Source organism: Caloenas nicobarica, chromosome 3 (assembly GCF_036013445.1).
Source record: "Caloenas nicobarica isolate bCalNic1 chromosome 3, bCalNic1.hap1, whole genome shotgun sequence".
Classification (NCBI taxonomy): domain Eukaryota; kingdom Metazoa; phylum Chordata; class Aves; order Columbiformes; family Columbidae; genus Caloenas; species Caloenas nicobarica.
This window is the reverse complement of record NC_088247.1, coordinates 97,977,922-98,104,652: the sequence shown is the minus strand read 5'-3', so window position 1 is coordinate 98,104,652 and position 126,731 is coordinate 97,977,922. Positions and strand designations below refer to the sequence as shown.

The 126,731-nt window shown below is 40.3% G+C and overlaps 2 protein-coding genes and 1 long non-coding RNA gene across 6 annotated transcripts; 1 reads left to right on the top strand and 2 right to left on the bottom strand.

The window, feature by feature from the left end:
• Positions 1 to 27,888: 27,888 nt before the first annotated feature.
• Positions 27,889 to 55,522, bottom strand: ATF3 (activating transcription factor 3). Of its 4 annotated transcripts, none has more exons than XM_065631263.1 (4): positions 55,466 to 55,522; positions 32,759 to 33,002; positions 31,704 to 31,811; positions 27,889 to 30,755 (listed from the first exon to the last, which is right to left on the bottom strand). In XM_065631263.1, exons 2-4 carry the CDS (start codon positions 32,996 to 32,998, stop codon positions 30,558 to 30,560), a joined length of 546 nt encoding a protein of 181 aa, XP_065487335.1. In that variant the 5' UTR covers positions 32,999 to 33,002; positions 55,466 to 55,522; the 3' UTR covers positions 27,889 to 30,557. The 4 variants fall into 4 exon arrangements, with proteins under 4 accessions (XP_065487335.1, XP_065487336.1, XP_065487334.1 ...); XM_065631264.1 differs by having other exon boundaries at positions 32,759 to 32,919; positions 55,466 to 55,507; XM_065631262.1 differs by lacking the exon at positions 55,466 to 55,522 and adding an exon at positions 37,445 to 37,557.
• A 1,370-nt stretch (positions 55,523 to 56,892) lies between these two features.
• Positions 56,893 to 77,691, top strand: LOC135987765 (uncharacterized). The gene is made up of 3 exons (XR_010606045.1): positions 56,893 to 57,013; positions 70,655 to 70,884; positions 77,349 to 77,691. It is a non-coding gene; the product is annotated as an uncharacterized LOC135987765 (long non-coding RNA).
• A 38,455-nt stretch (positions 77,692 to 116,146) lies between these two features.
• NENF (neudesin neurotrophic factor) lies at positions 116,147 to 124,508 on the bottom strand. Its single transcript, XM_065632768.1, has 4 exons — positions 124,302 to 124,508; positions 123,028 to 123,088; positions 121,681 to 121,784; positions 116,147 to 121,037 (listed from the first exon to the last, which is right to left on the bottom strand). Exons 1-4 carry the CDS (start codon positions 124,446 to 124,448, stop codon positions 120,861 to 120,863), a joined length of 489 nt encoding a protein of 162 aa, XP_065488840.1. The 5' UTR covers positions 124,449 to 124,508; the 3' UTR covers positions 116,147 to 120,860.
• Between the last annotated feature and the right edge of the window lie 2,223 nt (positions 124,509 to 126,731).

The following is a 126,731-nucleotide window of genomic DNA, read 5'->3' as shown; positions in this document are numbered from 1 at the left end:
ATTATCAGCCCTGCTGGTGTTAGTTTTTGAAGTATTTTATATCCTAAAATATGGCTTGGCCAAATTCTAATGATGATTGTCTGCTCTGTGTGGAAGAAAAGCAAAAGAGTTTGCTGATTCTACACGTTGTTTTAAAGAGCAGAGTTTTAAATTTGCTGGCTTAATGCACCCATTGGAAATTAATAAATATCTTTACCCTTCATCTTGCATATTGCTTCTGGGAAATTGTGTCTGTGGATAGAACAAATGGAGTTTAGCCAAGTGTTTTGTTCCATGTCCGCACTGAAGATGTTTGATAACTGCTTGCAAGAAAAGCATTATGTTTTCTTTTATTTTTTTTTTACAAGAGCAAAGAATTATGACAATGTTAGTGAGAAATACACAGAAAAATGTGTTTAATTTCTCTGAATATTCTCAGTAGTGTCAAGCTCTAGAAATGTGAATGCTGTAGCCTTTGATGCAGCCAAGTGTGTTTTTCTCACAGTATTTCCCAGTCAAAGAGCACCTTTGCCAACTCTCACTTCAGCATTTGGATTTTTTTTCAGTTCAACTGATGGGATTAATTTCTCCCCTCACTGGGATCATAGTATTTATCAGCAGAATATTATCTTGAAACGTCTGAAAAATTTATTTTTTTTTTCTTTTTTAGCTTCTTTAGTGGAATGGTGCATTGCTGATCACTGCCAAGATAGAACTGGGGAAACCATGTAGTCAACTCTGCCTCCCCAAGGGCCCTCTCATGCCATCGTCTTAGGCTAGAAACTCAAGAAAACAGGAGTGAGCTGCTGGTTTCTTTAAAAGTTTTCATTAGGCTGTCTCCAAGTGAATTTTTAGCATTTGCGGAAGCTATCTACAGCCCAAATGCAGTCTTCCAAGTTTCTTATGGTCCTGTAAGAACTGAGGCATCCTACAAAGAAAACCTGGTGCAGCCTCTGCCAAGGAAAATGAAAGTTTCAGGACACTTCAAAATATGCATTTTGGCTAATGTCCTTGATAGGATTCTGTGTGTCACTCTTAAGAAAGGAAGCTCTCTTAAGCATCTTCATCCACCCACCTGCATTCCTTCAGGCCCTGGATGCCATTGTCTAATTTGGACAGAGAACAGGTGTAATGGAGAAGGAGGAGCGTAGTGGAAATGAACAACATTCACTCTTGGAAAATTCATTATAGCTTAGGATGGAGGGAGAGCGAGAGAGGATGTCTCACTTCCCTTCACTAGGTACGTGCGACTGAGCTGAGGCTGGGAGTGGAAATAAGACAGTTGAGGTCAGGGCTAGTGCAAAAGCATGGTCTCTCCTACGGAGCCCCGCAGACCCTCAAAAATGGAAGGGAGGGTCAACAACCTTGTCCAACACAGTCCATCCCAGCAGAATCTTCCTAAGGATTGTGTCCTAGAGGTGTTTTCTTCTAAAATAAGGTATCTTGTTCCCTGTGTAAAATCCTCCTTCTTACACATTTATTCTTCTAAACATCTGTCTAGAAACTGGCTCCAGCTTATAATTTGGTAGTTCAAGATCTATTATACACTCTTCATCAGTAAGCATTATACTTGCTCTGCAATGCAAGCTTTAGTCCACTGTTTCTGCATTGGAGTTCATTGGTTTATTAACTGTAAAATATCTGTGCAGAGTGTACAGGGGGAGACAGCTGAATTCACACCATGGTTGTGTGTCGGCAACAGCAACCTAAGCCCAAGGTGATTTTGCTCTTCCTTGGAAGGGCTGGGAGCCCTGCAGGGGCCCCCACTGCCACCAGTTCCTTCCCACAACCCCAGGGTATATCTCCAGCCTGGGCACCATGTCCATTACTAACAGCAGGTTTGAACCCTCCAGGGCCTGGGCTGCTTCTTGCTCCTTCAGCTATTGCATCACATTTTTTCCCAGCACTATCTCCAAACGGTCTTATGCATCATTCTTCTATTTATCAGATTAACCCTGAGGTATCTCTCACAAACAGTATATTGTGTGACTAGTGTTCAAAGGCAGTTGGGAACCCAAGCAAAAGAAGTGAGCAAAATGAATGTCCCAAGCCAAATAAACCCAATAAATATATACAATTAAAGTCACAGCTGAATCACGGGTTGAAAGGGAGAATGAACTGTTAAAGCACAGGCCCATGTATCCCTAAACAAATGATATGCATACAGGCCGATTACACTCTTTGCAGGAGCTGTTCGTAAGTATATTGATTTAGAGAGTTTCAAAACTGAAAGTATGTTCTGGAGCCTGGGATAATTGTTACATGAATAGGGAACCAGAAAGGAGAACAGAAAGGAAAAGACCCATTTGTTAAGGAAGCAACAGAAAGTTCTTTTTCAAATCCAAATGTCTCCTTTTGTAGCAGGGTATTACACCATCAAAAAAAAAGTTTCATATGTACATATGGCTAAAATACCACTCAGTGTGTTCTAGCTTCCGAAAGCTTCCAGTTAGTTTGATTTGATCCCTACAAATGTGGTCTGTGTTGTATTGACATGATTTTCAGACACAGCTATACAGGGAAGATCTTTTCTGTGCTCAGATGTGAGGAGCACTGTGAATTACAGTCTTGTTTGTGGATGCGTAATGCAGACGTGAGTTGCCAAGAAAGCTGGATTTTTGCCTCTTAGGTTCACAATGAAGGTTACGGTTTGTCTAGATATGGTTAGCGTGGATTTCCTTTCTTGTATTTTCTGTGGCTCTAATGAAGAAGCAAAATGCTCAGTGCAAACACCCACAGATAAAAAAGTATAGATTCCGGAGCAGACTGGGTGAAATTCAGCTATTTGTCTATTCATTTCTTTCAGGTTTTATTGGGTCAGATTTAAATTGATCATATTTTGAAAATATAATTTTAGCCTCCAAAGGTTAAAAAAAAATCAGCAGAGAGACAAATTCAAGCTTCCCAAAACTGCTATTGTACCTCAGGAGAGCTCCTCAAAAACTTTTGTGTCTTCCTGCTGATGTTTTACATCCAAGTCTGTGAACAGTTATGTCTTCATGCACGCATCCAGAGCCTTGCTAAAAATACACCTTAAAAAAAAAAAACATATTTAAAACAGCCTATTCTACAGACTTTCTGTTCTTTTCCCTGTTACCTTTTACTGTTGTCTGCCACTCCTTCTGTAATACCTGCTGACCTCATCTGCATTTGCTTTTTGCAGTAGCCTTTCTATTCTCTCACCATTTTATTTCAAATGCCACTTTTTTCCTTATTTCTGTTTCCTTCTGTTCCTACGTAGCTTGGTGACAACATCACTCAGTGTTATTGGTATTAGAGGAACAAGGCTAATCTGTAAGACCATATAGAAATTGAAGGTTACTGGTGCACCCTCCATTTGATTAAAGGCTTTTATGTGTGGCCAGTTTTGTCAGTTGAATATTAAGGGTGTCTGTGCAGTCTTTTAAAATGTACTTAAAAGTAACATAACCTTTACTCTAGCCTATAAACCCCGTACTGTTTCCTGTCCATAGATGAACGCTTTGCTGCATGGCATTTGGGGTTTCCATCTGTGAATCAGTCTAGAACTTCTGCCTCAGTGAAAGTGATAGATAAACCAACCATTTAAAAAAAATCCCTTTCTCTTCTTCCCATCAGTGCGGTGATACAATTCCTGTCACAGGAAGGAACCACGTCTGATAAGCAGGAGAAGTGGTGGGTTTATTTACCGTTACAAAGACTACTGTTATTCTCTTTATAGGAGGGTAGGAGTTTTTCTGTTTGGTTGCTGTCAAGTGGTCACTGCAGAAACATTTTACATGTGCATACAGAATGTGACGTGGGCACACATCCGTAAGGGAGTGAAAAAATTTGAATGAATTCTTTTCAGAAATGAGGGGTTTACATTGATTTCACTGGAAGTAGGAACAGTCCTTCAGCTGCCTCAGAGGACGTGAGGCACTACGCTTACTCACTTGGGTAATATTTAACTCAAGAACAGCTTCAGGCTAACTTGAAGTGGGTAATTCTTAATAAGGAAACCATAGTAACAACCGTCCCTGGGATTGCGTTCTCCTTTTCTCGTAGTCATTCAGGTTTTTTCCTAGATAGTTTCTATGGAAAAAAATCCGTACTAATAGAGCAGGAATTATTTCTCCCACTGTAGAATTTTTAAACCATGACATCAAACTTAAGGGCTTGAGTATTCTGGAAAAAGCTGACATAGCTTTTGCAAATAATCTGTTCTCTACTAGTTACGTGTTTAGTCTGCTGTAAGGGAATCGCTACAGTTCTCTTTAGAAGTGGATAACCTAAACCACAAAGGGCTGTCTTGGTATAGAATGAAAATATTCATTTGAGGAGTTAGTACCAAATGACTACTGTGCTTCAATTTCACAGCTTATCTCATCCTGGAGCAGCTACTTCATGGAGCCAAACAGAAAATGTTATCTGTAATAGGTGTGTTTGTTGCAGATCTGCATTAGAAGAGGTTTTATTGTACATGTTCAGTAGGTTCTGTAGACTGCCAGTATACCTTGCTGCTCTCATCTGGGTGCTGTCCTATTAAGTCTACCACAGACCGTTCCCCTCAGAACTCAGTTCTGGATAGATGTCTCCAATCATCTGGAAGAACTTTCTCATTTAACTGTCTCATAATGAACTTGTCATTATTCTAAATTATTAAAATGTCAAAACTCTTGAGATTCTAAGCAAGGATCGTAAGTAATCTCTCTTGAGATAACCAAACTATTAAGGTTTGTCTTTCCATTGTAAACTACATTTTAAGAATACTGGTTTTTTATCTGCCTTCAATAAAATAATTGAGGATAAGGAACAGCAACAAGACTGCTTAAATATTCAATGTACTGCTATACAAAATACAGCTACTTCAGCTGGAGATTATGTGAAATAGTACAAGAATTGAAAAATAACCAACTACCTGGAAGAAATTGGTAATAGTTTGTTTTGAAAAGGGAGCTATCGGGCTAATGAATGGTTTATAAGCGGTGATTCTCAATGAGGAGTCTACTTTTTGAGACTTCATTTTAGACAAATAAAGTCTGAGAAGTGGTAGGATCACTGTCTATGTAACTACAGCGGAGTAACGACCATGTGAGGGAAAGGGCTGTTGTAGATAAAAAGTAATGCTAGTAGAAGAATAAATAAGTATATTTTGTACCTATTTTTGAGCTGCATATGTGAAGAAGTTCTGACTGGTCAGAAGAAAGATGTTCAGGAATAGCCTTCCAACAGAAATGGTGTATGTGAGCAATTTTGCGGGTAGTCATGTATACGTTACTTTCAGGATGAAGCTTGATTATTTTATATGAGATCAATTGAGTACACTGGTGGTCCAGAATATTTCCTCCTTTCCCATGTCCTTATTCTCTCTGGAGAACAACTTTAACTGATCTTAAAAAGCAAGAGGATCTTAAAATAAAACAAAATGACTAAAACCAACCCCCTGAGGTCTCTGAATCTCACATCATTTTCCAGAAGCTCATTTTGATAGGAGAGCTACCATAGATGTAAGGCTTTGTCAGTGGCAGAATCTCTTCTCAAACTGAAGTATTTGACAATATCCAGGTAAGGAAGGAGTGGAGAAGAGAGGGAATTTTCTTTTTCTAAATACCTACCATTGAACCATGGTACATTCCCAGAAAAATCAGAAACCTGTTCACAGAGAAACAGAAACAAAATCTAACAGGAATTTGGGGAATTTCCCAAACCGTTTAGTTGTTTACTTTAAAAGCTGAGTTAATCCAGCTTTGCAAATATGGATTTGACAGAGGATTGCAGGCAATTTTTGTTTCCCTTACATCCAGTTCATTGATTAAATATATAAACAGGATGTCTTTAAGAGCAGGAGGTTTTAAAACAGGATTTGATACTAAGCAAGAGATCTGCTAGTTCCCTTTTAGCTATTTGAGTTTCATCTTTGCTTATCAGAGCTGTTTTAGGGTACAGTAATTTCCAAGTGCACTATTGGGTTGCGAGGTAAATAATCTCTAGAGATGAATATTTTTTTCTTTCTTTTTTACTGTAAATGACAATAGTACATAGGCTAGAAATTTCCCTTGTAAATTCTGGTCATCCCATTTGTCTACTAACTTCCAGTACGGACTCAAGACCTATTCTGTCAGTGCACTGAAAGGTTCCACACCCTCGCTCATGCTTTTCTAGGGGTAGGTGGTCCATCAGCTGTGTTTAGCGATTTGATTAGTGGCCAAGAGTCACCACATTTGAAAGAGACTTTTTGATCACAGAGGTGAGGAAATTAATGACAACAACTTCTGTGTTGTTCGTAAAAGAACAGAAGTCCCTTTTTTCCAGGTGAATAAAATTCTGCGGGAGCTTGCCTCAGCTGGATCCTTTGTCCTGCTGGTAGTTCCACACTTCTCCTGCCTGGAGTTTCAGGTGACTCAGGGAGCCTTGAGCGGTCGGTGAGGGCACAGCCCACGCAGAGCAGCTTGCGGCAGGGACACGAGCTCACCGTGAACGCAATTCAAGCAGAAGAGTATAAACATGGATACGGGTGACTGAGAGCTGTACTATAAAGTTACGTGACTACTCAGGCCTTTTATGAGCAGTTCTAAATGACACTCACATGAAAACATCTGTATTTTTACCATTGCGTTCAGAAAATATATGATCAAAACACTTTCCCCATAAATCTTAGGATTATCAGCTTTTTATATCTATTTGATTGATACTTTCAAAAATTAAAAATATTCTACTTAATTCATATCAAAAACAATTCCTACAGTTTTCACTATTCGATTTTCCATCATTGTTTCTGTTTATTTTCTTTACATTTCCAACTACAAATTCAGGAAACAATGTACAATTGTAGATAATTCCTTTGAATTCAAGTTATAGCTTTTAGAATGGTTGGGGAAAATGAAATTATTTTACTTTTTAAATACCAGCTATATATATTCAAAAGGAAAAATGGATGATGTGTTTTTAGTTTTACTTTCCTTGTTATATGTGACATCAGATGCATATGGAGAGACTCTTAACTGTTGTTTTCTTGGTTTGCCTTCACAGACTTGAAGAATATACTATTACAAATGATAACACAAGGATATTAAACCACTGCATGATTTCTAAATAAAAATCCCATTACACAGTCTACATATTTGTTTTCTGCCTAAATAGTAGTGTTTCATGATCAGTTATTCAGTTACTGAATGCATATTAAAAATGACAGTGAGAAAGCAATAACCTATCCCAAGTCAATATGTAGAGTCTTTACTTTTTTTGCTTAGAAACATTCCAGTTTCCCTAATAAAAAGAATGACCTTTTTTTTTGCATTACACTGTACATTTTCAAACACCATTTAATAAACAAATGCTCTTTATTAGGCCTATCATGCTTTGCAAGGTATATTGCTGTTGGTCATTTATCAGGCTAAATGTACCTCTTTCCAGTGCCGTCTGCCCATTCTACCTATTGAAAATATAAGTTCTTCAAGGCAGAGGATTTTTTGCACTGAGTAGCCAATTCAAGGAAATGTTCCAGTACTTTCCTGGTCTTTCCATGCACCGATACACTTGAACAAATCTGCTATTACTCATGCTTTGCTATGCAATAATGATGGCTGTGGGAACATCAGGCTGCATCATGTGGCCCAAAATGGTCTGGTTTGTGTTTCATGGGTTGAGGTTTCCTAATAACTCAGTGATGCTTTCCAAAGCCACTTACCTTTTTATCAGCCGTATGCCCTGCCCTGTGACAGCTGATCCCCTGTACACTTCGCTTTTAGTTTTTCTTACCATCCCTTAAGCATACACAGTATCTGTTCATGCTTGGCTCAGGCTGGGATATTTCAACTGTAATAACTCAGTGTGATTTTGTTTTCACTTTATTGAAATATTTTCTTAACTATAACAGAATTATGTCAGTGTTACACACATGAATACTGCATATTTCCTCAGTTTAACTCTGCTTTTTCTTGGAACCCCTTCACCACTGATTTAAGCGAGACTGTCATCAGCTGTATCCCGCCCAAGAGGCAGACCACGTAACAGGGCATCTCACGTACAGTCTTTGCTACACGTATAAAAAAAATGTGTCCAGTCCTGCAGCACATTCAAGAAACTTGGCACATACATATGGTGGTCTGTACTGGCACAATCTACCACGCCGTTAAAGGAGCATAGCTTGAAAGGTTATACCTTAATGTGAGAAATTTTAAAAAAAAAAAAAATTCTGCTTCAGGGTCCCTTTTTGTAATTTAGCAGCTAGATTCCCGTGCTGTAGCTGTTCTCTCTAAAATGGTTTTACAACATGTTCTGTTTGCCAACACAATATGAAGTGGTCCCCAGGCACTGTTTTAACTCGCTTGTCATGTTTTCTACACTATATCTCACTTAGTAATTACTGCTTCCCATTGCCAATAACTCACGCTCTCCAGAAGGCCCTGTTTAAGACTGAGTAGTAAAAGATGGACGGATTAGTGTTCAGTTGATGACAGATCATTTAATGCAACTCTTACCAAAACTCTCCAGCATCTAGGAAATTGGCAGGATACGGTTGACGGCTGCTTTCTGAAGTCATTCAATTAGCAACCAAGCGTTGGTTCTCTGAGGTTATTCTTCAGAGTTTAATGGAGCAGATTTCTTTTTAATCTGTAGTCCTTTCGGGGAATTGTATGAGGTGAGTTTAATTCATATGTATTTGGCATGAAAGCAGATCTTCTTAGATTGCAAAGCAAGACGTGCGTTACCATCTCAGCACTGTAGTCAGTAATTTTAAATATTTTCATTTAATTGTGCACTGATATTCCCAGTGAGAGCACAAGAGCTTCGTGTGCATGGAGCCATATTCAGGCTCTGAAATTGCACGTTGCGGTCTGGATTTCCTCAAAATCTTATGGGAAATTGGAAACAGCTGTATGTGTTGCCAAGCACTTGGACGATTTGCCTTAGTGATTTCAAAATCTTACTCCCAACAACTTAACTAATACAATAAAACATTACACCTGTTTCTTTCCCTATACCTCCCGCTTTTATGCCACTCTGGCAATACAAAGGAACTTTAACATGGGTGTGGATGACATTTATCTAATTTACAAGCTGATTTCAGTAGGGATGCTCATGTGGGTACATTCCAGCTGAGTAAGAGCATTGATAAATCTGCTCTGGTAAATTTAGTAGCCATGGTTTAAGATGTTACTGTGGGGCTGTTGCTCTGTTCCTCTACCATTGATTACCAGAACTGACAGGAGGGGATATACCTACTTCAGTTCTCACTCAACTGCCTTGGTTCCCTTGAAAGACCACTAAGATAAGACACTGCAGTGTGCTTATTTGTGTTTAATTACTGATGGAGTCAAAGAGTGAGAAGTCTTGGTTTTAAACTTGTGAGAAGTGCTGGAGTGAAACCTGCTCCTCCCCTCACCGCACCAAGTCTGTGGGATTTGTCATCAGGGAATGGCCTTTCTGCCAGGGTCTCATCAAGGTGTTTAGCTCCTGTTTGGTGTGGAGAGAGAGGAAGGGAAAGGGCAGAGACTTCAGACATCCAGAGGAAAAAAAAAAATAGCTTTATTTGTCTCTGAAATCCACCTCGGCTAGAACTTCATGTTGTATTAGCACTGTCTGAGTACATTTTCAGGGTGTATGGATGTGATGTGCACAAGCACTAATAGCAATCCTTTGCTTGAGAGAGTAGGTACACATACAGTTTTCTGGGTGGGAACACAATTTAAAGCAGGTTTTACCTGCTTACCCCCACCCTTCTCCCATATTGCTGCCCTCCCTGTGGTGCCAGCACGATGCTTATGGGCTGCGTAATAGGACCGGTCAATGAACTGTAGCTGGCTGAAAAGTAATTTTGTGTGGAAAAAGAGCCTTTCTGGGCATGTCAGTTCCCTGGTCCTGCTCACAGAATGGATTGGTAAACATCAGGAGTGGCACAGCTGCAAGAGGGGAGCTTGTCATGACAGAGAGACAGACGTAAAGGCAGGGGAATGCCTTGAATTGGTAGGTCGTGCTTGGTACTGAACACTGTGTGTCATGGTCATGGACCCCTTTACCCACATTTGGCATCCAACATTTGTATACATAAACAGGATGGATTATCTGTCATTTGATAGCTACATACATATCTCAGCTGGCTTGTTAACATGCTTTAGTAATAGTTGAACTCTTGGACATTAATAGGCGGTTGCAATGCTATCACTTGTTTCCTGAATTGGCTGCTTTTGTGCAGATGAAGAAGATAAGCTGGTCGCTCAGAACTATGTTCTTAATGATCATCATTTCGCTGACACTTCACCGATTCAGATGTAATAACCTGAAAAGACTCCTCTCCTTCTCCACTTTCCTTTGGGAATAAACAAGGTAGAGAAATCATTGGAAGAATTCATGACTAATTTTGAAGTTTTCCTGTGATTAGAATGATGGCTTGGCTTTTTTTTTTTTTTTAAATCATGAAGATATTCTTTCTGGTATTATCTTCTTAGATATTTTGTGAATCTTTAGATGCTGTACCTGTATTTTTAAAGAAATTTGTGCCTTCAAGAGAAGGCATTAAGTGATAAATCATCTTCACCTCCACCTTGATACTTGCTAAAGCATTGCTGGTTTGATACTCAGTAAAAGATTACTTTTCATAATTTTTTTTAGCATTTCAAAACCCTAAACTAGCCTTTGCAGTGTGTGAGCACAATATACACAATGCATTTGAATCCCCTGAATTGTGCAGGGTAGGCAATCAATCCATCAGTTCACTCTCTAGAAAGGTTTGCCATCACCAATAAAGTGAAATAAGGTAATTTGGAACTGAGTGCTTCTTATAGATTCCTTGCACTGTTTTTGTTACAGAGGAGTTGCATAATGTACAGTAGTGGAAAAATAATGTATTGCGTGGTGTCTGATGTACAGAACAGTGGTTCCCAAGCAATGAGGCAGGTCTCCCAGGCAAGATGTGAGTCTATGACATGCAGGAATATGTTCCACAGGACTCCCCTGGGAGCTGCAAAACATAACAATTTTCTCAGATGTGGTTTACCTCCCAAAAAGGCCTCTCAGAATCCTAACCATTCTTACAGAATCATGCGTACTTTCCCCCTACATACCCCATGTTTCAGTTATTTCTGATTTTTTCCAGTGGTAATCATGTGAAAAATTGAACCAATTGGCTAGTATCAATTCTTTTAAGACTTGCCTTTCACAGTACTGGTTAAGGGTTTGGAATAATCACATGAAAAGTGACGTCCAGGAAATCCTTCCTGACTTTACTACCAAACTCACTGCCTTGGGGGACAGGGCTTTGGGTGGTCAGCCTCTGAATATGTTATATTCTTGCAGAGTAGGCATGATCAATATGGTCCAGGATTTATGTACCTCTCTAAGACAACTCCAAGCATTGACTGAAAAAGCAGTGAATGAAATGTTGGCTGCAGACTGGACAAACATCTGTAAAAGTAAAATACTAAAAGCCTTAAGATAAAGCTATTTAAAAGAGAAATTGCGCCTGATATAGAATATGTTCTGCTTCCAAATAAGAATGATTTGGAGTAACGTTTTTCCCAAAGTGTTTAACTGTCGTGTTGGCAAGTTTATGTGCCTGCTTTTAGAAAGCAGTTACACATCCCTTTGCTCAGCATTTCAAAGACAATGTGGCTTAAGCTGGGGGAGCCATTCCTGTCAAGATGACCCTGAAGATGTTTGTTACCACCTTCTTGCCAGAAGTTACCAGTTCTACAGCAGAATCAGCAGAGCAGATGATTCTTGTCCACTGATGTTCAAACTATTCCTTGCTCTGCCTCACAATATTTATACTGAAGTGGCTACAGAGAACTTGGGTGTTTTGTTATACATACTCTTTCAAGTTGCTTACTTTTCAAATCACTGTGCACACTTGCTCTCTGAGTGCATGTATAACCAAAGAGCATATGTGTGCAGCACAACATAGCATGCAATAAGTGAAGTAACTGTATGGGAAGCAAAGCAGATGAATTGACAGGATGGGATCGTTAGCCTTGCTGTGCTACAATTAGCAGCAGAGTTAATTGTTTAGGTTCTTGTTATTCAGAGCTACTCTGGAACAGTGCTGACGGGGAAAGTGCACAGCTGTGCAGTGTTTCCAGTTAGGTGACTTCAGCAAGATCGATGTGCCGCCATCCTTTTGTGCTATAAAGTCAGTGTTTGCTAAAATGACCATCCCATTTGGGGGATTTTAGTAGCACTTCTGCGTGTGTTCTGAGGACACGTGTTAAAGGTGTTGGCTCAGTGTTCTTTGATAGTTGTAACTCCGTGGTGCACTGCTTTTGTTCAATGTTTGCATATAGCAATAGTTGTGCAGCTGTGATTTGAAATGCTTGGAATTGCACAAATGGCTGTAGTATGTTATCCATGCAGCAGAACAAGCTCAATGGGCATAGCATTTTTCTTTGCCTATCACCACTGCCACCTTTAAGTTCTGCTCTCATACAGGCTGCTTGCTGGGCTACACCTGAAAGCCATCAGAAAATCCCAGTGACCATATTTTGTTAGTCACTGAATATGCTCTATAAATTGCCTTCAGGGACTCTCCATCCAGATAAGTAGCAAGGTCAGAATTTTCATTTACAGGATCTGGGCTTGCTGAAATAAGGGGAAGTCCCTGTACATACCATAACGCCGCGCGGGTTCGACATGCCTGGAAGTTACACGCCGAGACGTGCGACTCGTGTACGCTCTCCGCGTCCACGCCGACACGAACCCGCTCGCACGAGGCTTATCCGGGCAGGATTGGGACACAAGCCTCAAGCCCAGGCTGAGCAGGGCACAGCCAAACGCTGCCCCGAGCTCCTGGGCTGCCGCATCCCGGGGCCGGGAAGCGAGCGGGTCGGCAGCACCGCGTCCCGAACGCGCTTTCCCCTCCGGCGCTGCTCGGGCCGGCCGGGAGGCGTCTGAACGCCTCCTTGCAGCCCCTTTCCCCCCACTCCCCCTACAGCCCCTTCCCCTGGGGCCACTGCCGGCAGCCGTGAGGAGCCGGGAGGGGAAGGACCCGCTTCCCCGGGGGCAGGATGTGAGGTGAGCGAGGGGCGGAGAGGGACCCTCCGGTGGCTGCTGCAGGGGGACGTACGTGGCGCATCTAAAGCCACGTATAAACCCCGTCTGTCTCCGTGGAGGGTGGAGAAGGCGCTGGCAGCCGCGGTGGCCCGGCCGGGCCGCTCCGCCGCCCTGGGCGCCCCCGGGATCCGCCGCCGGACGGGGCCGCCGGCAGGAGCCGCACGGCCGAGGTACCCGGGGCCACAGTGTCCCCTGGCGGCGGCTGCCCGGCCGGGCCCGGTGGCCAGCAGAAAGTGAAAGCCTTTCAATTAAAGTCTAGAGTTTCGGGATGACGATGAAGAAGCCGATACTGAACGCAGGCGCCGGTTCCAGGGGGAGCGCACAGCCCCGGTCCTGCCGGCCGGTCCGCCGGGGCATGTCAGCGGAGGGTCCTCCCGAAAGCGAGGGGGCTCGGCACGTTCCTGAGCTGCTGTAAGGCAATCTGTGCAGGATTTGGGCCAAAGTAACTAAGTTTTTATTGTGAGGTAAAAATAGAAAATGTCTAAACCGCTTTCCAGCCTACCCAATTCCGTTTATGACTTTTTGGGAACGTGTTGAATTTTAATGACCTGCTTCTGACGACGCTGGCCAGCCTGCCGAAAGCAGCCAACCCAGCACTGTTATAAGAGAATAATCATCATTCCGATAGAAATTCCAACAGCCTTGGTGCGACTAGTCTGAATATCTGCTTAATGTTAGCTTACCATTAAACAGCCAGACTCTATATGGCTTACTATGTGCAATGCTGTTTCAAATTAACTAAAATACGAGAATCACATCAAGATGATGCAAGATAGAGTCATGGTTTAATACAAGAAATATGTAAAGGTCTTGCACAAGCCATGCATATTAACTACATCTTTTTGGCACCGGTATTTGTCGTTTGCTGACACAGTGCTGAGTTATTCAAGAAGCAAAACCTGCAATATTTCAAAGAATTGTGCTCTTTGCTTGGAGGATGGGAGAGGAAACGGAAAGGCTAGTTACACTTGGCTATTAAGTGTTAATGCACTACCTTATCTTTAGTCAGTGGGGGAGAAGGAGTGGAACTGCTATGAGTAAAGTGCATTTGAAAGCTTGTTTCACTTCTGCTTAGTGTTGCCTACTATCCAGCCAGCAAGTATCTGGTTACTGCCGTCGAGCTGTTCACAGGGGCTGATCTGGGGATGGTTTGATTGAGAAACATGTCCTGGAAATACCACATTTCATAGAAGGAGATGATGAATAGAAACTCTACATTTGGACTCTATCTTATTTCTCACTATCCGTACTAGAAATGAAATACCCACAGTTTTGTGATTCAGTGTTTTGCTACTCGTAGCATGCTCACAGTTCACATTGAAGCAGTGGAAGTGCTATGCATATATGTGAGATAAAAGGTCTCTGTATGAGCTGGGCATTTCTGGGTTTGAGTGATCAAGTTATCTACAAGAACCAAGCTGCTCATTAGAAGGCTAGTAAAAAGACTAGATTGCAAGCACTGAATTTTGCCTTTGGTCGTATTTGTTCGAATCAGCCATCAGTTTCATTCATGCTGGAGTCTGTGTCACTAGGGGCAGAAGCCTTCATCATTCATGTTGCCTATGAAAAGAACCAATTCCAGATTATTTTATTCCCCTCTAATTGCCCACGGTCCCTAATATTTCCTTTCATTGTCTTCATTCCTGTGGATGGTGACTATTTTTCTTAGAGAAGTTGAGAGATGCAAGAAACCGTTTCCTTCCACAGACTGCATATGCTGTTCTATGATTTATCAGAAGTGAGGGCATTTTAGGGAAATCTTCCCTCAGAATCATCTTCTGGGAATGATAATTTCTGAGGGGACTCTAAAATAATTTTTCTCTCTCTTTTTATATTTTTCTCCTGTATTTTGTCTGCAGATTATGTTGCTGTTCATCTCTGTTGCTATTTAAGAAGCAGATGAATATATTTTTCTCTGGCTCAAATAGTCTCATAGCTTTTTGGCACAGTTTCTCACCTTTACCAACTCAGGATTATATGATATAAACGTCAGAGCCAAACTTCAGTTTCTTCTATCATTTCATCCAATAAGTATTGCTGGCACGTCCCTGCAGGGAATGTTTGCAATCATTTGCCTTGTTTTTTATTCTGGTAAAATAATGTTTTGTGCTTTACTCTATTAAGTAAATGGAGATTCATGACAGTAGAGCCAAAGAAAATCCTCTTACCTCTCTTTATGAATAAATGTCTAGCTCTGAGCTTTTTATGGAAAATGAATCCAGATTTTCTGAACAAACTGTGCACATTCAACCTATGATTTTGGCTTTCTAACTGTTCGTATGAGCATTTGAAAACTTACAGGCAAGAGAAATTTTCTGATATATATTTGCAAGAAAATTACACCTACCTCTGGGAAATGAACTAAAACATGGACTCTCCAGATTAAAGTACAGATTCATCAGAATTTGTCTGAAAGGCTGAAGGGCATAACTTTACCTCAGTTTGTTTCTTAGCAGGTTAATGAAAGATGAGGTAATAAGAAGCTTTCTGTCTGTTCCAAGGCTTAAGAAGCTGAGCCTAAGTTCGGTGTGCTGCTTGCTCCTTGCAAAGCCTTACAATGCAGGTTTGCTCCCACCATGTCCGGTGGGAACAGTTACGTAGTGGTCAGTTTACTGAAAATTAAAACCGGTATTGTAAAACAATAGCAATTGGTGGTGGTTTTTTGTTTTGTGGGGTTTTTTTGTTGTTGTTTTGGTTTTTAGTGCCAAGAGTTTGAAACAGGCTCTTCTGCTCATGACTTTTTGATTAAGGGATTTTATTGTCTCTATTTAGAAACAAAACTGTTTTCACTCTTAATAATGAAATGGTCCATTTAATGAGAATGCATGCAATACTATAGATTTCCTGGCAAGTTTCATGGCCTGGGCTTCCCATTCACTTAAAATTAAAAAAAATCATCTTGTGATCAAACCTCCTGGTCTCCACTCATAAATCAGGAATTGAAACAACTTTCTACCCTGACTGTCTTTTTCTAGGTGGGTTTTTAGCACTTCAAAGAATTGCCTGTTACTCTGTCTGATGTTTGGTGGCACAAGGAAGCCACAAATTCATGTGTGGTTTCTAAGCACTGTTTATTACAATGCATACTGAGACAAGTCTAACACTGACTTAAATCACGGTGTAGGTTTCTCATTGTATGTAAATTATTTCTAAAGGAGGAGTATGTGATAAAATGCAGTAACTTGAGCTGATTCAGTACTCAGCAAGCACGCGAAACAAGTGTAATGGAGATGCTGAAGAGGAAGACGTGTGAGAAGATAACCTATATATTTGGGGAGAACTGTTTAAGCCTAAACTCTGCTGTTAGTTCTTCATGTCACTACAGGCTGGGTGTTAGGTGCTACTGGATTAATTGCCATTAACGATGCACTTAGCCTCTCTGCAGAAGTTATGGAGTGCATGCTGAGTGCAGCAGCACTGGGAAACGTGGCTGAGTTGGAAGGAACTGGTAACGTGCTGGATTGAGCTGGGAGTCTTGGGAGCTGCAGGAAAGAGGATCAGTCGATAGACGTGCTGGTGGTTTGTGTTTTGAGTAGGGAGGTGGGGACCCAGAGTAGGAAGGGAAGCTAGAACTCAAAAAGAGCCAGAGAGGGAAAAACTGTAGTTTTCTAACTTCTCTTACACTGTAATACTTCCAGGTTTCGTTCATCCAGAAAGACAGAATACAAGAGAAATGTTTTATTTCCCTCTTGGCCTTCGGCTTTCTCTGCCAGAACAATTTCTGTGACATTCTTGGGATGAGGAAGTATTTGTGTTTCAGTTTAAAACTGTAGCTTACCTGCTGAGGAGGGTGCATACGTACAATTGAGAGCTCGAAGGGAAAACTTATAACCTGCTGTCTCAATGCTTGTTACTGAGGCTGCTATTGCCATCTATGTTGTTGGCTTCTGCCATAAGGCAGATAATACTATATTCATTTTACAAGCCAGTACACGTTAAATTTGTGCAGGTCACTCTGCCCAGCACCTGTGAACAGTTTGTATTACCTATAAGTCATTTCTCGTCTTACACACTCTGAAGAATAACCACTGAAGTAAACTGTTTGCTTCTCTTAGACACTAGGACTGTAGGTTGTACTGTTAAATCTGACCCATAGAGTTTTTGGAGATGCATACACCTACCCTGCTTCTGAATTTAGCTCACTGCACTCTAACTAAGTAAAAATCTGGAAAAGACAAAGAGAGGCCTCCCTCTGAAATTTAATGCAGATCACATGCATGGTAGGGTATGGAACAAGAACCACAGAGTCCTCTGCCAGTCCTAGATCTTATAAAATCTAAATGCACCAATAATCACAGAGGTTATTTTTAAATGTTTAACATGACTCTCGAAGGCACATACACATTTAACATCTGTGTCTTTTTAAAGTGTTATTTATTCTAATGTATCACATCTCTGGCAGTAATTTTTTGCTAATTGCTCAGAACATGCTGAACTTTGGGGGATTATAAATTTAAGTGTGACGTTTACTGTGTTTTTTCAAATTTACACATATTGAAAAGTCACCAACCTGACATCATTGGGAGCTCGAGATAGTTGGTAACTGTCCATTTCACTCCACAAGTGTGGATTTATTACCATGAGTCAGAGAAGTAGAATTACCTTTTCATGAGGTTGGAGTCGTCTGTCTTTCCATATAAGATGCGACTATGGTAATGTTGGTCATGTTACTAGGGTGACCTAAAAACATTAACTGAGTGTTTTACACAGAATTCATTTTAAAGGAAACTGGGCATTACCTTCCATTCCCTCACTAATGCACATGCTTATCCATATTGAGAAATATTCTTTAGTGCTTGAATTTTAGTTTGAGAACTAAAGTACCTTAATGGTGCTTAAATCCCTAAAAGGATTTAAGCACCATTAAGGTCACTGTGATTCCAGATCCCTGCCGCCTAACCCTAGGTTTCTGTTCATTTCCCTGCCTGTCTGACCATCAAGATCTAATGTGGCATTCATTCAGAGTGCACACATATTTGGGAGCTATGTGTGTATTTAAAAGGCTTGCTTAAGGAATTCATACTCAAACGGTTTTGCACTGTGACTTTGCAGATGGCATATGGCAGAGGCTAGGCTGTGGACATTGGAATCTATCTCTCTTTAAAACCAGAAGTTTCTTTATCAATTCTAGCAGGTTTTTATTTTTGGTAGGAGGTCTTGTCCAGTCCTTGTGACATTCTTATCCTTCTTTGATTCGCCTGCACAGGAGTAGTAGACTAATGCTTTCCTACTTAAGGAGCAGTCTGAAATGCCAGACAGAACCGGACAGCCTCTCAGCAGCCAGGACACTGATTATATGTCTGCGAGCAGCAGAACTAGAGGCTTGGCAAACAGAATAGGATCCTATAGTGTATTCAGAGTGAAGGAGTCAGTTATGAAAGAATTTAATTTTTTCTGCTTTTGCTTGTGACAGGTCAGCTTTTGGAGGGAATCCAGTTTCCAGAATATAATAATTGCATTGCTCTTTCTGAGCTAGTAGTGTCCAGAATGAAATTCTCTGTGCTTTAGAAAATTGTCACTAAACAATTATTCTAACAACCATGAATGCTGCTGGGGCACTGTGCAAGCAATTTGGATCATGAGACAATTAAATGCATCTTAAAGTGCCTGAAAAAAAAAGAACAAACATGAAACACTCCAAAGGTCTTTAAATGATGGCAGTATATTTTTGGAAAGAGAGAGAAAATGACCCTCTGACCATGTTCTATGTCCTTCTCTGATGCACTTATTGCTGTCTGTGGAAAGCATCATCATTACTCTGGAATTTAAATGTATTGGATGTGCCATAGTCACCAGGCTGGAGTTTCTAGGGGAAAGACGAGAAATCAAACAGAAGGTTGATTCAAATCTATCCCCCTGCTTAGCCCTTACAGAATCACAGAATGGTTGGGGTTGGAAGGGACCTCTGGAGACCATCTAGTCCAACCCATCTGCTAAAGCAGGTTCACCAGAGCAGATCGCACAGGAAGGTGTCCAGGCGGGTTTGAATGTCTCCAGAGGAGACTCCACAACATCCTTGGGCAGCCTGTTCCAGGGCTCTGGCACCCTCAAAGTAAAGAAGTTTCTCCTCATATTAAGATGGAATATTACCGTTTCCATTGCAATCACACCAATCTCTTACATGCTTTTTTTCATCGCACAGATGCTTCTGCCCCTCAGACATGGCCTTGGGTGTACTGTCTTAGGCAAATGTAGAATCATAGAATGTCCTGAGTTGGAAGGGACCCACAAGGATCCTCGAGTCCAACTCCTGTCCCTGCATGGGACAACCCCTCAGTTCACACCATGAGTCTGAGGGCTTGTCCAGTCTCTTCTTGAACACTGTCAGGCTTGGGGCCGTGACACCTCCCTGGGGAGCCTGTTCCAGTGTCCAGCACCCTCTGGGGGAAGAACCTTTTCCTAATGTCCAACCTGAACCTTCCCTGGCACATCTTCCTGCCATTCCCTCGGGTTCTGTCAGTGGTTGCCAGAGAGAAGGGATCAGTGCCTGCCCTTCCTCCTCCCCTTGAGAGGAAGCTGCAAGCTACCATGAGGTCTCCCCTCAGTACCTACTCTTTCCCATGTCTCTCTGTCTTGGAAAACACTTGTCCCTTGAGTCAGTTCTTCCACCAAGTGGGCTTCGTGAGGCTTGATACTTGTCTGTCTGAAGTGAACACCTTTGGTTCCCAGACAAACCCAAGGAATGGATGCCTGCAGCTCATCAAGCCAGTGGGTCAATGACACAAGGAAAGGAATCTGCTGGTCCTCCCTCAGGGTGGAAGGGTGAGGGGCTGACTGACTGCACATGAAGGTCTCTTGTGCAGACGTACTTGAAGTTAAGAGCTGACACTGCTCAGTAGTAGTTTCCTGTCTTGTTTTAGCGATGGTGCTGGAAGTAGTCACCATCTCAACTTGTGCTAGCTGCCTTTGCAGCAGTCCGTTGTGCATTGCGTGTGAACATTTTCTGAAAAGATTCTGTTCATGTTTATATACAGAACAGTGCAAGTTACTGTACATGCCGAGAACAACAAATGTGATCTATTATTTTATTTGGAAATACTTAGTCACACAGTCAGAAGATATTTCATTATTCATGTGTAAGATAGTAGAGTTGAACTTCTGCTTGCACTCTCAACAATGGCATTTCCTGCTTTTGAATACATATTTGTGCAATTTAATATTTGCTTTAGCTTCCTGTAGAACAGTTTCTCTTCTCTTTCAGGAAACTACTATGCTATGTGCTATAAACCAGCTTTGGAACATTCTGTTCATTTGAGTAAGGACTTCTAGAAAGATGGGAAGGGAAGGGTCAGTGCACAGCGGGGTAGGAGGGTCAAAATGTTTTGAACAAATTCAGAGAAAAGTAACAACAGATAAATGTAAAACAGTGCTTCTTGCTGTTTTTTGGTAGATGCAGAGGGTCATGTTATCACCTGAAAGGCAAGTAATTTTTAAAATTAATCTGTCCTTTCTCTTCCGATTTAATTCTAAGGATTTTTCTTCTTTGAACCTAATATTGGTAACCCTTCAGAATTCACACTGATAAATGGTTTCTCTAGTCACCCTTTCCTCTGGCCATGGATGGCTTTGCTGTCAGCAGGGGAATTGTGATATGGCCAAACTCACACATTCAAATATCCTGTTTGAAAATACCCCCCCATACACAAACAAACTAGAACATTTGTTTCTAAACACGAAGTGTTAACACTCTAATGCATTAAATTTAATTAATTTTCTCTTAGTTTCTGAACTTCTTAGTATACACAAGCAATTTCTAAGGCTTTCCCTATGGTCATGAGGAATAAGATTCTCACCCCATCACATGTATTTCTGATCTGGGGCTTCCTGAATGCATGATAAAGTCACAGGGATTACCTACAAGTGTGGAAGTTACAAGATCTGTGTGATTCAGTTTTGATGGTTATAGTAGATTAAAACAAGAGGGGAAGTTGTCACCATGCCAGCATCAGAGGGCTGTGCTTATCCAAGGCAGGTGAGAAAGGATCCCTGTTGTAGCCGCACTCTTTTCAGTGGAGGAACTGTTGTATTCTCAGTTTTTCCCCAACTATATTCTCTTGTTCTGATCTCAACTTTTAACCAAGGAATTACCAATGGATTGAGAATTTTGATTACAGTAGCTATTTGGATAAAAGCACCCAAGGCCCAATGCGCTTCTGTTAAAGAAAAACGTGTCTTCTGGGTGTCCAGGAAAACTGACTGAGCTATTCTGGTTCAACATGTGGGTAATTCTGTAAATAAAATAAATTCTTTGGAGTCAAATAAATTCTCCAAATGCCGTCTTTTCCACTTGCATTCCAAAACAGCCTGTAACTCTACTGTAACCCAGGTAACTTAAGTTGTATTTGTATTCTTCAGATGTTTTTTTTCTCTTTTAATATATATTTGACTCATGGACTGTTTACATCCATGATGTCACTATTGCTGTCAGAGACAAAAGTGTGTTTAAAAGAACAAACAAACAACAACAACTCCCCCCACCACACACACAGCTCCTCCCAAAACCAAACAAATGCATTCCTCAGTTCGAGTGCCATTCGTTACAGGTGTTTTGGACAAATTTACTTGAATGTAAGTGTAAATCACATGTCAACAAAATTTACCTTTCTGTTCAGTAGCTTTCTAGTGACTCAGCACAGTTTTTTGAACAAACCTTGCAAAGATCCACAAAGACGTAGCCTTCAAAAGTAAGATATTTTGTTTTTCTCGGGATGTAAGAATAGCACTGCTATAGCTTTTTATTTGAGAAGGCTCAAAAGAAGGCTATTGTTAGATAATTTTTAATACTGTACCTCTTTATAGTTGAGAAAAAAAATCATGGCACTTTCCTTTTGATGTCAAAATGCTTAGAAAGGAAGGTATCTGTTGTTATTCCTGTCTTCCAGATGGAGAAATTGAGGCATTGGCTGGTTTATGTTTAAGCTGCAGAGCATGGCAGGGATTAAGATCTGGCAACTAGATGTATACCCATGTTATGGTTCCTTAACGCTACACAAAATCATGGAGTGGCCGACAGAGACTCTAAAAGTTCCAAATGTGATTGAGGATATGAAGACCCTGTTTCAGGGGGCATTCAGGAGATGACACTTAGGGCAGAAGAAGCCTGTCAGAGGCAAGCTGAGGGAATAGAGTAGCTAAAGGAATCGAAATAATGTTAAACCATCCTTCAGATATATTAGTAGTAATTAGCCTGTTAGAGAGTCTAATGCCAACTGATGATCAGGGTACAAAGGGAACTTGTGGAGAGCTGAGAAGCTGAAGAAATAAGGGTAATTCCCCAACCAGACCCCTCTTCAGGACAGGGCAAAGGGAAGGAAACGAGCAGAGCATCTGTCTGAAACTGAAGTGACCATGGGTGGAGTTTTAGAGAAAAATCAGCACTAATCTATCTAGTTTTCACCCAAAGCTCAAAGTAAATCGAAAGAGAAAACTGCTGATATACTAAAAAAAAAATGAGCAACTCTCTCACTGTCATTCTAACTTAATCTTCCTTGGTATCTGAGGACTGGAGTTTGGTGAATGTGTCACCAACATTTATGAAAGGTTCTAGGAGAATTCAGCAAACTGAAGTTGCCCATCAGATTACAGATATAAGTGAGAATTAGAATAACTATGAATCAGTCAGTACCTAGATAAATACAGTCTACTTGAGCATCAGCATGGCTTTTGTAAAATGATATTCAGGCTTAGAAATGCATCTGGAGTTCTTTGAAAGGGTCGACAGATGTGTGGATCACAGAGGTTCAGTAGATGTAGTTTATGGAGACTTCTAAAGAGGTTTCAGTAAATTCCCCTCACCAAAGATTTTTTAAGATACTGAATAACTATGAATAGAGAAAATGCGTATGTATGCATAAAGACTTGATTAAAAGGTAGAAAAGAGAGTAGGCGAAAATTATGAACTCTCTTAGTTGGGACAGGTGAAGATCCACAGGAACCCATGCTGGGACCTGCACAGCTCAATTTTTTAAGAAATGATCTGGTGAGAGGGTGAGTAATGTAGCGAGAAAGTTGGCGATGGTACAAAATTACTCAGGATGGTAAGGAGAAGGGCAGTTTAAGAAGATTTGCAGGAAGACTATATTTACAGTTTGGAATTTGAGATGGCAGATAAAATTCAATGCACATAAACACAAGGTAATGCATATAGGGAAAATCAATCCTGGCATCTTATACAGAATGTTGGGTTTGAGTTTACCATTGCTACTCAGGAGAGAGATTTTAGGGTTATGATAGATCGTTGCATTGTATCAGACTTAATGTTTGGCAGACATCAAAAATGTAAGTCAAATTTCTGGAGTTATTGGGAAATGGAAAGTGAACATCAAGATCCAACTGTTTTAAGCCATGGCTTGACCATGCCTTGAAAACTGTGTGTATCACAGAATCACAGAATCACAGAATGTTAGGGATTGGAAGGGACCTCAAAAGATCATCTAGTCCAATCCCCCTGCCAGAGCAGGAAAACTTAAGTGAGGTTACACAGGAAGGCGTCCAGGCGGGTTTTGAATGTCTCCAGAGAAGGAGAATCCACAACCCCCCTGGGCAGCCTGTTCCAGTGTTCCGTCACCCTCACTGAGAAGAAGTTTCTTCTCACATTTAAGTGGAACCTCTTGTGTTCCAGCTTGGACCCATTACCCCTTGTCTTACTGTTGGTTGTCACCGAGAAGAGCCTAGCTCCATCCTCGTGACACCCACCCTTTATATATTTATAAACATTAATGAGGTCACCCCTCAGTCTCCTCTTCTCCAAGCTAAAGAGACCCAGCTCCCTCAGCCTTTCCTCATAAGGGAGATGCTCCACTCCCTTAATCATCTTTGTGGCCCTGCGCTGGACTCTCTCCAGCAGTTCCCTGTCCTTCTTGAACTGAGGGGCCCAGAACTGGACACAATATTCCAGATGAGGTCTCACCAGGGCAGAGTAGAGGGGAAGGAGAACCTCTCTGGACCTACTAACCACCCCCCTTCTAATACACCCCAGGATGCCATTGGCCTTCTTGGCCACAAGGGCACAGTGCTGGCTCATGGTCATCCTGCTGTCCACCAGGACCCCCAGGTCTCTTTCCCCTACACTGCTCTCTAATAGGTCATTCCCCAACCTGTACTGGAACCTGGGGTTGTTCCTGCCCAGATGCAAGACTCTACATTTCCCCTTGTTATATTTCATTAAATTTTTCCCCGCCCAACTCTCTAGCCTGTCCAGGTCTCGCTGGATGGCAGCACAGCCCTCTGGCGTGTCAGCCACTCCTCCCAGCTTGGTGTCATCAGCAAACTTGCTGATAGTACACTCAATTCCCTCATCCAAGTCATTGATGAATATATTGAACAGTATTGGTCCCAGAACTGACCCTTGAGGCACTCCACTAGATACAGGCCTCCAACCAGACTCCGCCCCATTGATCACAACTCTCTGGCTTCTCTCCTTCAGCCAGTTTGCAGTCCACCTCACTACCCGATCATCCAGTCCACTCTTCCTCAGTTTTGCCGTGAGGATGCTGTGGGAGACGGTGTCAAATGCTTTGCTGAAGTCAAGGTAGACCACATCCACTGCTCTGCCATCGTCAATCCACCTTGTTACGTCTTCATAAAAGGCTATGAGGTTGGTCAAACACGACTTCCCCTTGGTGAAGCCATGTTGACTGTCCCTGATGACCCTCTTATCCTTGATATGTCTTAAGATGGCACCAAGGATAAGGTGTTCCATCACTTTCCCAGGGATGGAGGTGAGGCTGACCGGTCTATAGTTGCCCGGGTCCTCCTTCTTGCCCTTTTTGAAGACCGGAGTGATATTTGCTTTCCTCCAGTCCTCAGGCACCTCTCCCGTTTCCCGTGTAGTTATGGTCCGTTTATCTTAAACTCTGGAAAAACCACAGTTTTCCCAGAAAAACTGGATAATGGGAATGATCAAGGGTGGCTATATAAAAAAGTGACAAGATAGGCTGGGACTCCTTATCTTGAAAAAGAGAAACAACATAGAAAAGTATAAAATCATGTGACATGAATAAGATGGATAGGTGCTCACTCTTCCAATTCAAGAATGAAGGGCTGTCGTGTAGAGTTATGGGGAACATGGTCAAAAGAAAAGGAACTTTTTTCTTGTTCTAAATGGTGATAGCCCTCTGGAACTTGCCACCAAAAGCTACTGCAGGTGCTGGTACTGTAGATGAGAAAATGGTCAAATGCTTGAGAGAAAGATCTATGGAAGGCTACTACCTAAGGGCATCATGTCAAGCTTGTGTGACTCATGAGCTGAAAATAGTCATAGTGTGGGAGAGCACCCACACAAGCAAACTTGTCCTGTTCTTGGTCTTCCTTGGACAGCTGCTTCTGATCAACCTTTGGTCTGAACTGGCGGAGCCGCTTGTTGGGAACACAGGCAGCTACTCAACAGGCAGCTATGTGACATGTACTGACCTGAGGAGCTGAACGATACCCGAGCTGGCTCTAAATGAGCTCTCTCGGATGCCAGCAGCTGCCTGTCCTCTGGCTGCATGGAGACCTCACCCTCTTGGGGGCATCAATTAGCCTGGGCTGAGTTTCTTGCTGTCATCACGGGGATGTTCCCAGTCCTAAACCAGCTTATAGAATGGTATTTCCATAGTACACTACTATTTGCTGCGTGGGCACGCCCATGGCCCAAGGGGGCATGGTGGTGCACCAGTTATTTTCGCAAAGTCTACAAACATGAAATTGCTAAATTATCAAAAGCAGACAAAAAGGATTCCAGCTTCAACTCCCAGTTTGTTTCAATCTTCTATTTATTAATTTCACAGGTCTAATAACTTTTTTGGGTATCAGCTCTGGAACACATAGCTTGGAGTCTGAAAATAATTGGATTTTTTTGTTGTCCATGTATCACTGTCAGTAATAGTAAAGATATGCAACCAGAACTGATGTTGTATCAAGAATAGACTCCAGTGTATTCTCTTTTAACTATGATAGCTTCGAAGATCTAACAGCACCGAAAATTAGTAAATAACTATTTTTATCACTGAAGTCAGCAGTTCTGACTCAGAGTGTCCACTGAGGAAATGAACTTTGAGTAACAAGATTTTTAAAAAACATTGTCACTCTTTATCTTAACTACACTTCAAAAAGGAATGATGTCTATTATAGAAATGAAAATATTATACCGGTGTCATTACAAACTAATGAAGAATGTTATTAAGTACTTACGTAAATTAATATTACTGCACATTAAAACCATGTGATTCTCAGGTTCTCCAGCTGGGGGCACTGGGCAAACATAGACACATGGCACTAGCCAGCATGAATGAGACTTGTATCTAGCCCACTATTCTAATGAAGAGGGGCAAAATCAGATGTGAGATACAGTTGTCATTCTGCATTTGGGAATTTTTAAAGATGAAGTAGATTTGGTTTTCAAAACTCTTTTGCTACTAACAAACAATTGTACGGTTTTATTTTCATTACCCATACATCTTCCAGTTTCTTTTGCAAAACTAAGATTTGATGGTTCCATAATAAGTCCATCCCCTTAATCAAACCCATCAAATTCTAATGGTCCCAGGTAGAAAAGTTATTCTACATTTAAATTTGTTACCATCCAGCTTCATTAAATGTCTCCAGCCTAGCATAAATCATTGGCTCTACCTGCCTTCAATATTGCTATTTATTAATTTACATCAAGTGAAGAGCTAGGAAAAAAACAGAAGATGCTCCTTATTAATGTACAGTGTAAAGCCCAGCATGCTCTAAGGTCTGTATGGGCCTGTACACACACAGATTTAGCATCTAAAACACGACCTAAGGAGGAGATACTGCATATTATTTTGTTCAAGGAATATCAATTATACTATTAGGAATATGTCATAGAGACCAATGGTGGTTTCATGGTTTCAACTTGTACCATTTAAAGAAAGTATTATAATGTATCAGTTCAGGAATTCATAACCCTAATTCTATTTGTGAGATTTTCTAAAACAAGCCAGGCAGATGATTTATAAATTTACCAGGTTAGAAGTGAATTGGATATTCAAAAGTAAAATTTGATAGTAGCTACAGGAGAATGCATGAAAAGACGAATATAAGTATTGGTACTGCACATCTGTAAGTGGATGTACTGATAAGGAAAGTAAGCATTCAATGTTGCCAGGCTTATAGTAGCTTAGATCTTCCTTCCAGCTGATATTTTTAACTAGATTTTGCAATAGTGAATAGATTTCCTGGTCCTGAATCTCCTGGCTTTCTATCTGACCTCTGTATTACAAGTTACAAGCGCTTGCAAAGGACTGAAGCCAAAAGTTTTTGTCCACGTCACTGGCTGTCAAAACACAGGGACTTCTGTCTGGCTGTAGATACTTAGTTTTGGAAAGGCAGGGTAGAACATCTTGTTCATCTTTCCTCATGCTTCTCCGTGCGCACACACATGCACACACGCCAATGCAGAGAAACAAACCAAAGCCCTAACCATGCTATACTTCTTTAGTGTCTTCCATGTAACATAGAAAGCAATCTATAAATATTAAAGCTTTATAGCAGCAACAGCATTAAACCCATGAGGTACTTAGAAGGCTGAAATTACTATCAGCTGGTTGATTGCAAGGTTAGGAAAGGTTCAGGAGTTCTAATTTCTGGTACTTTAATCTAAGCCCTAGGCCAGGAATAAGAAATCAGCCTGGAATTCATGATCAACCTTGCAATAACAAAAGTTTGTTTATCCTTTGACAAGCAGCGAACAGTACCAATTTGGTTTTATACAACGCTTATTGTTGCAAACCTATAAGACAGGTTTGGTGTTTAATATCTCAGTGTTGTTTTAAGAAAAAGAAGTTGCTCCTGGACCTTGAAACTTAGAACGAACTAAATGACACATGAATAAATATATATTAATCATTTTTTATTAAAGTATCAAAACAAACTTGAGAATAGAAAACAAACTGCTTTTAATGCATTTCAAAAGTTCTCCTGAATAAAGTATACCTTTAGAAAACTCATGCAACATACTGCTCCCGTCCAGCTGTTTTAAACATCCTTTTTTTCTGGGCACAGCCAAATGAACTTGAGTACCATCATTTCTAGAGTAGCGTGCAGGAGCACGCATGCACACACACACACACACACAAGCAGTAGGAAGCAGCTATGACTGCACATACAAAGAAATAAAAATAGATTATCCTCTTGACAATAGTAGTGGTACCATGTTACCATTTGGCATGCTAAGTAAATAACACCAAGCAACAAAAGCATGACGCCTGCGTCACCAGTGATATGGTTAAAAGCAACCATACAAATTCCCTAAGGGAGACACATGAATTCTGTCATAGTCTAGTCTCTGTGTTAACACTATATAACAGTAGAGGAGACAAACAGTTTTGTCTGCTGGTATTTGATGTGCAAAAGGCAAAGCTGAGGTGTACAACACCGGGATGATGCCTCGGTTTTGTATTTCCACGTTACAGAAGTCAAATACCAGTGAACACGGTTTGACAAGTTTATTGTAACACACTTCATGTATATCCATTCTCTGATAAACAGCTGGCCCAGTTCTACATGGAACTTGCCCTCTCAGACAGGGAAGTCGCAGCAGAAGCCCCAGACTCTGCCTACAGGGCATGAATAAAACTCTCATTGAAGCCCGGGGAAGCTCCTTCCAACACACAGAAAGTCAATGGATTCTCAGGACAGAATTGGGCTTTGCAATACATTCACTTTTCAGATACATGAAGTACATGTCTTTAAAACATGATATAGGACATTACAATATATCCAGACCTTAGGAAAATGTACTAAGAAGTTCTGTTGCAGAATATAACAATCATATAAGGATCAGGTATGATATCTGATAAACTCATGTGGGACTTGTAGGGTAAGAAGCTTATGGCTGAGGTATCTTTAAGTTTAGCCTTTAGAACAAAAACACGATTTCAACACTGCAGAACTGGTTTAAAATATTATGTACTGTAAGCTCCATTCTTATTGTCTGCTTCACTTAAGCTGTGTGACATTGAGCAGCTAGACACCACTGATTGAGGTACAGAGTTTTGGAAGGTATAATCTCTGAACCCAATTGTTCAAGGTACTCAGTGCCTCATCTGTGGACAAGATGAAGTGTTTTCAAAAGTGGTGTCTCAAATACAACTGGTGAAGTTTAGGAATATATAATATTAAACACCACGAGATAAAAGTAAAAAGAGCACAACACTTGTGTTTTCAGTTTTATCTTGCTTGCAGTATTTATTAACTCTACTCATTATGATATTAGTGATAAATAAGGGTAATATTCTCTTTTACAAAAAATTGTAAGGTTATATTTAAAGGATTAAACAATCTGAGAATTTCACAGAAACATCAGAATTTAAACACTCACAGCTCCAACTGTTTTGTCCAGCAGCTCTTCTACCAGTTCGAAACCATCTAAAGTTAGTATTTAATAAAAAATAAAAACAGTTATTCACTACATCAAAACTCTTGCCTCCTTTTGATTCCAAGCAACACTTTTGACTGTAGTTGCCTCTCAAATGTAAAAGAAAAGTAGCTGCAATCGTAAGTTTTCCCTCTGAATCACCTGGCAAAAGGAAGTAATCCTGACCAGGATGGAACAAGCTTTGCCAAGCTCTTATGCCTGTAAGAGCTATCTGCATACGCAGAGCCACTGATGTCCATGGACATCATGGACTGAGGGTTAATAGGGTGAATTAAGGCTGGCAGGATTAGTTCCTAGATGTCTGGGTTTTTAAAAAACAAGACAAACCAAACAACTTTTCATAATTCATGAGTCTGGGATTCAGTTCTGAAGTTCTTTGCTCGGACAAAACCTGTATTGATATCCCTCCATAGTTATCCTCCTCTTTCTGGTGGGTTCAATTCACCAAGTGGTGGTACAAGCTGCTCTTGGGCAATTCAAGGAAAAATTGTAGTCTCCAAAGGGTAGTAGGTGAGGTTCCACCTCATAAAAAACGAACTTGGTTAGATGGACATTTTGCAAAAAACATTTCTTTGTCACACCTACTAGGTTTTTCAAATCCAGTCTCTGAGATGAGTCACAGGAAAAACCCACACAAGTGTTGTGAGGAAAAAAAGACAAAGCTTAGCTGGAACTAAAGACTTTTTGTGTGTGTTAGGTTAGAATGCAACATTTTGTATCGGGACATTCCGCCAGAAACCATCCTTCTGGAAACTTCGAAACTTTAAAAATACTCTCGGTCTGCTTTCCCTACCGGCAACAAGGAAAAGTAGTGTCCATCCAGCACAGCTGTCGGTACCACGTGCATCATCAGGAGTCCTAGTGTTCTAGCACAAACCTCGTGAGTGCAGATACTGTGTACTAGCAGAGAGCTAAAACTTCTGAAGCTGTTGTCTGTAGCTCCTAGGAACAGCAAGTATGGCAGGTGCAAAACCTATATTTGAGGCAGAAGACTCTTCAGTTTGATTGAGACCAGATCTTCCAAGGGGAACAATCTCTGTCAAGCCAAAATGATTCTTTCTGCTTAAGAAAGCATTCTGCCCTTCCTAAAGGCTCCTGACTAATAGAATGCTACACATTACGTCAGATCCTCCATGGATTCTGGTAGTTGTTAAAAACACTATAAATATTTCCACATTTGCCATACCACTTAACCTTGTAATGTGCCTTCTTTGATCTGTTGAATAAAAAGATTCCTTTCGTCTTCAGGTGTCCTTCCGTTTTGTGCCCGAACTATACAAGTGGGCCTGTGAAGATTTAGCATGTATATCAAATGCTGCTTCTCATTCTTTAGCTCTTCGATCTGGGCTTTTAATTCTGCGTTGATAGTTTCCAGCTTTTCCGATTCCTAGTCACAAAGGACAGACACAACTATTAGACTGAGTAGTTCAAATAGTTAATTGCAATGTTTATCTAACAGTTGCAGTCTTATATTGGTGGGAAAGCATATGGGTAGCTGAGAAAGAAATTGCATGCTCTTAGTGTTCTGTAATGATGAAACTACACATCCCTCCACTGATACTAGTCTGAAAAACACCTAGATTGACAGTTACCTTCTGAACTGAGTGTAACAAAAGTTGAAAGGCCAAATGCAGATTTGTATTGAATTACAAGAGCAGGAATCCAAAGCACTGCTGCTACCTTCCGCAAAATTATTCCGAATTTTTGGGGGTCAAAAATTTACCCCCAATTATCTACACTTCTTTTTCACTCCCTCGAACATCATATCATGTATCCGCAAACCTGTGTTAAGCTAACAAACTAAGGACATAGCTTCCCCCAGGCCCCCCAGATACAGGAACAAAGACAGGCCTGATGCTGCTGTAATATAGTTTTGTTTTGTGTGGCAGAGAAGGTGAAGACAGTACTGGAGCCTTAGGAGAGAGACTTCAGGGCTAAGCTACTGTGCCACTTATTTCATAAAGAAGCCAGAGACCACCTGTCGGTGATTGTAGGCTCTTGGTCTCCACAATGGATATTATATGAAATGAGATTTTACTACTTTGTGTTCAATGTACACAAAAAATAGTTCAAATTCATATTATCCCCATAGACAAGATGGGTCTCTGAAACATTAACCTCTTTTGACTCCTACCATGCTTTCACTTTTTTCTGGTTTTAGCCAGGCTTTATTTAATATGTAGCACATTCATTTTTTTAATAACTAACGTTTTGATGGGTTGACAGAGTTTGGGGTGACATCTTTCTGTATTTCCTACTACAACAGTGCCCCTGTGCTGTCTGTTCACATCTTGGCAGGATGACAGATTAAGAGCAATTCACACCAGTCACTTACTTTCTGCAAACATTCTGTTTTTTCCTTCTTTTTGTTTCGGCACTTTGCAGCAGCAATTTTATTCCTTTCCCTTCTTCGCTTTTTTCTTTCATCCTCTTCAGGAGAAAACTATCCCATAGAACAGATACACACAATCCGTAAGGTGTCGTAAATATTCGACCTGTATTTTGATAACTTCTGCGTTTTTAAAAGCAACATGGATAGTGTTGTCAGTGCTCACATCACGAGTTACATAAGGATGTGATTCTGACCTTGCTTGCTGTACAGTAAAATGTTAGTAACTCCATTAGAATTGTCAATAAAAACCTGACTGGAGTTTGAATGGAATGTAACCCACGTGATGGCTCATTTTAAATCAATGGCACTCAAAAAACTCGCCAGGCATCTCCCCAGGCTGACTCCCACAGCCCCGTCTCTTCGCCCTTTCCCAAGGAGGAAGAAGCAGGGGAAGCAGAGCAAGGGATGTGGCATGAAGGAGGCAGCAACGTGGCATGAAGAAGGCAGCAAGAGTGCAGAGAACTAAAGGCAGCGCCAAAAAGGGGATGTTAACACACTCCTTCAAGCTTGGGTTTGTTTCCTGTGGAGGCTCAGACCAAGGTGTAGCTATTTCCCTAACTTCAGCCATTGCTCGACTTTATAAGAGGAATGTTTTCCACAGAGACTATTATCTAAAGTAAAAACCTAGTGTGGACATAGCATGACCGTGTCTGCCTCGGTGTAGCCCACGCGGGTTCTTCTGCCCTGTCCTCACTGAAGTACAGATGCAGTGACTTATTCCCAGATCAGCCACAAATGGGCAGGGAAACCAGATCAGCTCTTGCTCTAATCTCTGTAAAACATTGCCCTTAGTTCATAACAAAAAATAAAATACCCAACTATAGGCCTCAATGGAAATAAGAAATACCAGAGTGTTTCTTAGAAGCACTTAACAGAAAGCCAAGCAGCAGGCCTGCAAATACGGTGGAGAGGGTTGTCCAATAAAATTACTGGTCTTGTGGTGAAATTTTATTAGAGAATTAATCATTCACACTGAAATGCTGTTTGAAAAGTCATACCTCTGTTTTCATGATTGATGTTTCAATTGGCCTTTCGGAAACTGTCACCGTGTCCAAGTTAGAAGACATCCTGTGGGACTGACGCTTATTCTGAATGGCGAACCTCAGTTCCTCTTTCACCAGTGGGGTCAAATTTGTGAAATCATCAAACCCCAGTGACCCTGCAGGGGACAAAGTGGGAACAATTGCGGAGGCGCTGACTTCTAATGCAGATACCTGGCCTGAGTGTTGGACCATCATTTTGCTGAAAAGTAAAAAGAGAGAATTATAGTCTTTCAACAACTTTAGAAAGGCAAATATCTCTTAGAGGTATATTTTATAATGTGAAATAATACTGTATTTCTTGCATCGCTTCAGTCCCCATTCCCCACCTACCCCAATCTCTCACTAGAGTCAAGCAGTTAAAAATTTGGTCTCGAGTAAAAACTTCTACTTTAGGGTAACTTCAAGTTGGTATTTAAAGATAATAATAGTATTAACACATCCCGCAATATCTAGGTCTTTCTGAAACTTAGTATGGAAAAAGTTTTGAACTGGCAATGTGTGGCAAATTAGAATAGAGAAAGATAAGGAAAACAAATCAGAAACCAAAGAAATATTATTATTATTTAAAGCACAGAAGGAGTGTAAGAGTATCTCCATCCTCACAGCTATACCACCACAGATTCCATCTTCAAATGAGCAGTGTGCCTTGATCTCAGCTACATTTAGGCACAGCTCAGAGTCCTCCTAGAAGCTGAAGTTTGCTAACCAAGACAGAATCTGTCACAAAATTATCATGCTCAGTCTTACATAAAGTTGTAGATCTGGTTATAAATTCCTGAAAAAGGGTTAACAATAAGAGATGGCACAAAGGTAAAAGTCTATACACGCTGAGGCTTCAAAGCACAGGCTGAGTTTGAGGGACTGAGTCAAGAAAAATGTGAAGCGGTTTGTTTCATTCCTTTGCTCTTGTAAAATCTGAAACTGTCCTCACGTGCCCTCAATGAGACGTTTGAAATTCTTAAATACTTATGGTTAGATCTCCTGCTGATATAAAACAGTGTGACTGAAGATAGTTCAGGGGAATTATGCAAAGAGAAACCCATGGAGGAACCTTATTTCTAGTAGTTTTCCTGAGAAAATGAACCTACCCAACAGTACTCTCTACTTTCCTCTTTTTAGTCGTTCTTATTTTTTAGCCAGTTTTGGGGGGAGAATGGTCCCCTGTGTGCTTTGTGAAAATTGGTGACCCCACTGAGGGGGCGAGGAAGAGAAAACTCAGCAGTCAGCCGTCCTAACATCATGGACAACCGAGCTAGCCAATGCAGACAGCTCTGCAGGACACAAACCAGCTCTCGCCCTGCAGAGGTGAGATGAGGGGTCTGGAAGAAAGCTGAGCATTTTTTGTGGGTGGCCCGAGGAACAAAACACATTGTAATACTTCCCTTGTTCATCAAGTGACTTGTGTTAAATTGGATTTTACTGTATTGGTTTTTCAGCTTTCTTTGGTGTGTAGGGTTTGTGTTTTGTTTTGTTTTTTCTAATTGCCGCATGGATAATTATAGCATATGTTATCTACCTTGATTAGGAATGTAATAGTTACAGGAAAGTCAATTGTAATTAACTTAGTGCAGGTAAGCAAATAGTTGCCTTGGGGCAGCAGTGTGGGTAAGTTAAATTTCCACATGGTCAACCCAGAATTGCATTGTTCCGTGTACTCCTGTAGCCCAGCGAGAACTGTTTGGGGTTGCATGCCTTGACAAGAAGATAGATTTTGCTCAGAAACATCTAAAAATACACCGTAAATCCACACTGGTGCAAATGAGAGTAGAATCTGGTTCATTGCTAAGTGAGGTAAATATAAAAATACAAGGACAATGAATTGCCAGTTGGTAGAAAATGCCATGTCCAGCTGCAGACACTCCCTCACTTCTTCCTCACCTAGTGACCACAGAAGAGTTCAAGGTTTCCAAGTGTCTCGGGGTGAAGTCCTGAACCCAGTGAAATCAAAAGAATTTTTTCTGTTGACCTCAACAGGGCTAGGATTTCACCCGTAGTTATTAAAGATGAGGAAATTATTTAGAACAATTTGTTATTCAGAAAGACCTTGGGAAATTTATGTAATTCTCTTCAGAAAGCCCCTGCTCATGAGTCACATTTAAAGTACTGATACGGTTTAATCCTATAATCTCAGAAAACTAAACAGTCACTCTTTTCCAACAAGTCAGAAATAGCCCTATAATTTCCAGTTAAAATCTTCCCAGCATTATTTGTTGTTTATCAACATTCAACCATTCAACTCACTTAAACAGGCTAATTCCAGATGACACTGAACCCCTCATTGCTAGCAGAAATTTTAGCTGTTTTCACTGAGTGTCAGTCCCCTTGGCTCCCAGTGGTGGCTTCATGCAACAAAATTAATTTCGTACAATTCAGTCCAACCAGGAGTCTTAAATTAACAGTAAAACCATTTCTCCAGCCTACAAAATAATTAATGGGGCTAATCATTTTCCAGCACTGGTGGTTTATTCAATTATTTTTCAGTTTAGGTGAACTTTTAATTAAGGTCAGCAGCACCAGAGGAAAGCAAGAATGTTTATGTTTTAGTAACATGTCTGAGAAATTGTGTTAATTGTGGATTTCTACTTGTTAGTGCCAAATGTACCACAAGCACCAACAAAACCCTACCATAGTGCCCTCAAGTACTCTCATCTGTCTGTCATTAGTATAAAAAAAAATAAAAGGAACAGGAGGGTGCCCAAAGGAAGAGGCAGCAGAGAGGGAGAAGTGTCCTTGACTATAGAAACTTGCTGCTGTCCTGCCCAAGCAGCTCACTGACCTTCCAGACATCCTGAAAGGCATCTCTATTTATTCAGACTTTAGGGAAGGGAGGGCCTACCAGTGGGCTGAGCCTTGTGTAAGGATTTCTGCCGTGAGCAGAGTCCCATTTTGCAGAGCTGCTTGCCACTGCTTTGCTTTCCTGGGACAGGGCTTCTGGACAGTGCCTGGGAGGGAAGGGCTCCACTCTGATACCCAGACCATTAGGAGCCACCGTGAAACAAATAACAAGAATAATCAGTCTTATGTCAAATGTACTCAGTAAGCTGAATAGATTCCCTTTTCATAACAAGGCAGATGTTTTCTAATTTCTGAGGAACCAACCTGCTTTTAGAAATATTTTACAGGAATTATAATTAGATTTTGCTATTGAAAAAAGTGCAACAGGTTGCCCTTTTTCCCCCAGCTTTTGTACACATGGTACTTTTATCTTTGTCTGTAAGCCATCAAGAGCACTGTCTCATTTTCTCTGGGTTTGTAAAGGCTGGGGAAACATTAGGAATAAGAATATCGGGCCTTAAAGTGCGATTAGATCTGGGCCTTTCTGATATGATCTCTGTTCACTTTGTTAGACCATGCACATGGATCTCTGCTCCAAGGCTGGTTTGAGTCCTTCTGAAGTTACTGACGTTGAAGGTGCTGAACATTTCACAGACCTGCACTGGGAAGGCACTGCTTGTTTGCAGTGTGAGTTAATGCTTCATTACTTTATCCTTAGTTTTGGAATTCTCCAAAGACAACAGCTTTTCTGTTAACAGCACCCCCCCAATTCGGCTAAATTCAAACAACTTCATTCATTTATTCATTCTCCCCTACATTTTGATTGTTCTTTTGCTGCTGATTCTTTCCATCTACAGTCAACTTTTACATCTCGTTTGCCAATAGTTTAATTTCAGTACATAGCTGTGCATTTCTATTATTTAAGGGTATTCTTGTTTAATAGTAATATTTAAGGTGACTACTTTCAGTCTCTTTTTTTTTTTTCCTCTCTCCTAACTGCAGATGGCTGACTGTGCCTCTTGGTTTTATTTCTTCATATGAATTCCTTTTCCTCTGGTGCTGATGCAATAAACCCCGATAACCATTGAGGTTAATCTTAAACAGCATTAAGAGCAATTACAGTTCACAACCTCTGTGCACGCTGGTTGACCTTAAGCTTTCTGACATCCCACATCATTCCCGAACCATTTTCTGCTGCCTCCAGCTCCTCGAATGCTGTTACCGGGAGGAAAATTGATTTCCAACAGGAAACTCATTATCTGAGACAAGTTTGCTGTTGTGTCACGCCTGACTTGATTAGGCAACAGCTTAGCAACTGATCTTCATCTCGAGACGCGGGGACAGAAAGGAAAGTGAATGTCCCTGGGTCACACTGAGAGCTCGCACTCATTTAATGCGTATATACAAGAGATAAATCTATAGGCGGCAGTGGGGGGTTACTCCTGGCCTGGCCAGTGCCGCTACAGCCCCTCAGCCCCCGCGGACCCTGCGGGGTGCCGGTGCCGCCCGCCCGCGCTCCGGCAGCCCCGGGACCGGCTCCCTCCGTCCGCCGCGGCCGCCACCGCGCGGTGCCGAGCGGCGCAGCCGGCCCGGGGAGAGCCGGGCTCGGCGGGCTCTGTCCCTCCCTCCCGGCGCTCACATCTGGCGGCAGCCCGGGCAAGGGTTCCCCCAAATGCGAGCGCCTGGAAGGAGCCGCGAGGGCTCGGCGGGATCTCACGGGAGGGCGGCGGCACCGCCGCACCCGACTTCGCTCCCGGCGGCGAAACTTTTTCCCCTCGCCGCGGACCCCTCGGCGGGCATCTCCCACGGAGCTCAGCCCCTCGATACGGCGAGTGGCGGCGTCTCCCCGCCCTCGCTGCCACCTACCTTCGTCCCGCTGCTGCCGAGGGAAGGGGCTCCGCACCCACCCCGCAGCGCTGCCGCCCCGCCGGCCGCCTCCTCCTCCGCTCCGGGCAGAGCAGCTCCCGCCGCTCCCCGCTCCTCTGCTCCTCGCTTGGGTTGCATCACTCCCCTTATATAGCCGAGCGGGTAGGGCTGGTATTTACTCTGGCGGCGAGTCCCGGGCTGATGTCATGCTATTAATAGCCTCTCCGAAAGAGAGGGAGGAGGGAAGCGGAGCCCGTAGCGGTGATGCAAGGCTTCCCCGCCGGCACGGCTCAGCACGGCTCGGCTCGGCTCGGTACGGCTCGGCTCGGCACGGCGCGGTACCGTTCCGCGCCGAGCCTTAGCTCCTCACCCGCTTTTCCCCATGCTGCCTCAGACGGCAGCTAAAAGTTCGCTTGACATGAAGAGGAAGACTTCAGGTTTTCCCCTGAGGAGGAAAGACTCGTTTAATGAAATGACAGAAAGCCAAATATTTTTTTCCTTCGGTTATTTTTTTTTTTCTTTCGGGGAAAATCACGGAGTTCCTATAGATGAGAGGGAAATATGGTGGTGGCTGTGGTGAAGGGGTTTTTGTTTTGTTCTTTTTTGTTGTTATTGTTTGTTTGTTTCCATAGTTTCCTGGTTTGTTTAACGACAGAAACTGCCTTCTAACAGCCCCTGAAGTGGTAGAAAATAAGATATGTCAAAAAAAGCATTTACCCAGGAAAAGGCAGAAGGCTTACAGTGAGATGCGCAGTGTTGTCCAGTTGGATAATGTTCCATATACAATACATACAAACTTGTCATTAAGACAATCTTCAAGTCTCTGTACTAAACATAGAAAGATAGAGACATTTCAAGCTTGCGGATGTTCTAACTAAACCAATATGCTCATTCGTATATAAAATGTATACCCTGATCACGCACTCCAACTGGCTAATTTCATAATGTTCAATGTGGCTGTGTTTTGATAATAGGTACTTTGTCTCAAGTGGTATATTCTGGGATGTATTAATGACTTGGAGCATTTTATCAAGGATATCGATTTCTAATACTAGTTTGAAAGTCCCTCTGTATCTCCCCTCTGTGAGCATGCGGCTGGCTGGGTGTATATGTATATATATAAATGTACGCATTAGCCACACAGACAGGAGTAGTAATCTCAGCTTTTTAAATGTCCCAGTGCTAGCATGCTCAACTTCGCAAATTTAACGCTCCTATTTTACATTTAATTGTCTGCTTTTGAAAGAAAAATAATTATCTGTTGGGGAAGGGAAAGAGCCTGGAGTAGTGACGTTGCCTTTTCGCTCCCCGTTCTACTCACACAATGAAGTGCCCTTTGCAGAGGGCAGGAGTAAGTTCTTCTGACCTATCTGGCAGATCCCTGTTTACAGCTTGTGCAAGCTGCAGGCTTTTTTTTTTTTCACTCACCTACAGATAAACCATTCTCAGCTCTTTCAAAACATGTTTGTCGGCTTATCTTTGTTAGCCTGGGTAAATCAATGTCAAGTATAATGCCAGGCAAAAACTTGGCTCTTCAGGAGGGTCTAGTGCAAGCTTTACATTTCAGCTTGGTGCAGTCAGTGAAGTTCTTTTGACTTCAGAGGCATAATTTTATAATTCATGCTGTGTTCAAGAACAGCTGGCACCATTTTTCTCAAGCCTAGAAGGAAAAAAAAAATCCCTCTCAAGCAGAGGCCAAATGTGGAAAATTTCTTCCCAAAAGATAATTGGTTGGAAAGTTCTGAGCATGAAGTTATTGTGGAAACGTGTTAGCAACATCAGTTTTAGTGGCGATGACCAGGTGCCTGCTGTAATTCTGACAGAGGTTTAGCGACTGCTCGTTCTTATTCAGCTAGCTGTACCCAAAGTGGGAATTAATTTGGAGTATTTTCAGCTAAGCAGAACAATGTCATGGAATAATGAAGAGGGGAAAAAAGCAGCTCCCTCATTCAATGTGGGCAGAAGTACCCTGGAAATCCAAGTGTTGTTATCCTGTTGTTTAAGGGCCACTGACATCTGCACAATAACAACACCTCACCAAGCAGGCAGATGATGATTTTCTTTTGAAATCATATGATCTTGCACAAAACTAAAGCCAAGAGATTTGTTCTCTATACAAGACTGTTTACCACTGCTGGTACCATTATTGCCTGTGAGCTCCAGCCAGTACTAAAAACTGACAGCAAACCAGTTGTGTTCATTCTTGAACTACTCCTGAAGTGAGCTGGCTCCTCCCTGCAAAGCAAACAGAGAGGCTGTTCCTGTGCGCATTTAAGATTAGGCCACTGAAACATGTCCTGGCTTGAAATTCTTCAGTGAAAAAAGAAAATGAAACCACAATGAAAAATAAACCCAGTTTCACCATGTCACATGAGTTTTGTCCTGCTCACCTTTAAAACTAAAGCTAACTTGATCACGGTAAAGATGTAGGATCACGCTCCAGTTTAAAAAAAAAAAAAAAATATATATAATATTAATAAGTAAGGCTATCAAGAAGTTAAAGTAAAACCCAGTACAGCCACCAGATGTTCTAATGTTCTTTGCCAGTTTCATTTTCCATCTCATAAAGTATCTTTCATTTGCCTGCATCTGAACATTTACTGAACCTTTTCCATTTAATTTCTCTCTTTTGTCACAAACTTCAGGGAAGAAGTCCCCCTGAAGCAGCAGTCACTTCACAGATGTAACACTCATGTTCATGATTTCTGCTTTTCCTTAAGCCAGGTACAGTAGCTCATCAACAGAAGACTGACAAGGATTGGGTCTTTCACTCTCTGCAGAGGCATTAGGCTGAATACCACCCCACAGTGTGGTCCTTGCAGCTCTCCATAAGTTTTGGGGTAAAAAATCCTTTCGTTTACCTCTTCCTGACCAACTCCTGCCTCCACATCCCTTGACACCACCTCATACGCTGTGGGTATTTGAATAAAACTAAAATATGGCTGTCTCCTTGCTAAACAGAGCTATAGACATCATTATACAGATCAACGGAGTCACATCCTTACAGCAGAAGCTTTCTGCTGTCTCCTACCTTAACATTTATGAAACAGCAGGATGTCAGTCAGAATAACACAATTAAAATCCTCATGTCCCATCCAGATCCTATGTTAGTTTATGGTCATGCAGTTCCATTAAACCTATTTGGTCTGGTGAAAATATAATGAGATGTAAATAAATAAAATGTGTAGTGATATCTTGCGTAAAACCCGTGTCTCTGTGTGCTTTGCCATTTTAATCGTATTAAGTTTTGAAATTACTGTAACCCTGATGGGTCCAATTTTTCCCTGCATGGCACACATATGAGAAAGAGGTTTCCAGAACTCAGACTTATCATGTTATAAAATCAGCACAGAATCAGGTCTTTTGACTCTGCCCAAAAAAGGTATTCTCCATTTCTGTGATGGGAATTAACTTGCACTGTGACTTTTGCTCTGGGGTACATTCAGGTCTGAATCTGTGTGATAAGACTCCTCTGTTCCCCAAAACATGCACTAGTTTTGAGACATTTTTTCCATCTGACTGGACTAACACTAGAGTTGAAACTTGGGACCATTTTTTCCAAGGTTTAGATCACTTCTGCTCGAACTACAGGAGAGATCTGCAGTACGAGCAGCATCACCACCCCCACCCAGCCCAGGGCTTTTCAGCTGCCGTCTGGAGACCACCTGGGCATCTGTGGGATACTTCCAAGAATTTCCCCAAAAAGTGATTAAAAAAGCCCCAAGCCTACAGCAGTGAGGATCAAATTCACTCCTGAAGGTTTGGATGTCTACAGGGCTGAGAGGTCCAAAAACTGAAGGGAGTTAAAACCCCCAGAGCCAGAGGACAGACTCTCGCAGAGGCTGTATAGCAAATGCTGGTCTGCCTTACATTCAATACCACTCAAGCGGTATTTCCTTGTACAGGAAAATAAGTGCATTATTTGAACTTCTTTTACTCTTTAACACTGAAGACAAAACTCATTTGCTCCCTGCTTCCTCTCCTCAGCTTGCCTTTCTCTTACTGCCAGTTTCCATCGCTATCTGATAAACCCTCTAAATACATTTGTCTGTTTATTATCTCCTTTTTGGATGCTCCCATTTCCTTCTCTCTTTTGCTTTGTTTCACTAATAGCTCCTTTCCCCTTTCCTTAAAACAGCAGCTTCTCCTTTTCTTTGCCACTTCCCTGTTTCTCCTCCTCTCACTTCTCTCTTTTGCCTCCCTGTATCCCTGGATTCTGTCATTCCCCTTTCTGTTCCCTTTTTCCAGCAATTTTTCTCCCATGGGTCCTTCTGCTCCTGCCCCTGAAGCTTCCTATGTTTAAATGAGTCATTTTAATTTTCTCTTTTGCTTTCTGTCATTTTACTTTTTGTTTCTCCACTAATAAGGCAGAGACACTGATAATAAAATTACGAGTGGGTGCAACAAAATGTACATTTCAGGACCAGATTCCGGTGCCCAAAATTATTGTGAACTTTAATGGAACTTTACTAAATTAAATGTTCCACAAGGTTGTCAGTCATTATATATAGTGCTTTTGGAGTGCGGAGTGTATGGCAAGTTATACAAACAACTCCTCTCTCCAGCTGAGAGACAGCCCTGATGCTGGCCCAGTCAAGTGTATCTTTAGTTTCCTCTTGCTGAAGCCTTTCAAAGTTGTTGGTTTGTTGTTTTCTTTTTATCAGATGGACTTCGTGCACGGCCGTAGGAGCTGGCTATGCGCCATAGCCTGTAATTACAATTTCTGATCTCTTTGGATACATCCAGATCGTAGCCAGTAAGGAAAAGAGATCCCACATTTGAAAGAATCACATCTTAAACTAGACTGAATAAAGCAAATTCACTGGTTCCACTGAACAAGCTAAATGATAGGCCAGGTATACTAATTGCTCTCCAGGTAAGCGTAAATGATCTCTCTTTTATGGTGCCTTTATAGTCACATCCATTTAATGGCAAGAAAAGCTCCATCTTCACAGATTCCCCCCTTCATCTCTCCCTCCACAGCCTTTCCACCTTGTAATAGCATGCCGAATTTTGTCTCAGAGCAGTCAGAGATTCGTAGTGAACTTCATCAATGGCTTTATGTGTGAAAAAATGATCACCGACTAAAGTAAGTACTGAGACCTGATCCAACTGTTACTGAAGTCAATGGAAAGATTCCCCTTGACTTCAACAAGTGATAAATTTAGCCTCTGGGACTGAAAAATCAGCATTTAGTCACACTGTTTGTCAGAGTACAAAACTCTCCTCTTGAAATGACTTGAAAGAAATAATTAGAAATTATTCGCTGATGGTGTAAGTTTCCCTCAGGTGGACTAATGTAATTATGGTTTATGTTCTCGTAGTCTTCTGGGTAAACACAGAGGGTGAGAGGAAGAGAGTGAGAGAATATGTCTATTTTTACTGTGCTAAATCACAAATATTTTGGATCCATTATGAAATCATCATGCTGCTACACACAGGACACACACGTACATACCCCCTATAAAAACTACCCATTCCCACTGATTGCCCTTGGAATTGTGCATATACAAAGAACACTCTGGGACATAATATCAATGATACTTCAAACAGCAATTGTCATCTGCCTAGTAAATATGTAAATTACTATTTGACATAACAATTACAAATGCACATTTCTAATTACTAAACATTGATTTCTACATAAATACTATTTCAAATAAAAACCATATATGGCACAGATTTGCAACCTACAGAAGATTCAAAACCAAGGCTGCCATTGCAGCTTTCATTCTGCTTATCATTTGTCCTCTCACCCACTTCACATATGCCTTGCCGTGAAAGGAACGCATGAATGATCTTAACTTTCAACCTCTTATCTTTCCTGGTTTATTGTTTTTGGCTTTAACCGTACAGGAACTTGCCCAGATAATAAGAACGAAGTGTAAGTAAAATGAAACCAATAGAGCTGCACACAGTTTTAAAATTAGATTGCCTTAATTGCAATCACAGAAGCATTCCCTGAGCCCAAATCCTGACTGCTCTGGGAGCACAGGATGCTGCTGATGAGGCCACATCAGCAACAGGGGAAGATGCAGGGTGTCACTGCATCCACCTGGGGTGCCCCATGATTGCCAGTCCAGTGGAGAGTGTCACCCACCATGGGGTAGGGTCTTTCTTCTCTCCGGTGACTCTTTGAAGAGACAAAACTGGACTCTGGGATGTCTCTTGTCCAGAGGTGTGTCCTCACCACGAGGCTGTAAAGTCAGACACTGTCTGGTTTACTAACTGGCTCGTACTTCATGATGGGACAGGCTGAGCAGGAGAAGTCAAGAGAAAGATTCCCCCAATAACACAGCTGCTTGGTTTGTGGTTAGATCATTTCTCCTCAGGAAGAGGGAACATGAGTTTCATCCCTTCCAGCCAGAGGTGAGAACCCAACTCGGGTCCTTCCCTCCAGACCCAATGTTCTCGCTGATGGCATTTTATTAAAAGACCAGCTCAATCCTTAGCCCAAGTTTAGAAAACAAGTTTGGGGCCATGAATGCCTCAATCATGGTGATCTTTAACTCTGTGCTCCAAGTTAGATGGCAGAGATGGGACATTCATTCTCACCATGCCCAGCTTCCTTCTGTGGAGCTGGGCTTTAGTCCTTCTACACTGAAAATTGTTATTAACGAGGCAGGTGAGGATGTGCTGCTCACTGGACTGGGAGTCAAGAAATGAGAGGGATAATTATTATTATTATTATTATTATTAATATATTATTACTAATATATTATTAATATATTATTGTAATTGTAATTGTAATTGTAATTGTAATTGTTGTTGTTGTTGTTGTTGTTGTTGTTGTTGTTGTTATTATTATTATTATTATTATTATTATTATTATTATTATTATCATTTCTTCTTTGTGATTTTGGATGACCTGCTGGTTTTCCTTTGGTTCTGTTTCTCTGTTGAAGTAGCTGGGATTCCCAAATGGAAATCACAGATAAGGCTACTGTATTTTATTTTTATGTGTAATTTTAATTAGCACTCTAATGGGCCATCAGACTGCAGCCTTTTGTAGCTGGATGCCCTCTAGATGAATTATTACCTATTCTTACTACTCAATGTATGTGTCACAGCAGTATCTAGCAGCCCCAGTAAAGATTCTGGGTATGTTTTTCTTATATGCAAGAGTTTTTATGTCAAGCTCTAAAAAGGCTAACAATCTTTCGACTGTCACATGGAAGCCCAGATTCAGCACAGCAATTAAATGCACAGCTGAATAGGCCCCATCCAAAGATCTTGCCTAACTTAGCACTTGCTGTTCATAAAGAGCTAAAGTAGCCTCTATAAAATATTATAACTTATTCCTGCGGGATTATTTTTCTAACAGATTTGGTATGAGAGCACCTGACGAGGTAAAATACTGTGGTCTTTTGTCAAGGCATAACATTGTTTTTTGTTATTTTGGCAGTTTTATTATAAGTATGGGCTGATCAATTAATTTGTTACAGACCTTTGAAGTATAGTGATTACTGTTATTTTTCTAATACAACAAAGGTTTAGAATCTGAGTGGATGCTGAATTATTGAGATAAACAAAAACCTAAGAACTTCAAAGAGAGGTAGAGCACAAAAGCATAGTTCAACATAGAGCACAAAAGCAGAGTGTTCTCTCCACCTGTTACACTAAAGCCTGCATTATCCGTGGATTTCAGAGAAGTGCCTAGTTAGTAAAAAAGATAAGTTACACTATATTTTATAACCATCTCTAAGGTAAATAGTCTTGTTATTATTCTTTTTCACTCTATTTCTAATGTTTGTGATTTATCAAATAATTTCAACCTACTTTTTCAGGAAGTTATTCAGCAGTAAACATCTTCTGCACTGAACTAGGAATGCACAGGATTAATACCTGGCTGTTCGCACACACCATCCCACACGCCCGTGCATCTGAGGCCATAGGCTTTGCTGGCTGAAGCGTTCTTGGAAGCATTCCACACTGAAGTGAGCCTCCCTGCAGCAGCTAATGTGTGTCGCATATAAGCAATGATGACTGGTAAGAAAAGCATTTTCTGGGACTATAACGATCAGCTGGAAGAGTTTTCATACCCATATCTATGCTCAGCTTGTCATTTACTGACAGGAGAAGCCTTTCCCATCAGGTATTTTCACTGCTATACTTCGTGAAAATGTAAAATATGAAGAAGAAAAATGGATCAGCTCTGCTTTCCTAGTAAAAATTAAACTACAAAAGCAGCAAATAAGAAATAGTAATAAAAGTAGAAATAGGACTGGACCCAAGGCCCTGGGGACTGCAGGGACCAGAACTGGGAGGTAGGAGAGCTGTTATGTATAAAGAGATTTTGCGAGCTAAAGAAAAAGAGGAGAGAAGAAATAAACTTCATCAGGGCAGCTGCAGGAAAGAAATACTTCTTGGTTGTTTGTTTCTGATCAGTTTTGTATGAATTGCCATTTGTTATTAATAGGTAATTTTGTCCCATGTTCAACAGAACCATCTCAGGCTCTTTACAGCATACAAGTAAATGTAAGAGTAAAGCAGATTTAGAAATATGATGGAGTTATTAAACTAATCTAAAGAAACAAAATGAAGTGGATGATTTTCTAAGTTATATATCCTTTTAAACTAGGAATTCTATGCCTTATAACTTCCTTTTTTTTTTTGGTCACTGCTTCGTGGGACTATTCAAATAATAGTTTGTACAAGCATATTTAAGAAGATCTTGCTTATGCTTTGGCTTCAAGGACCAGGAAACTCAGAGAAAATCCTGCTGAACAGAGGGGATCAGCGAGGTGAAGCAGAATATTGGCTAGTGCACAAGAAGGCATTTTGATGGTTGTTTCTGGAGACAGAAAGCTGTCCTGTGAAAGCAATCTCTAACAGATACAGATGGAGCTAGTTAGAGTAGGCGCTTTCGTATTGTCAGGACTTATCAAGACATTTGAAAACCGATGTGGGAGTTTCTCCTCAGATACCATTCCTGTCAAGTGCAGTGCAAGGTCAGCCCCAATTAATTTTGCAGGGCTGTACCCACAATGAGAGAGGACTGATTCTCCAGAATTGCTGATTATCACTTCAAGAGTCTGCTTTCTTCTGCAGATAAATATTGAAGGCTTTTTAGTGATACTTTACACATGAACATACACACTACTAAAACTGTAAGGACCTACTTAACTGAAGACATTCTTCTCCCCTTATATACAGAAAGGAGACTGTGATATGGAAGCAGCCATCAGTCAGCGTGAGAGAGAAAATAAAGATATAAAAATAAAATACTCCTGTAAAGGTCTGTTAGGAGTATTCAGTAGATTCCACCGTGACTTCATGGTGTTCTGTGCAGGAATTCAATACCGTATTGCTCCACATTAAGAGAGGGATTTACAATTTTTAAGGGCTTGGTTTCCCATAAAGGGAAAGTATAGTTCAAGTCTATTTAAATTTATAATTTTTTCCCATAAATGAAAGCTGATCAAAGTAAAACATGCTTTACCATCTCATTTTAAAGAGACAGATGCTTGTCATGTTCTGGAGGGGAAAATGGTTTCCTTGCTAATGCAGAAGTACTTCTTGCCCTTGCATAAGCCAAGATGTTCTACATGGTATCAGAAAAAATTGTGAAATATTTAGTTAAGTCTACTTTCAAAAGATATCTGTGTTGTGGCACAGGTAGGTATCAGGCAGCCTCTAGCCCAGCCTGAATTATGAGCTTATAGCTGTACCCAGCACTTCAGGAGGAGTTTAGCTCGAGTTGGGATTGCAGGATCAGTCCTACAACTTCTTTGGAAACCATAAATTAAGTTCAATGTTGTGCTTCCTGGCTTTAGTGAGGCTATATCTGTTAGAACCATTTATACACTACTCCACTTTAATCAGCCAGATAAATCATCAGTGGCTGGAGCAGAAACTGCAGATATGACAGAGTACCCGAAACAAGCCAGAGTACCCAAAAACTCCCCCCAGATATAAACTGGCATATGTGCTTTCATTTAATCCCCCAAGGATTTGGCTTGGGGTGGTTTATCTTGATATTTTTTGTTAATGATTTATTTTGTGTTCAAAGCATCTGCATGAAGCACAAAGAATATCTGACCTAGCATGCAATATTTAAATTCAGCAGGTCTTTTTTTTACAGGTGATTTGCACGTTGTGCAAAAGTGGGTGTTTAGGCTGCAAAGTTTTGTCAACAATTTCCTTACTGATCTGTACAATCTCTTGAACTCAGGCTGTAAATCAGCCACGTGTTAGGCTGAGAAATGAAAAGGAGCTCTCACAGTAAGTGTGATGTGCACACTGTTTTCTTTGCAGAGCCTGTGGGTTAAACGTGTACTCAGGTTGTTGGGGTTTTGGTTACAATTATTACAGGTCTCTATAATTTTTATAAAAAATAGTAGTGATAAATAATACAACATAACATAACAAACCAGTTCATTTTTCCATGCATGCTCTGTATCCTTAAAATACCCATGTATATGTCTAAGCTTTTGTAGGTTTCATCACCAATGTGAATATATGTTTAAACACTGTCCTTTTCCCTTTTTAAAATGCTCTTTGCAGACATTTTTACAAGAGGTTTTGGAAAAGCAGCGTTCCTGGCCACAGTCTGGCTCCTTGGGATGACACCAGCACACTCACGCAGCTTCTCTCCCGTCGTAGGTGTTCCAGCCACAGGGTACCAATAGGACGTAGCCATGGGCCTCCTCTCAACTCATGCTTGCAAACCGTGTAGCAAGAGAACTTCAGCATACTTTGGCTTCCCAACATAATCTATTAATTAAATCTTACTTATTTGTAAATATGCCTGTCCCAAACGGACCGCTTACAAAATGGGAGGTTTATGATCACCCTTCTACTATTATCCTAGTCCAAGACCTGTGCTTGTCTCTCACTGCGCCTGCTGCATATCTTGCAGAGCTCAACAGAAGGGTTATTGGGTGAAATTTAGCGTCTGCCGGAGATGAGATGAAATGAGGTAACAGTCATCAACTATTACCATCACGGTGACTGTTAGCACCATGGTCGCCTACCAGCACAGTCATCACCTATTTTCCAAATCCCTGCTTTGGCTGGTACAAGTGTCTTTGCCCTCAACTCTTGATCTCAGTTCATTTTGGTCCCAATTCTCCTTTCACTTCCACGTGTGACTTCACAGACTCCAGTTCGGCGGCACTTCATTTGCACTAATGAAAAGAGAGTTGAGCTTTGATTCCAAGTTCTCAAAGACCTTTGGCCTAAAGCCCATTTACACTTATGTGATAAGAGACCTAAATATCTTGCAAGGTAAGAGGGGTAAGCATTCTCTCTTGGCTATCCTTCCTTCTACTGTGGCATGGGTTATTTTAGACTTTACGTGTAGACCTTATTCCCACTGCAGTCCGAGAGGCCACGTTTCCATTGATGTAAGCATTAAACAGTGTCAGGGTTAGAGCAGGCCCTAATTATATTACAGTTTAACAGGGAAACAGATTATGTCAAGTGGGAGGTCAGCAACATATTTTTGGAGCACATCTCGAAGTTCACCGGGTATATGTCCTTTCCTTTTACTGGAATATTTATAGTTTGTTTGGTTTAAACTGGAAATATCCTTTCTGTGAGTTTCTCCTGAGAGACGTTTAGGACAAAGATGATGTGCAGAACCTCAACCGCAGCCAGCAGCTGCAGGAGAATTTGGATCCTCCTCCTTTTCTAACCCTCCTGTGACGGATTAGGATGGCAACTTCAAAGTGGACAAGCTGTAGTAACCTAAAGCAAGCAAATCCCAATCTCCTTTGCAGAAAACCCTCACCCAGGGTTATAAACTCCCTGGCACTCAGATCTCATATGTGCTTTACCCAGCAACCTTCTTGTTTCTATGCACCTCAAAGTTTCATTTCTGCACAAGTGCTCAAACACATCTGCTACCCAGCTAAGGACTTTTCCTTGGGGCTATGTCCAGTGGGTTCCTGATACTAAATCTTCCCCTAGCTCCTCCAAGGTATGTGGTTTCTGATCATGCCTGTCCTATGCAGTGGGAATGAGCACTTGCACAGGGCAGTCACGCCTTACTTTCAAAGATCAGGTGATTTTAGGGCCACTTGCTTCAAAGAAGTGAGAACAGGGCTCCATTTCTGCTCTTAAAAAAATGCTTGTGTAAAATCTTGGAGCAGCCCTGGGAGCAAGGACCAGAAACAGTCTCTTCGCGGGCCAGCTGTCCTCCCCCTGTTTTCTGCACAGCCTCAGCAAGGAGCATGGAGGGTGCTCCTGTCCCCAACTACAGACTGATAGCTCAAGCAACCTCCCAGATCAAAAGAAACATGAGATTAAACCTTGTTAGACAACCAGTGGAACTGAACCTGGCTATTGCATATCCCTATTGAATGCTTGAAAGAGGCAGCACCACCTCATCCTCTCTACCAGCATTTGCAAGAAAGGAGCAGCGCCTTGCTAAACTGAAAATAAGAGACCAAGGCACTCACAGAGATCTTGGGTCTGTGGCTCTGAAGAGGACAGAGGTGCCTCCCTACAGTACCCCATCCACTGCTGGGGAGGCTGAGCTGCTCCCCACACACCTTGGTGGCTGATTTGGGAGGCGACTCATGGGACTGAAGTCTTCCAGATGAGGATAAAGACTTGTAAGACAGGGGACCTAGAATCCAGGTGTTGCTGTGACTAGATTTTGGGTGGCTGAGGTTTTATGGGAACTTTGTTGGCCCTGTAGCCTCTTCAATAAGTTTACATTTTACAGTAAGGACAGTAATTATTAACAAGGCGTGAGAAACCACTTTGTTTTCTCTTGCGCTGATCCAAATGCAACACCACCAGGGACACCTCTCTTTTAGAAAGCAGTGAGAAAACATTTAGACAGGGAAAAGTCCCAATGCTTCCGTTACCATCTAATTTGAACTTGTAATTTAGCAGGACTGTCTCCTGAGCATTTTTATGAGTGATTTAGCAAAGTTCAGTGCATCTTGTACACATAAGGCATATTTCCATCCCAAAGTAAAATACTCTTTAGTTTTTAATTTTTTTGGAAACATCAGACTTGTGTTGATAAAAAAATGAAATCAACTCATTTAAAAAAATAGCTCATTTCTTTGAAACATGCCACCTTATTCTAAAATAAATTCATTAATCCCATCTGATGCTCAAGATGTTAAAGTAAGCATTTATCGTTCCTACTAGAAAATACGGCCATGTGGGCAGGCAATCACAGCATTGGAGTGTTTCATTTTAAGTTTTATATAAACCTGTTTCATAAGATACTTTGCCTATCAAATCACAGTAAGTCCCTCAACATAAACACCACTGCAATTTTATTACATGAGTGAATGGTTACTTGTTTGGTGGTGGTGGTTTTTTGTATGTGGTGTGTGGTTGGGTTTGTGTGTGTGTGTGTTGTTTTGTTTGATTTTGTTTTACTCTAAACAAGTGAAAGAATTTGGAAATTCTGACCTTGAAACACTTTCGCGCATGCTTAATTTTAATTGTGCACGTAATCCCAGTGAGTCCAGTACTACTCACATGTTTAAATTTAAGCACATACATAGCTGTCGGCAGGACTGGGCTTTAATATAGCACAAAATCTAACGTCTAGTTTTTCAGCAGTAAAATTAATACCTTGTTAAATTCAGTTTTCTAAGAGAAGATATTATACGAAACAATTATAAAAATGAATCTGTATCTAGCACATATTTTAACTGATATTTATATTACAATATAGAATATTTCTAAGTATATATACCACAATAGACAATATTTCTAAAAAGTACTGATAGTCATACAGGGGACCTGACACACAACCTTGTAGGAGAAAGCCTTAGAGAGAGGGCTACCGAGGGAGGAAAAATTTGGAAAACTCTGTTTTCTGCTAGCATCTCCCCTGGTGCAGGAGCTTCCCCTCACATAGCAGAGCAAAGTCTCAGCTTCAGCATTTGTTGACTTTGGTGACTTTCCTGCAGAGCAAATCTCTCCACGGAGGAGTTTAACCTCCTCGTGGTGCCCCATGGGGAAAACCCGGGAGCACTTCTCTTTGCGTCCTGGGGAGCCATCACCGTCCCAAACAGCAATATTTGCTGTTCATCAGAAGGTTTCCCAGAGTATTTCCTAACAGAGCTTGTGTTCCTGGCTAGACTGCTCGCTTTGACCGAGGTGATGCTCTGACGAGAACAGCCACGCTCCCAAATCCCATGGCAGCCAAGGAGAAGGTTGCTGGTGGTCTCCTGGCTGTCCTGTGGTGGGATACGGCAGCAGCCTGTGCCGCTCCATCCAGACCAAGAGAAGACAACGCCACTGGGGCCTCATCCAGGTAAGGAATGGGATGGAATTATTGTCGTTGCTGTTGGCATGGGTATACACTCCTAATTCTGTTTGCTGCTGCTAATGCAGAGTAACATGTTATTGGTTATCACCAAGATAGCTATTTTTATTATAGAAACATTGGGCCTTGTTACAAGACATATATATACTCTGAAAACTCAAAAAATTAATAGCAGCTAATTTTTCTCTAATTCAGAAAATAAGTCAAATCTTGATGGATCTGTTTACTTTTTTTTTTCTTTCTAAAACCATAATAATTTTCTATACTAATTGTCTTTGAATATTTTCTTTGGGACCTCAGCTTGAAAAACAAGCTAACAACAACAAAACCCAGCCAACCAATAAGGGTAAGCAGTACTCACAAGATTTTATCAGTTACTTCCAGCAAGTGCTCCTTGGTGCCCATTTCATTCTGCTGTTTTAAGTTAACGTGCAAAGCTTCGCCAAGGGACAAAGGTTAAATACTTGGAATTTGCACAGGTTGTGTGTCACCGCAGAATGCTAAATAAATGTTACAAATAAATGGTAGTTCCTCCAAGAAAGAAAAAGGGAGGATACAGGGTGCAGCTGCCCTGAAAATCATTGTAAGAAGAAAATTCCTCTGGAGCCAAGTGAAAAAGCAGGAGGTGGAAATGCAGAACATTACAGAAGTGCTGCTTCCAAGACTGCTTCATTAGAGGACTCCAGGTAGGTTTGGAGCTGAGCAGAACTATTTTACGAACATCTCCTGTTATGTATTACTGCAAGGAATAACACAATATACACCTATAGTACAGGAAAATGCTCTGGAGTACATTTTAGCAACCTGGGCTGAGGGTTGAGCTTTACGGATATCAGTAATTAAAAGCAATAGAAACAGATATGACAGTGGCACGGCATGCTACGGAGGTGAATATTTGCAGTTATAAAACTACAGTCCTGGATGAGTTTACAGCAAATCAGATTAAATTTAAGACTGTTACATTGTGCCATGGGAATTTATTTCTGTTGACGGGGTTTGGATTGTCCTGTTTATGTTTGGTTTGGGTTCTGCTGGGTGATTTTATCAATGTGTTTTAAATACATTCATGCTGGTGGTCGCAGTAGGAGTTGCCAGCCAAAGCCATCTCCACACAGCAGGTACATTACATCTCCTAGTAAGTAAGACGTGGGCAAATTGAAGGAAATGGAACTAGAGGCTGCCCATGGTTGTGCAGCATGAAAACCATAGCAGAGAAAACAGAGAACCTCCAAGTCTTGACTCTCCTGGCAAATGCGGAGTGTTGTCGACGCAAGGTACTGTGGCAGACCTCTCATCTCCAGCCCTCCTCTGTCATGAACAACTTTTTTGCTGGTTCTCGCCCTCATCCAGCTCTGAGAGTCAGTGACGACAATTCCAGCACGCCAAATGTCTGGCCTCAGAAGATTTTCTCATGAATTGAAAAAATGAGGTGTGACGTGGAATTTTTTTCTGACTCTTTTGAATGTGTCTCCTGGAAAACATCCTTTCCACTAACAGTTCTGCAATCAGTGTGTGTTTTCTGCATTTCACTCTCTTTGCCACTTGTATTATTGTGGTACTTTATAGGAAAGTTAACTGGTTATTTAGAATTCTAGTGCTCTAGGCAGTCGTAGTTAGTTTGTGTTGGTATTTCAAAATTAGACTTCTACCTTCACAGGCTAATCCTGGGAGAAAGTAAGTGTCCTCAACTCTTATTAAACCAGTGAAGTTCAGGGTGCTCGGCACATTACTGAAATAAGGCCTCATGGGAAGGATATCCAGATGAAGTTGACAAACTTCTAAATAGAAAGTGTCTCAGTTTCATTGAAAAGCTACTTGTAAACTAAACAAGTCAGAAAAAAAATGAACTTATTCCTCAAACGCCTCACACAAATCCTGAAAAGTCAGTAATTTCTAAAAATTACATGGAACACTTGAAACAAGTAATCACAACTAAGATTTTTTTTTTCATTTTTACAGTTTTTTCTTATTGCGTATACATTTTGTAGTTACTTTTTTTCTGCTATTTATTCAGAACAGATCCACTGTGATTTTTCCCTGTACCATTATCGCTAGTCTGCAGGTAGATATTTTTATTACAGATAAAAGATATCTCATCGTGGTAACGGCACTCGGTTTTGCCTTATCCTTATCTGTTTTCTTCTTTTGTGTTATTCACATACACGCGGTTCAAAATATTTGCGAGATGACCTCATATTTTTTGTTGTTGTTGTTATTTCATTTTGATGCTGTTCTCCTGGCTGAGAGGATGTGTGTCACTTGTGCTTTGAAATGAACTCTGGTAAATACAGCCGCTTCTTGAAAAGATCACTGCTCTCATTCAAGCACGACTTTGCCATAAATATGCAAGTGGGAAGAAAACTATGAAGACTTCTTGTGCGAACTACCCACGGGCTCAGTCTTCTCCCCGTTATGGCACGGTGCTGCTTCTGGATCCTTCTTCACAGAGCACACGACCTACCTCATGGTCGTACATGACACCGAGTGCCAAAGAAGGATAATTGTACTATAAGACTTTTTAATTCCCCAACTTACTTCAGCTGTTATCAGCAGCTGGTTACTTCAGCTAGCTGATATGCCTCGGTGTCTTGTAAACATTCTCTCTAGTATTGTGCATTACTCATGGTTGGAAAATCACTTTGACTCCTGTAACATAATTATGTTAATGTCAAATGAGTCACGGGGAAACAGAAATCTTGTATCAGAGCTGCACCTTAATGCCAGTTTCTGAGCGCTCCTGTTGGCACGGTAGAAGTAGGTTAGGGGATTTAGGGGGAAAAACAACTTTCCTTTAATGAGTGATGTGAAATTACGATAATGACTCATAAGGAAGCTTGCGTGACAATCAAATTCAGATTCACTGAAACATAAAATTGGTAAGAGAATAGCCTGCTTTATTGTTTATAAGAGCAAGAATGAAAAATGCTGAATTTTTAAAGAATCACTTTCCCAGAAAAACTTCACGGATATCTTTTGCACATAAACAGCTTCTGACATTAATTATTTAGTTCCAAAGGCAGTGATTTATTTAAATTGACATCTTAATTAGATTACATTTCAGAGTCAATAATCTCTGAGGTTTTATTAATTCTACCTGTTTCTTTGTTTAGTTAATACAAGTGATCATTTAGGAAAAAAAAAAAAAAAACAAAAACAAAAAGACACACACACACCAAAAAAAACCCCTACCAACAAACAAAACCTTTAGCTCACTTTTGATTCATAATGCAAAAAGCCAGGAAGCTCTTCAGCAAGTTAAAAGTTCTTGTAACTTATCTTGTCATAACTTAAAGCAGCTGAAGGGACATCAAGAGCAGAATTTGTTCCAGAGTTAAAAGATATGGGGACATACATCTGTGACACACTGGCTGTCTCAGTGCTAAGATACAGTATTTTTTTTTCTATAATATACAGAGGAAAGTTAGCCTGGTATTTGCCTACCAGGATTCTACATGCTCAAACATATCAATATTCCCACATGCCAGCTTGATGAATAAGATATACCATCTGAATGCAAACGGAGGCATTTTTTTTTTCCCAGATGGCCGAAACATTCTCAGAACATAAGAGTTTAGTATTCTGACAGATCCCACTGTGCTGTTCGATTAAAAGGCTCAAAACTAAATAAACACAGAAGCTGAAATGAAAATCACAACCAGATAGTTTAAAAGCCAGGAAAAAAAAATCACTCAGGGCAGTGTATCAAAAATATTTGTGGATAAGTAACTATATTTACATTAATGTCCTATTGGAGAAACTTAAGAGACAAGACTTACATTTCTCGGGCAGTTCTATCTCTCTGAACATTTCCCCTTCATCTGCTGGCTTCTCATCTCATGCCTTTTCTGACTTTCGCTCCACTTACCCTAGAAACTCAGTTAATAAATTAAATCTCACATGCCCCATAAGAAACCAACTGTTGTTACTAAATCGAGTGGGAATATAAGGTCATGCCATAGGTGACTAAGTACACCCTAGATTTCCCTACGAGCCATGATCTAAATATGATGCCACAGCATCATCTCGACCTTATCCTGAGTGAGGGGCTTTATTTCATCGCACATCCCCAGTCCAGGGATAACCCACTATGGACAACACCTGCAGCTCCAAGCCCCCAGCGCTCCGCCGAGTTAAAGCCGCGTTTGATTACGTCAAACGCGCTCGTGGTTAATGTATTGGTGGAAAGTCTTTATTGTCCCATTCGGTCCTTCTGTGTTTTTGTTAGAAAGGCATAGGAAACGCATTAACGACTTATTCCTTTGTAAATCAGCGTCGTTTTCTCACTGATGCGTGTGTGTGGTTTGCCCTGCGGGGACGGGCGGGCACCGTCCGTACCCTGCGGGTGCTCCGGGGCAGGACCCGGCATTTCTCTTCTCCCGGTACCGGCCGGGCGGGGGACCCGGCGCTCGGGGAGCTGCTCCACGGGGGGAACTACGAGGAAAAAACCCGAGAAGCCTCAGGCGAGGCCGAGCGGGACCTCGTCCGCTCAGTCTCCCCGGAGAGGCGGGGGATCCCGGACAACCCCCACCCCGGGAAACTGCGGATCCCCCGGAGGGCGCTCCCCGTTCACCGCCAGGCCGGCAGTGGGGTGACCCCGCCGGGCCGGCACCGGCCACCCGCCCGCACCCCACTCCCCGCCGGCCCGGCTCCGCTCCGGGCAGTGCCCCGGCCCCCCGGCACCGGGGGCTGGAGCCGGGCAGAGCGCGGTGCCTCCGCGACCCCCCCGCCCCGCCCAGGCAGCTGCGCCCGTCCGTCAGGGCCGCCCCCCGCCCGGGGGCGGGGCCGGGGGACGCTGCCCCTTTAAGGCAGCGAAGCCCCGCTCGCATTCCAGCGGCCTCTCCCCCCTCACATCGCGTCATCGTTCCGGGAAGCGGATGGCGTCATCCCGTCCCCCCGCGGCGGTGCCGGCGGAGGGGCGGGGACTTGAAACAAAGGAATAAAAATAGAAGGCGAGGGTGGGGAGTAGGGCGGCCGGCGGGCGTGGCCGCGCTCGCGTCAGCGGTGACGTGTTCGCTGGGCTCCGTCCCGGGCACCACGCCCCCTCCTCGCGCCGGCAGTGCGCACGCGCGGTCCCCCGGGCTATTTATAGGCGCTCGGGTGGGGGTGACGTAATGGGTGGGTCGTTGCCGCCGTGGTGTCGTTGGGGTTGTGCGTGCTGCGTCACGTCACGTGTGTTGCGGTGTTTGCAGCGGCGGTTGCCTGGCGACCGGGCCGGGTTCGTTCAGGCCAGGCCAGGCCCGGGCCGGGGCTCCCGCCGTGGCGGAGGAGGCTTCGCCTTCCCCGGCCGGGACGCCGCAGGGCTCGGGCCGGGCCGGCGGGCAGAGGTGAGGGGCCGGCTGGGAGCGGGGCCGTTCGCCGCCCCGGCTGAGGGGAGGGCGAGCGGGCGGGCCGAGAGCCCGGGCCCCGGTACAGGGGCCCCCCCTGGGCGGGGGCTGCGGCCCTGGTTTCTGCCTCTGAGTCACGGGGGTCAGCAGCTCCGGCTGAGTTTGTAGCTCTTGAAACAGGGAGAGGCTTCTTTGTGCGGTGCCATCGGTTTTGCTTTATTTGGCACCGGCAAGGGAGGCTGAGGCATTGTGTGACCTCCCTCTGCGGGGTCGTGTGTGAGAGAAAATACCTCTCTGGCGCTGAGAGCAAGGGCCAACAGCAAACCCTGGGGCTCTTGGTCCAGTGCTCTGCGCAGAAAAGCAGCGCGTTACCCATGGGGATAGTTTCTATGCCCGCTGAAACACGACATTCCCTGCAATTAATTATTACGTAAACAACACGTCGTGGATGCCATTTATGTTACAGCGTTTTTCTTAACTACAGCAATGACAGCAGTAGCTTATATCTAGAATCTTATAAGGATGCTGGTTCATTTCTGTTCCAGTTGCCAAGTCCATCACTGGCACAAATGGCCTGAGGATGTTCTGTAGCCTTTGTGGCCGTATACTCGTCCTGTGAAAGACCGAAGCCTGGGAGTGTTTGAACTCCCCCGCAGACCTGTCCTTGGCTCTTTTGCCTTTTTTCCTAAGAATCAGACCGTTACACATTTAAAAAAAAAAAAAGTATCATAAGGATTGTGTGTTTGAAAGGATTTGGGGCTGTGTGTGCAAGCTTTTTAATAGTAATTTTTCCCTGCATAGGACAACTCCACAGATCACACCATGTGTCCGAAGAGACTGGACAATGCCCTCAGACACATGGTGTGAACTGTGGGGTTGTCCTGTGCAGGGACAGGAGTTGGACTCGATGATCCTTGTGGGTCCCTCCCAACTCAGGACATCCTATGATAGTAGTGTTTGGTAGACATGGCTTACCTACTTGTTGTTGTAACTCTTTGTATTTCAAAATCAGATGTTATAAGCTGTTGGGTCCTTCCACACGTGGCTTTTTTGAGAAATTGTGCATAAAAGTCAGGAACTGTATGCCTGTCTCCCAAAGCTGTTGCTTTCTGTAGGTGGACCGGGCAGCAAATAGATCTTTAGCTTGGGATGGCATCTTCTCAGATTGATTGAGGTTGAGGAAAATGTGCTGGGTCATGTGTAACAGAACCTGGAACCACGTTATCAGCAAGAAGCTTCTGGTCCACTAGTGACTGTGAGCAGGTAAAAGAAGTCAAAAAATTCACCAAGAGTTATGCAATAAGCACCAAATAAAGGTCTCTATAAAAGAGCTAGAAAGTAGGTTAAGACTACCTGAAGGCAAAATGAGTGTCCCAACTTCTGTCTTCATATGGCTGTTGTGTCCCCATCAGCACACGCAAGCTCTTAAACTCATCTCTTTTTTGCATTTGAAAGATAAAGGGGTTGAACTAAATCTAGACCAGATCTTGGGAATGTTTTCATTCCACCATTTAACCACGTAGTTCATTTGAGATTATTTTCCAGTGGTTTTGGATAGGCCTAGCCAAAGTCTGGAGTCAAGAATTGAAGAGAGAAGAGGTTCAGCCCTTCACGTGTGGCAGTGCACTAGAAAAGGTAGTTGAATAGTTGTTACCAGTCCTTCTTTTTCAGTCTTTCATTCTAATAAAGAAGCATGTGTGCAGAGGTTGCATATCCAATTTGAAGGGCTTTGTTGTGCAGTACAAACTTAAGCTAAACAGTGCTGTCACAGAGGATTCCAAAGGAAGGTGGTATGGTTTGTGAAGAGTGGCTGTGCCTTTTATGAGGTCAAATCTTATAGAGCAAGAGAGAGGTGGACAAGCTTTCAGGAATATAAGCTTTTCTCCTTCAGTGGTTTTAAAAGAAGCAATTATAGAAACCTGTACCGATGAATCCTTGCTGTTTCTAAAATCAGGATGATAAAGCCGTGCTTTATCAAAAACTTGGATCACTCCATCAGTTTCTAGAAAGTTAATAGCTGCCGGTTCTTTATTAAGCCATTTCTGGTTACATGCTGCTATGAACACAACTGTCAAATAGAATGGTGTTTGGACCAACTTACATGTAGTTGCACAGTTAATTGCTCGAAGTGCAACAAAAGAGCCCCAGGATATGCTGGCAGTTCTGGAGATAACACAGCATCTCCTCCAAAGGGTGCATTTCCAATGCTTACCCCACCATTATAAGGGTGACTGGATGCTGACCATGAAACAGTCTTTTGAATGAGCTACCAGAATATGATTGCAAAGCAGACCATAGCTCTAAAAGAAAATCTGTGCTGATGGTACATCTGTGCCTGTGATATACTACCCTGTACTATAACCTTTATGGAAAACAGTTAAATAATCCTCTTAACCTGGAAAATGTCCTCTGCTTTAAAATGAAGGTTTCCCAGAATTTTCCATTTGCCCTTCATAGCTTTTGGGTGGTGTCCCATCAGAAACAACCTTCCTGGAAGTCAGTGAGTACCAAGCAGAATCAGGCTATGTGTGAGCCTTGGATAATAAATGCCTTCTACAGCAGAACTACCATGATATATGGATCCTACTCATTTGCATCCCAGAATGTGAGATACTTGCTCAATATAGTCAATGTCCTCATGGAAGTTACTGGTTTGAACCCGAACTGGGCATTAGAGCATCTCTCACAAGCTAAAGGACAGAAATGGCCAGTCAGCAGCTGGAGAATATTTTCACAAAGCAATCCAAGTGGACAACAGAGTGCCTCCAAAACATGAGCCCAGAGCTTAACTTGTTTAACTTGGACGGACACTTAAAAACTGTGGTTTCAACAGAAACATAAATTTGGTACTTAATTTTGTCATTATTCTTCCTGTCATCTCTTTGCTTTCCCACAGGCAAAAATTAACAGCTGTTATTTAAATTCCATGATGATTAAGGCCCCTCCTCACTTCTAAGTGCCAATTATCCTTTTCTCTAAAAACATCTAGCTTTTTAACATAATCGAGGTGTTTTAATTCTTAAGAGACTTACGAAGGTCCACATTATTAACAGTTTAGATCTTTTGGTACTATTTAAAAAAATACTTTTTTCTATTGCATTCTATGTCCTTGCCTTCTGTGTCTGGAATCCATTTTCAGGGCAGACTAGGAAGGAGTTTCTGGTGAAAGTTAAGAAAGAGATATGTATTCCCTGACTCAACAGGGCTTTTGTTTTCAAGCAATAGAAATAAAGAGGATCTCTTCTGAGCCCGGGGGTAGAGGGAAAGGAGGACTGATAGTTGTTCGTCAATATGATGTTTGTGATTTAGTTCTGCCTGGAGGAGTTGCTGTTTTGTTGCTAAATTATAATTGCACTTTTCCTATGGCTTTAGAGGAGATTTGGCTATGTTACACTTCTGATTTGTGATTTTCTTCCTTTTTCTGTGAGATCTCTCCAAAAAGGTAGATGGGAGTTACATCTGTGACTCCAATGTGCTACTTTCTCTCCTTCCCAGTTGTAAGGATTTCCTTTTGGTGTGAACCAGAGCTGAACGTCAAGTCAGTTCTTGCAGTCTGGCTTTTTCGTTCTAGGGAAAACATGATACATTTGAAATGTATTTGAAATATAATTTTCTCATTGGATCGTTAGGTTATGCAAGGTGGAGGATGGCAGTTACCCTTAAAGCTATTTACTACTGTGGTTGTGAATCTAATGAGGGAAGATAGGATTCAAGAAGGGACATGATAAAAGGTTTTTGTAGAAGTGAGTATAGTCTGGATGATGAAGGTATATGAGAAAATTAATGTTTAAAAAGAAGTTTACAAATCCCTCAGTATGTACAGTTCTGCTGTTCCTTATGAACAGCCCTTGATCAAGCATAGGCACTAACTCAGTATCCTGTAGTTTTCTTCTTCGTGGGAGTCTCCTGTTTTTCTAGCAGCACCAAAGTCAAGAATTTGTGGCTTTTTGCAAAGCTAAGAAGTTATTTTATTTTATTCCTTAGGTGATAACTTCCTTTCTCTGAGCAAGTATAAGCAGAATTATCAGTGATCCTGAGCATTTTTTCTTTTCAGGTAGAAAAGGGTAGTTAAGATGTGAGCAAGAAACTTAGGAAATGTAGAGTCTACCACAGGGTGTTTTAGGTAAGTCATTTAATGCTTTCTGACAAATAGAGATAGATTGTTTCATGCCTCATAGCAATGTGGCGAGCATAACATTTAGACTGTTTATCATATAAATAACTAAGATAAGTAGAAATTGTGCTTTAAAGGCTTTACCTGCTTCTTTTGACCTTTTACTGCTTTCTACAGAGCAGATACCACAGCATCTGTGTGAACCGAAACAATACAGCTATTCATAGAATCTGCTATAGTCTGATAGTCTCACAAATCAATTTACTCCACCTGTGACATCTGTTACATTATTGAAATTTAAATAACATCCAAAAAAAGTCCCTTTTTTATTTCTGTCCTCAAATCTTGGTAAGAGTTCAAAGCAGTCAGCTCTAACAATTTTTTTATAGTTACCAATCAATGAATCAAACTCTAATTCATATCATAAGGTTCTCGTAACTTTTAACATTAAACTGTTTCACAAGTCTGTTAATTTCTAATTGATATTTTGTCAGCTAGTCCATTCACAAGGCCAGTGCAGGACTGTTACCTGGTAGTGTCTGTCATGACAAAATGAATTACTAAATTTATGAACTTTTTGTTATTGCTACCGCTGTTTACCAACAGTGTAACTGGAAAGTTTACATTGAATGTGACTCACAAAGTTCAGAAATAGATTAAGCCTTATTGCTCTGTCCTCCATTCTAATCCTTCCTGCCATTGCCACCCTCCCCACCCCCAAATCAAAGTTTCCAAGACTGTCAAGTCAAAATGTTTCACATAAATCTTCTTGATGCAGCTCAGGCTCTTTGAAACTTTAGTTCTGTTCTGTTTATTTCTTCCAAAGCTTCCTGTCACTTCCTCTGTATCCATTGGGTGTTTTGTTTGTTTGCTCTGGCATGATATTTGCCTTTATCTAGGACTGCCAGTGGTCTGAAACTCTGGTTTTCAACTGTTATTTAAAAACTGTGGATAACTTTATTAATAAAGTTCGCAAAGAAGCAGCTGTAGTATACTGTAAATCACAAGGGGAAATGTATTTCACAAAGCAGGAACAGTTGTGTAAAGAAGTTAAAAAGAAGTTTAAAAAAAAAATGTTTTCCCCAAGGGCTCCTGTTTTTATAACTGTTTAGGTTCATACATTCTTTGGAACTTGCCTTCTTCTTTGGAATGCGTTTCTGAATGTGAGAAGTTGAAAATGGACTCAATAGGTCATGAATACCATTTCGAAACTTCCATTAACAACAGGGCACTGTGTACTGGGGAACATTTATCTTAAGTGAGCACAATGCTTAGAAGAAATCCTTAATCTATCTCTTATTCAGTTGAATGCATAGCAGAAGCAAAACCATGCATGAACACGTGTATCAAGGCAATATATTTAGACATTTATCAGCAGAAATGCACCATACATTTTACACTGGAAGAGAGAATTGTTTCTTTGTGAGAATTTAGTCTTTCATTTCTTTGACTTTTCTGCATGTTTGAATCTCAAAATAGTTTTTATTGAATGGTTCTGAGATTGGTATCTTCTTTCTGCCCTATATTTAAAAGTAATGCAAAAAAGATAAAGCTGTTTTCCAAGTGGGGCGTGATCCTGTCCCTGGTGACCTCAGTGACAGTTGTCACTGACTGATGCAGGACTGGGTGTGGAGGTTCTCAGATGGGGGAGTTTGCTGGTTCTTGGTTTCTTTTCTTGATATGGATTGATGTGTGACCAAAAGCCACAGGTTTGGCTGCTAAAACACGGAACCTACACGATGTTAAAAGTGGAGATGATTTTAAAATTTGATTCCCTTTTAGTAACTACTTTTAAGATCATGACAATGTACTGATTTTGTTTGTAGTCTACTGCTTTCCCCCCTAGTACCAGGTATGTAAATTGTATTTCTGGTCATTGATACGCATTTGAACTCAGATAACTTTGTATATCTATGTTGTTGTAAGCAGCGTCTTCCAAGTCTTTCTAATTAGCTTTTACCTAATTTTGCATACTTTCTGGAATGGAGAGATTTCCCAGAAAAGCTTGGTTCCTTCCTCCTCCCAGTAAAATCACTGACTATCTTTTTAAAATGCATTTCAGAGGTACAACAGGCCTAATTATAAGTTGATTTTTTTAAAGCTTTTAAATTTGATTGATGTTACAAATAATGAAATGTTTTTTAAGGATTGAGTTGCATACTGCTTGAATGTTATTCAAGACTCTGCTGAAAACTTATTTTTATTTCATTTTTCACTTAAACAATCATTGTTTTATTCACATTTTAGAAAAATGAATTGCAGTAAGTCATCATGGTAGCTTATGTCCTAAAAGACCTTTGTAATCTGGAAAAATAACAAATTTTAATCTTTGCGCTATACGAAACACAGTACTTAAAAACAAGTCTGGTTTTACGTTAAATTCTGTAATTTGGATTGCTTTTAATAACTGTGATTACAGTGTAGTATCCTGCCTGCCTCCTGGGCAGTTATGCCATCTTTAGTGCAATCTTTGTAAGGGCTTGAAAAGGCAAATAATGAAATCCAGGTTTTATTCTTTTGCTACTTCATAACTCCTGTAGAATTTTCTTGTTTCATGATGGCTGTTCTGCGTAAATGTGAAGTTATTTAGCACTGAAAAGAACCAGTCTTCAGCTGTTGAAAATAAGAGTGCATCTGTAATATCGGTTGTTGCGATTCTTTTTTATGCTTGTTGTCAGTTCTTTGAAAAATATAATTTCAAACCTCAAAAGGCATGTGCTTGTTTATTTAATAATCCCATAGAATATGTTCCTGTGTCACTGAGATCAGTGACAATGGGATGAAGTAAGAATTGATGATTAAAAGTAAGATTTTTAAGTTCATAGAGAGTTTTATCACTAGTGTATAATATTCCGCACCCAATAAAGTAGAAATTATCACTTGTTTCAGGAGGAATCAGAGTGAGGCTGAATTTACTGACAAGGTCTGTTTTCACTCAGAGTTGGAATAGGAGGATTATCTGTTGACATACATATTTAAACCAGATTGGTGTGAATATAAACCAGATGTTTCTTGGGAACATATTTTATAGTACACTTGAACCATGAAACAAGGTGACACATTTTTTAATCAGTATTTCTGATTTTGCATTGAGGAAATGTGGATTCTAGGAAATATGGATTCTAAGGTATGGTACTCAAAGTGTTTGAAGATTCTTGTCCAGCTACAAATAGCAATCTTGTACAATTTAAAGAGCCAAAATGAAAAGCTAGATACAAAATGCAATGACCATCTGTAGAAGAGAAAATAAATCTTGTGGACATAAAACACATAAGTACTCTTTTTAAATAATTTTCAGCAATCATTTTAAAGACTAGGTTAAATCTCGATTTCCATATCTGTTCTCACTGAGCACCTGAGAGGCTCTCAGCGAGTAGCTGATGAAGTCTAATGAAGAATCTAGTTCTGAAAAACATTTAAGTGTTGTTTAGCTGTATTTACACCACCTAGTTGTACCTTATTGTTACCAAACTTCCACTGTGCTGTCCGTTCTCTTCCTGTAAGCCCTCCAAGAGTGACAGTGGAGATAATATATGTCCCCAGTCTTACAGTTTCTCCTCCCGTCATGAATGTGCTTCACGAGGCCAAGGAAGAGCTGGCACAGTGCTGATTTGGAGCTAATCCCTTCCGCACAAGTATGGGCTAGCTGTACCCATAGACATAGATCTGGAGGAGGATCATCTCGATATTGGAGTGTGTTAGCACTGTTGGTGTTGATTTGTATTATTTCTAGTAACAGGAGTAAGAGAAGTTACTTGGAGTTCTTTTTACTTTTTCCCCCTCACTTAATGTTTCTCAAAGATGAGCTTGGCAGTTGCTGGTTTATTATAGTGCTCTAGCATTTTTAACAAACATTGAGATGATGCTGTTATTAAAAATAAGACCTACAATATGGACAATTAATTACTATACACTGTCCCTTTAATGTGGTGTAGAGTTAACTCTTGATTCATTCAATGACAGGAGTTTTGCTGTTAATATTATTGGAAAGATGACTCTCTAATGGTCTTTGCCTGGTTTTGCTAAATACTTATATCTGTAAAAGAGCATTTATTTCTCACAGAATTGGATTATAAGTTTATAACAATGCAATAAATTAAAGGAGAGCAGTTGCACAGAGGAAGAAACATTTTTCTACCCCTTCTTCACAGTCTCCTTTTGTTTTCATTGTATGATACAATATGTAGAGAAAACGCTGAAAGGCACTCATGTCCTTTTTTGGTACCTTTGGATACCTTTTCTCCAAAGCTTAGTGGTTTATGAAGAAGTCTTATACCATCTGACACTGGAGATGACCTGAAGTTTTGCGTATTACGCTGACAGTTGAGTTAGCGAAGTATTGTATCACTTTCAAGTATGACAGCATGTCCTTCCTGCTTGTATCTGCTTTCTGAGAAGTTCCATTTTAGGATGTTGAATATTAGTTCACTTTCTGATAATTGACGTTCTGATAATACAGGGTATGAGTTGCACATAATGTTTCACTGTGTACAGATGGGTGCAGACTGGAACCAGCTTTACAGAGATCAGATGGGTCCCTTTCTGAAATACACTACGGATGTCTATACCATCTAGTCGTGCACATGCAGAGCTGCCCGAGTTGTGAACGAGCTCGCGGCAGCCATATGTCATAGCATAGTGGCTAGTTTGGGTCTTTGGTGTGGCACAGTGCCATTGTGATCAGTTGGGTTCCTGTTGTAACTACAGCTGAGACAATATACAAGCCCATATTGCATAGTATAAACTTAAGTTTAACATTTCTGGAACTGGAAAGTTCTGCTTTAGAAGAGGATAGAAGCAAAGAACGCAATGTACGTTACGCTGACACTATTGCATTAAGATAAATTTGGTAAGAACATAAACTGGCCATAAAAGTGTAATAATAACTTGACCCTGTACCCTGAACTATAGACATGTAAAATGTAATACAAATATGCAGTTAGGCATTTACATGCTTCTATAGCTTTGTCAATATATGTCAGCTACACAAAGAATATGTTCATTTAGCAAATACTTGAGGCTGCTTTTCATTTAGGTGTTGGGGTTTTTTTTCCCCTCTGCTTGGTGATGTTAACCCCTTGTAGAAGGGCAAGAGCACCTTAAATAACATCAGTTTGGTGAATAAGCCATCGGCATTAGCAGATCCACTAACTTATACAGGTCTCCAACAGTGACAAGGGTTTTTAGCATTGTTTGCGAAGCCTGGGTACATAAACTCTACCCATCATGATGCTGAAACAGTTGCCAGATTTACTGGCAGTTGACTTTATTTGTGAGTGCACAGAAGCCTGGAAATCTGACTATTCACAGGCAATATGTCACTTTGGGAACTTCAGTCATCCTTATTTAACATGTACCCAAGGGTTCGATATCAGCTCTTTCAGGATTGGGTTGCTTTTGCATCACGGCTTGTTTGATCCAAATGCTGTTGAAAGCAGCATGAGTTTCTCTATTGACCTTGATGAGTTGATCACTGTATGACATAACAAATGTGTGTTGATTAATTCTCTGCAGTTCCTAATACGCACCCACAGATGATGGAGGACCATTTGTGGCCATTGTCGCTGTTAGTCATTTTCCAGGAATATCTCCTGTTTGTTTTCAAGCTGAAACCTTCAATCCTACACAGTATTACAAATAAACCATGTAAACAAAAAGTTCTTGGAATAGTGAGAGCAACATTTTCTAAACTTGGAACTTTCCCAAAATCATGCTCACAGATCCATGTGACATGTTACAAAAGTTGCTGATTTCATTGTTTGGTTTTTGAACATGACTTTCAACTTGTAGACAGATGAAGGTTGCTGCAGCCTCTAAGCAGAAGGGCACAAAGGGCAGGGTGTTGCATAGCGAAATGTAGCTGTGACTCAGCTTTTGCTGAAAGTAACACTCATTTCATTTCTCCTACTTCCTCCTGGTTATCAAGAAATACCCTACAGCATTGAAGTAAAGGAACACTGCCTATTTAAAGAATACTTTCAAAACTTACTAGAAATAGTGAACTGCAGAAAAGTAAAGCAGTAACTAGCAGTGTTCCTTTCTTAGCTGTGAAATTTGTGGGAAGTACTTATGCTACAGTGCTATTTCTAATTTTAGGAGCAAAATGTCTATCACTGCTTGTACATACATGTCATAAAACGTTGGAAAAATGTGAAATCTTTCTGTTAAGATATCCCCTAATGTAATTCAGCTTTGCTATAAAAATATTGGGCTGTGATAGGAGCACAAGTGTTTTGGGAAGACCTAAGTGAAGTTCTGCTGATAGCACATATGTTTTCCATGCTTGGTATGTGTGTATCTCGGGACATCAGAGATGGAAAAATTAGTAGTATCAGGACAGGATTGGTACTCTTCTCATTAAGAGCTTTCTTACCTTTCTTTGATTTGGATGAGGACTGGTGCTCTTGCATTCCTTGAACAACTCTCCGTAATGTAAACGGCATCGTGTTAAATAGGTAGGTTTGTGGGAGTAGTCTTCTTCATCAAGTTTATCTCTAATTTATGTTACTGTGGACCATAGTTTTTACTCTGCCCCTTGCACCACAAGTATTCCAAAGCTTCCATGGGAGTAGCCCCCACACTTCAGAGTGGAGGTAAGCATAGCATATGTTTGTTTAAAAAAATACTTCAGAAGTTACCAGAGGTACGCTAACACTTGAGTCTTTGTCCCATCATCTGTTTCTCACAAGAGGAATTCCTGGTCAAGAGTCGCAGGATTATATAGATTGGAAAGGATATCTGGAGATGATCTCATTCAAACCACTGCTGAAAGCACAGCCTACTTAGATTCGTTTGCTCAAGGCCTTGTCCAGTCGGGTTTTGAGCATTTCCAAGGATATAAATTCTGTATCTTCTTTCAGTAACTTGTTCCAAGGTTTGACTGCCTTCATGGTGAACAATTTCTTAATATCTAATCAAAATTTCCCTTGTTGCAACTTGTGTCCATTGCCTCATCTAATGCAGTCCTTTCACTGCGTGTTTGAGAAGAGTTTAAGTTTGCATTCTCTACACCCGTCTATTAGGTCACGGAAAATAGCAATAGGACTCCTCCTGACCTTCTCAAAGCTGTGCAAGCCGGTTTCTCTCAGGAGTGCTGCTTTAGTGCTCTTGAACTGTCCACTGTAAGGTTGAAGGTACATGTCTTGTATAAGAGAAGGTTTGTTCTGTCTTCAAGGTATTTTTCTAAGGTTCCCAGAGCAGTAGCTGAAGGATCATTAAAAAGCCTCAAGACAGGAAAATATATTGGAATATCTCAGATAAAAGTGTCTGACCTTTACAATGGGGAACAAGAAAAACACCCAAAGTTTGATGCTTTCCACAAAGAAGACTGGTCCTGTTTTCATTACAAGAAGACACAATGACATAACAAAATTGCTTGAAACTCTAAACAGCTACCCATCCACCTCCCTTTTGTTTATCTGTAGGGCCTTTCTGGTGTCACCCCTGCTAGAGATTTATGTGACAGTATTTGCTCTATGGAAGAAAATTGTTTTCTTACTTCTGTTGTCTCCCTTGGTATGTATTGAAGTATTCTTCTCATTACTGAGAGCTTTAGCATGTTTAATAGTTCTTACCTGCATATTCTTTTCCCTCCTTTTATTCCAATGCCACTACAGATTGACGTGTAGGCTAGAAACCTCTAATGTCATTTTTATGTGAGGCATGTGCCCTCATTGGCTTTGCAATCTCTACTGGTGTTAGAAGCAACATCAGACTGCAACACCATCCTATTTTTACTCCTCTTTATATAGTCTCCCCTGTGCCAATAAACTGCTTACGCCCACAGCTGAATTCCAGATCTGCTAGAAACGCTGCATAAGGTAGATCCAGCAGAAGTTCTCACGTGTTTTCTCTGCCATTCTCTACCCTTCCTTTCAGCTGGACATGTGTTTTCCTGAGGCAGGGGGAAAAGAACAGATAAGATAAAAGGCTGGAGATTACTCTAGATTGTGCTCTGGAGAATTGCCATTACAGGTGCCTCTCCCCTGCTACAGGACAAGGGTGGCTGCTGGGGGCTGAAGTTCTGCCACTCCAGCCCCCCAGTGCACACCGTATTCAGACCATGTCTCCAGGGAAAGGAATGCGTCAAAATGGTGGCTTTGGGCATTATTCCTTACTCTGTGTCAGTGAGAAAGATCGCATCCTTCACTGCTACTTCATAGGGAAGCTTCATGTTCTCTCCCCAGGAACACTTACTTTCAGCATCCCTCCCTAGTAGCAACTAACTGCTTCACAGCAGCTCAGTGTCGCAATCAACTTGCTGAGCTGAGCCCAAAACAACTTAAAAAGTAGAAGAGCTGCTGCTTTGAGAAGCTTCTGCTGGAGACTGACACTTGCTACCCCTATTTTTCCTCCCAGATGCACGATACAGTTTGTGAACTGCTAATCTAGACTGCTGGTCCAGATACGTTCAAGAAATTTATTTCCATGGCAGAGAATAAATAGGCTATAGAGTCAGAGACAGGTCCCTGGAACTTGTAGCAGTAGTCCTCTTTGCCATGGCCTCACCTGGGTTGTACCTGTTCCTTCCTATAGATGCTCCTGCTCTACTCATTTTTTGTTAAATATTGGTCATCTCTTCCATCATCTCCAAGGACTGTAGGCAGCTCTGTGTGTCATTTGTGCAGGGTTACCTTCCATATGTCAGCAAGCGTCGTACAAGGTAGAGTTTAGAAAGTTACCATCGTGTAGTCTGCTCATAGTATTTTCTCATCATCACAGCGTGAAATCCTGAGACAGTTTTTGCTACATCAGGTGACCGTTGATAGTTGCTAAAGGGTCGCGGATGTTTCAATGCTTCTGAATGGCTCGATGGCCAGTCTTCAGTCTCTGGTGTTAGGTAAGGCCAAGTCCATGTGGCAATGGTCTGATTGCTGTGGAAGACCTTGTTAACTCTTAATAACTCTAACCTAATGTACTTATCACTAATACCAGGGCCCTTTTTTTTTTTTTTTGTCTTTTTCTACAAGAGCAAAGACCTTCAAGGTTTTATCATTGATATTATTTATCTTCCATTTTCATGACTGAGCTTCATAGGCATTTAGGAGAGGGAAGATTTACAGTCTCAGTTGTTTGTCTGACCTTGTGTTATTCTAAATGGAAGCCTTGGCATTATCCTGTTTATTCCACGTGTAGAAAAAATTTACACCTGTCTATCCATAGATATTTTCTAACAATTATGTGCTGGATACTATTCTCTTATTGAGGAGCTAAAGTGTCAGCTTGTTGTAAGTTTTTAGATTATTTTACTATTACATTACTTGGATTACCTTACAATTTCTAAATAGTACAGGCAATATAGTAGGGAAGTCGAACTTTTTGGTAATTCTGCAAACTAATTACTTGGTCACTCATTTGTATCATTGCAAAGCACTGTCACTTTGAGGGCTGATGCAGACTTGCTAATGTCGTGTCATGTCTAGACTGCAATTCTCAGGATCTATGATGTACGTTTTGAAAATCATATAAAGACGAATTGTAAACACAAGCAAAGTATCCTTTTTTTTCCTTTTTTTTTCTTTTTTTAGAATTGCCTGCTCTGTGAGGTGTGTTCTGCCTTTGCTTCCATTTCACTGCATGTATCCATCAGTAATTTCACATGATGGAATGGAAAACAGGTCAGAGTGGTATCCGCTGTGGTCAAAAGCACAAAGAAGTGCTCATTCCACTCAGTGCCAAGAAAATCTGGTTCTAGTGCCCAGGAGATGCCTCAACTAAGAGTGGAAGAGATGTATCTACTCTGAGAAGACATGAAAAGGTTAGTAACCGTTTTTTCCCCTCTACGTAGCACACATCCCTAGCCATATAATATTTCTCACAGTGGAAATTATTGCTGTCTTTGAGAATTGTGTACAGATAAAAGTCAGTATGAGGAACCATTGCTTTTTAAATATAAATGTGTATCTGCTTGGGGGGATGGGCTACTTTTTCTGTAGTAGTGATATTTATTATCTCTTTGATTAATGTTGTTGTCTTCCAGCCTTGAAAAAGAAATGTATTGAAGTAGACTGTAGAGTGTATTTTTGTTCTGTGCAGTAATGTTGCTTTATTTCTTCATAAAAGGCAATTAGATAACAAAGCACATCTTAGACCTTAGTGACATCTCTCCTTACAGATTAAGTTTTTAGAAGGAAAATTTTCTGATGGAACTTCTTTAGTCGTCTTAGGCATTAGTGTTTTTCTTTATTAAAGTCTCATTTTCTACCTGAGAAAAAAGAAATGGATAATAACTGCAACAGAGTAAAAGTATTTTTTGCTAACACATCAGCATGATCGTGTACTGCTTCTACATTTAGGAGCCATTTTTTGGTCTGCCCTACCCCATGTGCAGATACTGGGGGACAAGTGAGCAAAAAGTCTGTACGCTGGTTCTCTCTCTGTTCTCTTCGTAGCCACTCCAGCATCCTGGCCCCTGTACACAGCCTCTGTTCTCAAACAGAGGTCGTTCCAGGGGAAGGAGCAGTCAGAACACCTTGTGTACAGATAGCCAGCTCTCTTGTAATAATTTATAAGGACTGCATCAGTTGTGTTCCTGGTTGTATATGGCCCTGACCCTCACTGAGGAAGGTGCAACCCACCTCCTTTACATCATTGTGCCACTGCAGGCATAAGAACAGGGGTGAAACTGAGTTGATGTGGACAATCTGTAAGTATTCAGAGAAACCACACAGTAAGGACAGCCACTGTGAACTTGTTGTTTCCAGACATTGGGCTTTCTTTTTTTTCTGCTGTGTAATTCACGTCCTCAAGTTAGCTTAAAAAGGCACCACAATGCAAAGTGATGCGTGAGATAATGTGTCTGTACAAGAAATCCACTCATTTCTTGTGTGCTAGGCTGAATTCAGGTGTGTATTTCCTAGATTCTTTTATTACAGTGGATTTTGCTACTCTCTGAATTATTAGTGGGTTGTTTGTTCTGGAGACATGGGAGTAATTGTGAACATCTGTGAAACACTTGTAGCATATAAACATTTTAAGCAAGTATCCACACTATGAAGTGGTGGTGTGAGCAACTGATGAGTTGTGTAAATTGACATTTACTTGTTCTTTAATTTTCCAGTGTCATATCAAGCTAGGTTGTGGGGTTTTGTTTGTTGGTTTGTTTTGGTTTTTTGTTTTGTTTTTTCTTTTAGTGTATAGATAAGACTTATATTAAGGATAGTATTTCACTTGTAACTTGAGCTAAGATTACAGCAAAACCGAATCTAATATCAAATTTCAAAGAAGCCTGCAGGAGTGGCTCTTAGATCAAAAAGTAATGGTTGATCTGACGTGCCAGTCTCATTCATGTATGGGCCTTTTGAAGAATAAAAGTGTTAATTCCTATAAACACAGAGGCAAAACCTAGGGCAGTGAGGGCACTTATCATCCAAGCATGAACTCTGAATTAAAGACTACAGGGAAGCATAGTTATACATTTGATTTGCTAATCTTGTGTACGGATTCAAACTGCGTTGCTATTGTAAAGCTTTCAATTCCATTGAGTTTCTGACCGCCCCAAACAGGCCATTTTGCTGGCCATTGCTGAGCTCTGTGCTGCCCCACCTAGATTGCTGTAAGTATCCCAGAAAATTATTCTAAAGCTAGAACAGGCATGTCTAGATTATTCTGCAGCCGATGTTATGACTGCATTTTTAATTACTGTGAGTTAACATAATTTTTTCCTTTATGAGGACACCTCTTGGAGACACTTCTCTTTCTCTTTGATTTTATTGTTTCTGTTGGTATAAGATAAAAGCCACTCAGACTAAAGGAGTACAGAAGTTCTTTTTCCTATGGAAAAAAATATATGCCAGTGTGAACACATCTTACATGAAAAAAAAAGTCAGTTGCACTTCACACTTTTCAAACTCTAAGCCACGATGTACGCAAGAGGCTTTGAAGTAACTTTAAACAGGACCTTATGGTGCATACATCTTGGGTAATTCAGGACTTTTTAAAAGCAAATATTGCGTTACAGAATTATTTTTACACATATTCAGATTTAGTTGTGTCGATCAACTATAGATAGCTATGTAGATGTTTTGTGGCAGAGAAGTGACATAGCAAACAATATAGAATGTTAAACTGATATGGGCCATATTGAATTAATCTTCAGTGTTTGACTTGAATTCATAAGGGTTTTAGTTAAATCCTTAAATTCACTCATTCTCAACAGGTAAGAATTGGAACATTGCTATTTATAGTAGAAAAACCGGCTTGCTAGAATACTACATGACCTGAACTTTTCTAATCGAAATATAATTTAATCTAAGTATACTTACCAGTGGCTTGAAAAAAGTTTAATGTCGAATAAAACTACATACTCAAAAATCACTTGACTAAGATACAATGTATTTCATGAATAGCCAATTTAAGACAATATGAACAAACACCAAAACAATTGTTTAGTGAGGGCAGTAGTTCTGCTTTTTAAGAACGCTGTTTGGGAGCTAGTGATCCTGGATTTCCATTAGTTTCCTGTGTGAAAGTGATCTTTTCCCTTCATGGCTGCACATCTATATCCACTGCTACCTTCCTGAATCTTAGTTCACTCTTGGCTGCATACACCGAGAGGTCCTGTTGGCATAAGTGGAATATAACTATGCTCTGGAAAAAGAGGATTTCTGGATTCTTGTTTGTTCCCTGTATTGGATGTGCAGTGCCTGTTCTTTCATTGCTCTGAAAGCTGAGCAGACATTGCACTCAAATATTAATCCTCTATAGATAACTGTTCCTCCTAGGTCAGCAGGAATGTTCATGGAAGGGCTCGATACAGTTCTGCATTTCCATTTTCAGTTACTGTTGAAATGGCTGCATCTTCTACTTGATAATATTAATTTTTCACATGAAATCAAGCAATTCTGTTCCATTTGGTGTTATCAGTTTAGAATTTAAATATTTTTCTTAATGCAATTCCATATATATTATTTGTAATTTTAAAGTATAGTTAATTAATGAAGTACATTTCAAAATACGTACAGAACTGTTCAGGATAACCATACAGTAACACATCACTTGTGCCCACCCTAATCTACAATCTTCTCTCTTCTGCCAAGTTTTTTGCTAAGTAATGTCAAACTTGCTATATTTTGCATAATAAGTTGTTTGTTTGTTTTTAATGCATAAAATGTGGCTATGTTTTAATGTATATGTGGATGTGACTCACTATATAATGGGGATATCAGTGGGCATGCTGTTGTTAGAATAGTATCAGACACTCTGTGTATGGTAGATACAATATCTGTATTTAAGATAGATTGGGTACAAATTCCAGATGGTAATCTCTACATTTCAATGTACATATATATTAGTATACCTTGGTATACAAACCACTGTATTCAAATACATTCTTTACCAAGCTGGTGTTCTAGATAAGCACAAATCATACAGTTTGGTAACAAGTAATATATGCATATGTATGAATACATATAAAAATACCATTTATATCTAACTATAACTTACTGCTATTCCAATGGATTTTATATTTTTGCCTTTTGTATTGGTTGCAAATTAGATTAATTTCTCCAATTTAACATTTTCTGTATGACTTTCTAGTCAAGAGTTCTATCATGCAGAAAAAGAAACCAAGGGAAGTTATTAAAACCTACCTGGCACAGATTGTAGTGGATGTTGCCCCATATTGTTACATGCAAATGAAACCTTTTTACACCTGATTGTTTGAATTGCAGACCATATTGCAAAAACAACAGTCATTTGCAATAAATCTTTAGTTTTCTTTAGTTTTCAATCTTGTGTTCTAGTAAGACTGTTTGGGAAGAAACCAAGTATTGGGATTTTGTGTGACTCACTGTAGTAGGTAGTTCTTAATCTCTGAAGAACATACAGTCTGCAGTGCTTGGAAAGTCTGTACACTGTTGATCATATTTGAATTTCTTAATGTATTACCAAACACTTGATTAGTAAATAATGTGAACCTTGCTTACAGAGAAATTCCATGCTAGATATAGTATACCACAGACTTAAGTGAGAACATGTTTTGTTTTTCTCAGATCTGTGATCTGGAATGACAGCATAGGAGGGAGTTATGCTGTGCCAAAAGCTCTTGGTAAAATCAAAAACCCCCAGAAAATACATTGAGTTTCATGTTTTGTTATGTACTCGGTATGTGAACAAGGCTCATCCAGCTTGCAAATCTTTTAAGAAGAAATTACTGTTGTTACTGATGTGGATGTCTAGAAAATGTGTGCTAACTAATGTATACAAACATGCAGAGTACATATTTCTGATGTTGAAATAGCACAGAGTTAATTAAATTGCATAATCTTGCAGCAAGACTAGCAAAAATGTAATTATTCACAGGCAGGGTTGTGAATTATTTTGATTGGGTTTTGGCATTACATTTGGCGAAGTTAATTTTGTTTCATGAAGCAGAAAGACTGGTTTTGAGATGAGGTATGCGTTGGATTTTGTAAACTTGTTCACAGTATTTCCTTTCACTGCGAATCATTCTTATACCATGTGTTCTAAACTAAACAGTCGAGATTCCAGATGAATGTTGATGTCTACAGTACAAACATCTGTTTTATCATGCTTTAGTTCTGGTGAGTTATTTCCCCTGTTCGACTCTGTTGTCTATGAAAAAGTTATCCATCTTTGAATTGATCAGTTCCCATTATCCCCAGTTACTCTGGCTTCAGCACAGTACTGCACCATATAAGATTCAATGTGGGTATTGTTTTAAACCAGGCCTTGCTCTGTTAATAGCGTTTAAAGTCCTTACTGCTCTTTACAGAAATGTCGTAGGGTTTTAATAGGTAAATGTACTAAATAAGTTCTTATAACTTTCTTTACCTAATTTAACCTTTATATATATATATATTTCTTCTGTGTTTTTGCCTTATCTGGGTTATTTCTACTCCTCCTATAATCTCATATACTTGAAAGCTGTAGAAATCTTTGCTAAACTTCTTATAGTGTGACTTTGTTCATGGAGGTCACATCTCATATTTAGTTGCTTATCTCATTGGGCTTACTTGCTTAAATGCTCTGCTGTGTCAGGATTTAATAATTTAATCCTTTACAACACTTCAGTATTGCATCACATATACGAAGATTAAAAAAGCCAGTGGCCAGGCTGGATAATGCTAGGAACCCAATTTTTGTATTAATCTGATGAGTACCAAGAGTTAGTCCTCTCAGACATTAATTTTCCCTCCCCGTTTCATTTCTGATTTGAGCCTTTGAGAGTTTGGATTTTTCTGAAAGGAGCCAAAAACCAGGGTTGTTCTCTGAAGTACATGAAGAAGGCAGGATCAAAGTCTGTAAATAACAGTTCTGCATAGAATCAAATATGAGAATTTTATTAGAGTATTTGTTGGAGTTTTTTATTACAGTTGTGAGGGGTGTTCACTCTTATAAAGTGTTCACTCTTATAAAATAAGAAACAAATTACAGTTTCCTTTATGCAAGGATCTGTCATCCTTATATAAGCATAGATTCAGGTCTTTCTCTAAGTCCATATCCTGTGTTTTTTATCACACGTTTTGTTTTCTGTCCTGAGTATTTTTCAGGAAGATTATCATTACACAGGCTTTCCAAAAGTTTTCCTTGTTGCAATGAGCTTGCTGCCAGGCCTCTGACAAAAAATTCAGAAAATGTCTTCAGCCCAATTTATTAATTCAACAGAATGGTATCAGTGATACTGGCTGAGCAAAATTAAGTCTAATACTCAAGACATTAACATTTCTCTGACTACAACGCCTTAATTTTTAATGAAGCCATGATGTTTATTCGAAAACTTCAAGGAATGTCCTCAATATCATTTTGAAATTTCCAACTGATTGTGATTGTATATGAAAGATCTGGTTTCTGTTAAGTCTATTTGATTTTGCTTCATGTATCTTAGCCCCCTAAAGCATTTCTAGGTGGTCAAGCAAAGAAAGTCAGAAGCCCTCACTTATAACAGAAAAATAGAGACTTGTGGTTCAGCGAAATGGAATCATGAAAGGCAAGAGAAGTTTTAATTGGTGAAGTGAATGGAATTAGGATAGGTGACATCAAGATTCTGGTAGGATTTTTTTAGTTGTCAGAAAATAGAATTTTTCAAATGCAAAATATTTTCTTAGAATTAAAAGAATTCTCATCATCTGTTTGAGAAGCAGGTGAGCTGCTCCATTTTTATCTCTGTTTTCCAGCCAAGGAAGCAAGATCCTGAGGGAAGCATGGAGATATACAGTTAATTCATTTACTAAATGCAGCTGTTATTTCTTTATTTTCAAGGCCTCCTTGTGCAGGAAGCTTCGAGATCTGAAGATCGACGTTCATCACTTCACATGTTCCACACTGAAAAATACTCCACACATGAAGTCTTGTAACATCTTGTGGTAAGACCCTTGGAATCAGCTTACACATTGCTCCATATGCAGGGTTTCCTTTTGCCACTGTGCTGTGGAAAGAACTGTTGCCATCAGATAAGCTCTGTTTGGATTGGGAAGGCACTTAGAAATATGTATAGCTGCTTGCAGTTTAATAAAAAATTGTGGAACCCTATACCTTGTGAAGCAATGTTCTGCCCTTTTTTTTTTTTCTTCTCTCTACCACGAAAGGCTTTATGTGGACTGGTTTACTAGTAAGTCAGTTATGTAAGACATGTTTCATATGTCACGTTATTGTTCACTATTGGAAATGATCTGCTTGTGACTTGTTGGGTGAAATTAATAGCATTGTTGAAAAATGTAGACTACTTCTGGCTTCATTATAATAGGCTTGTATGACCATGATTGTGATGACACCTACAGTTTATTATCAATCTCCAGCAACTTGAACAAGGAATTCTGAGGCTTGGTAAATTGGAAAATTAAATTATGCCTTTCTTGGTCCTTCTAGATGTAACCAGTTTGTCTTTCACACATCTACTACTACTTAGGAGTGGCTTATAATTATGTGGAGTTTAAAAGGCAGAGCATTATGTAATTCCGTCCTGTTTCAACATTTCACAGTATGGTAATAATACATAGACTACTGTTGGAAAACTTATAGTGAATTAACAGCACAATGATTCCTTAATGTGTATGTTTCCAGGGATTAAAAATAACAAATAACAGTCTATCAGCCTCATGCTTAAAATAGGTGCATGGTGCATATGATTAATTGCTATGGCTCACGCAGTTTTTATCACTGTGCTTTGATTTTTATCACATTTTGTGAGTCAGGGTCCATTAGCTTCAATAAAAACCTGGATTAGAAACATTCACTGACCGTATCTGTGTTCTAGGAATTGGTATTAAAAATTCAGTATTTGGGATTCATGCTTTGAGGAAGATGTAGTGGAATGCTGTGATACAGAGGTGTCTTTTGGAAAGAAGCCATTTGTGGTAAAGATTCTTGTCAAGGTTGTTAACCTCTGTATCCTTAAACTATATTTATATAGCTTCCTAAATTATTTCTGCCATTTCAGTTTGAGTATATTCCCTGACTAAAACAATTCTGTTAACATAGCTGTTACCTTTTGCCCCGTAGAGCCCACCTTTCAGTTATGGCTGAAGTAATCTCTGGGTAACTTCTAAGATAGCTCCACTGGTTAAAATTTTTCATGTACCTGTGTTTGAATATTAATTAGGTTGTTAGGCTTATTAACATCGTTATTACTGCATTTTGTCGAATGTAGGCCTGTCATCTAGAAAGTCTATATGTTGGCTTACAATCTTGCCTAAGGCGTTATTAGCTTGACAGCTGTTTTGTTGGGATTTGGAGTGCATTTGTTGCATTCACCTACTGTTGCTAAAATGTTTAATTCTGTAATGTAAATGCACTGAAGGCTATGATAGATGCATGATTTTCTGTTAGAAATATTTAAATTTCAGTCTTTTTAAAAAATGCACATTAATGCAACTGGGAATATATAATCATACCTTGTTCTATTTAATTTTATCTTGACAGTGCTTATAGATTTTCTTCCTCATCAGTCTCAGTTTCTCCATCTCAAATGTTCTCAAATCTTCAAATGTTCACATTTGAAAAGTTTTTCATGAGCGACTTGCATCTTTTTTCAGAATACTGATATCTTACCCAGAACTTGTCAGGGAGCTCCAGAGAACAGTAGTGTGTGAACTAAGACAGCACATTACAGTTTAAATCTTACCGAAGTCCATGTTCCTCACTGAAGAACAGTGTCGTGATGAAGTATTTTGAGGTTAGTGTGAAACGTGAAGGCTGATTTTTCTGACAAATACCAGGTCCAGATTTGGACAGTGAATCTGCCTCACAGAAAACTGGGTCAGCTCACCTTGTCTGTCTCTTTGCTGTTATCACAGCCGGGGCATAAGAGACTAGGGACTGATTTTTATCCTGCAAGGTATGATGGAGTAGATCATATGATTTATGCCAATATCATTTTGCTTCTCCAAATATGTGTGCTTTGGTGGAGGGAACTGAGAGAACAATGTTTGAAGTTTCCTGTTGAACACAAGAGGAGATAAGTACCCAAGCCAACAGCATAATAAAAAAGGAGGCACTTCAGTTTCCTAAAGCTCAAATTATCTTTATAAGACCAAATTCCAAACTCTGAACCACTGAATTTTGAGTAATAAGTGTCACACTGGCATTTTGTACTGCCTATAATGAGATGAACCCACAACTTATAGCATTAGCTACATCTACATGTCCTGTATTTTATCTAAATCTACCTGTCCTGTTAGTGTCTTGTTGTGCATCTTTTTTCACACAGGGAAGGAAGTCAGTCTTAATTTTGATACTCTAGGTAGGCTGCTTGTCCTTTCACGGGCATATTGATAGTGGGCAGCTCTGTTGGGTTTGCCATGGATGGTGTTTCTAGGAGGTGTAACATCAGTGGGACTGGAAGATGTTCACCACCTTGCCTCAGGCAATAGCAAGGCAGTTGCATTATGTCGATGTGCACTATGCTTGTCACTTTTCCATATCCCTGATCAAAATTTGGTACTTTAGCCAGAATAATTTTTAAGCTGCATAAGTAGGACCATTTCTGCAGTGTGCATTTTTAAGTTATTATCTAATGGAGGGTAATTTGGCCTTTGCTAGGCCTTTTTATTTTAATAGTTGCAGAGGTTAATGGGATGTCTTGTGTTCAGATTTTAATGCTACCTTTACATGGCTGCAGAAAATAGCTTAGTGATGCAACCCTTATACTTGTAAGCCTGAGGATCCCTGGAAGTATAGGCCAGTTGCAGTATATTAAGGCTCTTCCTCACTCAGAGCCACTAAAATGGTAACCTTTTTTATGTTTACATGCAAATAACCATATATTGTTAGAGTTTCACTATTCCCAACTTCCTCCCCCCAGGCCTTGTTACGATGTCCTGTTGAGCTGAAATAAGAACCTGTGTCCCTCTCCTGGGCTCTGTTCCAGCAGTGCTTAGGTAGTGGGGAACAGATGCTTTCTCATACTGTCTGCTGTTTGCTTGCAGTTCCTGCCCAGTTCCTTTAAATCACAGCACTGAGATGCCAGCAATTCAAGTACCAGAGATTCTGCTTCATTTCTCTACTAAGAAATCTGATTTGGCAGTTTTCTGTTATTTGACTGGAACTTTTAAGGACACCTTGATTTTATGAATTTTGGCTTTCTGTAAAATACTTCGTACGCTGTAAATGAAGATGTATCATCTCAGAATCGAGAGTCACATGTTTAATTGCAAATGACTTGAGCTTACTGCATTTTGGTGTAATTCCGTGATGTCCTCACCCAAAAACCAGCACATGATTATTTGTAAGCTTGCCATATGTAGGAGGAAATTTGATAAGGCTTCCAGAATCCGCATTGTAAGGCCAGTAATTGCTGTGATCCAATAAGGGAGCCCTCTGTGGTGGCATCACTCGAGAGAGTAAGCGTGGTGTGACTGCTGCTGGCTTCTCGGATCACGCTGTCTAATGAAAGATTAATGAGGAGATGATGCTTTGTAACAAAGATGTAAGACTGCCACCAGGTCACAAGTTTTATTCGAACCAATCAATATAATTCATTCTCCTAAAGGTAGCTAATGATAGCACACTTATGAGAAATGACAAGGCCTGCAATCTAAAACAGCCTGCTCATTTTTACTGTGTCAGCTTTACAGAAACAGTATTCATTTTATAATGTCATCTAAACCTTGGAAAGAAATAAGAGTTTACTTTCTGAAGTAAAATGTTAAGAAAACTTTAAAAAAAGGTTGAAACTCAAGAAAACTGAACTAAAGGAATCCTTACATTAAGAATAAATGAGAATTAAAACTCGATGAGACATAAGGGGTGGGAAAGGAAAAAGTCTCATATTCTCAGTTAATAGTATCTGAAAGAGAAAAGAGAGTTTGATCTGACCTTAGGATTTCAGGATCAGATGTTCAGTAATGTCTGTGATTTTAATCCTAGGAGTGTTTTCTCCTCACTTGCCTATACGAAAGGCGGGGGTCAAGTCCTCACGTATGTCATATTGCCGCATCTGAGGAGAGAGGGAAAGAAATTGGACCATCATTCTTCTTTTCTTGTACTAACAGAGGGCCGGATAAGTTTCTGATGTAATCTAGGTGAGGCATTTTTTTTTTAATTATACCAGCTATATTAATTTCAGAAAGCAAGTATAGGACAGAAAGGAGGGTACATGTTCAAGTATTTCCCTCAGAGGTAATCCTATGAGACACTGAACAACCTGAGAATTAGAGGGCAGAATGAGGAAACACGAAGGCAAGATTTTGTTCTGAACTTCTCACTAAAGCCTTTGAACTAGTTTTTGCATTCTTACTTCGAAGTAACATTGCGGTGTGAAAGTGTTGGCAGTGAGTTACTGTAGCTACACAAGGAATAAGATACTGTAAAATGTGAATGATGGAGCTTGACTTTTGAGCTCTTGATAATGAGACAAGTTTTCAAGCTGCAAATGGGAACTCCCTACTTTTATCCTAAAAAAAAAAAAAACAACCAAAACCCAAAAAACCCAACAACAACCAACCAAGCAAACAGAAAACAAAAACCAAAATGCACAACCGTTCAAATTCTCTAATGAAGGCTTCTGATTTTCATAGCAAAGTAGTATTGCTGTCCTCTCGATATACATAGGACCATACTGACCTGGCTCCAGTTACTTCGTGGTACAAAATATTTTTAAAAATCATGACAATTTATTTCCTAAATGAAAACAGTATTTTGTTAACATTTAGGATACTTGCCTGTGTGGTACTTTCTAACTAGATCGGTAACATCATAAACTGTAAATGTTAGCATTATTTTCATAAGAAATGTTACATTCTTAATACCTGGAAAAATTTCAATTGCCACAAAAAATGTCAATTTGTTATCAAAATGTCAAAATATCAATACCAGATCTATAAAACACATTAAAAGCCAGGAGAATTTTCATGCTGACATCATTTTCCAGGAGCACAGGTGCACGAAACACTCCCTTGCAGTGAGTAAGCAGTCTGTTTGGTGAGTAAGCCACTTCTAAAGCAGTGAATAGCAATTCTAATAGCAATTTCAAACTCATATTTTGCCACTTTTACACAGTTGTAAGAAAGATTTATATTGTCATTAGATGACATTTCTTAATGTTTAGCTTTCTAGTTTTCATTATACAGTAGGGGTGAGAACAAATTAATCACCCCTAGCTGCAATTTTAGGATCTTTGCTTCAGTCAGTGAGGCAATATCTCCTTTATTTAATTTCTTCCCCTCTGTATGGATTGCGTTTTCCTTCCAGACTGCACTGTGATCAATTGCTATTGTGTTTCTTGGATTAACTTGGATTTCTCATCTTTTCTATTTCCATTTCATTTTTTTCAATTCCAGTAAGTGCTGTGAAGTTTTAAATGTTTAAATAGAACCTCTTTCCCATAAAGCTTGGAATTTGCCAGGTTCCCTTCCTAGAAGAAGAGGATGGTCTAATGGTCAACATACACTTTGGGAGAAGGATATTGCTGTGTTCTTATCCCAGTTGATTTACTTTTGTGGCCTTAGGTTGTTAATCTACCTACCAGGAGAGCCAGGAGGATTAACTGAGCAGGCAAAATGCCATGTAATGCTTAACATTATGCCTGACTTAAGAATACTGTACATTTAATGCCAGTCTTGAAAACAAAGTCTGTGATGTTAGTAGGGGAAATAGTATTTTTTTTCAGTGATCTTGCCTGAAGAATGACAATAAGATTCCTGATTCCAGCCATATGAAATCATAATTGCACAGCCTTTTTTTTTCATGATGAAATCAAACTCTAGAATTTCATTTTCTCCTTGGTAACTGATAATTCTGCTAAAATTTCCTGTAACTCTTAGGGAATAACAGAAGTTTTTCTCTATTCGTGAGGATCCATGTTGAAATGTTCAGAGTTGTTGCCATCCATAGTCCTGGAATAGAAGATGAAAAAAAGAGATATCCACAAGAAAAATATGCTAAAGCTGATGTCTGGAGAAACAAAGTAGTACATAATGCTGGTCATTTAAAATCATAATTATTTATGATTACAGAATGTTGTAAATGAAACATTCAAAGTAGTTAATTTTGTCAGTTTGTTAATAGTTTGATTAGACTTTTACAACAAACATTTTATCTACATCTTTAGCATTTGTCTTATTTTTATTACTGTGTGACATGGAGCTCAAGTCAGCCTTTTCTGTAACTGGTCATTTTGATTTAATTTTTCTTGAATATAAGTGACAAGACCTTACATGTAATATGTTCCACTCCGATTAGTTCTTTGTATCCCAACATTAATACTTCTCTATCTTTCCTGGCAACATCTCACCCAGAATATCTTAGTGTTATCAGTGCCACATCACAGTGACTGCTCATAGTCATCCTCTGATGGACTAATACACCCTCTTCTTTTTCCTCATTTGTTATTTCCAACTTGTCACTGCAATTCTTACTCCTATCTCTATGACTATGCACTTTGTTTTATCTAATTTAATTCTGCTTCTGTTATTGCAGAGTTAGCCATGCTCCTTTGGTATGGAAAAGAGTCTTTCTTTGTACTAATAGCTTTTCACAGATCTAATTTCTATGCAAGGTCACAAGGGAAAATATTATGTCCCAAGACAGATACTTGAAGAATTACCCTAACAGTTTCTCTCCAGCCTGATACTTTCAATTGTTTTCTCTTTAGCCAGTGCTATAGAAATACAAGGACACATATTCCAAATTTTCCTGTTAAGTTTATACATGGATCTTAGATTGTATAAATCATACTGAAGTGTGAAAATGGATCCCCAACAGAGATCAGAGAACTCTCTAAGAGGTTCCAGACATTCTTCAGATATTTGCAGAGCAGCTCCACTGAGACCAGTGTGCCAGCACTAGAATTTCCAAGGGGAGCGTCACATTTAAGAAGGCATCCCTGCAATTGTTATTTGCTGTGACTCTGCCGCCCATGTAACCAGGGCCGTGCTGTGGAGCTGCCACCGGTGACGTGTTTTTGAGCACCTTTCAATAGCAGAACAAGCCAGAGTTTGTCAGTAACGGGAGTTCAAGTTGTGGCATCCATATGCACATGCTCAGTATGTTATTCAGTTGGGTCTTGAATACTGCCAAGGGTGGAGACTACCCAACCTCTTTGGACAACCTGCTCCAGTGCTTTGCTGGTGAAAAAGTTTATCCTTATGTGAAGTTGGAGCCCTTCTTGTTTCAATTGATGATTTTGTGTCTCATCCTTCTGCCATGAAGTGCTGAGAAGATCCTGGCTCCATCTTCTTGGTAACCTCCTCACAGGTATTGAAAAGCTGCCACTAGGTCCTCCCAAAGCCACCTCTTCTCCAGGCTGAACAAACCCACTTCCCTCAGCGTCTGCTCACCCAGCCTCTGCTCTAGCCCTCTGACCAGCTTGGTGGCCCTTCAGTGAGCTCACTTTGGTTTATTAATATCTTTCTCATACTGGGAGGCCCAAAACTGGGTGCAGGATTCTCAATGCAGTATTCTCAGTCGAAAGCGTGCTGAGTGAATGGGGATAATCACTTCTTGTTATCTCCTGGCTATGTGTCCGGTGGTACAGCCCAGGATGTTGTTGCCCCTCTTTGCTGCCAGGGCACACTGCTAGCTCATGTTATTGCTGCCAATGTCCCCAGTTGCCCAGCCAGTTGGTCTCCAGCCTCTGCTGCTGCATGGGGTTTTTCCTTCCCAAGTACAAGACTTTAATTTGACCTTGTAGAATTTCGTAATTTCATATCAGCCCAAGCCTCTAGCATATCTAGGTCCCTTTGACTGGTGGCCCTGCTCCTGAGCATGTTTCACTGGTCTGCCCAGTTTGGTGTCACCTGGAAACTCAGTGAGAACACACTTCATTGCCTGCTCCAGGTCACTGATAGATGTAAAACAGAACAGGTCCCAGTACAGACCTGTGCAGGACTCCACTTGTTACAAGCCTCCAGGCTGAGGACAACCCATTAACTACTACCTTCTGAAACCAACTATCATACCGTTTTTTTACCCATTATACCTATTCATCAATGTCACTTTTTTTTTTTTTTGGTAGTTCAGCTATTGCATTAACATTTTATCATAGAAGTGTATTTAAGCTGTGATAGTGAGGGACTGGGGTATAGTCTGGAGTAAAGCAAGCTATGGATAATACTACTGCTTTTAAATCTAAACTTTTCAACCTGAATTGTTTTCACTTATTCTTAGCTGATCCTGAGCTAAGAAGTCTCTGAAACAGGCTGCTGAGTGGAGCAGAGTCTAGAGGCACCCAGTTTGGTGCATTATAATAGTTTATAATGATATCTTGACTCTAGTGAAGTTCGTTAACTCAGATGAAGAGCTGTGTGAACCATGTTACGTCTGAACTCAGGCTTGCCTGAGAATCATTAGAGTCATCTTTGTGTGCTGTTGCTTAGGCATGATGCACTTAAGATAGCATGCACACCGCTGTTTTAAGTATCTCTGCACCTGTGTCCTGATTTATCTGCAAAGTAGGCAGCCCACCCAGAAATTTGATGGAGACTATGGGCTGACGTTGGGGTCTCTTAGTAACTAGGTAGTTGAGTCTGAGCAAATGTCTTTAGTTCATATTTTCCAAGGCAGCCTCCTGATTGTGCTGTGCGTGTGATTTGGCAAATATAAATTGAGTCATTTGGTAAGCTTGTTGTCTGATGTCATTCACAAATTAAGCAGATGTTTAAATGATTACCTTTATAGTTATTTGCAATTGTAGAATATATGGTGAAGCAAGAACCCCTTTAAAACTAAGTCCTGAATATTTTGGTCTTGATTTTGCTTTAGTTGAAACTTCTGGAAAACTTGCCACTAATATCAATGGGAACAAGGTGGGGCATGTTTACAGAATAGAGACATTATGTCGGCTGGTAGTGGTGCAATGTGCATGAATAAAAATGGTTTATCTCAGTAAATGTTAAGAGGTTTGACTGAAATCACTTTCAATATCCTTTCTTGTTCTCTATACAGTAAAGTATGTAATTAGGGAACATGTTATACAGCAAACTCAGTCTGAAAAATTGGTTTTTAAAGCATAAAAGAGGCAGTGACTGAAGTCCTGCCAGGCTCTATCAAATACTCACATGTATTATATTGTAAACATAATATGATTATACTGTATGTTGTCATAATAATTGGCAATGATATTGGAGTCAGTCACTGAGTGCTTCGTTCGTGTGGTAATAGATGACAAGGGCTACAACGTTTGTTGGCAGCAAACTTGTTTTCCTTTCTGTTTTTCTTAGTAAATTGGCTTTAAAATAGTTTAGTGGTGGTGGTTTTTTTTTTTTTAAACCAACCATCTTAGGATCCAGATGGCTTTGTCTCTTTTTAAGGAGATTTGGGACATTGTCCTTAAAAGTGGTGTTCACTCAGTGCTGCCACAAAGGCCACATTCTTCAGTTTCTTAAAGCACATGGTGCTGTGACAACAGAGGTGAGGAAGACTTAGTAGTGATCAACAGTTCAGAGGGGTGGATTAATTCAGATTCATTAGGTTGAAAGGTAGCAGGGGTCAGGAGACAACATAAAAACTGAGTCTGGGGGCCAATGAATAATTTTAGATTACTGGATAGGAATAGTTTATCCATGAGTTTCTGTAGGATTGATTCTGTAATCCTAACTCACACAAGCTGTGTCACAGGGTTCCTGTGGGTTGCCGTGTGATGGGAGCTATTCCTTGGGAGTAAGCGTGGCAAAGCTGCTCCATTTATTTGCAAAGTTCCTGAAGGGGCAGCCAGGACAAACAACAATTGGGAAAGGGGCATTTTTCCTGCTGAAACTTCAAGATATTTGTTCCTGAGCTAGTTGCTGGAGTTTTTCAGGACAAGATCCTCATAAGATTGTTTCTTTTAAGATCCAGACCATACGTGTGATGGAGATCCGCAGGATCGCCAAAGACAATTTGTGGTGGCTTGAGGCATTCGCAGTAGGCATGCACTTCAGTTATGATGGAGTGAATTTCACCTAATCACGAGTTTTAACAGCTGAAATAAGGTTGCCTGTACCAGCTTTTCATCTTCCATCAAATTCAAGCTAGAAGCCTCAAGTACTTGGCTTCAGATTCCTGTGAAATCAGCACCAACACGTACCCTGTGCATCACCATTCTTTTACCCTTATGTCTGTCCTTCATTTTTTGCCAGTTTGAGTCAGCTTCCGCTGACTTCAGTCACACATGATATAGCCGTATGGTTCCACCCTTCCCAGGCTTCCGTGCCTTTTCTTGTACTGTTTGAGTGCCTGTCCGGCCTGTCAATCATTTTCCATCTCACTTCATGTTGTGTGCCAGTCTCCATCTCAAAGTCCATTTTGTCTGGCTTCATTCTGCCTGTTATTCTTTAGTGCCTGATTCTTTTTCAGTAGTCTCCTTTGGATTACCAGCTGCAGAATATGCCACCTGCGCGTATCTCTAGTTCTCCAGCAATACGGTCGGTTCTGCAAGAATGTCTTGTTCCTTTATTCTGTTTTGCACTGATGTGTACACTTTGGCTTTCTTTGTTGGCTACACAGGTATTCTGAATCTGCCCAGGTAGTTACATAGAAGGGACGGTATTCAGCTACCACGAGATATTTCTATGTGCAGTCAGCATTTAGAAACACTGCATATCTGCAAGTGAAGAACAGCACCTTTAGTTGAATCTTCAGAGGGAAATGGAATTTGGCAGAATGCTTGCCTGAAGTGATATTTATCATGGCCTCTATCACTCTTTTTCCTCTTGAAAATGCTGGCAGATGTGCCACCTCCCAAGTGACGTGATGCTTCTCAATCAAGATGAGGGGATTGAGACCAGTACTGAGTCATAGGGAAAAGATGCATTCACAACATAATTTGAAGAAATATCTTTGTTCTTTAGGGATCTCCTATCCAGGAGGTGTCCTTCTCCAACTGTATTTAGTTTGTGAAGATATTTTCAAAATCACCACTCAAGACGGTTTAGTAATTTAGGACTTATATTGAAAAACGAATTAAATAGTCGTTAAATACAATATCTGAACAATTTCCACTTAGAACAAAAGTTAACATTGCAATGTTCTTTCAACATTGTAAGGTTTTTACTTACCTGGTGGGATATTGTCTGGTATCTGATGAAATTGCTGCAGTTTTTCCTCACTAAGATGTAGTGAGGTGTGTGTGTGTGTGTGTGTGTGTGTGTGTGTCTATGTATAAGCTAATGCACAGTGGATTCTCGACTCAGGTGTAATCATTGCAAAATGCAGATGTTTGAAGTGCTTTTCTCCTCAATATTCTGATTGTTACTGATGTGGCTAATCAGCATTTTAAAACAAAATTTGCACGTAAAGAGTCTGTGCATCCAATGGGGACATGCCAACAGGTTCTGTCCCTACATCAGTGCTGTACACAGCGAGACATGCGTTAGCTGCCTGGGATCGAAACAGAATCAGAACAGAAGAGTTTTCGTAGCATATAAGGTAGCTGAAAATTGTTTTTCAAAACCACTGTGGATTTTTCTTGGTGTACTTTACACCCTGTGAGGGGAAATCTATTCATGCAACAGTGCCCAGTGCTGTAATTGGGATTGATTTAGCTTGTACTTTAGCTATGTAAAAAGAAATCCCGATGTCTCCCAAGCCTTTTGTGACTTTTGTCCATTCTGCTGCTTTAGCAGTAAAGTTTTTTAGACCATGAAAAACTTTGAAGGCATGGCTATACTTAGCCCCACATCTTTCTCTGTAGGGAATGGCAGAATCTGATAGAAAGTTTTCCTGTACTAGAGCCAGTAACCAGAAGTTAGGTCTGTTTATATCCTCTAAACTGGAAAATTCACAGAAGTGTAGGCTTGACATTCCTGATATTCTAAGGTAATATGCTTGAAGGCACACAACAACCTGACCTTAGGAAAAATACACTCTCCAAATGTTTACAGGTTTTTTTTGTACCTTGTACCAAAGAAGGAAAGGAGCCAGACAGACACAGCTTTTCCTTGATGAGTCATCTTATTCTTTACAAGTCTCCCTTTGATAAAATTAATTGCAAAGAGACTTAAAGCTATTTTCTTCAAAGTGACACTATTTGTTAGAAAACTGAAAGGTCATGAATTAGCTTCTGCTTCTTGCACATTGATAAATTTACACCTACCTTGGTTTGGCAGTAACTGAAAGGCCAGATGTGGAGTTTGTAGGCGTGAGTGCTGCTCCACTTTGGAGTCACGCTAAACTCTTTGTACTTAATAGTACCCTACCCTTTCAACAAGTACGGTGGAAAATGTTGGCTGTCATCCCTTAAACAGTACAGTATTTGCATTTCTCTTGATCATCTGTTCCAGAGCAAAGTTCAGTAGGTTGAGGAAGTATTGTTTAAGTGCACTTGATCTAAAAATAAATCAAAAGGAAAACAACTGTATATGAACGAATTATGGAGAGGCTTTATATAGGCTTGTTGATCTCTATAAATACATAAAACAAGGAAGCAGCAGCTTATGACACAGTTATTTCTGGAAAAGCGGAAGGTCTGACGGTCATTGTTACACCATGCACAGAGCCAAGCAGTTGCTCCTGAAGAAATTGTGAGTGGAATTAAGAACCCCAAAATTAGAAAATTAGAACTATTTCCATAGTGCTATGAACTCTTTCCTCTGGATCTTGCCTCTGCAAATCAATGGCAAATCACGTATTAATGTCAATGGGATCAGGCTTAGGGTTTTTTCTTCTCCCACGACTTTTTCTTTAAACAAGCCACTCTTATTATCCTTTCCAGGGAATACCGATTCTGATGACAACACAGAGTATTCCAAAATTAGTGGTGTCAGATCACTTCTTCAGAAGAGAAAGTAAGATATACTTACTGTATCCACAGGGTAAAAAAAAAAAAAAGCTAGAAGGAACTACTAAATCAGTTAATTTGCTCTCTATATCATAGGTCATTGTTACCCAGTTACCTCGGTATAGAATATTTTGTGTTCAACTGCAGTAGTAAGCAGCCAAAGACATGCTGAGCTACAACACTCAAAAAGGTATCCAGACTTGAAGACCTCAAGAACTAAAGATGCCATTGAGAATTCCCATGGTAAATTGAATTATGAATAACCTGTTGAATACGCCAGGTTTCCTACCTGAACTTGGTTTTTATGCTAGATATCCCTGTAGGAGCCTGTATTTTCTGTAACAGATTAAGTAAAGCTAGTTAATAATGTTAACAAGTGAACTTTAAGTCTCCTTCGAACGTGTCGCTGGAAGATGTTTTCCTCTTCAAATAATTTTGTCTGCTTTTTTGGTATTCTGTTATGAAAATATTATTTCTAAAATGTGAAACTTATTGTAGTGTTTTGCTGCAGGTTTCACCAATGTCGCACATGGTTGTATAAAGCTGGTTTGCTTTTGTATCTGTACATACAAGGAACATATTAGCATGTGTGTGTTTGGCAGTGGTGTTTTGTTTGGTTTTTTGTTTGGTTTGGGGTTTTTTTTGCGCTACAATGTCAGCTGTTTGTCACCTGTAATCCTCTGTACCTTTCAGACCATGTGTTTTCCAGGGAGGAGACTTGGCTGCTGCTGGAGCTTTTAGTTTTAATCCCCCTGCATTTGGCTGCACTAAGACATGTTTAATTAGAACTGGTTTAGTTTATTAAGTGATTCGAATTGTTGTACATTACTATCTTCAGCTTTCATCTTCACAATTTTATTAATCTTATTATCATGGATGTAAATATTTTTTTCCAAATCACAAAGCCCTGAAGTTTGTTACAAATTTCCATTCATTATTACTTTATTAGCTCTTTCAGTTTTCAGTCCATTTCACACATTTTATTGATATTGTGTTGCGCTAATTTTCATAAGTGTCATGCTATTAATTCAACTGCTCTCCACAAATTTATTGCAGATATGCAATTACTTTCATCAGCCAAACATCTCTAATCAACTGATGCAATAACTTTATTTTACAAGATCTATTTGCCACAAAACTAGGTTGGCTGATATTAATTATATTCTGGTACTTTAATTCTTAATTTATTTTATGACAGCTTTATTGCTTGGAAGTAACATCAGACTAACTACCCATTAACTCTCTTAGTCATCCTGCTGGCCTTTGTTATTATTGGCACAACACGAGCAGCACTTTTCCAGTCAAATGGAATTTCCCTGGAATGCCTTAATTTACTAAAATAAACATCGTTACTTCTCAGGCCTTCTCAGTCTTAGTTCTTAGGTGTGAGGTAGATGGACTGGCTGATTTTAAAGTGTTTATTTCTAGTACCTGTTGTATAACATCCTGCTTGGTTACTAAGGAACTAGAAAATAGTTCGGCATCATCAGGTGACATAAGAATGTCTGTCCAAATATGGGATAGAAATATTTCTAAAAAAATTTGTCATTTCTACGTGGCAAAGGGTTCATATAAGTGCTAGGACCACTGTAGTCTAGATACTCCTTTCTTTTTTTTTTTTTTAATCTTCATATTACATTGGTCCTGTCAGCTGTGGACTTTCCGCTAATGTTTCTGTCGTGCCTTATCAATTTTTTTTCTCTTTGTAACTTCTAATTCACGTGGATTACTACTGTTTCTCTTTATCTTCATTTATTATATAGTACTTGTTATTATGAACTACTGCTCATACTTTAGTAGTGAACGAAGACACAATTTTTAGTGAGAGTTATCTTCTCCTTGACTGTGGTATTACAAATTCTTGACCATCCAAAGATTTATTCTTAAAGAAACTTCTCACTTTCCCACATGAATTTCAATCATCATTTTAATTACTCTGCTAGGATACTGAAGTTGCAGGTTACTGACAACTGTAACACATGTACCAGGCTCATGGCTTTTACGCAGCAGTTTCTCCCTCATCTCTCCTACTCATTCTGCCCTCTTAGTGTGTTGCGATTTTTTTTAGCATTTAAATCAGGTGAATCGTTGCACAATGTTCACTAATAGTAATGGCATCATTCTTTTGCATTGTTGATAACCTTTTCCAATCTCAATACATAAAGGCCTGAAAAATGTCATCTTTTAATACTCTTGGCCACGATAATTCAATTTCTTTAGGGACTATTTGAGCATATACTGTGTTTGCCTTCTTAACAACTTCCTCAGGTGTTGCTACTTTAACATCCTCCTGCCTGTTCCAGTTTTACTCCAGATCAGAAAGATGTAACACTTGCACCGTCCTCTTTTAGAGTTTTTCTAAGAGGTGAGATCACCATGGTGAGTGGATTTTCATAAAAGCCTGGTTATTGAAGTCTCCCCCAGTAATACACTCACTTGCCTATTGTCCATCTGACGATACTTACTCCGAGGATAATGCCATCTGTTCCAGAAGTGATGCGGCAGAAAGGAGATTTCAGATGTATTTCATCACAACATTGTTTTCTATGCTGAATTCTCACTAGTATGCCTTCCACACCAGTGTACCAGCAGAAAACAAAAGTAATTTTTTTTTTTAATGGTCTTACACAGCAGGCCCTCCTTTGAACTTTGTGCACTTTGTGACTCAGGCTCCTGCATATTTGGAGGATGTGTCAGGTTTTTATTCCAAACTAGTGTGTGTTTTTCTTTCTTGTTTTAGAATAATGTGTAGTAAATCCAATGGGGTGAGATAAAGGGTGTTGAGGGAACGGTAGCATCCAGCTGATTTGTTAGCGATGATAAAGACTGCTCTCCAGGAGAAGAGCACCCTGCATATTTTGCAGTGAGTGTTCAGATTTGGTCGGCATTCAGAAACAATAACAGTCAGAGGTGATAAACAAAAAAGTGGCTCACACATACCTCCCTGTTTTAGTATTTTAAATCAAAATGTCTTTCAAGGGCAGGCCCCTTAGTGCAGTTCTCCCCTCTGAATTCCTCTTTCCTTCTTGGAATAAAGTAATCGTTTCTGCAGATTCTCCTGTCTGCAGCAGGTACTTGCAGCAAAAGCTGTTTCCTTAATACATATATGTTGCAATTGAAGGGGTTTAAAAATTATTTTAGTAATACTCTTGCTTAAACTTGCCAATTAGTACAGACTAGAGGGGAAATGGGAAGAAAATAATGATTTCTTTCTGTACATTTTCATATCTGAGAACAGAATACTGACAGATGATGAGCAGAGAGGAAAAGACAGCTGACAAAATTCACCTGCACCTCTTCTTTTATGGGCTTGCAGCCTGGTTTATAACTGAGGAAGGAGAGGAACAGTAAGCGAGCAGAGTTAGAACATACAAAGAATTTTAAATGCGGGCTTTTCTTTTTGTAATTCCTAGCTATTTTGTACTCTGTTAAAATGGTCATCATATACAGTTTTCATCTGATGTGTCCAGTGATAGAAACTCCAAACCTAATGATGCCTGAGTGTCACACATTTAACCTGTGGTCTTGAGATGATTTGTCCACCTCATGTTGCTAAAGAAATCTTTAGATCTCATGAGTACATAATAATATTTATTTCCTTCCTAAACAAAGATCATAGAAGCACTTTCTATAAAAGCCAGTAGAGTCCTACTGTAGTAGCAGTGTTAATATTTGACATGATAAATGCAGCAAAAGTGCTAAGAGTCACAGAGACTGAGCCACAGAGTCTTTCTGAATCCGGACTTGTTTGGATGTTTTGAAAGAGAAAATGAAATTGTCACATGGTTGCTGATTACATAGTGACTGGATTGTTTCGAACTACATGTACTTTGGGAGACAGAGCCTGCAGCTGGGAAACCCCCAGCATGTGACTGGTACAGCTGCCTTTGATAGTGGGATTGAGCTTTACCGCAGACCTGAGTATTTCACCGTGTCTGCCTGTTGCAGCATTTGTGTAACTGCCAAACATTCCCAGTCTTTCAGAATTTGCATCAGCAATCAGCATTTGCACATCGGAGCTGCTTGAACTGTGCTAATCTTTTGCTGATAAAGCAGTGGGGAAATAGAGTCCGGAGTGCGGTGAAGAAGAAAATTTTCCTTTAAGGGTAAATACAGTAGCTTTAAGGCATCAGCATTTGAGCTGCACTGCCAAAGGACATAAATAAATGGTTAGGAAAAGGGGAAGCTTGGGCTTCTGTTTTCCTTCAAGCTATTTTTGTGCTTATCCATCCCCATTTTATTCCTGTGTTTCCTTCTCCTGTGGTATCTTGTCAGCAATCGAGATGGTGAGTTGTCTGGGACAGGAGCTCTTCGTTACTTACTAGTACACTGCCAAGGAGAATGGGACTTAATTTCTTGTGAGGTTTATAAGATTTTTTTTTTTGTAATACAAATCTGTGATTTTGAGTAATGGTTCATTGGTTGACTCATTTTGTCCCACTGCATTGTCTGATACGTCAAAGCGTTAGGCGCTGGGTCATGCAAACTCATCACATTCACGTGGGAAAAGGGAGCTGCTGTACCGTGGCTTTGAAGTGACCCCTTGGAGGGTTGCAAAACAGGTGTCTAGCTACATGGTTGGGAGTTCAGATCGTTACCAACTGCAAAGCATCGCTGTGGTGACTTCACCTGGTTTGTAGTCAACCTTTTTCACAATTCTGCCACTCCCTGGAGATTTTCTAACGCACTGTGGGCTCAGCTGTCTCTCGCAGACATGAACTCATAGCACAACCTGGTAGTGAGCAGCAAGCTCCATGACATTCCAAGAAACCATCTCTCCTGGGCTTTAGGGTACCGATTATATGGTCCTTAGAATACTATAATCCCTGACCACAGCGAGCTACGAAGAAATAACTGATCTGACTTAGAAAGGAAAAAAAAATGCACTGAAACACTGGTTTGCAAAGTTTTATGTATTGTGAGAAAAATGTACTATTTTTCACTGTAGAATATTTGCAGGATGGTGTCCCTTGAAAATACATTTAGCTTTTGCTTCTCAGATTTTTCATATGTTTCTTTAAAATTTATGATACCCTGATAGAATCCAGCAAGGCTCTGATCATTCTCCTCTACCTCAACTCTCCTGGTTTGGGGTTTGGATTATAATGGTGCTGCTTCAATCTGCCTGCCAAAACTTTGCAGTACATTTAAAATATGTTTTCCTCTTGACATGTATCACCTTATGTTTCTAGAGACCAAGTAGGGCTTTTTCTCTGATATTTAATTAGTTGTTTCAAAATGCCTAATGGGGTGAGATATTGCCGTAGGCACTTGAGAGGATTTTGGTCTAGTGCTTAACTTTGTGCTTGCAATTTTTCACACATTATGGTGAAAAGATCTGTCGTGAAATACTCTGGCATGTTAACCTTCCCTTCCCTAATTCTAAGTATAAGCCATGTTTGTTGACAAAATTTAGTGTTTATCATCAGGGTTGCTTGTTATCAGCTTTACAGTGTAAGTGGCTGAAAGGAAGGTTAGTCGTACGAATAAACGTCACTTTAAAAATACATAGCTACATTCTCTATCTGCAGGTTGGTATATTATTTATTCATATAACATTGTTTATTGTTATAATTTTTTAAAAAAAATTGTCTCTTTGTGAGGTCTCTAGGGCCTGGTACTTCAATTGTCTAGGTATTCTTTGTCTTCACTCATCTCATAAGAAAGAGCAACCTATGCCTTAGTTGAGCTGGTTAATTCATCAAAGGGTAGCAAGAGATGACACAAATGTTCAATAAAGCACGTAGTTAGGATTAGCACAACAGCAAAAGATCATGAGATGAGCTATTATTATTCCCCCCATTAGTTGTTTCCTGATTTCCGTGTGTTATATATATTTCTGTATATTGTGTTTGGGGAAGTAGTCAGATGAAAGGTCACAACTGTTTTATGAAGGTGAGTGAGTCATGTACTGATTCACTGAGTATGGGCAGTGTATGGTCAATGCCTTTGGATTGTGTTTATTACTTTGCCATCCCTTCTACTGTGGGAACCTAACTTCCAAGAGATGAATTGGGCTGCAAATCGTTTCAACAGAAATGGTGTTGCAATATAGCTTTATGGGTTTGAATGGGAAATTTCACAGTTCAGTTAAATTGCACACAGTATGAATTCAGGCCTCACGCCCCAAATCTTTGAGATGTAATTGAGGTGAGCAGGTATTTACAAAAGGAGGATGCAGGGAGCATGCCCATTGCTTTGGTCCTGAGATGAAGAACATGCTCCCATCGCTGACTTTTGCAATCATATGCGAGTGTCATAGCTTAAGGACATGTTGCCTCCCCAGATTCACATGAAGGTACATACAGTGAAGCTGGAGTTGGGACCAGGATCTCTGCGACAGCCTATGTGACCCAGAGCAGCAGTTTCACTCTTGCTTTCCCATCATTTGCACTGGAGATGGGATAAACTCCCACAACTGGGGTTTGAGGAGGACAGAGAGGGAAAATCATGTGTCCCAGACTAATCACCAAAGATTGTAATCAAGATGATGGAGGAGTTTGGGTTAGTTTTATTTGTTTGGGTTTTTGTTGTTGTTTTGTTGTGGTTTTTGTTTGATTTTTTTGTTTGTTGTTTTGTTTTGTTGTTTGTTTGTTTAAGATTGTCCGGGGCAAAGCTGATGCATTTTTAACTGCCTCATCTGCTCAGTCATTTGGGTACTGTGCCTAGTTCTCTGTTACCACCAAATTCTGTAACCTTGCGGGATTTAGCCACCCTCACATGCTTCCCCACAGTGTGCTAGGTCACTTGACAGTATGAGGAACATAATATGGTAATTAGGGAATTGTGTCTTTCTTCTTTTTTCCCCCCTCCAAAACAGATAATTTCATGCTTGTGGGAAGGTACCGTGCCAGCAGTTCTGGGAAGCGACACTTTCTCTTTATCCCCCGACAGATACAATACATAGAGTTACACTGCAGGCTTTCCTCTTGCTGGTGTGACAGCATCTCCATTCTCGTGTGGAAATGCAACATTTAGGGCTGATAAAGCAGTTCAGGCCAGATCAGGCCCATGGTTACTACACACACAATCACAGAATGGTTGGGGTTGGAAGGGACCTCTGGAGATCGTCTAGTCCAACCCACCTGCTAGAGCAGGTTCACCAGAGCAGATCGCACAGGAAGGTGTCCAGGCGGGTTTGAATGTCTCCAGAGAAGGAGACTCCACAACCTCTCTGGGCAGCCTGTTCCAGGGCTCTGGCACCCTCAAAGTAAAGAAGTTTCTCCTCATATTCAGATGGAACCTCATGTGTTTCAGTCTGTGCCCGTTGTCCCTCATCCTATCGTTGGGCACCACTGAAAGGAGTCTGGCCCCATCCTCTTGACACCCACCCTTGAGATATTTATAAACATTGATGAGATCCCTTCTCAGCTTCTCTTCTCCAGGCTGAACAGACCCAGCTCTCTCAGTCTCTCTTCATAAGAAAGGTGCTCTAGGCCCCTCATCATCTTCGTAGCCCAACACCTTCTTGCTAAGACTAGCAAAACTTTTAAAACGGAAAATCCCCTATACCTTCAGACAGAGTAGGCAGGAGTCCAGACTGTCAATTCCAATGCAAATGTGAAGCCCCATCTGCTAGAGGTACTATCTTTTACTTGAGACAAGAAATATCATTATCATAAATCATATAGTCCAAAACTTTAAATCTGGCTGATACAGCCCCAGGCACAGCTATGATATAGGAAGGGGACTGCATGTGCCTTAAGCAGTCACGCGACTGGGTGCTACCATATGGAGTGAAGTAAAGAGGGAGACAGTCCTGTTAGCCATACCAGTAAATCCACTGTACTTGGAAACCCAATCGGTATTTAGGATCCTATCTAGGAAAGTACTGCTTAACTTCCATATAATGCTCAGCAACTGAAAGCTCAGCAATTTCATTGATACATTTCTGGACTGAGGCCTCAGGTTTCTTCTGACGACAAGTATAATCACAGCTCCTCTGCTCTGACCTTTAGTTGGCTTAATGTAGGCATCCAAGCTTGAAAGTTGTACATTGTATGAAAGGAGTTTGAGTTTGGTTTTGTCTTACTACACCTACAAGTGGAATGCCAGTCTGATGTGCTCAGAAATGAAAATAAACACTGAGCAGAACAAGTAGAAGCACTGTTGGATGCAAGGGTTCAGTATAACTTGGGCACCATAACTTCATTCTTATAATGCCATCTTGATGTTTTGTGTTTTTTCTTTTTTCCTTTCAAAGCAGAAATAAATCTAAATAAACCTGGTTTTCAGCCTTTCCTCTTCAGGTGGTGTAGGATTAAGGTATATGGAACTGAACAAATTTTGTAAGTTTTACAGTGCATGTCTTTGGAATTACCCTACAAAGTATTTATTGACTATTGCTTCATTATAGCAGCCACTGTGTTTTCTGCAGCTAAAAGAAGGTTTTAAAATCTGATTTGGAATATGAACCATCAAAAGTGGGAAGAAAGAGATTGTCTCTGTAATATGTCTGTAATTGCCTGTCTCTGTAATATGTCTGTAATTACCTTCAAATATGCAGGCATTATGCAATATAGGATCTTAAGTTATTTATCCCCTCTAGATAGGCACAGAGCTTATCAGTTTTTGAGATAGATACAATACTCAAGGGGAAAAATTAGGACTACTGATTCCCCTTAAATTTGTTTTTACAATTATTTATATACATTCTCTTCTCCTATGACCAACTTAAACTGTTTGCTTCATATGTAATTGTATCCAAGGGGAAGATGCAGCTGGATTAAAGATATCTGTTTATGTGTATGTTTGAATATTCCATTATTAACTACTGAGGTGATTTCCTGAAATCAGGAAGGTTTACTAATGCTCTTTATTTTACCTAATTTTATGCTAAAGAAATTATATAATATTTTAAAAGATAGTCAAGCATGTCAGCAATTCTGGGAAAAAAATAAGTGCAGGCTTCTTGGATATTTGAACAAGTTGGACTAATAGGCAATACTAAGTAGTTTTGAGAGGGGGAAGCACATATGCAGAAGAAAAAGAACTGAGTTTGGGAACTAAAACAGAAAACCACGGAGTGAGTAGGAAGCATATTTTGGGTAAGAGTAAAGAAAAGCTGAACAAGAGCTCCTGGGGCAGCCTCCTGCTTTACCAGCTGGGGGCACTTTTAGCTGTCTCATTTGTTTGATTCCTGCACAGCTGGGAAAGATCTGACCCTGTACAAAGGCTTATTAGTTTTATCTTAAAAGTAAAGCTGATAAATAAAGGGGGGGGGGGAGAGAAAAACAAAGAGTAAAGTCAGTTCTTGTTTCTGCCTTCTCTCTGTGGGAGGTTTCTACCCCTTCAGCGAGAGCACAAGTACTCCAACAGGTTGGGGACCTGCATTTGGCACAGCTGGGGGGCTGAAACTGCGGTGAGGAGCGCAGCCTGGAAACAGTGTCAGAAATCTCCTGGAAACGATCTGGCCTTTGATGACGAAAGTTTCTGTGCTCCCTGCAGCAGAGCCCCACTTCTCCACTGGCTGCTCCCTCCTGTCCCCTGGCTGGGCAAAGGCTGATCCAGCAAACTTTGCAGCAAACTGCTGCTGATGGGGTGGAAAGTCCAGTGAGCAGGGTGGAAGTGGGTAACGGCATGAGAGGAAGGGGGAATGCCTTGAAATGATTCATTAATACTAGTTATTAAAACTAACAGTTAAAAGTAATTATTATTAGTGAACTTGATAATAATTAAACCAGTTACTATTTTAGAGTTACATTCTGTACCAGTATCTTCTAACTGCAAAGATCGCCTGAGTTTTGTCTAGGCGCTCGGGTTAAAATGTTAACAGCTGAATAGTTCAGCTGGTGCCAAAGTTAAATGTGCTTCAGCAGCGATGAATGACCAGGTTTGGCCTGCACTGAGGCTGTGGCTTCACAAACACTTCTTTTTCACAGAAGTGCCATCCACTTGCTGTTTGTTCTTGCTTGCTGCCCACCTTTACCCACATATGCGCTTGTGCCAGTGTAGCGGTTTGTGTGACTGCACAGTGAATTAGATCAGGAAACTAATTCGAATTCTACAAAATGGGGTTTTTTTTGAGGGGGGTGAGTAAGAGAGGGTTGTTTTCCTCAGTACAGTTCAAGGTGTGCCCGTACCAGCAGTTGTCCTGGCACAAGTAAGGTTGTGGTGTAAGGTGGGAACAAGGTGTTAAAGGCAGCACTGTTGCTGAAAGAGAAGTTTGTGAAAATACACCTTGTTTTGGTGCAGAGCAGCACGCAAGAGGGTGTAACTTAACTCTTCTGGGAACTTCTGGGTTATATGTGGTCACTTTGCTCAGCACAGGGACCTGGCTCTGAGTGCCTATGCACCCCCATTCAGATCCCTCTTTTCTGTAGCGGGCTGAACAGGAATCTCATCGCTTTTAAACTCTGGAAGGTTGCGCTGCGCTGGACTGGAGCGGATGTAAATTTATTCACTGATAGAAAAGAAGAAAAAACCTATAATTTTCTGTATGATACTATTGTTCTTTGGTGCAGTCATGTCATTTTCCTTTTCTCCATTGTTCCCTGGGCACTGTTGCCACAGGAGGTGCTGCACGTGGCCCCTCATGCTGCACAGATGTGTTTCCCTTCCAGGTATTCAACTCAAATCTGCCATTCCTTGTGCTGTAAATCACAGACAGCCCATTCACTCCTTTCCTGTGCATCTCATGACTTTCCCTCAGGTACAGAGGTTCCTCGTCTTCCTTTTTCCAGGTAATCTAGTAAGATTTTGCTCTTTATCCAGTGCTTTCTACTTAAAGTGCTAGGTGCTAGGTAAGCACCTTCTCATTTCTTACACCAAAAAATAGACATAGATGATGGTAGCAGCTTGACCAAGACCACATCTTGGTCTCCCTCAAGGTGTGGAATAGTTCAATAGTTCTTCCCACTTCAGGCCACTGCCCAAGTCATCTTCATCTTAACAAGGGATCATTCCTTCTGGTAACTTCATTTGCTTATTTTTGCATGTGCATGTTATGCTCCTCTGGTATGTATTTTTCATTAATTTGGGCTAATTGGGTCATTAAATAAAGTTAATGAGAGACAGCCAAATTCTTCTGTATGTCTGCATACATCTCTCATTGCCCACCTGAGACCATGCTCACCTGCATCACTTCTCTTAGTCCAGTCCTAAGCTCTTCCTGTGCTGTTATTGCCCAGGTACACTGTGCTGCCCTTGTGCAATGTAGACAGATACCTGCTGGACCCCTTTGGGATGGTGACGCTCACTTCTCCCGGGCCCTCAGGAAAGAGGCTCATCTCGGAGTCAGAAATCGAGAGGAGCCTGCACATTGAAGTCAGTGACTTGACTCAGAAACCTAAACGGGATCAGAGCTGTGTCACGTGAGAAGGTAACGATATTAAGGAATAAAGAACAAGAATTATCCCCTGCCATTTTCTTTATTAATTTTATTATCAATTTTATTATAAAAACTCATTGATGTCTCCAGTTCTGTGCATAGTCTGCTTGAAACCTTTCTCCAGTTTTTACTCAGTTCTCAGTTGGGCAACTTTCCCATCAAAGTTAATGCCGTTTTGCCAGAGGAAGCAAAATAGTCAAAAGGAGAGAGCATTTTGGGATTTGTGCCATGTAATGGTGTTAAGACTCTTTCAGCTTTCTCTTTAACCCCCTGCCCAACAGTTGGCTCTGCCTGGTGCTCCCGAGTGCGCTCACACCCATGGTTATCATTGCTCTGGCTGTATGTTGATGCTCCCACCCTTGCCCCAGTAAATCAGTCATCTGCTGTTTGTTTGTGGTGGGTTTTGTGGGGTTTTTTTGTTTCCTCACTTTACTACAAAAAGTCCTCGATCTTTAGGTTGTCAGATTTCTGAGGAAGGTGGAAGCCCAAATGCAGTGTTTCCAGGAGGTTACATTCTACTGTCCTCTAGTGGTAAAATACTCTGCTTGCCATCTTATCTCAAAAGCAGGGTGCTTTCAGGCACTTCCTTCTCTATTGTATTCATTTGTTAATACTGTTCTTGAAGACCCATCTTGGTTTGAAAATGTTGCCTAAGAAAATGTTGCCTAAGAAAACATTTAGGAAAACGTTCTTGACAGGAACTTTGTAACAAAGTTGATGTGAACTGTGGTAGTGGGACTTTGCTGACATAATTCAGTTTCAGGCTACGTTTTAAGTTTTGGTTGGATGCCTCAACCGTCCTTTGTTGTTCCTCGAACTCAAATGGAAGAATATTTGTTGGAAAAGTACAAAACATCAAGTCAAGGGATTGGAGTTATCGCTCCATTTCAACTGTAAAGTGTTGGTGAAACTTTGGATGTCATTTTTCCCTACCTTTTTCTGTATGGAGAAGCGACAATAATAGCTACGTTCTCATCGGGATTGAGGGTTGTTGATGGAAACAAGGTCCTTAGTGCAAAGAATATGCAGTGTAAAAAACAGTAATACATTGCCTGTTACAATAGGACCCAAGCTCCTTCAGAGAATCCTGTCTCAGGAGTGGTGTTTTTTTATATGCTTGCATAAAATTAGGGTAAGCTCTTGCCATATGTAGATCACCATTTCTAAGTTCTTTGTTTTTCAGTGAATTCCTACCTAGTATCACCGACTCCAAAGCAGATGGAGACTAAGGAAAACAAACAAAAAAAGAACAACAGATTGCAAATGTTTAGTTTTCTTTTCATATAGGTGTATTAGAATGTTTTGTTAATATGTTTAGATCTAAATAATTAAATCATTGATTAATTAGTGTTGATTTAACCTTTAAATTAAAAAGAGTTAATTTGACATAACTAGAAAGTAATAATAATTTCAAGTTACTGTCTGGTATACATCTAACCGTAATGATAAATAGGTGAAAATTCCAACAATTACCCTGTTGATAATTAATAACTCTTCTAGTAGAAGTGAATTCACATGCATTTTTCTGCACTGTTCCAGAGGAAAAAGGAAAGAAGGAGACAAAGAAGGAAAGAAGGAAAGAAATGGATAAGAAAGCGAGTATCACCGCTGACTAGTATCACTTTTTTCCTCCCAAAGGAACAGTAATCTGATGGACTTCAGATGTCCAGAGTACAGCAATTAGGTAAGCATTAATGACTCTCATGAGTCCAAACTGATGAAAAGGTGTCTCTTTGGTTTTGTCTTTCTGTTTTCTGAGGCCGCTGTTCAGGACTCGGCAGCTGGAGTAATCCTCAACTGAGGTCATTCGAGTGAGGCAACAGGGCAGTTAATTTAACCCTCATCAAAGCTAATTTGGGGTGTGGCAGATGTGTGCTAGATGGGCTGTAGCTCAGTGTGTTATGAAGTATAGATAGCTATGAAGGCACCAGTGGAGGATTTGCTGTGAAGGAAATAGCAGGAATGTAAGTTCTGTGAATTGTCAGACAAACTGTGTTCTTCTGTGTCTGTGCCCTGTACTAAATGGCTGTTTGCTTGGGTGGCTTGCTTTGTATACGTAGTAGCTTTGTGAAGTGTTGCTTAGACTGTAACACATGGATGGTTCATCACCTGCATGGTCCACCACAACACGAGGCCCTGGAGTTGGCATTAGTTCAGCTCAGCATCCCTCCCCAGCCTGGCTGAGGAGCGAAGCCTGCTGAGAACTGCCTCGCTGCTGCTCACGAGGCTTGGGATGGAGCTGTGCATCGCAGATCCGGGCCAGGGACATCCACCTGCACAGTGAATGGTGGATAATGTTCACCAGCAGCTGTTACTGTTTGATCACTTACAATCACAGGACACAATATTGAAACCAAATAGCCCTCCCGTACATAGCCAGTGGGGAGAATATAAGCTCCGCCTTTACATGGAGTTCTGATAAAATATTTCAATAACTAGATCCTTGTCCAAAGGTTATTGGTAAAGGGGCTCCACTTGATTTTCAGAATCTGAGATTCTGAGTTCAGCTTTTGATTTCTATTGATACAGCTCTCTTGCTTCAATGGAGCCTGTCTGGCTTTCCAGTTACATCAAATATGGTCTGAAATCATAAGGGAAAACTATTTGCTCTCATTTTTCAGTCATAGTAGGGGTATATCTAGAAGTCTATATTGATTTACAGTCTTTCTGAAAGTAGATTCTAATGATGTTAGCAATTGAAATCAACCCCTGTGGACATTTGGTAGCCAAGAAATGCTTTATTTAATTCAAGCATGGAATTGATACGAAAGCTATACCAAGCAATTCTTACTAAGCAGATGTAAAAATTGCCTTGTGGACATTTCTTTCTTTACTTTTTTTTTTTGTTTGTTTGGGGCGAGTATTTTTATAGCAGCACAGTTAAAAAAAATCTTGCAAGGAAGTGTGCAGTAAAGTGAAATATTTTAGCAGAGGGCACAGTACAAGACTTGAGCTTTCTTCTGTGTTGTTTTTATATATGTATTATGAACAACTCTATTGCAGCTTGATATGTTGTTTGGATTATGTGTGATGGATGTTCAATACATGTATGTGGTAAGAAGGGGACCAAATTCCTTCTCATACTGAGTACGTCAGTTTTTTCATTAGTAGCAGATCCTGGTAATTTTGGGTTATCATATCATCTTATCTGTTTTTACCCCATTGGCTGCATACAGTTTTCTCTATAGAAGCTGGGAAATTTGCTCATAGCCCTTAACTGTATCCCTGGCATCTCATCCTACATTGTTGTAAGTGAAGTCAGCAATTGCCTGCCTTCAGTTCTTCACTAAATACGCAAGAATTACGCTATTCCTTACTCTCTTACCAGAACTTTTCCTACAGATCTTTCAAAGTTTGTAAGGGTCAAGAGCTTTAAAAAAAGAATTATTTAACATGTGCAGTGACAAAGATGATTTTTACAAATAAATTACGTCTAATATTTCTAATACTTTGTCCAAAAGTTTATTCCTGTGGTTTCCTTCTATTTATTCATCCTGTCTTCAGATTTTTGAGTTTCTAAGCACTTCTGTGCTGATTTATGCTTCCAAATAAGCTGTATTTTTATATATAATAAATAGTTTAAATGTGACAGTAAAGATATGGATTTCTTTTAATAACGAAACCTGTAGATACTACAAATGTTTATTAGTAATTTTAAAAATCTTTTCCTCCCTGCTCTTACATGAAGATCAAACAACATAATACCAGGTTTTATCACTGATTCTCTGGAATTTTACATCAGTAATGACTGGGAAGTCTATTTACTAGGCAGATAAAATAAGTAGTACAAATAGAGTTAAGGTTAGAGAAAATATTTGAATAAACGATAGTAGATGTGAAAAGTACATGTCTGCATTGCAAAACAATTAGAATGAAATTCTGGGCTGACACAAAGCATTATAGCTCTGCGGAAGCTGATAGACCTGTGCCAATTCACACGAGTTGAGGATCAAAATAATGAAGTTAAGCTTCAGAGAGAAAGGGAGAAGTACAGGGGAGACGTGGAGTACACAGTGAGCAAGTCTGTAGGTTGCAGGGAAAATACACAGCAGAGATGACAGCAGTGCTTCAGCCACTGGAATGTTTCTTTCTCTGGGTCTGTATATCTGGTCGTTGGAACATAAATGGTTTCCTATACAAGCAAGAACATGGAATAGGTAAGAACGTTCCAGAGTTTGTCTTCTAATCAGGTTTAAACATATACTTCAGTGGTCCAGCCGCTGGATGTCTCTCTTGTTCTGCTCACAGGAATGAGGACTGGCCTTTCAGAGGGAAAAACCTGCCTCTCAGAAAGAGAAATGGGTCAGTATGGAAAGCCAGCTGCCCAGTGCTGCCCAGCTGGCTGAGACGATGCGACAACAGCCACCACCAAATAGTGGAAATGCATCGGGTACATTTTCTTTATTCCTGCCAGGGGCTTCTGTCTCAGGTCGGTTGAAGTTGGTCGTAACTTCAGCTAGACCAGAACCAGGTTTCCTTTTTCTGGAAAAGTCTGCACCTTCTATTTATTTTTCTATTCTGAAACAGCATTAAGGGAGACACATTCAGACCTTCCCATGAAATCTTGGTCTGGAAGAATAAACGTTAAGAGAAGACTTTTGGTTGCCTGTGTGAGTCAAGGGCACAGGACCAGGTCCTTGTTTTGCTCAGCTTCATTGCTTAAGCAATGGAAATCTTTCTGCATGCACATTATCTGTGCCAGCAGCCGTTGTTTGTTTGATGCATCAAAAAAAAACGGATGCAGGAAAATGCTTGAGAAATCTTTTTGAGGTTAAGAACTTCAAGGTCTCTGACTTGCGTAGAATCAAAAAGTTTCATGCTGCTTCATAGCACATAGCTTTCAGTGATCTGAAATATGGGGAAGAACAGAGCAAAGCCTCAGGCAGTGATTTCAGAAGGACCTGTGAAGGTGAACACTGAGAATTTAGGGTTTCAGTGATTTAGGTAGAATAATACAGGAGTTTGGAGTTAAGGAGGAATGTAATAGAGATCTTTACGTTTCAAGGTAATGTGATGATTAGATGATTTTTTCTATTCTTCGATTCTCTATGCTATTTTCAGAGTTTCATCTGTGTTTTGTGCGATAGTATGTTTCCTTATATTCACACTATTTAATTCTTTAAGTTAAAACCAACTTAGATACAAATTCATTCTGATATCTTTCAGAATTTTGTTGGGTTTTTTTTCTCTCTCTCAGTACACATGAAAGAAGTTATAAAACTTTTTACTTTAATGGTTGGCCAGTATTTGAGCTCCTCTAGTTTATTTCTGTCAAAAGTGTTGATACAAAGTGATATATTTTTGTGTACATTCTTTGCAATCAGAGTGAGATTAAATTGGAGTCCTGTTTCCCTGAATGTAGCAGGAAAAAAGACAATAGGAAACAGCTCCTTTGGCAGTAACTCAAGCCTCTGTTTTCAGCAGCCCTGTGTTCTGGGAAAACTCTCACTCCTTTTTCTCCCTTTGTGGGAACTCAGAATCATTCTACAAAGTATATCACTGGGTTTGTTTGGTGTTTGTTTGTGGGTTTGTTTTCTGTTTTTTGTTTGGTTGGTTTGGGTTTTTTTGCCTGAATATGTAAAGTTTCTGACTGGGTCACTTACACCATTTTGCTAAAATTATATACCTACCTTTGTGTTCACCTCCATGTGGCTCAGATTTTTTTTATTTGCCTATCTTGTGGCTGGTGCTTGGGAGGTGATAGCTACTTGTCTTCATTCTTCTGTTTGCCCACAGTTGTATTTCAAAACCGTTTTCCTCTCTGGGACTACAAACCAGTTTCATTCCACTCTGTTTCCTGTCCGTTTTCTCTGTAGCCATTAAGGAAAACAGGCAGGGGAAATGCTTCCCGCTTCTCTGTAAAAAGTGGGTTTATGAACCAATTGGTTACCATATTTTGAAATATGTTGTCATGAATTCTTTTGAGCTTCACTTCTTTTTGAAGGATCTAAACAGCATTTGTTTGTCCAAGAAGTTTTGCGCTCTCATCTCAGACAGTGAAATTTTAAGAATGTCAGAAGTGTTGTTTAACAGTCTAAACTAAGCCTTAAACAGAGGATGTGCTCATTGCCATGTTCTTAAAGTCTACGGCAGACAAATCTGCCATTTGCTATACTAAATATTTTAAGGCGTTTACTCTTTCTGGATTTTAGCTTTTCCAGGTTGGTATTGGGAAAGACCTTTGCCTAATCCTGATTATGTATAAAAACAATAATCAGAGGTGGATATGTAGTGCAAGAGCCAGATTGTATGGTTATCTTAGACTGGCAGTGAAACCCCTGGAGAGTTACTTAATTTTATAAATGAGCATGCAATTAGAATTGGAGTTTTGCTTTGAGTTTTTGAGGGGGCGTTTGTTGTTGGTTTTTTGGTGGTGTTTTTGTGTGTGTGGTTTTTGGTTTCGTTGTTGTTGGTGGTGGTTTGGTTTGGTTTTGTTTTCCCCAGCAAAATCCAGAATAAGCATCATCATAATGTATGGTTTCTTTCTATACCTTTCAGCTAGGTTTAGTAATTGCTTCAGAGTTCATTAATTATCCTCTACTGTATCTTGCAAGAATATTTGTTCCAGTGTTGTCAGAAGCCCCTGTAGTGTCAATCTGTTAAAACTCTGTGAAAGGAGACATGAAGGGAAAAGGATAATAATGTATGCAGATGACTGCTACACAGAGCTCTGAAGTTCCAGTGTATTTTTAGTCAAAAGCAAATGGCTGTCTAATTCAAGAATTATGGAAGAAAAGTGGATCTGTAATTATGATCATAACTAGAGAGGTCCTTTTTGGTGCTTAATCCAAATAATGTAAATATGTAGGTTTCCAAGCACCATAGAAAACATCAAAGCTGCTGATGTAGGAGGTTATTGTGGTCCAGGGAAAGGAGAAGGGACTGGATTCTAAAACAGTGAAAATCAGCATTGCTCAGTTGGAGCCCTTTATTGATATACAGTAGTTGAAAATTGGTTTATGACTTCAAGTTGCATAGAGACAAAGCAAACCAAAGAAATTGTTATGAAAGCATCCATCTAGGAAAACACCGGGGGAAGAAAAATACAGTGAAAACAGAACTCTTTCTAAATTAAATTTAGTATTAAATTTAATAAAGTTTGCTAGTGGGGAGTTCCTGGAAAATGTGGGCTGAAATGTGAAGCAAACCTTGATTGCTCTTTTAGCTGCCTTGACAGTATATTTACAGGAACTAATTTGTTTTTTCATTACTTCTAAAGAAGCTTTCTAGAGAAAAATATCCATGCTTCATAGCCACCTTAAGAAGCATTTGCTATGGCTGTTTCAAAAGGAACAGCTTAATAGTTTCATAAATATCAAAGTTAATAGGCTCCAAAATCAAAGAAAATTGCCTGTAGGTGATTTCTGGTTATACAGAAATAGCTACTCTCCGAACTGAAACTTTCTCTAAACTTTCTCTCTAGGCCTGTTACCTATTACCGCATTCTTTGCCGGCCTGTTCCTACTTTCTTTAGCTGTTTTGAATCAACTGTGGGTAGAGCAATACTTAAATGAGTAAAACACGACCTAACAAATTATAGAAAATAAATAATATTAAGCATAGCTTGTGACTGTAAGGAGATCAGAAACAGTCTAATGGGGACACACTTTTTTTTTTCTTTTGAAAATGCAACAGCTGTGCCACATCATCATAAAGCCATACTTATGGTTGGCTTTGAAGAAAATATAAAATATTTCAAAAAGTGGCTTCCAGAAGGGAGTCTGAGAAAAATGATATTTTTCTTTTACTGAGTTGATATTGGGTATGCGGTAGGAGCTGCTTCTCCTTTATTTTTATTTTGTTGCCTTTTTTTCCCTTGATTTTAATTTCGATGGTGTTAAGGTACCTAACATCCTTAACGATCTGCTGTTACTAGAGATACAAAATCATTATTTTCTGCATGGGCTTGATGAAGTGTATAAGGCTTCTAATGGTCATACTTGGGGAAAACCAGTGCTTTTTCCTCCTTTCTGACCTTAGAGGTGCAGGAAAACCTACCTGCTGGCAAATTAACTTACATTGTGCCTTACTCTGCTTCCATTTAATATTTGTGTCCTACTTGAGGGGCTTATCACTATTAAACTGCTCATAGGATCAGGCTTATGAAAGGACATGCAAAGTATGGAAAGAGATGGTAGAAAATCGGGTCTTCCTGTTAGGATTTTGTAACAGACTTTGAGTCCTGCTGGACTTTCCGCTGCTAGAGCCTTAAACCAGTGTAACTGAAGTAGAGTTGATTTTCCAGAAGGCAGCAGGAGACTGAAAGACAGCGCTGGTTTAGGGCATGGGAACAGCCTGGTGAAAGCTGCTGGTACCCTCCCCGTCACAACTGAGCTGCTTCCACCCAGAAAGGGCAGGTGAACTGGGATTTAGTTTGGGATATCTGCATCCCCATTTGGGGTGCCCATCAGAGAGAAACTAAGAGGCCCTTGCCCTACTCTTTATTGTTCCTGGTTTGGGTAATTTCATTTCGTGTGTAGACAGCTGTTCATCATGTTAGGTATTTGTATTTCACATTCCTCAAGTCTCCAAAATTCTTTGTCAGTGGGGAAGAAATATTCATAAAGTTTTTTATCCACTGGCAAATTTTAGAAATCTGTTATCTGAGGTTTTACCTAGGAGCTTTTATAAAAATCTTTATTTTTGAAAGGTAATTCTAGAAGTACATTGTGAATAGTAATATCCCTGAGAGACTGGTTCCTTCCAGAAAATGTATGCCTCCTTAGAAAAGATGAGATGTCCTAGTCTCAACTTAAGAGTGAGCTCTTAATTCCCTCAACTGCTGTGTTTTGAGAAATCCAGCCTTGATGCTCTGTTGCAGAGTGTAGCGTGCAATAAGGAAAAACATATTTCTCCTCAGGCAACAAGTAAGCCTCTCCCCCTTTCCCTCCATTCAACTGCAGTTGAACAAAAACCATCACAGAAACTTAGAGGGAGAAATAGAATTTAACATATATTTCTTCTAATCACTGAAGTACAATAGAAAGTAAAACTTAATCCTCAATAGTTCTCTCTTTAAAATGTGCGCTTCTTTTTTCCCCACTATGCTAGTCTGCAATAGTGAGGCAGGAACCAGCCACGCAGTCAGGCCGGCTCTGGTCCTCTGACTCTGCTCTGGCTGTTGGCATCAAAATTTCTGTTACCTCTCCCTCGCTTGATTCTGGGGGTCCTTCTCTGCTCTGGTGCTCCTTCTCTCACCGATCACTCCCTCCTCCTCGTGTCACTCTTCCTTTTCTTGATTTTCCGGCAGCTTTTCAGTTTGTTCCACGTTGGCAGCACTGAACCTATTATAGATTTTGTACTGTCTGATTGGGGAGGCTGAAATGCAGCATCCCTTGGATTTCTCTGGACGTTGTGTAATTTGATTGTCTAGAGCGTTACTCATCATTTGATTATTCTGACATTCTTGATGAAAAAATATGTACATTAAAATCATAATGTAATTACAGAATTTGCTCTTAGCATGAATATATTTCTTCTCAGTGACACTGAAATTATTTAGTACTCCCACTATTTATGTATTATTTTGACAGATATGCAACGGGCTATGAGTAATTTTAAGGTGGCACAGTTTACTCCATGCAGCTTAAAAGCAAGAATTTTTCCCCCTCCCCTTTTGCCCCATCACATTTTATTATTAATGGACACATTTGAATTGTCAGCTTTCCCAAAGGCTTGGTGTATGGGCTGGAATGATCAGATTAATATAATTGCTTAACCATGTCGTTGCTAACTAGGAGTACTGAACACCCTCTTTTCTTGTTTTATCTTTTGCCTAGGAGTTCTTCTTTTTTTTTTTTTTTTTTTTTTAATTCACCCTATTAGTTTAAACATAAGAATCCCAAGCCAAAATAGCCTGAAATGTGGAAACGTAGGCTTCCAAGAGCTGTGTGGGCTAGGAATAAACTTCTGACTTTGTCTGGAGGATGCTAAGACGGCTCAGCTGGCAGGTTAACAATGATTGTCATGAACATTAAATGATAGAACCAAAACAAAACTCCCAGAGAGACACTTATGCACAAATCTTAGATAGCAACATGACCAGCTCAGACAGCTGGCTCTCTGCAGGCTTTATTGAAAGAAAACAGTGCTGAGGTATATTGGGATGATTTTTATAAACCGGAAAGCTGAATTGTGATGCACTGTCTGAAAGTCAGAGGTCTTAATGATTTATAGCTTGAAGCAGAAATCTGTTTTCTGAAGTAGATAAATAACAGGTAAATTATATCCGTGCTGTTCTCCCTTGTACTAAGTGTTTCAGAATATTTTTGAGCTTTGTGCTCGCTAAAAATGTGTACAAGAGGTAAGACTCACTGTTAACGTTCATACCAACTCTGCTGTGCAGCTGTAGTCCAACTTCTTCCTCTGAAGTTCCTGTAATCCCTTCTTGGTTTGTTTTGGTTTGTTTTTCTTTTTCCTCTCTAAAAAAACCTTATTGCAGGGCACAGAATAATAAACAACAGTTGGTTTTGTTTCTTTCTTGTGATTTGTCCCAGACAGGGTAAGAGTTTGCTACTCACAGTTCCTCCTTCAGCTCCAGGGGTGTAAAGCTAGCTCCTGCTGCATGGAAACATTGCTCCAGCACATGCCAAAAAAAAAATCAAGAAGCTTGGATTTATTTGAAACAACACCAACATAAATCTGGGATGATTCCATTAACAGCACAGCAGTCATGCACTGTTTCTAAAAAGATATCTAAAGGCGAGACGTTCTGTATGGCCTAGAGAGTAATCTTTGTTACACTTTATCAGTTGGGGTCAGATTCTTACACATAACTTCCTTTACTTTTATGGTTATGTAAATTTATACCTACTTAATATGTGGTTAAGTGATTTTTCAGATACCAAAAGGAATGAGCAGAAATAACAGAGCAGGTTTTTTCAGATAACTGCCTGTAGGCATCATCCATTTTGTGGTGTTATTCTGAGTATAAAAAGATAAAGCAAATCTAAACTATTTTTAGGTGTGATGAGTCAGTCTAAATGAGTTGATGGAAAAAATATCTAAATGAAAGGACAGTCCAGTTAGAGGAAGTTACAGAGAGTAGTGCTTTTATATAAACAGTCTGCAGAATTCATTTGGCTTTCCAAACCCTGTCTGTAAATCAAGAAGTACTTTCCAAGTGGCTCACGGAGACCTCTCTAGTCATATGGTGCTAGTTGTCTTTGTTTCCAGTTCAACTGCATTAAAAACAATACATTTTTTTAAAGTAGAATTTTAGAAGTATTTATGCAAATAATTGATGTGGTTTTTCCAGTGATATTACATGACTAGGAACAGTGTGTGCAATCAGAAACAGAAGTGGCCAGCAGGTTCCCAGCTGTGAAAAAAACACATTCAGTGAGATAATTTTTCAGCTAGTATCAGGACAACCTCTGATTTATTTCTGTTGTTGTTAAATCAAACAGCCTAGTGGAATGGGAGTGATTTTTTTAAGGGTAACATAAACTAGATACATTTAAAAGACTTAATTAGAGTGGCTTATATTTGTGTTTGCACAGTACCATGAGGACTTCACACATACTCTCTAATAGGGCTTGCAATAACGTGAGCTACAATATTGTGGAATAATAGTTTGTAACTGTTCCCCTATTTATTAAAGTTTCCCATAAATACATACACTTTGTGAAGCAGATAACAGCTAACATAATCATTCAGATAAAATCTTGCTCAAGATTCTACTTTTTTCCAAGCTTAAAAGCTCCTTTAGGTATTCAGGCAAGTTCTGGTTAATGTATCTTACTCTGCAAAGGCTACAAGCAGTTGATTGGGGATTAGGAAGCTACTTTCTTACTTACTTGAAATAACTGGTCTGTTTTATCATAAACTAGCCTAGTGGATGAATAGTTTACCTCTAGCTTCCAGCTGCACATTTTGAATGTATCATTAAAACTCTTGAAAATGTTGCGAAACACCTTTTATACAATGTCTTTAAGCAGCTGAGCCAGAAATACTGTTGGGGTCTTCGTGGTTTCTACCAGTATTTCAACAAACAAATGACCAATGGACATATGGGCAAATTCCAAGTGATGACAGATATGGATGAACGTGGGTAAAATATACTCACTTCAGCTGAAAGATGAAGCACCAAAAAGTGATACCTCTTTGAAGTGAGGAAATTAAAGCTAGGGCTTCAGAAAGTCGCATTCTTGATATTACAGCCATCTTAGGTTCCCACCAGCCCCAATGTCCAACCAACATTACCTTCTTCAAATGGCTGAAACACCCAAGAGGGATGAAAGACAAAAGGAATTCAAGGGAAGCATCAGCTCGTTTAACAGCCAGGAAACATAGCATTAAGGATTGCAAAACTGTAGTGAAGTTGAGAATTGCACCTTCATATCTGTGTCTCTGTTCACCTCTTCTGCAGCAAAACTCCAGCCTTCTTTCTTAAACTAGAATGAGCATCAAAGACAAAGTGAGAAAAATTGGAAAGTTATGGGCTAAATAGCAGCAGCATCATTTTCTGTCAATCCAGGCACCTGCAAGGTGCCAAAACCAAAGGCATCAGTATTTTTGCAAAACGAGACAAAAGATGTCAAGCAAGGAGCCAGCAATCACAAACTGTTTAATTTGCGCTGATTTTCCCAGAACTGTATCCAAGGAGGATGTCACACTTTTCTGTTCTCAGGTTCAACCTTTTCTCTGACTGCATCAGCAAGTTTCACCTCTTCTGAAACTGTATGCTCCCCTGAGTTATTTATAGACTCCTGCTGCTTCTCGTAAGTAGAATTTCACTCACCTTACTTCTCTCTGCCTCAGATTGTTATATTCCACTGATATGCTGCTGCTTCACATATAAACCTTTCAGGCAGCCTGTTTTCTTCCAGCTCCAAAACTCAAAGGAGACCATTCAGAGAAATGGGAAGTTATTTGCTCTTGGCAGCAGCAATTTAGGTACATAAGTAATATTTAATGTGTAAAATCCTAGAGGCTCAACACATACTCAAACTTGCCTACTAAGCATGTGTTCTTAAAATCCTTTCGAGTTCACTAAAATTGCTAGGTTGGTCTTTTGCACACCGAGAGCTTTTCAGATATCCCTACAAGCTGCCATCATCATTTCATTTCTGTCTACCATGTTGTTGTGTCAGAGATCAAAACTGCAGGGCATTACTTCTGACCAGTTTAAGAAACACATGGAATAGAAGATGTTTTAGAAAGACTGTAAGACTGTTGCCTTTGTCTAAATTGCTAGATCTGTCTGTTGTGTATCTCAGACATATGCGTATGTTTGTCTTTCTGTAACATGAAAAATACTTCATAAATGCCTTGAGAGTCCTACTGTGCTATTCTTTAAAAGAATTTAAAACTGTTTTAAAGTGCAGAGCATGGTTTCACAAAAAATACGAAAAATACAGTGATATTCTTGAGACACTTCTAAGCATAATATAGGACGCAGACATGTTACCTTAGAATATAATCTCAATTTGAATGTGTAATCCTTTCAATTAACACTTTTGCCATAAGTATACTCAGGTCTGATGCACAGCTGCACAGTTCTGCAGTTCAGAATTAACACTTTGCTTTTCGTGGAGCAATACTGATTCTTTTCAATGAGACTATGTTTTTAGGAGCTTTGCTCAAACATAATAAATAATGAAGGGTTAAATGTAATGAATAAGTTTGAATTACCTGGCCTTTATGTGCGATCATTGCCAAAACAGCGCTGCAATGTAAAAGAGCGTGTAGCTGCAGCTTCCAAAGAGAAGAGTAGCCTCCTCGCATACTCTTGATCTACCACCACTATTTTGAACCAGTTATCAGTGTAATCTATAAAGTTATCCTCCAGGCAGTTAATTGCTTGGTAACTAAACTCTGCATATCCAACACAACTGATTTTAGTATCTCTGCAAAGCAGCAGAGAATTAGGCACAGGGAAGTTTTCACTTCAATAGTCATCTAACTCTATCTGTTCAAGTGCCTGAACTCCATCTGTTCAGAAAAGAAAATTCCCTTTCCTCTACTGGCTGAAACAAGTGCTATCTAAAAGGGTTTTTTTTCATTCAAAGGAAGGGTGCAAGGCTTTAAGTTCAGCTCTGTTCAAACGTTCCTACAGGTTTACACCTATTTGGATTCAGGTCACGTGTTTAACCCTCTGTCATCAGTCTACTGTCTGTGTTTTCATAATCTCTAAGGTTCAAGTAGATATGCCAAGAAACGGACCTAAATTGTCACAATGCGAAGGTTAGATCCAAGTCACTGCTCTATCTGCTGCCTTTGCACAATATGAGAAAACTTTCGGCAAAATCTGAAAGGTAAAATATAGACATTGGGACATCAATTTCTTTTTCAGAGAGGTTTCTTTAAGTTGATGAAAAATTGTCATATTTTGGATTTCCTTCATGGCTTGCACTCAGATTCTTCTAAACTTTTCACTTCTCAGAAGGATATCTCACGTCAGAAGGATAAAGGCTCATGTCAAGAAGTACGGCAAAACATGGTAATCTGAACATCTGTTAACAGTGCAGAATTTTTAATTGCAACACATACAAATAACCTATGGCAAATAGTAATAGTAATTTTTTATTCCAGAATACTTTCTATGGCTCTGCAGTTCATGCACGTGCACAGGTTCTGTTTTTCACAGAACATTAATCTCCATTTCTATCCGTTATTTTGGAGTTCTTGTCAACAGATAACCCAAACCAAGAAGATCTAAGCATAAGTTTTGTAAACAAGTAAATTAGGACTCATGCCTTCTATTGAACAGGAAGAAGAAAATCCAAACCAGAAGGTATATGTAAAGACCAACAGATGGGTAAGGGTACAAGTTTACATTGTTATCATTGACCATATTTGACAGACCAAACATAGGAAGCACTGTCTGTTATCAGACCTGCACATACTGCTCTGGCAAATCTCCCTTACCAGTATAAATATTCCCAATGGCACACGAAGATACATTCTCATTTCCCACCTATTCTGTCATGCCTATGCTGCTAGAGTGCTCCTAGCAGTGATTGAATAGATATTATAGATATTATGTGTGTAACTGTCTACCTAAATCAGTATTCAGAGATAAGGCTCTGAGTTATTACAGATCTAAAAGCCAAGAGCTTTTTTTTGTTGTTTTAGTCAAAGCATTCAAAGACAAGGACTGATTTTTCTTTGAAAACAGTCATTCTGTATACCATGTAAATAGCTTTCAGGTTATAAGTTCACATGTGTTTTACTTTATCGGAATATTACTCATGGTGTGTGGATTTGTGGTAAGTTGCATGGCTTGTATAGTTTCCTGTATGGACAAGAAAACATGAAGCAAAAGCCTGAATGGATGATGGATAACAAAATGTATGATTGTCATCACTTACGTCACTTCTGAGGATTTCAAGATACGCCTGAGAATTTCCAGCGTTCATCTGAAATTATGCAAATACTAACCAGAGCTACTTAGCACATCTTACTGATGTGCAGCTGAATCCTACTGAATGGCAGATTTTTCACTCACAAAAGTACCCAGAGGTTTTTTTGATTCAGCTGATCTGGTTAAACTGAAAGGAAAAAGAAAACTTAGCGTTTGATTTCCTATATGAAATGTTTCACATCTCTTCCGTGTTCTCTTGAGCGGATGCAAATTACATTGAACATATTTCAGATAAGTATATCTGTAAACCACACAAAATACATTTGTAAAAGTCAGATTAACCTTTTTGTTCCCTTGTCTTCTCTCCTGCACCATCAAATGAGTTCTACATGTTCCTGGGAGTCTTGCAAGGGAAAAACTGCAGCAATTAAATGCCTTTCCAAGCTATCACTGTTGAAAATGTAGCCCGATAGTGGTTTTGAACCAAAAGTTAAAGGAGGTGATTTACAAACTGTGCTGAGGCTTCTCACATTCCAAAGCACTGTACTTAAACAGATGAGCATCCTCTTTTAATTTTTACTGAAATGTGGAAGTCTGACAGGTCTGACAAGTGCAGTCTGAAACATGACCCTACACTGATTCCTATGTTACTATGAATTTACAGCTGCTATCATCAGAACACAAAGAATATTAGCCCAGGCTGCAGTTTTCCAAGGCCTTTGCTGTGTAAGAAAACTAAACCAGAAACTGATTCACTTAAATCAATGAAACCTTCATATTTTGTCAAAGGGCCACAAAAAGCGTGGTGTCCGTATACTCATTACATTAACTTCACTTTATGTCTAATCCCAAATTCTTGGAAAAAATCTCAGCCTGCATTCTGGCAGGTGGCCTTGTTTAGATTAGGATGCAATGACTAATAGCTAACAGCTGCTAACACACCTTACACTTTCATAGTAGGATTTTACTTAACTACAATCTCTACAACTGTAAAAATAAAGATAACACTTTGTTCTGCATTTTGTAACCCCTTTACTGAATTTTGGTTGCTTATATTATTAGTCCTTTTGTTCCAGTTGTTAATCAGATAAGTCCTTCTTAAAGTACAGATGACAGAATCTATCCTGTCACAAAATTAGTCCAAGGTATTAGGATCAAAGTGAAGGACTATTGAAAAAAGTGGCAGGTGGGAAACAGCAAGTCAGGTTATGCATCATCTAAGCAATGAACCCACCTGATAATTCTTAACAATCTGAAGAGTAAACTGTTGTTAAATACTACAGGTAGCATTCATTAAAAGCTCAACCATTCAAACACCCATTTTAAATTAGCAAGATGCACATAAGAAGCAGCACAGCAAAAATAATGACATTTGCTATGTTATCTGGAAGCAGCAAGTAAATTGAAAAGAAATTCTTCACCCTCCAAGGGAGGCGTGTAGTAGTAGGACAACTACAGTGGAGCTTTATACAGCTGGCTTGTTTGGAGTGCAGTTTATAGATAGCCAGGGCACCTGTTTTACTGGAATAAAACGGAGGTCGGGGGAATGCAGCTGACTGAAAAAAACAAGGATAACATACAACTTGCTTGTTTTTGAGTGCAATGTATAGATAGTGAGGACACCTGTCTTACTGGAATAATAGAGAGGTTAGGGAAATGCAATGTACTGAACAAAACAACCATAGCAGACAGTTTGCTTTTAAGCAAAACAAATTTTAGGCTACTGGCAAGTAACAACCTTAGACATAAAACCGTGTCATTAACAGTAAAAAGAAATACTGTGGTACTCTGAATTAATTTTTAAAAAGTAGTGAGTGAAAACTTGTTAAGGGTATGTGCCCACTTAAAGCCTTATTGTCATAACAGTGATCTGTTGAGTGGGAACCTCAAGTGAAATAGCCTAGGAAGTTATTAAATGTGAGTCCTTCGGTTCCCTAACTGAAATAAAACCAGAAACATTTTGCATTCTAAAATGCGCTTGGGTGTGATGATCTTATATTTAATGATGATTTAATAACAGAAAGGAAGGACAAGAGCATTTCTCTCTGTTCACAGACATGAGTGAGGGTGGGTTGGATTCACAAGGATCTCACGCTACACAAGTGGGGTTTATATCACCATTTCCTGGGCCAACAGGAGGGTTTCTTCACTGAAACGCACCTGAAATATAGTATGAGCTGAGTTATCTGCTGCAAGGTCAGTGAAGGTGACTTTCATAGCATGAATAGGAAAAGCAGGGAGAGAACAGTTAAGGCTAAGCCACTCGGTGGTGATGAGCTATACTCCAGCTACATCATTGAAATGCAGCTGGATACTCTGATCCTAGATGAAGGCAAGGCTATTACAGTAACCGCAGTGGCACAGCTACTCAAGCTGCCCTGTCAAGAAGCACACAAGGAAGGGAAGGGGAAAAACCAGTAGGTATTGGAAAATGATTTGTGAAATGCTGGCAGAAGAACCACCATCATCACTTCCAAACCCACATGCATTCCCATAAAGATGGCAGGTATACACCCACACCTGTGGGCAGGCATCAGCAAGGGGCCAACTCCCAGCTGCTCTTGGTTATCTACTCAAAAGGTCAGCAGTAATAATAATAGAACAAAAATAATTCTCTGAAGCAATTATATTTTCTTAGATGTGAAATTTTTTTATTCCATCCCAGAGCACCATCCAACAGCAAGGGGGACCCATGGAGTCCCTCCTGCAACTTAAGTGGACTAATGGTGAGACACAAAACAAGTTTAGAGTAAAATCTGTAACATTGTGAAAGAAAGGATAAATAAAAGACCTTTTCTAGTTATTCAACTGACAGGCAGCTGTCCCCTGCAAACCATGAAGTGGAGAATCATCTAATAAAATCTTTCCTTCAAAGAAAATGGCCCAAATGCTAAAGAAACAGAACAAAATATAGAACTGTATTTTTATTGTATTATTAATATAGAATTGGGAGCAGCTGCTCAGTTTTTCCATCTCAATTGAACCTGTCACAGTGGCAGATAAATCCACATACATGACAATTCACATTCTACTTAGGTTAGTGAAAGTCAGTGGTTAGCAGCAATTTATATAGCACATGCTTTTATGGTCCTCTGGTTGCTGAAAGACTGGAAGAGAAACCCAGTAAACGGGGTCTGCTTTCAGCCTACAGATCTGCAGTTTTATATTAGGTTAAAAGCAAAAGAAACATATGAATGCATACTTCATTGCAACAGCAATGATCAAACTAGAGTAAGAACAACTAACAGGAATTAAAAATGAGAGCTGAAATTGTCAATATAAAGATGCTAACAATATTCACAGGATACTAAACTCCTATAATAAAATTGTTCTGTAAGAATATGTGGTAAACAGTGGGCTATCATTTCCCTTTTTTGTCAGTGAAAGAGTGGAAGAAGCTAGAAGGAAACCATCATAATCTAATATAGATGACATCTTTGATAATTATTTTTAAAAATTAAAGTGTCATTTATTCAACACTAACATAATAATAGTCTTATTTATAATGTCACAGTAGTTCTCATGGGGAAAAAAATATTTACTTTTCTTGGTTTACAGCTCCAGGCTTTGCATAAATATTCCACAGGAACTGCATTTTAGGAGATTGAGTGGTTTTATATCCAGTATTCTCAAACCTATCCAATATTAAATCCCACAATGCTTTTTAAAATGTAAGCATCTATTACACCTGTTTGTACATGTGATACCTACACTCACTTAAAGCACAGAGAACTGATGTCAGCTCATCCAGATAATGCATTCACACTTCTCCAAGGAGTGGGAAACAACTTGGGATTTACAAAAAGACCAGTAATGTTTCAACTGTTAAAAACTTGCCTATCTCTTTCTAAGGAATGTAATTTTACATTACACATTTGTAAACAGAAAAATCTAGGCAGAAAGAACTTTCATATGAAAGGCATTGTCTGGGTACACAAATGTTCCTCAAAACTCATCTTTAATGTTGAAATGTGGCTGATCTTCAGGTTTAAAGTCTAGATTGGGGCTGCCATCCTCATTCAGAATTCGTCGAGAAGTATAGCCAACAATTGGATATTTGGCCTTATAAACATTATTGAAGATATCATCCAGGGACTGCAGTTCTTCTTCTGTGAGTCCTGTCTGAATGAAATACGGAAATTAAAGTCCTGTTTCAAAGAAACAAAAGTAGAGATTTTTACATACATTTTTCTTTTTTATTGGTTACTATAAACCTTAGGGTCAGTTTTCAGGCTTACTTTGCAGAGCATGATTAACAAAATTGATAGCATAACCTGTAACTATTATTTTCATTTAAATTCTGCCTTGACAAAACTTTAGTATATTCAGGTCAAACAAACCGTTAATCTCCATTTCCCCTGTGTAAGTACATCACACCTCAAACGAGCAACAAGCCACTGCCGGAAGTGGCATCCAGTGCCATGTCAGTGACACCAGCTAAACTAAATCCATTCACAAAGTGATCTACTCTCTTTGGAAGCATCTTTTTAAAGAGCAGGTAATTCCCCTTTACATGCTTACATAAATTGTATTCGTTCCACAGATTAACAACTTTCCTCTCCAAAACTGTGAGCACTACAGCTTTCATGTGCAGTAGATAGCCATTTTATGTGTTTAAAGAATATTAATGCATTTTGGTTTTAAATTAAAAGACATGAACCAACTTAAATAAACTAATTCAAATTCATTGAATGTTATAATTCATAATCTCGCAAAAGAATAGAACTTTGCAAGATGGAACTAAACTAATACTCTGGTTTCTTACTATGTCATGAGTAAGATCTGCTGGATCCAGAGACATCTTTGCAACTCCTCTTGTTGAGTCTTTTCCAACCAAAGCGTTGTATGGGGCTCCTTTTCCATAAAATTCTGTCAGATTTTAAAAAAAAAAAAAGATAATCCAGTGATGATCTGACAAGGTACAGGATATCTTCAGCCTCTACTTTTCATCAGCCTCATACACTTGACAGTGAACTGAAAGGAACAACTCAAGTCCAAGGCTCTTTTTTCCAAAATTGACTTTTGATTTGCTACTTCTTGAAATTATGTCCCAGTCCTTAAACAACAGGGGATGGAGTTGTACAATACAACTGCTGAACTCCTATACTGAAGTCTTTAAAATTACTTATTTTTTAGGGACCTGTGCTTTACATTCTCCAGAATTTATACAGTGGCAAGCCTCGTCTCATGTAGGATTTGAAGATCAGCCAACGTGTATGTCCAGACAAGATGCACTAACAAGCGTAGTACAAACAAAGCAGCAAGCCATTAGTTTGCCTATTATGACATTAAGGTGAGTGACCAGGACCCCTTTGGTCCCTTCAAGCATTTTACAGAAAGTGTGCTACCTTTCCCAATTTCCATTGGAAAAAAAAAAAAGTAAAATCCCAAGATAAAATTCATAAAGATTATTCCAGCTAGTTCACAGTTAAAAGCATTACTGTCTTTTCATCATTACAACTGTAAATTGGATTATGCAACAGAAATTCAAATGAAAACATCTGTATTTCTTAGGGAAGGCACAAACAGCATATACAGCAATAAATGGTTTAGGTGTAAGAAAACTTTAAAGAAAAAAATTACTTATTCCTCCTCTCCCCTTCAAAATCACAGTCAACTCTTCAAACTCTTCCAGGCCACTGGACAGCACGGGTAGGCCAACACCAGCACAAGAGGAGGTATGAAGCCGTGGCAATGCCGATATTGTGTGTTGCAATACGGGTACATCCAAGTTAGCTTTGATCTGGTCAGTTTGTGGACCCAGTGCAGTAAAACGCTGTAGCACCAGCTTCCGTGTGGCCTGACCACACATCTGGGGAGGGGTCAGGGGCCTGGGCAGGTGGCTTCAGCATTTCTGTGGTCAGTGGCCAAGCTAACTGGGCTATGCTGTCTGTCCATGTGTACTGTAATCTCAAACCAGCGTAGGTTCTAGAAAAAACCTTAGTGGGGAAGGTGTCAGAGGAGAAAAGTCGAGTTTTTATTAAAAAAGGAAAAGCATATTCTTTTTGTTGCAATTGAACTGCAGGCTTCTAATACATTGGGAATATTTAAAAACAAATGACTGAATAATAGCATGAAAACTAAGCAGACAGCAGAGGGGAAGCAAACTTACCTTTTCCAGAAGTGACATCAAATACTACTCCCTTCACCGCCAGGTAAATGGGCTGTCCCTCCTGGAAAGAAAGCCATCAATATATCCTCAACACTTAAGTGCAGGGCAATTAGTTTTAGCTATGAAATCCATAAGCACTCAGGACACAAAGAAGAGAATTAAATTCTCTGTCATACATTTTCTTGTTTGTGTGTGTATACAAGGATACATGTTATCTCTCGAAATTTCTTGGCTGTGCTTTAAACTGTCGCTGAGATTTTCTTTTTTGGAGGATTTAAGCATATGGAATGAGATAATCTTTTTAATGTACATATTACTATCATAGAAGACATGCCCCTCTTGCAAGTCACCTTTTGTCTGTACACTGCTTGAAGATGATCAATTGCATCTTTCTGTTCCTAACACAGACGGATATTGCCCAAGATAAAATGGTGTATGCCAACAGCATTCTTTATTCAATTAACAGAAAACACATAAATAAATGCCCATAAATCTGATCTGCTGCTGTTTTACTTAATAAGCCAGTGTTTCTGCTGTCTCTTTTATGCATAAGATGTATTTTTAGTCAGATGCTGGTTAGTTTCTTGAAAGAGAAGATCCTGAAAAGGTCAGCCAACAGCTTTTTTCAAAAAAGAAGACATACTGTGTATCAATACAGGATTTTACGGTTTCGAATGTGAAGTTCTGCTGAGATTTCTGTGTCACAGAAAGCTACAAACTCTTTAAGCTGAAATTGCCCTGTTATTTCTATAATCTTGGGGGTGGGAAGGGTCTAAATCCATGGTTAAATGAATTAATAAGAGAAAACTACTTTGGCTAAAGTTTATGGTAATCTGAAATTCACTGCCATGAGTACCTTGTCAAACAGGCAACAAGTAAAGTAGGAACATGCCATCTAATTGTCAGTGCACAACTTCAGCAGACCGAAATCCGCAGCTGCCAGGAGGACAAATGAACAGCAGGCTAGCAAAGCATAAATGCCAGCAAACTTCTCACAAATACAAAAAGCAAGTTATCCCATAATTACTGGGAGAGAGAGAGCAGCACAGCAGCAGAGCACGAGAAACCCTAATTTTAAGTTGGTTTCAGGGCACCGAGCTGCACGGACGGTAGCAACGCACGGCCCCGCTCGCTGGCCAGCGGGAGCGAGCGCCACCGAGCGCCTCCTGGGCCCCCTGCCCCGGCTGAGCCCGGCCCCGGGGCTTTCAAGAAAAGGCCGGGGAGGCTCAGAGGCCTGGGGCTCCGCCGCGGCTCAGCCTCCCGCCCGTCCCTACCTGCTGCCCGTCGTATCTGGCCAGCTCGGGCTCGGTGAAGAGCCGCACGGGAGCCTCGGCCGGTGGCTTGAAGCGCAGCTCCCGCTGGGCCGCGACCGGCACCAGCAGCAGGGCGGCCAGCAACAGCCACGCCGCCCCGCCCGCCATGCCGCGGGGGACGGACGCAGGACGGCGGACTCGGCCCCGCCTCCAGCCTCCGATGGCGGCAGCCGGGGGCTCGCTCTTCCCCGCCTGGGCCGGCCGCCGGGAGCGGATTCCTGCCTCCGAGCCTTGGTGGTTTGGGTAAATACAAGTACGTGGGAAGAGTTTAAACCAAGGCGTACGTGGGTAGAAATTCAGTAACAACTTGCGAAGTGCCCGGCGCTACGCGGAGGAATCGCTGGAGGCTGAGGGCTGCAGCGGGGACTCCGCGCCGTGCGGGTTGCAAAGCCGGCGCCGGAACAGGCGGCTGCTAATAAAAGATTCCTCCATTTCCATCCTTCTTCCCCTCCGAAGTTTCTCTGCTTGCTGTTTTAAATGGTTATTCACAAAATCAACACACGTAGGGCAGGCTTTGTTTTTTATGATTTAAAAAAATCCAACCAAACAAAAAAACCAAAACCAACCAACCAAAAATCACACACACACACACAAAATGCAACAACCAAAACAACCACCACCACCAACAAAACACCACAGCAAACTGACATTTTCATTATTTTCAAATGACAAGATTTCCCCATGCTACACTTACATTCTGGGCTGGCAGAAAAATATGCAGGTTGATGTTTGTAATTCTATATAGAATTTAGAAAATTAGAAAGTTTACAATTTAGATATATACCTCACACCTCTGTAGTGCTGGCGAGCGAAGACTTGACGAATGCAAAGCTTGGGATGCTTGGTGCTGGAGCACACAGTCTTCCCAACTACCGCGCTGCAGTTCAAATATTGGTTATCTCCACTCCTCGTACAGTGCGTTGTGAAAGCTGAACAGGTCAGAGAAGGACCTGGACAGTAGACAGGAGATAGAGATGGGTTTGATCTTTGGTTTAAGGGTTTTTTATAAACTCTTCCTGCATAAAGTGAGTCCAGCTCAGAGAACGCCTGTTCCATGTTGCCCGAGGTCATGCTTTTCCACAGGCTGCCCAAAGGCAGTTCTGTGTGTTGGTGTAAGCAGAGCTGGAGCAGCGCATACAAAGCAACATCCCCATGGCTCTCTTCTGGATGACAAAAGCAGCACGAGGGAGCGAGGGCATGTCACCACAGTATGGGGGTGACGATCAATACGCCACATGCCTGTGTGAGGAGCTGGGCCAAGCCTGCAGAGCCAGGGCATGGGGACAGTGAGTTGCTGTGGCCACGGGCTGCTAGCCGGTGCGGCAAGCTGAGCGCAGGTCCTGTTGGGGTGGAAGTTTACAAGGGCGTTACTGTGATTCTTGGGCAGCGAGGTTTGCCTATGCAGCCTAAACAATAGCTGGGCTTCAGAATGGGGTTACCATCCTGGCTGTTAGTCATGTCCATTTGCTGGCTGCACACGCCACAAGACAGACATGAAATGTCAAGCAGAAAAGAGACCTTAAGTAAGGCTTTGGACAAAACAGCTCCTGAATGCTCCTGTTATGCCAAGAACGAGCTGTGGCATTTGACTGGTTGCTCTGCCAGCGAATACCCTGCATGGCTTGCTGCAGAGACCCGTGCTGCCGGGAAACGTGCAAAGTCTAATTTGTCAGTTTGGTTCAAGTCGCATTATAGATTTAACTTTTATCCTGAAATAATTGTTTATTAGCATCTCCCCAGGGGAGGGCAGCAAGTGCTGAATACTAGCCAACATCTGTCTGAAGTGTTACTGATTTGGGGGTGAGTTAGAGCCTGCCTTTGAACCACAGACATCTGAAAAATGAATAGCAAGAACTAAAATATTTTCTTTCTGAAAGGAGAAGCTGTGTACTAGGATTGTTGTTGTCAAAGGACTTCAAACCTTGGTTATTAACTTACTAGGTGTGGGTCTTAGACACAGGGAAATGATCCACTGGAGCAGGGGCGCCACGACAGCATTGCGTCTCAATGATGTGCGTGCGTTTTCTTGATGATGAAACATTAACAATTACTTCCATGCTGGGGAAGAAAAATAACTGTGTAGGTATTTGTGGACGGATGGCTCCTGAGTCAGCTCTTAGGAGGTTTTGGCTTCTATGTTCCTGGAGCGCCCTGTTGTTGCTGCTCCTCTGGCACAGCATGGGTGCACAGGAGCCCTGCAGAAGTTTTGTCTGGTCGACAAGCGAGTCTGTTGTTTTGGTGTTGTGCTAGCAGCCTTGAGCGGCAAAAAAATAAAAACAGTTAAAAAAAGGAATAATATTGCGTCCATCTTGGGGAGAGCTGGCAAAATTGTTTTAAATTGCTTTTCCAGTCTAGTTCAGTCTCACGTAGGAGACTTTATGGTGTGGAAAA

Coding starts and splice junctions, on each gene's coding strand:
- ATF3 (XM_065631263.1), bottom strand. CDS start 32,998: ATGATGGTCCAACACTCAGGCCAGGTATCTGCATTAGAAGTCAGCGCC. Junction 31,812..32,758: donor CATCAATCATGAAAACAGAG/GTATGACTTTTC, acceptor TCTATGGGATAG/TTTTCTCCTGAAGAGGATGA. Junction 30,756..31,703: donor AAACAGAATGTTTGCAGAAA/GTAAGTGACTGG, acceptor CTTTGTGACTAG/GAATCGGAAAAGCTGGAAAC.
- NENF (XM_065632768.1), bottom strand. CDS start 124,448: ATGGCGGGCGGGGCGGCGTGGCTGTTGCTGGCCGCCCTGCTGCTGGTG. Junction 121,785..123,027: donor TGATGTCACTTCTGGAAAAG/GTAAGTTTGCTT, acceptor AAAATCTGACAG/AATTTTATGGAAAAGGAGCC. Junction 121,038..121,680: donor CAGATCTTACTCATGACATA/GTAAGAAACCAG, acceptor TATTTCATTCAG/ACAGGACTCACAGAAGAAGA.